The 139,871-nt window shown below is 43.4% G+C and overlaps 2 long non-coding RNA genes across 2 annotated transcripts; both read left to right on the top strand.

Annotated features, from left to right (window-relative positions):
- Nucleotides 1-66,499: 66,499 nt before the first annotated feature.
- Nucleotides 66,500-139,119, top strand: LOC107320023. Its single transcript, XR_001558104.2, has 3 exons — nt 66,500-66,717; nt 66,792-67,122; nt 138,652-139,119. It is a non-coding gene; the product is annotated as an uncharacterized LOC107320023 (long non-coding RNA).
- On the top strand, nt 114,604-117,395 carry LOC116654021. The gene is made up of 2 exons (XR_004308828.1): nt 114,604-114,635; nt 115,303-117,395. It is a non-coding gene; the product is annotated as an uncharacterized LOC116654021 (long non-coding RNA).
- Nucleotides 139,120-139,871: the final 752 nt, after the last annotated feature.

The raw sequence follows: 139,871 nt of genomic DNA, 5'->3' as shown, positions 1-139,871 counted from the left end.
AGATCCAGTTACTGTTAGCAGAATAGTCTGACCCCATCCTTTGTGCTCAGCTTTGCTTCTTAGGATATCATAGATTAAAATTTAGCCCCTCAAGATTTTACCCTTCAGGCTGTGGTTCCCTGCAGGCCTGTCATCACAGAATCACAGAATGATCAAGGTTGGAAAAGACCTAGAAGATCATCTAGTCCAACCATTACCGATACTTCCAGGCTAAATCATATTCCTCAGCACCACATCCAAGCGTTTCTTGAACACTCCCATGGTCGGTGACTCCACCACCTCCCTGGGCAGTGCATTCGAAACAGCCTAAAGAGTGAGAGTAAACTTCCCCGCCTTCCACATGAAAGGCCCTGGTCTGTCTTTTCTAGTATAAACAATTAGAATAAAAAGAACTGGTCTCACTTAGTCTTCTCATGGAATTGCTCATCTTAGTCTGGGGATTAGTAAATGCTAAGGCCTGTAAAATAGTCCTTAACGATGTAGCATAACGTGCCATAGTAAGATATTGATTCAAAATGCACATAGGAGAGATTTAAGAAGGGAAAGAAAGGGAAGAGACATAATTTCCACATCTCTTGCACAGGACTAGACAGCTCTTGGCATCCTAAGGCTTTGATCTCGTATTTAGAAGTGTAAATGTACACACCATAATTGAAAACATGGAGTAAGAGCCTCTGCCATAAAAAAGGCTCGAAAGGACAAATTGATGAAGGCAGCAGATGTTGAAGGCATTTCCAAATGAACTTGTTTGCAAGTAGTGATTTGGAGAAGGAAACAAATGGCTGGTAGAAAAGAACCAGGGAACTATTTGAAACATAACAATGTGATAGGTTTTAATCTTTTGTCTAAAATCAAGTTCGTGTGTCACCTGGGCTTGCTCCTGTTCTTCAGGGACACTGAAATAGCTAGTCTTTATGAGTCTTTATGAGTCTTTAGGAGTCTTTATGCTGCTGAAGGGAGTGAAGAATAGACAGAGAGCTCCCAGTCACAATTCTTTGTTCTCCAATTCAATCCTCATGTGTCAGAACAGAAAAGGAAAGATCATGGCCTATCTCCAGCTTCGTATTCCACTGGGAATCTGTCTATGGGATGATATTTACCGAGGTTGCTGCCCCTCTAACATACCCAGAATGCTTTAACAGAGCTAAGAATGAATAGAGACTGCACTTTAAAATAAAGAAGGTGACAAAAGCCACAAACCACGGCCTAATGTTTTTTTCACATTATGCGAGTGCCTTCCCTGACCTCCTGGGAATTCACCCTCTGCACCAGCAGAAGAATAAATATATTGTATTTTAGAACCACATTTCCTGATTTGCACAAGGAGCTCCAAATCTGCCCTGAGCTTCAAGCATTACTAAAGACGTCAGTCTTAAGCCAGGAGACAGCCAAAATCCTTGGCCATGAGCGTGGTTCCACCCTTTGTCAACATCAACAATGGAGACACTGAGCCGTGCTGGAGGCTGCTGAAAACCTGATTTGATAGCCAGTCACTTGGGTGACATGCAGATTGCCTGCAGCTCAGGATTTATGAATTAGTGTTGGTGGCAAATGATGTCAAAAGCCTTCTGGCGCATTCATGGATTTTGGCACCATTAAGCATTACCACCAGCCTGTTGGAGCGCTGGTGGTGCACAAAATACAGGCTGTGTAATAACCCTGTTCTTCAAGTCTGAGACGGGAGAGCCTTTGGATCAGAAAAGACTTCAGCCGGGGAGGGAGGGGGAGTAGTTATTCTTCCTTCACTGAAGAAAGAGGAACATAATCTCTTCAGCCAAGAATCAGCACTCTCCAGGATGGGCTGGGCATAGCAGTAACTTCTGTGAGCATCAGCAGTACTAAAATACAGAGGGCTGCACACAGCAGAGGGCAATCACATCTTCATTGTTGTAGGGATTCAACATCCCACCCTGGAGACAGTGGTAGGGCATCAAAATGAGGTCTGGATGTTAACTGCTATTGGCAAGTCAATGGGGGGAGCTCAAGGCACACCAGGAATTATTTTTCCTCAAGATCTTGAGCAGACAGTGAGAAGCCTTTGTGCTCCTTTTCAAGGGATGTCTGAAACAAGGCAGTTAAAATGAAATAATTGAGGTGGAAGTGTTGGGACCTGCAGTTATTAATGATGTACGCATATTTTTGTTCCATCCAGTGCTCATTCTTGTGAAGCTGTAATGGACACATTGGGTTCTGTAAGTCTGCTTTGCTCATTTTTCAAACAATTTGCTGCTTTGTGCCTGCAAATGAGAGGGGGCTGTGCTCCTGCTCTTCTGCAGATGTTATGTTGGTGGTCCTGTGTTTCAGAATTTGGCCCTGCTGAACGTATCACATCTAATCTTATCTATCACACTATCAGCTTAAAGTGTAAGAGGAGTGTTTGTTGAACAACAATTAATTGATCATTAATAATTATAATAATGAACATCATTATTATAATATACTAAGGTGAGCATGAGGCTTTCTGAGTGCATCATAATTAGATTGCCAGCAGTTTGGCTCATGGAATGTCTCCTCCCATAGATGTAGGGCACAAGGGCACAGTTTATGAAGAGTTACATATTTTATAATAAACACCTTTAGGGCAGATTCCAGGTCTTCTTCCTCAGGTAGCTGCAGCAAGAGGGAAACAATGAGGCTGTCATGTTCCAAGGATATATGCAGACCAGGCTCTTCCTTTGCCCAGATGAAGCTTTAATCAAGTCAGAAAGACTCAGTCTGAATCTAAACGGCTTCCACCATTCCATTGTGCTAAGTGCTGCAAGCTGGAAGCTTTTCTAGAGCTAACAGAAAGTGTCGGTGCTCAGCTGTTTTACAGAACATGCCCTTTATTTGCCTGCTTTAATGAACAGCATGGTGTCCATCTCCTGTGCACCGAAGTCACCTTTCCGTGCTAAATTTCTTACAAGGTCTTCTTAAAAGAAAAAGGTAAAGAAAAGAAATGAAGAGAGAAGGGATAGAAAAGTCTTTAATCTTTTAGAAATATGGAAACTTGGCTGTATTTCTAAGCAAAACCAGTTCCTGTAAGAAGTTGCATGCTACACATTTCCCAGGAGAGTATTTTAATGAAAGGTTTTTTTCTTTTTTAATTCTAGCCAGCTGTAGCAAGACAGCTCTTTTGCACTTGCAATGCAAGGATCTTGGCCTGGGATCCACTCCCCTCTGCATTCCTCCAGTGCAATTTCTGGGATCTAGAGCTGCCCACTGATACTGTGCTATCCTGCATTTGAGTGAGGGATGGTCGGAAGCGTCAGAGGTTAATATTTCAGAACAGGGAATATTCAGATGTTTCCTGCAGCCTCTTTAGCTAGACCAATTTATTTTATCCTGCAGCTGCACAGGAATGCTCAGCGGGGAGGTCAGATAATAAATTCAAAAGCACAGATTTCTACATTGCCTTTTGTCATGGATTTATTATCAAGTGTGTCTCTTAAAGTCTATTTACATGGTTTTTCCTTTAGGTAATTAAATACTGTGCAGAAGAGAGTAAGGATTCTTCCAGTTTTTCACCTCTGTGGCAGCTGTATCAGAGAAAGGTCTCTTTCTGCATCCAGATTCCCACCCAGTTTTTAGTTGCTCTCTGGTTGTTTTTTTTCTTCCAGTGTGTGAACAAGCTGGCTGGACACCTTGGAATCCTTAATGTAAAGAGCTCTGCCCTTTGTGGCCTTTGGTTCACAGATATGGTACTGTCTGCTGATCAGAAGGGTGTTGCTGGTTTATTATTGTTGAAAGCCATCCTTTTAGGACTTCCACTGCTTCAGTGCAACCATGGAATTGTTTGAGTTGGAAGGGATCCTTAAAAGCCATTTGGTCCAACCCCCCTGCAATGAACAGGGACAACCACAGCTCCATCAGGTGCTCAGAGCCCATCCAACCTGACCTTGAATGTCTCCATCACCGCCCTGGGCAGCATCTGCCAATGCCTCACTGCCTTTACTGTAAAACAAAGTTTCTGTATACATAATCGATGAGATGGTTCTAATGCTGACAAGGACAATCTGCTGGTTGAGTTTTGATCCATTCAAGGTTTCACTTTTGCTAAGGGCTGTTCCTTCAACAAATACAGGCCCGCCCAGGAGGCTCCTAATGTTTTCTGCTCCTGGCTGGTGATCTCAAACAGCAATCTTTCTTGTGGTTATTTGATGCTTCCAGGCTTCTGTGGGGCCCAGGAAGGTGCAGGCAGCACAAGACACAGTATTGTTGAAAGCAAAAGAGGTGGAAGAACTTGCATTTGCCAAAGATTTAGAGACTGATGAAGCTTGAATTTCAGAGAAGGATGAAATAAATCTAATTGCAGAAGTAGTTTGCATGGCTCTGCTAGATAACAGCAAAACCTAGACACAAACCCAGACAATTGTCTGCATTTTAAGACACTTCTCTCAAATTCTGTTTTGCTTAAAACAGTGATGGGAAGGGAAAGTCAACCTTCCTTTTAGCTTTTGTTGCAAACAATGGCTTGGAAATATGGGTTTGTTAATCTTAAAGATCAGGCTGACTATGGAAAGAATTCTTAATGGCACAGTTTTAGAGCCAATCTGATGATTTTTATATGCTTTGGTGGCAAGGCTCAACACTCAGCTCATTAGAGTTTGTGATCTGATTGACTCTTGATTCTGTTTGTAGGTTGTCCCTGTTTTTCTAGCAGCTTAACCCAGAAACCAGAATAAAACATTCTCAAACTCTGATGTGTGCCAGAACTGAATCTTATCTTTTGAAGTATCTAAAATCGTTTTGTGCTTCAGCCACCAGCGGGGTGCTACTTTAAAATCCTAATGCCAGTGTACTCATTGGACTCTCTGTATTCAGAGGAGCCTTACTTTGCTGAGACAATATTCACAGTTTGTCTAGCTAATTTTAAATTATTGACTTTATGGTTGGTGAATCTGTGGAGGAAAGCCTTAATGCTGTTCAGTGAAGGTCTAAAATCCAAATCAGAGCAAATGCGTTTATTGATTTTAATTAACTGAACCCAAAGTGATAGTAGCTCAAAGTAAGAATTGCTGAAGTGCTGCTGTTGGCCTTGGAGTTTCCCTAGGCTGCCTTGTGTTTGTCCTTCTCTTCTACAGTAATCCACAAATCCCTGTCCTCTTGCATGTTACCACCTAGCACTGCAGTCAGTGTGAAGAGTAGAACAACAAATTATTTCATCCAAGCCCGCTGCTCTCCCTGTGCAGCGCTTGCTTGCCAGCTCCAGGAACTGCATGTAAGGCAGCATCAGGATGCTGTGGGTACCAATGCCTTTGGTCTTGCTCATCTAAACATAATCATAGAATGGCTTGGGTTGGAAGGCACCTCAAAGATCACCCAGTTCCAACTCCCTGCCACAGGCAGGGTTGTCAGCCACTCAGTCAGGCACTGGATCAGGCTGCCCAGGGCCCCATCCATCCTGGCCTTGAATAGCTCCAGGGATGGGCACCCACAGCTTCTCTGGGCAGCCTTTGCCAGCGCCTCACTACCCTCTCAGTGAAAAAATCTTGGATATCGTTGGCTCTGTTTATGTAGTTCTTAAAAGTGTTTAGTCACAGGAGGCTGTGGTGGATTGGCTAAGGGCAATGGGAAGGATGAAGCAAGGAGGCGCAATAGTAACCAGTTATTTAACTTATATAATTGCTTTTGAAGCTCTGCTTGGAGCGAAGGGACATCCTGGTAAGGGTGTGGAGCTGTGATTGCTTCTGCACTCCTTGGTTTTTCAATAGCTTTTCCTCTCCATCGTACGGAATCCATTTTGTTATTTTGACTTCTCTCTGGCTAGAGTGTTTTATGTAGTACCTTGGATGTTACTGAGTCATTGATAAGTGCTAACAAACCATCTGCTTATCTCAATTTGAGCCAGAGGATAGGCTGAAAAGCACAGCAGGGCTTTCCCCCCTCCCTCTACCCTTTTAATATGTCAGAGAAAAATGCAGCAGAGGGCAGTGTGTTGTTAGGTTTCAGGGGAACATTTCCTGAACTAATCCGGGTGATTGGGTGTAGCCTCCATCCGAACGCCTGCACAGCTAAATAACAGAGTATTAAAAGCACTTCCTCTGAACATGAAGGCCTTAGGGCTGAGAAAGCAGTCTTTTTTAATGCTGTAAGGACTCGAGTGTTTTAATGTTTAGAATACCTGGGAAGTGCAAGCATCGGGATCTTCTGTTATGTACAGGATCAGAAAGACAGCCTCATTAAAGAGGCTGATGACATCAAGTATGCAGGCTACCTGTAATAATGTCGTGTTTTGTCATTTATAATAGATAGTTCTTCCAAACCTTTGGGATTCCCACGGCACTCAGCAAATTAAATATCTGAGCTTTGTTCAAGGGAAGCTTGTTCAAGGAGACCGGGCAGCTGTGAACTGGGACACGGATGCATTCATGGGAAGAGGTGGAGCGCTAAAATTTCATCCGAGGAAAGTCCCCACTTATGCAAAACATGCTGTGGGACATTTCTTAAGACTGTCTTCAATAAATACAACCTAGTTTAGGACATGAGGAGGCTGGATGCAGTAAATAACACACATTGCTTTCACAGCGCTGTGCTCTGCAACGTGGCTCAGCACACAGCAAGCTGTGTGCAAACCCCATGCCTTCAGCTGGTGGCAAGAAAATGAATCTAATGCCACTGGAGACAGCATCCGTGGCTTTAGGAGGCCTTGTTTGTTCATACTGTGGGCTGACAGTGCAAAGCTGGGTTACTGGGGGAGAAAAAGATAGCCTATGAGGTGGACAGATTGCTTTGGATTGTTGATGAACTGCTAACGTGACAGGTAAGGAGCCCTGGCGAATGCAGCTTGATCCCTGGGGAGCAAGGAATTGGTCTGACCTGTTTGGGGTCACAGGCAGGACATCCCAATTCAGTGCAGCTTCATGCCCTTTCTCGTACATTATCAAGAGACTTGAGAAGTGAAGAAGCAGCCATAAAAATGAAAGCCATTAAAATCTCCAGAAATTAGAGGAAGAATAAAAGGAACAAGTGGAAAATATCTCCCCCTCACATAAATGATGTTCTTATCCTCATAACGGTGACAGGAGGTGGTCAGATGGCATTATTTAACTGAATGGCCCGTGTCTCCATGTGTGTTCAGATAAAGTTCAAAATGACCTTTAAAAAAATCCATTTTTAAAGATTCTTTTTTGCTTCAGAAAGGTCCGACTTTAGTAGCTTAAATTTAATTTTGTTCTTGAGGGAACTGGCTGTGGAGGAGTGAAGGGAGCACTGGAGATGCTCACAGTAAACTAATAGCAGGTAAAATGTCATTTTAAAGAAGTGAGTAGAAAGCATGTGTCATTGCAAAGAGAAAATTAATGAATTCTCTCACCCTAATTCCTTTTCTTGGGTTTCTTTCCTCATGTCTCTTCTTCTGACTGCCACTGCCTCGCTTATGTTTGCTCAAACTTATTAGCTGGCTCGTTGGTTAGGCTGAACCCAAGGTCGCCAGAACAGGCAGATCGTAGTGGTCAGCTGCACTCACTTACAGGCACAGTCATGGTAACACAAACTCCTGAGCTCTGGGAGCACTCCCACTGCTCCTCAATAAGCACAGACTGCTGTTTTCCTGTAAATCTCCAGCAAGAGAAGGATAAAATGACTGCAAGCACATGCAGTTGTACCCCATAAGGAACAACAGTGATATCTAAACACCAACAGGCATATTGTACAAGGCCAAGGACTTCATCACTTCTTTAAAAGCAGTAGTTGCTCTCCTTGGTTCACACGCAAAGGAAATTGGCCTTCAGGTTTGCAGTGACACAAGGCTTAGGAGAGGCTGCAGGGAACGTGTGTCAGGAGTGGCCAAGAGAAGAAAAAGGCCACCTAAGCCACTGACTGGTATGAGCGACTGCTCTGGTTGGCAAATAAGCCCTGTAGTTATCATTACTGTCCATGGAAAAATGCTTTATTTTTGTCTCATGCTTCCTCTTGCTGTCTAGAGGATTCTGTCTGGTTGCTGGGGGCAACATGACACCTTCATTGTCTGAATTTGGGATTTATCATAAGATGGATCCATAGGATACTGTCACTTTGAACCTCCTTTTACCACAGCCAGACTGGTTGCAGAGACCCATGGGACACTTTCATTTTCTTGCACTTGAAGCGCCCAGTTGCCCAGTGAACTGAAGTGAAATTAGCTGTGCTGGTAGTTTTGCTTTGACTTCTCCTTTGGTTAAGCTGCCGACAAGGTAATTCACATATACTTCATTTTCCCTGGTGAACTCAGCCCTTTCCAGAGCTTGCTGAGAAGAATACCAGATAGGGATGGAGATGGACAGCCATCTAAGACTACCCATGTGTAAAGACAGAAAGAACAGGCCAATATGGCAGAATATTGGGTTGGTTTGGTCTGCTGGTGCCTGGAGATGGAGGCACAAACATCATGCTTTGCAGAGGTGATCCCATGGATGAGTTTTTGCACATAGCCCCTCTCTTCCACAACCTCATTGCAGGATGATGCGTGATGGCAATGTAGTGCTGGCCAGGGAGCAGCCTGGCCCTCTTCTCTCAGCCCTTCTGAGTCCCAGAGATAACAACCAAAAGGAGATCCAATTAGCAGCTTGATTGACTCACCAGAAACAGCAACTGGAGGCTGAATTTGATGTGTCTGCTATGGATGGATGCAAATCCATCCAAAGGCTGCTATTGGAAATTAGTGTATCTTGCTTTTTTATTGCTTAGGAATAATCTCTCTGCTGCTAGGCCTCTGATGGATGGTGTCAACACCCTGTGCCCTTTTGGCAATGCAATGACTCATCCACAGGGGTCCTGTAATTCTTAGCTTTCTTTCTCTTCCTGCCACCAAACACAGTAGATCTTCCTCTAACAGTGGTTTTTGAGGGAGCCAATTCTCTGCCGAGCCATTATTATGGCAAACAAGGCATCAAATATAATCCCATCAGCTTCTCTCTGCAGGAGGAACTTGGCCCTCCACATTGCTGCCTTTCTGGGAACATCTGCGAGCTCAACTTTTTTAGCACTCTTTAGTTGAGAGTCTGGGCTGCTGGAATGACCACAGGCAGATAGTCAAGGATAACATGTTTCACAACTGCATAATCCTGCAGTAGCCAAAGGGTTCTGAGGTTGTTTTTTTGTACTGTTTTTGATGTAGAGCTTATTTTGGGTTTTATAAAGAGATGTTACTTGCTTAACTAACACTGCAGAAGCTTACGAGCTGTTCTGCAGAGGACCTGTTTGCTTTGGGGTCTATGTCTATGAACTCATTCTACTCTGAAGGCTGGGTTAGGACATGCACGTGGGTGGAATGGGCTGGTCTGTGGCAAGACATGCACCCCAGAACATACAAGCAGTTACTAAAACTGTCCTATGAAGGCAGATCCGTACCTTGAAATGGGAAATCCATGTAGATGTGCAAACACATTATGGTATGTTCAGAGACAACTGCCTGTCCTCAGGTACATGAGAAGATCCATCTGCCTATAAGAAAATGTGCAGGTACAAAGGTGTGAATATACTTGAATAAAGTATCATTTTTTGTTTACAGTATCTCTTCTTAATGCCTGTGCAAATATTATTCCTTCTATCCTGACTTTTTTTTGGAGCTCTCTCAGTGGGTATATTCAAATTAGTCCAGAATTCCTCAGTTAATGATGAAATCCAAGGAAAAAACATGAGGTTCTCATATAAGAGAATATGGTAGGAGTCCATTTTGAACCATTATCCTCCTCGTTCTCCCCCAAACCCTTCTAGTTGAGTGATAAAAGATGCTTCTCCTGTTTTCTTCTTCCACCATCTTTCTTAATAACCTTTAATAAGTAATCAGGTGTGATCAATGCCGGCTTACTACTCTCCTGCTCCTCTGCTTCCCATTCTCGTGCAGAGCGATTCTGTAAAAATGACCTCCTGGGGCTCCTGCATTGATTCCTTCTCAAACGATCTGAGACTTCAGCCATTTTCCTTCTCACATTGTTCCTGGCACAGCCTGGGAGCAGAATGGGCTCTGCTGGTGTGCAGTTCGGGTTTAAAGTCTGAGACAGCCCCTGTGGGGCCATGGAGCTGGGCAGACCTGACCTGGAAACAGAGAGGGAGAATCAAAGGGGTACTTCGTCATTCTCTCTTCTTTTTATCTCTTTCCTTTAATTTCCATGAGTAAAATTCACAGCATGTGTTCTTGCTGTCAGAGGAAGGGAAGGGATATGCAGCAAAGTCTTAGGAGGGTAATGATCTCTTCACCTGTCATCAGTGAACACAGGAGTTGCACCAGGGCAAAGTGTGAGACAGCACATGGATGTCCATATGAGGTCCAACAAGATATCCATCTAGCCAGGTGAATGGTTGCCTTTTCTGCTACTTCTGGCAGCTGACAAGCTGCAGTTCAAGGCACAGCCTTGGGGCAGGCATATTTGCTAATACTGGGCATTACTGCAAGCATGTTGGATTTGCTTCTCTGCTGTGTAGCTGGAAAAAAACAAGGATATCTTAGGGCAGTGCTATAGAGACCAGCCTTAGAGTGGCACTGTGAAGACCAGGTCAGAAGTTGATACTGTGATCCTCGCTGTTCTACACTGTTCTACAAACCCAGCATGCAAAGAGTACACAAATCTTTCCAGCAGGAAACTCTGGAAGAATCAGCCTCAGTGTACCATCCCCACTCTTGTCCCCATTTAGAGAAATAAGAGTTAGGACTATAGAGCTACACTCATGGTGCTGATGTTGGCTCTCATACTTTCCACCTGACAAAGGAAGGTTTGGGTGTGACGAATAAACACCAAACTCTGACACAAGCTACAACTCTCCCCTGGCAAGTCACAAGGAATGGGTGAAAGTCCTAACATCAGGGCTCTACAGGATACACAGAATAACAAGATAAATAAGGATAACAGGAGGTTAGAGTCCCAGTGCCTCTGCTTTCAGCACATCTGTGTTTTCATTTCAGATTAACTGCTATGGCACCCTGTGATGCAGGAGTCACCCTGCAGACTGTCTGTAGCTGTAACCAGCAGAGGTTGCTCCTCATTTCTCCCTCTCCTTTGCCCATCACTGGAGTGGGATGAGGACAGGGAAACCCTCCGACCCCAGCGTGCTGCCTTCCCTGCAGCTGGGAGGATAATATCTGCTTCCTCCCTCAAGCAATTATGAGTGCTAGCTATTTTGCTATTCAAGGACCGTGATTTCAACACTCGAGGGGTTAATGCACCGGGGAGGCAGCTGATGCTTTCATGCCTCTGTGCTGTATCAAACAGCTCAGTTTCCAGGAAGATGAATATCCGTAACCAAGTAGCACAGCAGAGCCCAAAGCCTGTTCAAAAGAATTCTTTTTGATGATCTGGTTTTATTACTTTCAATGAACTGGAGTCTCCAAGGTACCAGTGAATAAGGGATGCTGTAAAGCGGCATCTTGTATACACGTTTCAAGCTGCGTCTGCTGGTGCTAAAAAGGATGAAAGAGAAACTGCTTAGCAATGACCCAAGGGCCTAAACCTAGCTCAAGCGTTCCACGGGGCATTTGCTGAGACAAAAAGAAGATCTTAACCATTTGCACTGGGACATGACAACCAGGACGCAGCCTACATCATTCGCTTTCCCCTCTGGGAAAAGTAATCCATTTCCAGGACAGAGCATGAGACACGTGCTATGTGTTTCATAAAAGCTCTTTGTCACTTGGGAAAAAAAAAAGTAAAGTCAAATCAGGAGCAGGTAGTTGTGAGTGATGGGGTTTTGTGCAAACAGGAGAATCCAAGTGATTTAATAATATGTTTTATGAGACATTATGCTGGCAAGAAACCCTATACAGAAATACAGAGTGCATGTAAATCATAGAATCACAGAGTGGCTTACATTGGAAGGGACCTTAAAGATCATCTAGTTCCAACACCTTGCCATCAGCAAGATTGCCAGCTGCTATATCAGGCACTTGCTCAGGCTGCCATGTCCCATCCAATCTGGCCTTGAAAGGGATCCTGGGCAGCCTGATCTGGTGGCTGGCAACCCAGCTTATGGCAAGAAGGTTGGAACTAGATGATCTTTAAGGTCCCCTCCAACATAAGCCATCCACCTTTCTTGTTTTATCTCTATGTAGTATGTGGATTTGTGTGTAACAGATGGGTCCATAAGAACATGCACCCACCTTGGAACGTGGTCCAGCATCACCCCCACCAAACAAGTGAAGGAGGCAAAACAGAATGAAACCAGAGGAGCAGACAGATACGTGACCTTTTGTAGGCACCAGAGTATTCTGCCACTTCTGTAACAACATTAGAGAGAGATTTTATAGCTGTAGACTGGAAGCATCAAAACATTAAGGTTAAAAAGACCTCTAAGATCCTTTAGTCTACCCATCCACCTACCATGAACTCAGCTTCTAAACAGACAGAGGCAGAAACACAACCTGTTTGGAAGTCCTCTTATCACTGAAGGATGCCAGCCAGTGCCCTTTCCTCTCAGCTCTGTGCACACCATTATAACAATATTAGCCTGTGCACTGCTTCTCAGTGCTTTTGCTTTGGAATTCAAATCATGTGTATGTTTTATAAAAGGCTCTCCAGTGTGAGCCTCAGAAATACATATGCACTCTCCAACTGTGTGGGTTTTCTCTTTCTTGCCTGGTGCACAAATTACTCATTGTAACATGATAAATGAATGGGACTGTGTAACCCTCTTTATAGTTTACAGTTTTTATAGTGCTTTGCCACCATATGTTATAAATTCATGAAGCAGTTGTAGCGTGTAACAGGTTTTTCTGTTTATTTAGTTATTTGCTAATTCTTACAACTGTATATACATATATGGGTATGTGTGTAAATACATATAGATATTTGCCTGGTGGACTGAAGCCTAGAGGAAAAAATCAGCTGCATCTGGAGAGCACTTGGGCAGAAAACAAGAAGGGTAAAAATATTCCTTTAATGTCTGGCGAGAAGAGAGGAGATTGAATAGAAAGTAACTTCACAGGGTGAATTCACATTTCATGGTCTGCAACGTTTTGGGGCAATTTCTGCTAAAACCAACCATGTTGTACAGTGAAGGCAATTCAGAATTTAAAGTTGTATTACGAAAAGCCTGGGGAAATCTTCCTGTGATCCTGCAGCTTGCAGACTTGGGCAAGAGAAGCCGTAAGCCGAGGATGGAGGAAAAACACAGCTTTAGTAAACTTCTGAGATTTCTGATAAGCACCGTCACGGCTCCTCCTGAGGAATGGATATGGTGGGGAAGCAGCTAAAAGGAGTGGCTGGTGGGGCAATGGCCTGATTCGCGGCTGGAGATGGAAAGACAGCTCCTGCTTCAGCCTCAGTGCAGTGGGATATACCTACAGCACCCACAGAGCTCACCAAAGTTATCTGCGGTGCAATTGCAGGAGGAGCAAACCCAGCTGGCCCTTTGGGGGGATATGTTGGGAAGGGGTTATCTGTGAACTGGGGTTTCTTCTTCTCTATTATTCAGTTCATCTTCTCTCTTGTGACTTCTCCACAAGTACTGTTTGGTTAGGCCTATCTGTTTGATTCATCAATTGTGAATAGGGAATTATATTCACCGAGTACCCAGACAGGTTGATTTAATTTCCCTATGTTTCCTGGTGGGAAATCAAGCTGGTGTTTTAGTGGAAATCCCTAGGCATTAAGCCTACTTGCAATCAACGCCTGACAAAAGGAATACATATAAATCTCTCTATATCTATATCTGTGTAAGCATGCTTTTTTTCTCTTATATACAAGTACAGCTGCATGCGTAGCAGTATCTGTATGTGATCGTGTGTATTTATGCCTGTGCATGGCCGGTTTCATTATCTTAGCAATTCCATCAGCATTCCCATGTGTCTCACTGTTTAGCAGAATTGGACAGGATGTGTTTACACTTTATTTAAGAAACACTGTAAAAACAAGAGGAACTTAATCATCACTAACCAGGGTAGCTGCAAATTAAATATCCGAGCTCTCGAAAGCTCATTCATCATAAATATGCTATGTTTCTCTCTAAGAGGGGGACCTAAAGAATCTTTGCTTGTTCTACCAGAGGAGAAATGCTAGGAGGACATATGTAATGCTAGTCAACTGTAATAACCTCTACAGTGATGGTGCTGGTAATTCTAATATGCATAATTCCTCAGTTTTGTGTATCTTGTTTTACTAATAGCACAGTCTTTCCTCTTCAGAAAACAGCTTTAAGATGGGAAACACTAAGTGAAACAGAAGATGAAGAAAGAAGGGAATCAGGGAGAATCTAAAGGAAGGGGTCAAACAGGATGGAGGATAGAGGCTGTTGTGAAATCACAACAATAATTTGCAGTATCCTTTCTCTAGCCTCACCAGATCAACCACAAGACCCTTTTGTCTGGTAGCAATTACAGTACAGCTGATGATTCAGAGAGAGAAGACTAGCTTAATTAGTAGTTTCATTAGGCCAATTCTTTAATAGCTCAAGCTGAAGGAAAATTCTTTGCTCTCCTAGAAGAGTAAATTATGATAAGTGTTTTCCCAGCAGACTGTTTCTTTATTTACCTACTGATGTTATGTTTGTGTGTAGATTCTGGAAGAAAGCTAAATCTAAACTGTGGATCTGATACGAGTGAATGTTGGCACATGGAAGCATTACGCCAAAGCTTGGAGTGCAAATTTGACTTCACCATTGCCATGACAGGCTGAATAATCCTCTTCATAGGTCTTATAAGAATCATACTCTATCTAATGAGTGTGATTTCCAGCTTTTGATTTACATCAGACATGCCAGGTACTCAGCCCTCCTGGAAGTCAGACCACTTCATTAGGCTCCTAAGCGAGGCTTTAGAGAGCTTCCTTCAGCCTTCTGCTTCTGAAATGAAGAAATGCAGATTATCTTATTTGCATGCATTTGGATTTCATTGTAAAAATGTTCACAGTAAGCTAAAGACATGCAAGCTGTGCATATTAGCTTCACCAAGACCATGCAGGCTGTTAACACCTTGCTTCTGCAGATGAGCAGAGGGAAGAGAGGAAGAGGCTGACTTTTAGAGACACTTAGAGATAAAGGAGAGAAAAAAATGAATCAGCTGTCTCATTCTTTTCTCCGTGAATCGATTGAGGAACATTAAACAATTTATTGAATCATTACCAATCCAACCAAGCATTTACCATCACAGCTCGAACAGATCCCTGGAACAAGAACAGAGATTCCTCAGCTCTGATAGGACTTAGAAGGGGTTGGTGCTTCAAGGCAAGATCTGAATCTTGCTATCTTGTAAGGAGTGGGCATGGCTGTGTTAACTGTTAGACTAGATGACCTTAGTGTTTTTTTTCCAACCTCAGTGATTCTGTGATGGGCCCACCTTTCTTCCTTACAAGGAAAAATGAATGCTTGCAGTGCTGTGAGATTTCTCAACTGCCTCCTGCTTGGAGCATAATCTGATGGTGAGACCCAGGAGGAACTCAGTTGTTGTGCGATCAGTGAGATAAGTGTTTCATTACAATGATGTCAGTGTGTTAGTGTTGCAGAGGCTGGTCTGGAACCAGACCCACTGGTGGTTGTGTTGGGTCTCTGAGCTGTGCTAAGGAATTTCCCTGGGCAGATGTTTTACACAGGTATCTCCAGTGTTATTTACACCCTGGCTTAATGAGACTATCCCATCACTGCTTGCTTCTGTCCCCACTTATTGCCTGAACAAAAGCAGAACTTCTTTTTCACTCACCTAACTCAAAGACATTCACATCCTCTGTCTTTCGACAGCCCTCCTAACAATCACTTCATGATGATCTTCCTTCTTTGTTCCTTGTTTTACTTCGGCCAGATCAGGAAGTTAAGGTGAAGTTGTGGAAGCAAGGACAAAATGGAAATGGACATGATATGTGATATTTATGGATGTTAGATCTAGATGTGCCAATTGTAATGAACCTAGCCTACAGTCCTGCTTGAGCCAGAGTATTTCACTCAGTAATTCCTGAAGAATTCCTTTGATTGCTTTGATGTTATTTGACTTTCCCTTTGGCAAGCAACAGTCTCCTATACAATTCAATCTCACAATTACCTGAGCTCCCACTGTTAAGTAAGGAACAGTCCTAGCTCACTTGGAATCTGTTGAAATCAGCTCTGGGCAAGATGAAGCCATGACTCTATGCTCCTTCCTCCCCTCCTCCCCTGCACATCCAGTTTTGTTGCTTGTTACAAGTGAAGTCCTGCCCTGAAGAGTCACTAGGCACTAAAATCATGCTGTTGTCTGCCCCACTCCCAAACCACCCAGGTGAGCTTGTGTTCAGGTAGCACATCCTCTATTGTAAAATGTCTTTTGCCAAGGATTCCGAATGCCATTGTCAGACAAAACAAAACTGACGTAGGTAGTACATGCAAATTCAGCCAGAGACCCACATCCCAGTTTGCTGTGTAAAATCCACACTCTGGCATCTGCAGGCACATGCCCTTGGCTCAGGATCTTAAGTACATCACAGAAAGTGGCTGCCAGGCATTGACTTCTGGATCAGATTTACAAGGAAAACTTGTACCGCAGTGTCATAACCTTTTCATTGCCTTTGCTCTGAGCAAAAAAAAAAAGTGGATTGTTTTAGACAACTCAGGGCATGTTCCCAGGACTGCAAATGATAAACTGAGACAGAACCGACCATCAGCAGAACCACAGTGCTCTTAAATCCTTCCCAATGGCAAAAGAAAGTGGTGTTGTTTCAGCTCATATGTTTGTGTAGTGAGCAGAAAGAACCATGTTGAGCTAGAAGAGTGATAAGCGACTTGGGAAATCCTGGTTTCCCACTCAGGTTGCTCAAATGATTCAGTGTATAGCTATGGACACTTGTATCTCAGTGATCAAACTACCACAGTACCCATGTGCTTTGGGTCTGGCAGGGCATGGCCATCAGGCCCATTTATTATGCTCTCCCATTTGGGGCAGAGGAACATTGTTAGGGTCTGGCCACATGCATCCCTGTGTCCATATGAAGGATTCTCTGGAAATAGTTGAGACCCACCCGGACACTTTCCCATGTAACCTACACTAGGGAACCTGCTGTAGCAGGGGATTTGGTCTAGGGGATCTCGTGAGGTCCCTTCCAACCCCTACAATTCTCATACTCAAGGTTCCTGCCTCCCTGTCTTTGTCAGGGTGGAGTAAATTCTGACTTTATAAAGATTAGGAAGGCAAACAGCCTCGTGCTGTACCAGCCAGCATTGGTGGTTGGGGGGCTCAGACCTTTCTTCTTCCTCTGGGGAAATCCATGCTATTTCTCTCATCCGGAATCTCTATCTGCAGTATCTGCAGCTTCTTGTTTCAAATGATTAGTGATCTGATGACTGGCATTAACAGTGATTAACAGGAACTCTGCAGAGAAAGGAGCACTGACTGCATATACATGATCTGAACTGGGCCAGTCAGTTAGTAGACACAGGAGAGATTTATTTTGTATTACTCCCAGCCCTAGAAGAATGATGCTAAACTCTATCTCTGCTTTATGAAGCCTCTTATGGCACCCCACTGCTAGATTCAACAAACCATTTTGCATATATTTACTGTCTTCCTAGCCCATAAAAGCTGGCTTTCCTTTATTAACTACAGTTTACTGCCACTCTCAGCAGAGGCAAGTAATAATGGAAATGAAACTCTACATTTTGAAGACCTCAGTATGCTTCCGGATGTTGGTCACACTGGCATTGCCATGTCAAACTGTAATTGCATGTGTTGTGATTACAAAATGGCTAACAAATAAGTGTCATCCAGATGTTATCACTTCCTGCGCCACTGCAATGCACAATCCTTTGGAGGCTCCTGTGCCTGATTCTCATAAAACCTCAGTGACAAGAAGTGCTGAGCACTCAGTGCTGGTCCTCTCCTCCCTGCAGGAGCTTCGAATGCATGAAGGAGGAGGTGGGAACAGGTCCTAAGAATCTGGCTATAGTGGAGGAGAAGTGAGCAACAAAGCAGGCTTGTCATGCCAATGCCTATGCCTATTCCTATGCCAACGCCAGTACCACGGCCACCAGACTTTGTTCTGCCCAGAGACCATCCTGGTGTGGTGTTGCAGGACTTCCCCTGATGCTCTAACACTCATTTGAAAGAACGTTGGTACCTCAGAGGACAAAATCAAAGCGGATCTTTGCACTGCATCTACTCTGTGTGGTCACTTTGGTGATGAGTTCTGACAGCATTATCTTATTAAAGTTCATTCCTGACAAACAATATAGATATGGTATGGGGGGAAAATCACATACTGTTAGCAGTGACAAGGTAACCTTTATCAGGGCACAGTCCTATTAATTGCTGTAAAATCCCTGCTTCAGAGAGGTTCATTGGGTGCACAGTTGTGACTCTTCCTCTTGATTTTGTTGCAGGATAACTCTGACATTGTAATTAATTTGCTCTCCTTTCCCTCTCTGGAGGCCATTTTCTCTGTCAGCCCACAAAACATCTAGCAGCAATGTTTAGGAGCAGCTTGTAGGCTACCCAAACCTATCTGGCTCCAGATACCAAAATTTGGGCCTGTTTCCACTCCTTCTGTGCTCTTGGCCTCAAGAAGCAGAATGGCCTTTCTGATTTAGTATCTGATTTCAGTGCTGAGTATAGAATGATTCAATCACTACCATTTGTTTCTACTGTAGCTTCATTTGTAGAAATGCATCCTGGATGATTCATAGGCAATTGCGCTTGGTAGGTACCAGGATGTTTGCACTGAATGGTTTTTTAGTAATGTATTCACTAGAAATTAAGCTGAAAGTTAGCAGCTCATTTTCCAGATGCCATCCATGCAACTGTCAGACAGGAACAACTTCCAGTGCCTGCTTCCCTGAGCCAGAATTGAACTGGAGATTTGCAAGTAAAAAAGCTTTGGCTTACATTTTCAACCACCGCCACTGATTTTTTGGCCTTTAGCATCACTGAAAGTGCTGAGAATCTACTCTCTCTAAATTGGGTCACTTTAACTTGACTCAGGTGAGATACCCATATGTAAAGGCACTGAATCACACCAGTGGGTTGAGAAAGTTAATGTTTGCTCCCAGCTACCAAACCCTGAACTTGCATGCCTCCTACTTTTATTTATACAGTGTTATTTATTGGCCCTAATGGAAAGCCTGTCATCCCAAGCCCCATACAGGCATATGATGAGGAAAACCATCTATGTCCTGAGTGAACTCAGAGGCGAAAAGCAAAGCCTTCCAAAACAACAACATACACTTAGGAGCCCTGCTTCTGTTGCCCAGGCTGTGGAATAAGTCCCAATGGCAGCCAGCAGCATTCAAGACATCTTGAAAGTTTGATGATTTTCCCAGGTCACCCATGGCCCATGGAGCAGAGGAAGGAGCTGTATCCAGTGCCCACAGGTCCTTGGCCAACACCTTAACCACATGGTCATCCTGCTCCACAGCCCTTCCAATCTGTACTAACTCACAGCGTGCAGCTTCAGCAGTGTGTCTTCTTTTATTGCTATTATTTTCCTGCTGAGGAGAAGATAATATTAATTACTCTGTATTCTGGAAAGCAATAAATAAATAAATAGATGGAGATCCAGAGGAAAAAAAAAACACCAAAAAGAAAGATCCATAAATTAAGAACTGATGATTTACAAGACGCCACCTGAGGAAAATTTTCCCTCTGTTTTATGCTGGGCTATTTCAGTCCCAGCTTCTCAAGCTGACAGAATGAATCCTAATATGCAGATGAGACTGTGATAATGATTTTGTGCTGCCTGCATTATGGAAGTGTATTTTTGATGCAGACGTATTTAAAACGTCTTAGCGAGGGCTCTGATTTCCCTGCATAATTTGATGAACAATAAGTAAGACACAGGTATGCCACGCAAGCAGCAAAATGTTAAAAGGTTATAGAACTGTATTACATCCAGTCATGTGAGAGAACAAATTAGCAGTGCTGTTCTGAAGACACACAAGCTGCGGAGGGAAGATCAAGTTGATCTCACTAGGAGAATTAAAAAATATAAGGGATTTGCTTCCTTTATGGACTTGTCAGCTCTTGCCAGTGGGCTGCAGGGACTCGGCTGTTCTTTTCACTGATTTTGAGTCTACTTTTTATTTATTTAAATACATGGGTAAAATATATCTATGCATGCAGTGGCATTTCCTGTGCTTGAGACGTCAGTGAAAGTCTCGGCACCAAAATCAGCCACTTTGGAATATTTTCCCATTAGTTCTCCCTGCCAGTAAAGTGGGGAGCATGACTCCTCGGCATACAATTCCTTCTGACATCCAATCAAAACATCTGACCTAACGTTTTATTACTGACACTCAAATTGCAGGGCATCTCCTGAATAGCTAACCATTCCTTTTTCCTTGTTCCCCCCTTCTCTCCTCTACCTCTTTTCCCTTCTCCTCCATGTCCCCTTTTTTCCCTTAATGCAATGTGTGATTGTTCCTTGTCAGGCTGGAGCACGTTTCCGTCCCGCTAAGTGTCAGCGTGCTGCTATCAGCTTGCAGCAAATTGTGCTTTCCCCGAGCAGTGGCTGATGGAATGAATGGCAGCCCACAGATAAGCCCTGTCCTTCACAATGCAGAGAAGCTGAGAGTTCCCACAACTGCTTCTCCCCATGAGCGCATCATGGTAGCAGGTCAAGGGAGCTGGAGAGCCAGAGGGAAGGGAGAATTTAAAGTAATAGTCTGGAAATGTTGGCAGTGTTCTGATGGAAGCAAGCAGAAAGGGTGTTAAAAAGCCCTTGCTCAGAGAAAAAGCCAAATTTATCTTTCTGAAGTATTTGTGTCAGCTGAACCTAATGCAATTTTGCAAGGCTGATGTTCAAGACTTTCAAGTGTGGTTGAAGATACAGCTCCACCTCCTCCTACTATCACGAGCAGAAAGGTGATGTTCAGTGTCTATCGCATCTTTATGAACTTGTGATCGAGTTTCTGACTGTTCCTTTCCTACAGTGTTTTGTGCAGAGAGCTTCTCCTCAGATGTTAGCTGGAGCTCCAGGTGTTTCAGGAGCTCAAAGACAGTGAGCTTTGGCATAGAATCGTACAATTGTGGAATTGTTTGAGTAGGAAGAGGCCTCTAGAGCAAATCTGGTCCATTTCTCCTGCAGAGAGCAGGGACACCCACAGCTCCATCAGGTGCTCACAGCCCATCCAGCCCAACCTCGGCTGCCTCCATGATGGGGCACCATCACCTCTCTGGGCAGCCCGTGCCAGAGCCTTACTGCCGTTATTGTAAAAAACTTCTTCCTTACATCCAGTCTAAATCTTTCCTTTAAGTGGGAAACAATTTCCCCTTGTCCTATCACAACAGACTCTTCTTAAGATCCTGTCACCTTCTTTCTTACAGCCCTCCTCTAGATATTGAAAGGCCACCCTCAGGTCTCCCCAGAGCCTTCTCTCCTCCAGGCTGAACAACCCCAGCTCTCTCAGCCTGTTCTTGTAGAGAGGTGTTCCATCCCATGAAGCATTTTTGTGACTCATCACCATTAGAAACCTGGGGGTAAACATAGCTAAGTATCTTTGTTTTCCAGCTGTTTTAATATCGCATTTCCAAGATAATGTGTCCTAAACTGTCCTTCATCCTCATTTGCCACTGAGATCCGTGCCATGGCAGCTCTGGCCACCTGCATTTTGCAGTTTTCACTGTGCTGCTCAGGCCTAGGGCTTTGCCCAGCTCTTCTCCATCCAAAATCATCAGCTTCCATCACATTTACCTCATGAAAGTCTGTGGAGATTTGGACTGACACCCAACCAAGAAGCCCTGCTACTCTGCAGCAGGGTTTTGTGTCCACCCTCTTCATTACACCACTGACAACTGCAGGTAAAAAGAGTCCAAAACTAAGTAAAAGCAGGACTCAGACCTGGATTTATTACAACCCACATCTCTCATGTTAAAACATTTTTAAAACGTGGGCACTAAATTGCATTACACACTGCATTACACAGAGCTGCTGGTGAAATTGGAAGGTAGAGCCCAGTTTTCCTACCAGACATTCCTCTTGGCTGATGAGCTGAGAGGGAGGGCAGAAACACTTGGGATGGGGCTCCTATCACCTGCCTCAGTGGAGTGCAAAATGCCCCAGACGAACTGCTGGAGCAATGACTGCTTCATCCGTACTGCTCGCAGGTCAGGATATGGCGGAACTGCGTGTTGCTGTGCTGCTATGTACAATTAAGGTGTCAGGGTTTGTCTGTGCCCAGAGGCTGCTGCCTGAACCGTAGCCTGGCCCTGGTCCCTGCACTTTGGCCCTGGCATTGTGCAAGGGTGGCAGGGGCACAGAGAGCATCACCCAAGCGCATTGCTGGGAGGCTGCCCTGGGGAGCCTGCCTGCTATTACACTCTGCCAAAGACGCCATGAGGCTTTCCTGAAGAGCTCTGAAGCAATAAGCACTTTCTTGCCCTCCTGCCACCCCGAACAGTAACAGCAGCTGTTACCAAGCCAACAGGAAAGCAAATGAAGCCCTGGCATTAGGGCTGGGCGATGCTGCTGATGAGATGTGGAGCAGCTCTGCATCCTGAACACGGGAATGTTGGATATTATGCAGTCCCCTGGCTCTTCACTGCCTCTCTGCTCTTTTGAACTGGAGGCTTTATGAGAAGAACTCAGAGATGATCATAAAATAAGAAACAGGAGCTACTTTCTAGGGGCTCCATCTCGCTGCATCCCTGTTGCCACGTGTGGGAGTTGCACTGGGCTCTGAGCAAACAGACAGCTTCTCTGTACTGCCTGGGTTGGCGGCATATGGCTTTCTGAGCATGTTCAGTTTGAGGTTTGAATTTGTATCCAGCTCCTCACTTCCAACAGGTCCCTTTAATGTGCTTCATCTGCCTGCCAGCATGATGGGTCAAATGCAGTTCTTGTCTCCTTTGCCTTCATGTTCCTCTGGTAGGAGTCCTACAGCCAGGCCAGGCCCAGAACTGTCCATGTCTTCATGGATCGCTTCTGTGCTGGCTGGGAAATCTGGTGGAATTTCGGCCTTGCTGGGGTCCAGATTTGCTTCTATGAACCAGTCCTTGTTCTATTCCTGCTGGGAGCCAGGTGCTGCCAAGGCATGGGCCGTGAATGGCCAGAAAAGGAGGTTCTCCATGCAAATAAATGGCAACAAAACAGAACTAAGGAGATGCTTGCTTAGTGTCATGTCCCTAGACTTACTCTTCCCTCACTTAACTGGTTTTATCTTCCTATGCTGTTAGACCTTTGGAGCACAGAAGAAATCTCTGTACCAGAGCTAATGCATTGGGATTCCTATGTTATTTTTTTTCAATTTCATTCATATCCCTAGCAGTGATCTTCCACCCCCAAGCATGAAAGTAGCCTTTGTAATGTTACATAGTGAGTGCCACTGCAGAAAATCCTCTATCTGGTAAAGGGTTCTTCCACAGAATCACAGAATCATTAAGGTTGGAAAAGATCTCTGGGATCACCAAATCCAACCCCAACCCATCCTCACCATGCCCAGTGACCACATCACTCAGTGCCATATCCACATGGTTGTTGAACATCTCCAGGTGTGGTGACACCATCAACTCCCTGAGCAGCCTGTGCTGACTTTCAGAGAAGAAATGTTCCTTAATATCCAACCTGAACCTGTCCTGGCCCAACTTAAGGTCAGCACCTCTTGTCCTATTGCTCTTAACCAAGAGCAGAGGCTGACCCCTACCACACCACAATCTCCTTTCAGTCAGGTGAACAATGAGGTCTCCCTGAGCATCCTCTTCTCCAGACTGAACCATTCCAGTTCCCTCAGCTGCTCCCCATAAGACTTGTGCTCCAGACCCCTCACAGCTCCATTGCCCTTCTCTGGGTGCATTCCAGATGTAGGACAGCATAGTGGGATCCAAAGGCCAGGGGCTGAGGCCAGATAAATTCAAGTGAGGTACAAGGAAAAAAGGTTCACATTTTAAACTCTGAAGTTGATTAAGCACTGCTTCAAAGAATGGCAGATTCCCCACATCCTCCTGGCCTTAAAGAAGCTGGGAGGTCCACAGGTTGCAAGGCTTCGCATGGACTTGCAGTTGAAAATACATGCTCTAAAGCAAGCTACTTAAGTACATGCCTAGCTCCAAGTGTGGAAGTGTGCCAGTATGCTTCAGTGAGACTTGGCTTGGTCAGAACTTGTGTCCTGCAGGTTTGATCTCACATATTCCAAGTCAGCAGGGAGCTTCTCCCAGACCCCTGCAGTCTGCAGGTCACACTATCAGACCAGAACAGGTTGGTTCAGTTCCACAAATGCATTTCATGCTGAGAGCAGTTTGCTCTTGCATGAGCAATGTCTGCTGAAGGATCTCAAAGCATTTTGCAAACATTACTTCCCTACCTAATTAAACTTAAAACACAATGATCACGAGCAGATGAGCTTTGTGTCTTTCTTCAAGCACCATTTATCAAAGGAACAGGTTGCACTTGTCATGCTGATAACAACACCTAACTTTCCTGCTTGCATTGTGTTTCTAAATCCAGTTTAAGTTGTTTTCCTTCAATATGAATAATTTTTAGAACCGTTTTTGAAAGAAAAATGCAATTCAAGCACACTTACTTATTTCATTGGTGGTGCTGAAATTAGAGTACAATGCTTTATCTGCATTACAAATACTATTACAAAGTGCTGGGATGCTTTAATCTATCTCCTAGCATTTATTATTATTTTTTTTAATTATTATTCATGCTTGGAGTGTTTCATCTTAATGCTCACAGTAGTTTCCATAGGCACACACAGCGGCACCAACCCCACCAGAGGGTTTTCTGTGTTTTGTTTTCTTTTTCCTGACGCTCTTATTACTTGGATGACATTAAAGCATAAACAAGCCAGCAGATGTGCCCACAACCTGGTAGCTCTCTTGGTGGAAGGAAACACTTAATTGAAAGAAGAGGGGTTTTGTGTGGGTTTTTATTGGGATGGTGTCCTAAGTGCTACTAGATGGCGGTATTTCAGACAGTAGATTGGAAAGTGCTGCCTCACATCATGTGGGAGAGAGCACATAGCTGTAGGGTAAGACGTGGCAGTGCTGGATTTATGCTTGGGATGGCTTGGCTCATCTTCCAGCCCCTGTTCCAAAGTACAGATCTACCTGCCTCCCTCTGGCTGTTTGTGGCTGAAGGATCTGAAGCTGAGCACAGAGGAATTATGGAGACCTCTGCTTCCTCTCTTCCTGCAATTCAGGGCTGAAATCTCAGCTACTGTAAAGCAGCGGTTTCACTCAAGTTATTGCAACTATGGCACTTTACAACAGGTGAAAGACATCCCCACAGCAACAAGTTTTATTTCTTGATTGCTCAGAAAGCGCTCAATCATTTTCTAGATCATTTGGAAGCTGAGTGAATAGAGGCTCACAAATATTCCTCTCAAAAGTCCCCAAGCCAACTTCTTTTATCTTATTTCCCTCTCCTCCCCCCTTTTTAAAGCAAAATCTCATCAATTGAGCTATTATGAGGAAACTTTACTATTTTAAGTGCATTTGCTATGTATGGACAGAGTCAGCACACACAGCCAGAGCATGAAAATTTGATAATTCTACATTACGGAAAGAGATATCAAAAAGCATAATTTAATATGTCCTCATTGAAAAAATCATGAACCACACATTCCCCAGCACTGTATATTCAACAGTCTTAATTACTGAAGCTATTTACATTCAGAAGGCAATTTTAACATCTTAAAGAGTTAGGAAGGTGCTGTGTTGGTTTATTTTCTGTTGGGAAGGACTGGCCTTCTGACTCCATAGAAAGTGAGAACCTGATCCACCATGCTCCAAGATCAGTGCAGAACTTAGGTTTGGACCCTAGAAGTGCTGGTTGTCTTCACCGTCTGTCTCAAGCTGGAGAATGACTGAATTGAGATATTGTACTGGAATTTGGCAGAGCCACATTTTTGGGGTGGTTGGGTTTACATGTGATTACTAGAGCTTCCAACTGGTAGTTTCATGTTCATATTTTCACATTTACATAATGAGAAGTGGAGTTGTGGTAGTTCAGGAAATCCCCATTGAGCTCTGATGGATCTGCAGGCACCAATATGGTCAGAAAAGGATGAGTGCTCATCTGAGACTACCTACAGCAGACCTCTGCTTTTGCTATGTTAAGATATGCTATGTTGTTGCCCCATCCCTGAAGGCATTCAAAGCCAGGCTGGATGTGACTCTGGGCAGCTTGGTCTGGTAGTTGGTGACCCTGCACATAGCAGGGGGATTGAAACTGGGTGATTATTGCGATCCTTTCAATCCAGACCATTCTATGATTCCATTATTCTATGATAGATAAGAGCAGAGGAATATGACATTAATTCAGAAGCTGTGTTCCAAGCCAACCTGCTCCACTACTGAGATGCTGGGCTGTGGATATGGACTGGTTCATTCATCGGTGAATACAGGAAGATGGTAGCATTCTGGCTTTGTTGGACTACCACTTCCTAACAGGAGGGCATGTAGGTCTAAGGGAATGTACGGAGATATATGTAAATATATGCAAATTCATGCAAATTTGCAATCTACATTTCCCCCCACCTTCTTTTGCTCAGGATATTAGCAGACATGCAAAGATCTAAAATTATCAATTGATAGCAAAGCAGTGAGAGCAGCAGGAGATGCAGGGACCCCAGTGTCTGAAGATTCAGTTGAATGGACTTACACTGCAGTCTCTCCTCCCATCCATCCCTAACAGAAAGATTCATCACTTTCATTCTCCTGCTGCAGGAAAACCTAAAATCCTAGGCGCCTAATTGGGCTGGGGGCAGTGAAACTTGTGATCTGCTGCTGAAATGGAAGGAGCTTGCAAACCTAATGGCAGAGCTCCTCTCACTTGCTTTTTTTTCCCCTTGTAATTTGGAAATTCAGTGACAGAAGGATGATTTTCAAGCAAACTCCTCTCTGGATTGCTGTAACACAGACACCCAGAATGTGACATTTTGAACAAAACAATACTTGATCCAGACAAGTAGAACAGCAACAGTGTGATCACAGTGTGGGGTTTCTCTTCCTCCCTTATGAGATATTCCTTCTCTAAACAGCAAACCAAGATGCTCCGCGCACTTGGAATTAAAGCAGTGGTGTCCTCTGTGTAGGGAATAAGATATCATCGCATCATGACATTGTGATAAAAAAGATTGTAATAAAGCCATAAATCCAGGTATGCACTCATAGTGAGAAACACAGTCGGAGTTTAGGTTTGAGATGAAGGAGACCTCCATCCAAACTTCCGCATGCAAGTCTGGCTGCTGGTGAGCCTTTGAGTGCTTTGGATTAATGATCAGGGATCTCAATCACACCGGTTTCACTGCATGTAATGAGCTACAGTAAGACAGCTCCAAAAGTCTGGGTTTGGAATAGAAGCCAACTGGTTCTTCTGCACTTTGTGGTGGCTCAGCAAAGTTCAAGGTGACTCCCTGAAGTTCACCAAAGCCATTCAGCCCTCCACAGCTGTCTGAGCACAGCTGGCAGCCTCACCAACAAAGATATCCATATTGGCTTTGCTGCGTTAGCCAGCCCGGATCTACTGAAAGCACAGCCGGTCAGCTCCGGTCCTAACAGAGCTACGTGAAACACCGACGGGTGGGCAAAAAGGGCTATTGGCACCGGGCAGAGGCTGCGGTCCCACCTTTAAAGCCTCGGGGGTGGCTGCAGCCTCCGGTCCGGGCACAGCGGCCACACGGTGTCACCCGCGTCCCACCGCCGGGCTCCGACGGGGCAAAGCGACGGTGTTCTCCGGTGTGAGCTCCGGAACAAGAAAGTGCTGCCGGCCACGAATCGCAACCCCCTTTTTCACGGCGTTTTTGATAGCTAGGATGCTGCCAAGTTTTTCCACCTGTTCTTTCCTTCCCCATCCATGAGAAAGTCTCCCAGGAGATGAATTACCACGGTCCAGTGCAGCCATGAGCAGGTCTGGAGGTGTGTGTGTGTGTGGGAGTAGAACTGAGAGGAGGATCAGACAAACGGGCATTTGCAATGATCTACATTACTAACATTTGCATTTCTGATATCTTCCAGACGTTTTCAAACGTCTTTTAATGGGGTGGAGTTAGTACTAACAAGAGGAGATGGCTGTTTTGCTTCTTTCCTTCATAGACCCACTCAATTTCTCTATTTTGGACTGGGTTCTTGGAATATGTGGTTTCAAGAGCAGTTCTTACTAGGGTTTATCAGTCTCTCTTCTTCTTCGTTACATCCAATCTAAGTCTCCCCTCTTTTAGTCTGAAACCATTTCCTCTTGACCTATTGCAACAGATCCTGCTGAAGAATCTGTTCCCTTCTTCCTTATAGCTCCCCTTCAGTCACTGAAAAGCCAATCCCCAGAAACAGGCATTTTCTGCTTATACAAGAACTCTGTTAAGCATCTAAGATTTTCTAGCTTGAAAACCTTACACTTGGAGCTGGCAGCTCCTGGCACGTGAGCCAGGTGGCCTCAGGAAAACTGATTCAGCATGCAGCTCCTACCATTGTCCGCAGGACTTGGCAGGATTCAAGGCTTGTGCCCTGCTGAGGCAAATATGACATCAAATGGGTTTTGACTCCTGACCTGGGAAAGAAGAACTGGGCAAAGAACAGAGGCACTGAGCCTTCCCCTTCTCTCTGCTTTTTCTGCCTGAGTTGCATCTTGCCTGCCTCAGGCATAATCCCTCCTGCTGGGGCTGTAATTTGCCCATTTGTGTCAATTTACAGGTTAAAAAGAAGGATCCCAGTCCTGCTGCTGATGGGTCTCCAGACAGCTTGGGTGTAACTTTCCACTTGGATGTGCACAGTGTTTGGGATACAGGTAAAGGATATGCTTCTTTCTTGGCTTGCAGTCCATCCAGATTCACTGTAAGAGTGCTTAGTCTATTTATCTCTTGTTCTCCCTTTGCTTCTGGAATCTCTTTAAGTGTGAAGAGATGATAACTTGTCTTCTTTTCATCTAGAAAGCCTCAGCATGATCCGCTGAAAAGAAAAGGAAGGAGGAGAGGAGCCCCCCTCCTTCTAATATCTTAGCTGACTCATCAGCAAATCTGAATTATTCCTTTTTCTTTATTTCCTGGTGGTTTGTAAACCTCCACTGGGGAAAAGGAAAATGTATTTGGAAAAAAAAAAAAAAAAAAAAAAAGGGGAAATATATTATCTAATAGTATTAGCTTCTCAGCAAAATGCATTGGTGTAATTGTTGAACTGATCTTCTAGGTTCCTTTTCACAACCTTCTATGAAAAGCTACAGGAACTTTAGTCCCTGCAAAACCCCAAGGAAATGGCACAGATGAGTCCTTATTACACTGCCTTTCCCGTGGCTGTGACACTGAGATGTGTTGGCTGCTTTGGCATCAAGAGAACCAAAGGAGGAAAGCCATCAAATGCACATGCCTTTTGCTTAAGTCTATGTTTCCTTAAGCTACTCGACAAGCTGTGTGCTATCCCTAGGGCCAGAGAGGCTGTGTTTGCGTGGAGGGAGGGCCCACAATGGGTTACATGACAAAGGAGTAAAGTGCTGTTAATATGAAGCTCTTCATCCTTGTGAGCAAAGGGCTGTGGGTGGATCCCTTTGTACCCCTTTCCTCTGCTTCTTTAGGTCCTCCTGACCCATCGGAGTGGGAGATCAGGTCTGTTAAGAGCATACGGAGTCATTCCACATCGCTAAGTTAGCCTGGAAATGGGAGCTGGCAGCAGCTGTTATGTATTACCACTCAACAGAGGGTTGGCTGCCTGTCAGATTTGTCTGTAGAGTCTCCCTGCACAGGCATGCATGTCCCCATCGCAAAAAAAAAATCAGCATCCCAAATGGCATCCACTGTGCCTTCTCTGCAGACACCCTAGAGACTCTCCCTCATCCATCAGAAGCCAGAGCCAAGCCATGCTAGGAAGCAGCACAAAGGAGTTGGGCTTTGAATCCCTCTTCTTCTATGGAAAGGTCAAGATCTCCAGTCACTGGGGTCATCAAAGCAATTAGAGAGCATACTTAATAAAAGCCTGTGAACATTCATTATCAGACAGATCACTGCTATGTGTGCAGTGGTACAACAACAGAAGCAACCAGATGGCACTGACCTGTACAAACATCCTCACTGTGGGCATGGTTTCTGGGGTTTCCCCTCCAGTTTTCCAGCCATTTCCAATACCACCACTCAGCTGCCTTCAATCCTTCCCAAGAAGCCAGGATCTTCTTTTACCACAGGTGTCATTTAGGATATCCCACTCTTCTCTTTCATCTGATGATGATTCCAACTAAAGTTGGCAGAGACCATCAGTCCTGAAGTTCTAGAAGCATCTGAGAAGCTCAGCAGACTTCCAGCCCAAGCATCCCAACTTGCTTTGGAGAGCTGTGTGATACAACATCTTCCTAAGAGGGCACCTGCTCTCCAAAAATTGCATCTCCCCTTGGTATTTCTGAACACGATGCTGTCCCTTGCTGAGCAAACAGCAAGAAAGCAAAATGGAAACAAGGGAAAATATGACACCCTCTGCTAATAAATGCAAAACGATGGAAAACAATTTTGCCAACTAGGCAACTCAAATTAGACTTATCTCTCCGAGGAATATGGTCGATTTGTAGCTCTTATTACAGTGTAATGCTATTTCCCTAAAAGTTTGTGTGTGCATTTTAATGAATTCATAAAACCCGGACTGTAAAAGCCCCATGGGGGAAACCTGGCAGCTCTTTAATTCAGCATTAAAGCTCAACTGATGTCAATTGAATTGATTTCTGTGCATAGAAATTGCATTCGTTGAATGAAAACTTTAGCCCTTGCCATTCCCCCTTTTAAAGCTCACTGTATTACAGTTGGCTCCTTGAGTCAGGTTCAATTACATGTTGAAAGTTTATAATCTGGCGTGCTGAATAGAGGCTGTGAAATCAAGAGAGAAAACCTACCTAACCTGATTAAACCTTATACCACAGCCATCCTGGGGCCAGTGAATCCTCATTGTAGCACCAGGGAACGAGTGTGCAGCACGTCCTGATTGCAGCCCAAGATTTTATTCTGGTAACAGCCACAGTGACCTCAGTGTCTCTAATGGGAGCTCAGAACTCTGACCTAATTTTAAGATTTTCCTCTTTTAGCCTCAGGAGAGCTCTGAACCAAATAGGAATTAGGAAGGGAAAGGTTCAGGGGGTTTGGGTTTGGATTCTCTCATGTTAGGAACATCTGTGTTAGGGTACAATCCCACAAGGGGCAATTTGCAGTCACGTTCCATGTGGGTTTACAATCCTTGACTTCTGCTGTTAGCCCAGGGAGACTCCGGTAATCCCCCAAATTGTGGCCTGAATGGAGTCAAAGCCAGGAAGGTTTTGGTCATTGGAAAGTTTTAGTTGTTTCCACAGACCCCACCTCCATGTGCTGGAATTGCTGCTAACTTCTGCAGTTATTTCAGCAGATGCAATCCACAACAAATCCCACATTTTGGATTTTGTTTGCAGAATTGCTCCCAGTTCTCCCATGAACATAGCAGAAATCTGATGAAAGTGGCCTTTGCTCGCATCGTTCTGTCAAGGGTCAGATTAACACGTGCTGCTCTTTGCTTTCCCAGTGTTTCTGGTACTTCTAATGCTCTTTCACTGCTCCCAGAACTGAAAGCACATGAAGAAAATCATTGTATGGTCCCTCCCACTATTAAAAAACAATCACATAATTTTTTCCCTCTGTTTCAGCCTTTGGTGGAGGACTGACTTTGCAAACTGTTTCCTTATCCCAAGGCAACGCTGCTGTCGCTTGCACAGCATGGAGCCACCCTCCAAAACCTCCTTCAGTTTGTTTCAGTTGTAGGCAAAGAATTACTCCCTGGTAACAACTGTGAGTGTCAGCCTGGTGTATTTCAGCCTGGTGTATTACAGCTAGGTTTCTTACAGCCACAGCTCTTCACACACCCATCTGAGATGTGCGTTGTCATCCTTCTTCATAGACAGAGCGAGCAATAGAGATGCTCAGCAGCTTGGGAGGAGCTGCTCTGTTTTCAGTCTGCCAGCCCTGCGCTGTGGCCTCAGCTCAGTGCCTCCCCAGCGTGGGTCAGATACGTCTGAGCCCCGAGTCCAAAGTTTTGGATGAAACATCTACCCTCAATTTGATGCCTCCACCTGCAGTTTAAACCTCTGTCCCCACTGGCAGCCCCTCAACCAGTTCGGGGCTGCCTGTGGTCACTGTAATAATGCCAACCAGAGAAGCCTTAATCCTTTAGTGAAAGATAACTGCAGGTCTCTGTTTTTATTCTATCTGCTGATCTAAGGGAAAAACCTCGTCCCCTTCATGGTTGTTGAATGTAGGTCAAGGACAAGATATTTTGCTGTGTCTGGGTTAGAAAGAGCTTCTGTAGTGATGTGTGCTCTGTGGGGCACAAAGCAAAGCCCCTGAGCTCCATGCCAAGCGATCAGGCAGACACAGGACAGGTTGAACACTCACCACTGGGACCCTCCATCAGGTCTGGGATCTGTTTCTATCATCCACAAGATTGTTTGCTAGACCCAGTCCAATAAATCTTTTCAAATCCTACGTCACCCCAAGCTTGTCTCCAGTGGTGCCATAAGAGCAGAGTTAATTGCAGAGACGCACACCTTTCTTTGAGCACTTTGCCTTTCACACTGGGACAAAGGCTGCCAAACACATAGAAGGCGTTTAAGAAATTGTCACAGATGACAATTAACATAAGTGATACAAAAGCAGAGAAAACAGGCTCTAGGGGCTTTGAAAAGCAACCGATGATTTTGTGCACAGCATCACAGAAGGACCTGAACAATCTCTCTGAAAACACAACAGACAAATACAGCGGAAAACTTTCCTTGAGTTTCAATTTCTATTTTCCTGTGCTCTTTTTAAACTTCTTGAATCTAGTGCCACATCCTGTAGACTCACCACGCAGCCCTTCACAGGATTGCACTTCCCCATTACTGGGCATCCTTTCTTACTGCCATGGGCTACAGGGCTCGTAGGTCTTTGCAGGCCTGAGTAAGGGGAGTAGAGAAGATGATCATAGAATCGTTTCACTTGGAAGGAATCTTTAAAGGCCATCTGGCCCAACTCCCCTGCAATGACCAGGGACATCCACAGCTCTTTCAGGTGCTCAGAGCCCATCCAGCCTGACCTTGGCTGCCTCCAGTGATGGGGCACCCACCATTTCTCTGGGCAGCCTATGCCAGTGCCTCACTGCCCTTAGTGTAAAAACTTTTTTTCTTATGACTATTAAGCATGCAGAAGTGTATTTACTCCATAGCTACATACTTAAGTGGGTGCATAGACTGATAACCGATGTCCCCAAGGCCTTCCAAATGCTTCCCAAAAGACATAGCTGGCCTGATACTCTTTGGGTAGAGAGAAGCAGCAAAGGAAGAAAGAGGTTCCTGTTCCACTTCAAAGTGAATCCTCATTTCCTTACCCAAACAGCAGGGAGAAAATGTCCTCAGTGTAGATCATGTGCTTATCACTTTACAGCCACAACATACTTCGCTTTGTTGGGTTTGCCAAGCAACATGGCTGAGATGTAAATTGTCAAGAAGCAAGGCGCAGCAGAAGGACATTTCCTCCCCTCTCCTTTCATTCACATTTTATTTTTGCTGTATCATCAACTTTAGGCGCCCAGCAAAAATAGCCGTGAAATATGGAAATGTTTCGTTCATAGTGCAGTGATTTTTAAAGGCTTCTGCTGTGCAAATGCAGCTTCTATGGTCTCCTCATCTCCACTGTAACAGCACTTCCTCGCTATTTCACTGAATAAGCAGATACAACAGCAAACCATTCACCAGACTAAAACAACATCAAAAGCCCATTAAAGTTCTGATTTAAACTCTCCGAAAAGGATGGAAATTCACAGCAAAATGATGGACACCTGGGATCTGTTCACAGCTAGCCATCACTCTTAGCATTATCTCACTGCACTGGCAAGCTGGATGCCTGGTGCTCAGCTGCGAGCTTCTAGATGTTACTGGGTTTAAAACAAACTCTTTAAGGTCTTTTCAGTGCTGCTCCTTCTTAAACTAAACCTTTCCTCTGCTTCCCCTTTTCTTCTCCCATCTGCTTTGAAATGCACAGGCAGAGCAGGATGCTAAGAGGGTTCCAGCACAAGAACAAAAGTTTGCTCAGTTTGCAGGGCTAGGAGGGGCTCTCTGCAGGCAGCATCAGTAATGCCCTCTGCCTTGCTCTTCTCTGCAGAGATCAGAGGCAAGACCCTACTCTACAACCTATCTAACATTTTCTCTGCTGAAATAGTGCTGGTTCTGGGGGTTGCTGCAGCCGAGTACTCAACAATCTCACCCTGTCATAGAATCATTATGTTTGGAAACACCAATAGTTATCTAGTCCAACCATCAACCCATGCCTGTAACTGCTTTAGACCATGTCACTCAGTGCCACATCTACTCATCTCTTGAACACCTCAAGGGATGGTAACTCCACCACTCCCTGGGCGGTCTGTTCCAACATCTCACCACTCTTTCTGGAAATAAATTGTTCCTAATATCCAACCTGATCCTTCCCCATACAGCTTAAGGCCATTTCCTCTCATCCCATTACCCCAGCCCTACCTTTCTGAGACTCTCCTGTACTAGTCCAAAGCATCCTCTACTTGAGTAACACGCTCATCCACAGGCAAATTAATAGCAGAGAAATAAGGTGTGGCAATAAACTGATTGAATCTCATTAAGCGCTGAGTTGGTGTGGTCAGTCACTGCTCAAGTGGTAGTCTCCTGTGATGGTAAACTAGCTGATGATGCTCTTAATATTTAATGAGAAGATCCCTGTGAATAGCTTGTGCAGGGTCATCATACCACTTCATATTCAGATAAAGGGGGAATGGTTTTAAACTAAAAGAGGAGAGATTTAAATTAGATGTCAGGAGGAAATTTTTCACTGAGAGAGTGGTGAAGCAGTGGTACAGCTGCATAGAAAGGTTTTGGATGCCCCATCCCTGGAGATATTCAAGGCAAGGCTGGATGCTGACCTGGGCAGCCTGATCAGGTAACTGGCAGCCCTGACCACAGCACGTATTTGGAAATAGGCACCATGCACCCTCTTGTCCCCTGGTGGTTGGTTACATGGGAAGCAGGGCAGCGATTGGATTTGGCTTCTTGAAGAGCTGCTCCAGGGGACCTAACTGAGCTTGATGGGCCTATGGATGCTTTGCAGGTTTTATCAATTCATTTAACCAACTCAAAAATCAAAGAGCTATGTTACCAAAGCTAACCTGTTATTGATCATTGTAAACTACCAAATGCAGCTGTCAAATCAAAGTCAAATCAGCAAGCAAATTTCAGTATGAGGCTGGAGCTGCATTGCTATATTAAGCAAATCATCAACTGCACAGCAGAAATAACCTGTCCTTACAAAATCCCAGAAGATTCAGAGGAAGTGGTTATATATGCAGCATGGAAATGGGAAACTTCACTTAATGCAGAGTTGTGTCTGCTGCTATTCCCTTGCCCTTTGCTAGAACTGGAAACAGGCAGGCTTTGAATCCAAGCAACTTTAAATCTGAAAGAAGGGCAGATAATGAAGAACAAATAAACTTTATTTCCTTCTGCTTTCCAAAAGTAGAAAAGCTCTGTTTTTGATTTCAGCAGAAGCACAGGGAAAGACTTGCATGACTTCAAAATCTCCTGATTGGAATAAGAAACTAAAAGTCTCAGAGGTAGTTAGCTGGGTCTCTATTCCTCTTGTGCATCCTCTGTACTGCAGTTTGACATCTCTAAATATCCTTGCTGTCTGCAGAGACAGCAGGCTATTTTGTGCTTCATTCACTGTATGCTGTCAAAAGAAGGAGAAATCCTTGCCCTGCAGGCTCAGTCCTGGAGGAATTCATTTTGCCGCTCTCACTATAAAGCAAAGCCCGTATCTGTCTCCTCTTTGCTGATCTCCTGCAAGGTCCAGCGCCTTCTCCTCTTTTGCCTGTCACTGCTCACCCCTCTGTCAGGGGCTCCACGCTGCCTGCGTCCTCATCCCTCTGAGCATGGCCACAGGGGGAGAAGAGCCTCATGCACACTGCATCCATCATCACTCATCCCAGCAGAAAATTTTCAGGAGGGACTTCAGTGTCACTGCAGCCTTTGTCCTGCTGACCTGCCTCTGTGCAGCGTAGGAAAGCTGGAATGGGAAAGAGAATGGAAAGCTGTGCTCTGAGGACAGCGTGCCTCTTTCTCAGTGGGTTTCCTGCATGAAATCCAGTGCTGCGTGCGGAGTGCATTAATATTGTAAATCCTTATAAACATCTGATAAAAGAATCAGCCTGTCAAAAAAATGAAATTCTCTGTAAGCTAGATACAGAAATGCAATCTGAAATCCTTTTAAAGAGAACCTGATAAATACTGAGAATCTAGGGTGGCAGCAGTGATAGAGCTTAGATCTCACTGCTCCCTTAATTTGATCTTCAGAACAGTCCTACTAAGAAAGGTCATGGAGCTGACAGGATGCCAAGGTGACCTATCTATGAGGTGAGAGAGCTGTATAACTGCTGGCTTGTTGGCCTGCTGTCTCTGTGTTGGAGTTAGACTGGATATAAGGAAAAAGATTCTTATTATAGTGGTAGTAAGGCACTGGCACAGGCTGCCCAGAGAGGTGGTGATGCCCCATCCCTGCAGACAGCCAAGGTCAGGCTGGATGGGCTCTGAGCACCTGATGGAGCTGTGGGTGTCCCTGTTCATTGCAGGGGAGATGGACTTGAAGGCCTCTAGGAGTCTCTTCCAACTCAGTGATTCTATGACTGTGTGATCAGAAAACTCCTTATCTACAATGTTTTGCATCTCTTACAGTAGAGGATAAAATGGGCTGCTTGCTATTGAGATATTTGGCAGATGGCATCACAGAAGATGAGGCATGATTTGCGGCTTTGTCCTTGTCCAGCTCCTCTAAACTCTGCTGGATCTGCCGCTCGCTGTGCTGAGCATCCCCGTGTTCTTCCCAGGGGGCTCACATCTGAGGGATGCAGCCACAGCCCCAGTTTGATCCATCCTGGTGAGCAGCTGGGTGAGTTGTGCTGCTGGAATGGGAGAGAAACCAAAGGGATGCAGAAGAGGGCTTCAAATTAAAACTACACTTGGGATGTGAATGAGGGAATGAAGCAAGAACAGGGATGCTGTGGCCTGGGTGAGTTGCAAAGGACATGAGAAAAATCTTTCATGATGAGAAACATGTTTTGTAGTAGTTGATTGCTTATTAAAACTACTTTTTGTCCAGCACACAAAGGTCATATGGACTAATCGTTCAGATGAGTTTAATTCTGATGTAAGGATTTTGTATTTGGAACCCTCTGTAGTTTTCTCTTGCTTCCACTCTTAGTAGATGAACTTTTTGATATCAGCCATCTCTCCTCTTCCCTCTCATTCATAGAATCATAGTCTTCAAGGTTGGAAAAGACCTCTAAGATCACCTTGTCCAACTAACAGCCCATACCTGTGACTGCTCCAGACCATTTTACTCAGTGCCACATTTACCTTTGAACACCTCCAGGGACAGTGACTCCTCCACTTCCCTGGGCAGTCTGTACCAGTGCACCACTACTCTTTAGAAAGGAAATTTTTCCCAGTATCCAACTGGAATCTCTCATGAAGCAATTAAGGCCATCACCTCCTGTCCTATCCTAATTCGCTTTTGCTCATGTGCCCCTTTAAGCTCAGTTCTCTCTTTTCCTGCCTTTCTCCTCGCCATTGTCCATGCCTTCTCAGGGAAGCTCCTTGTATCAGCACCGTGGCCCACAGACCACAGCACTGACCTGAAGGGCTGAAGCAGATCCAAGGTGTTCATCATCCCTGAGCCTACATGATGAAGGGTCATAGGTTTCGTTGTGTCTCTCCTCCAAATGCCTCACATCATTTCACAGATTCACAAGACAGAAGCTCTGTAGCCTACTCTGATGCTTGAATATCTGCAGTTTCACATAAATCATTGACTAGTGGACATAAACATGTCTAACTGAGCACCTTCAGACCATGCCTTTCACCTTCTTCCTAAGCCCTTGCGTCTCTGTGAAGTTTTCTCTTTAGCAAAAGAGTTCCTCACAATAGGCAGCACAACGTGACATTTGGGGCTGTGTTGCTGAACCTTTGTGCCCTCAGAGGCTCTGAGGAGGATAAAAGTACCATTTCCCAATGGATGTTGAAATGAAGCCAGGTGTTCCAGCAAAGCAAATCCTGGAGATGTCTGAATTCTCTGCAGAGGAAATTAAATAAAAAAAACACGGAATGTCCTTTCAGGTAATTCAAAACAGTTCACTTTTAACAAACAGAGATGTCATGCCTCAATTTGGCTTGATTTTGTGTCGTATTTATAGCACATAATATAATGAAAAAAATAAATGGAAAGTCATTTCAAATTGAAAACTAAAAATGTTTCTCTTCTAAAATGTTGAAACGGGGCTTTTCAACCATTTCAAAATGATGCTTTCAATCTCTCTCTCTTTTTTTTCTTCCCAATCCAAGAAATGCATTGAAAACATCACAGAACTTTTCAGTTTCCGCAAATTGACATTTTTCATTGAAGTTCACATATCTGCAAAGGTGTTTTTTTTCTTTTTTTTTCTTTTTTTCTTTCTTTTTTTAAATCCAAGGATCTTAAACATTAATTTGTTGTTAGGCCTCAGAGCGTTTCTGAATGGTAGTTAAGTGTTATGATCCTCATTTTGCAGGAAAGGAATCTGACTCATAAAGAAACATAAAGTGCAATTGAGTTCCCACTTACTTCAGTGGAAGAATTGATGTGCCCAAGGTCAGAGAGAAAGTCGATAGCGGAGCTGGGGAAAAGAAGCAGGAGTTTTGAAGGCAGTGTCTTTCATGCAGGCACCAGACAGCCCTCCCTTTGCTGAGAGATCCAACCCCAAGGTAGGTGATGGCCACTCTAAACGTCATCCCAAAATGGAAATGGCTCCAGACCTGGGAGTAGACCAAGGTCTTCCCCCTCAAAGGCTATGATTCAGCCTCATTCTTCCCCTTGAAGCCATCCAGCTGCTTTGTGTTGGATCCCATTTGTTTCTTGTATAGCACAAAACTCCTATTGACTTCCATGACTGAACTCTTGGTCCACCTCTCGTGGAAGTCAATAGCGCTCTTGTGGTTTAATTCGTGGTTATTGGTTTCTGCAGAGCACCAGCACCAACCCTTCTATGCTCGTGCCTCAGGAATAAGGAGCAGAACAAAGCTGTCAGGAGGCAGTCACATTTTATTGCAATGCTGAATAACTCGTTTCTGGATTAACTTTGAAATTTATAGAGCTAAAATACAGAATGTACCCAGCATTGGAAAACAATATATTAGTGTGCACAGCTGCTGCTGCACACAAGGGTTTAAGATACTGTCTTGTCAGTCCCTGCATGCTGCTGTGCCTTGCAGGCATGGCTACTAAATCTCTTCCGGCCCTGGATCTGTGCACATTGTCTATGGTGACACAAATCCACCCATCCACCCTGTCCTCAAGGCTTTTTTTCTCTCCTGTCTCTATGTGGCTGTGTGTGTTTCTCTGTCTTTCCACCATCTCACCCCACCCAGTGCTGTGCAGTCAGAGCTCAGGTGGCAGCTCAACCCTTTTGCATGTACCTTTGCTCCAGCGCTTAAATTGGTCACGGGTTACTGCAGCACAGACACATTTTAAACTCTCCCTCCCCCCACCCACATCATTTGGATTCACATAATCAAGCGACTCGCAGCTGAAATTGCTCATAGAAAAATAATTTTAAATTGGTTCATTAATGCTCATTTACGCAGAATTCTTAAATATGATAAGAACATGAGAGCGAAAGAGAATGGATCTGAATGAGAGTAGGAGGATGTTGAAAGCAACTTTCCTGTAATTGTGAAATTTTGTGTCTAAATATGTTTAGACAATGTGAAAAGTCAATTTAAGAAGCTAGGATACATACATCCACAGCAAGGGAGGAGATATCTTAGAGAATGCAGACATCCTGCAGCTTGAGCTGTCTTGTTTCCTGGGGTGGTACAGGCGTCTGATTTGGTGCAAAACCGAAGTAATGCTGTGACAGTCACTAGCAGCAGTCTGCAAAAGGAGAAATGAGCTGAGAATGGAGCTTTCATAAATAGGCTCACGATTATAGAATAGAATCACAGAGTCATTTACATTGTGTAAGACCACTAAGATCACCACGGCCGATCACCAGCCCACCCCCACCATGTCCACTGACCATGTCCCTCAGTTCCACATCTCCACACTCCTGTGCAGCCTGTGCCAGTGCATTACCACTTTTTCTGTAAAGGAATACATCAGCACTGAAGTGTTGGCCTCAGAAACTGAGACAAGCTGCCATAACGAGAGCCCATCCAGTCCGATTGCTCTCTCATACATCAGAATTAGCCAATGATCCAGCAATGTTCCTGCTACTGGCCACGTACTCCTCGGGAGGAATTAAACTTCTGAAATGCATCTAATTGTACAGCATCTTAACAAAGAGGTCCTCTGGCAATTACTTCCTGAGTTAGTCACTGATCAACTTACACCGTGAAGCATGAGGATTGATGGCTCTTGTAATTTTATTTAATAAAGATCAATTTAAATAGTCTGCCTTAAAAACAAGAGGAAGGTTAATGAAGGTAGGGTCTTAAATTATATAGATCACAGCTCTGATTTTCATGCTAACAGAAAACAGATCAATGGCAACTGTGCAGTATAATTGGAAATGTAAGAAAACTGAAAGCAGCCATACTGTGGAAAAGGTAATAAATACTGCTGGCAGACTGGAATGGGGGCTATCAGGGGAGGGCAATACTGAATAGAGAAAGATGAACAAAAGTCTTGCCAGAGAAGAGGTAGAGAGGTCAGGCTGCAATTCAATCAATGGGAAGCACAGGTGCTTCTGTATTACTGTGCCAAGTCCTATCAGGAGTTGCAGTGCATTGGAGTCTCCATCAGACCTGATTTGCCATCCAGAGCAGTGAAAATAGGCACACATATATATACTCCAAGCAGCACTGTGTTCTCAGGACCAGGTGGGAGTGAGGGACTGCAGAAAGCTGTGTTAACACCCCAGCGTGAAAGGGGCACATTTACAACCAGAAGATGTCAGGAGGGCTCAGAGCTCAGCATACACTCAGCTGCCTGCCTCCCAGGTAAACGTTGCTGCATGCAGCTAATGAAGGGGCTCATCAGCAGTTAGCACAGCCATTGTTCAGCCTCATACACTTAAGCACTGGAAGATTTGCCCAATGCAAAGCTTGTCCCTCTTGGATTGGAACATCTTAAGCCACCTCACACTCAACAGCAGAGCAGCACTGCTACCTATAGATAAAAGGATCCTTCTTTCTATCTGAGAACCTTGACACTGTTAACTTTTTTGGCTTGTGTGAATTGCACTAACATTAGTTATGGCTGATATGTGGAGAGCTTGGAGAAGTCCTTTCAAGTCTTGTCAAAGCAATCTATGACATAGAGATGGTCATCCCACCTTTGTGTTAGCAGAGACATAAACAAATGCCTTTGGAAAATAAAAAATGATCATCTTTATCAAGAGGATCACTGGAATGCCATGTACAATGGCATTTCTTGCTTTCTTGAGACTGAGTGATAAATCAGCGTGGGTAAACTTCAAAAGGTTGTTGGCTTAGAAGAGCTTAGCATGTGGTATGGCTATCTCCCAGACCTCAAGGCACAAAATAGCATGGGATCAAACCCTCTTATTAGTATTTCAGCATACACAGCCAAAACCCAACTGCGTGAAAATAAAGCAGACTCTAATACTCAGTCACATATTTTCTGCTCACAGTCATCTTTCATAGTTCAAGTTTAAGCACAATATTTGAACTAGTTCTTATTTTATTTTGAGCAATCTAAAAAGAAATCTTCTTTTACATGCACGCAACAACAGCCCTGCTCCATAGCCTTTATTAGGGAACCCCAGGACTAAGGTCCCACTGCAAAAGGGTAACTGTGCTTTTTCTCAGCCCCTTTCTTTATGGCTTCTGAGCTTATACGGCATGAAAAACACGTGGTTCTCATCACTCTGCAGTCCCCAGGTATCTGTTGCATGTTAACCATCTGTAACGTTCCCTAGTACCCTGCATGGGAGATATCCAAAACTTGAAATGCAATTAAACGGACGTGAGTTACATCAATCTACCACAGCTGCAGAAATACTGCTTCATCTATTTACTGCTTAGGGATGTTGATAAAGAATGCAGATGTTTCCGAAGTACTGAGACAAGCTCAAAATGCAGCTGCCTTTGGATCCTGACTCTGCCATCTCTTGTTGTTCAACGGCTGCCCAGACTTTAGTTCTGAGATGTAAACTTCATCAGAACATCCTTCTCTTTTCAAAAAAGACAGAAATGCCTTTTGCTTGCTTCAGTTACTAGCAAAGGCTCTGCACTATATCATCTTTCCTTACCACTGCTGTGACCTGCTGGCTATTTTCACAACCACAGCCAGGTGAGCTTTTTAGGAAACAAAACTTGAGTGTGTAACCACTGGAGGACTTCACCTTGCTTCACTTGGTTCATTTGGGAGTCAGTCATCTGCACTATTCCTTTGCACAAATGCACTCTTTTAGCCAGTAGAGAGCACCTCAAAGTGCTGCTCCTCTCTAAGAGAGCACCGAAGAAGTATACGAGTATGCTTAATTGGAAAAAATAAATGTGCATCAAATGTGTGCATTGGTATTCTGATATATATGAGGGATTATTCCACTTTTCTTGGCAGAACGGTGTGGTCTGAAATATCTGTTTGTGCTCTGCAGGATAGACTCCTCCGTACCCGAATAAATCAGTGGGAATAAGTGCATTAAAGTGAAAGGAGTTATTCCAGTGCTAAGTATTGCAGAAGCAGTACAAGCCAGCTCTCTCTAATATGTCTCTTTCCGCTGTCCAAAAGCTATATATTCATATGTGGGCAAATCCTAATGGCTTTAATCCCTTCTGACTTGCAGAGTTGCACACTTCAGCAGTCCTGCCCAGGGATTCGGGATTTGTGCAGCCAGGCAGAAGTCCCACTCCTCAGCCTATATGTACCTCAACCTTTGCATGCCTCAGCCTGTATGTGCCTCTTCCTTCCCCTGTGCTGCTTCCACCTGTACCCTCTTGCAGCATCCCAAAAAGTTCCAATTATCTCTCCTTTGTATTTATTCTTTTCCAATTCTGGCAGATGGTCACAAGTTACTTTTTCTCCTTCTACATGTCTTTGCTTGTTGGCACATTTTCTCCATCATGTCTTGGAAACTTTCAGCTTTTAACTCTCAGTGTGTCACCTGGTTGTGTCCCTTCAGAGCCATAAAAGGAAATGATTGCTCAGAGGGCAGACCTATACGTCTTTTTCCAGTGTGCATCATGGTTTGGTGGGTAAAGTGAAAAAACTGCATGTGAAGGTGGGATGTCTTTCAGCACATCCATTTGCCAGGAGGAGAAATATAGTAGTGGGGCTGCTGAAAAAGGAGGAGGGAAAGAAGCTAATTAGTTGTGCAAGTCAGCTCTGAGAGAATAAATACAGAAATAAAGGAGTTAACGCTCAGATGTTCTTCAAATCCTGAGGCTGCTTCTATGCTCTTTCATGTCTGTATTTAATAATGCACAAGTCCAGAGCTCACAGGGCTTCTGATTTGTGCTGACAGAGAACTGACCAGCCCACCCTGCTGTCTGCAGGCTCTCAGAGGGCTTATTTTTTCCCCTCCTACTTTCCCCTCAACCTGTGCTCAGCCCAGAGGTTGTGCCTCACTTGCTGTTCTCCCACTACCCCAGGCCCAGTGGGATCAGCCTGGTGGAACAGCATCCCTCTGCCCACGTGCTGACCCGGGAAACCCCACAGAGCCAACCCTGGAGCATGTGAAAGCCCAGTGCCATAGAGAAATAAAAGCTTTCAGATTAGGACTTATGGGACCCTACAATCCACATCCTTCCATGTGATTGCCTAACAAATTTGCAGAGGTGGTCCCTCCTGAAATACGTTTCTGTATTGCATTCCCCTCTGTTAATAATCAGCTGGCCTGGGAGATCATTCAGTGTTTGCAATGCAGTGATAAGTGCTTATTCTGGACAAACAGAGCTTGTTAAGAAAGACTTTTAGGTCTTCTTGCCGGCCTCGTTGCTAGGAAACTGGAAAAGCTACAGTAAAGCTGTTTGAGTGTGCTAGAGTCTATTGCTGGCAATCAGTGTCACTTGCCCTATGTGATAGCCCGCAGCCTTTAAAAATACTGCAACATACCCTGATGCCATCACATGAGTCCTGCAGATGTCATCAGGGCATGCAGTTAATTAAGTGGCCTGTGTTTGTGTGTTTGGAGCCCAGGAGTCCAATGCAAATATTGCCATTTAAGAGGCATTAGAGAAATGTTTAGGATGGCACAGGTTATGTGGATGGCTGGCCTGGCTCATTAAAAGTCAGAGCTGATCAAGGCAAGAGTTTGCAGCAGGGTGGGAGGAAGCTCTTGTGAGGTTTTGCAATAAACAGCCCCCTTGTCTCACTCTGTGTTGAATGTGGCTCTTACCCAGAGCCTGGGAAGGAATTCTGAACAGGGTGGAAGCTCAGGGTGACCACTATCACCCTTTAGGGATGACCACAGTTGTTAGAGGTGAAAACCCTCACCCTTTAAGCATCTCCGGGTCCTTCTCAAAGGATACATATACACTTTAATCTTATTAGAGAAAATCTTCTTAGGCCAAATCTAGTATAATCCCAATTGTCAGGAGGCATGTGGTCTCCTGAGGCACCAGACGTGTGTGAGAACATGGACGTGAGAGCTTTGATGTGCCTTCAAGAGGACATTGGGAGAAACAGAGCGGAAAGGGGAACTTCTCCAATGGGATGAACAGCCCTGAGAAGCAGCCTGGAAGGTACATACATGATGGACCATGCACTCCTGAGCCTGGCACAGCCTTTAGGGAGGGAGATGCTATGGCAGTGGGGATGCAGCGTCTGACACCACCTAAAACATGGTGTATCAGCTGCTTTGTAACAGAGCTCTTCTCATCCTCTACGCAGATCTACTTTCCTGCAAAGAGAACAAAGGTGTTCTTTATTTTTCTTTGTAACTTTTCCATTTCCATGGAAACCTTCCCTAGGAAAGTGCTGTGCAAGGGTTTTGGGGGGAGGAAAGCTTTGTAGAAGCACTAACTTTTTGGCTAAAAGTTATTTTTTAATAGCTTACCAGATGTATGGCTAAAGGAGACCAAGAATATAGCCAAGTAGAACTGTTAACCACTTACATCCCATTAACCCATCTTCATGACAAAGACTTGTGTTAAGATGAGGATGCCTCTGTTCTTAATATGGAATCAGTGATGGCTTCAGAGCCCACCCCTTCCCTTGTCTGTAAAGCTGCATCATAGCAGAAATTTAACAGAAATTTAGGTTGTAGATATGTTTTACTTGCTGGCCTGTCTTCAATACCTCAGAATCCTTAGGACTCTCTTCAGAGGAGCTGTCAAACTGCACTGAAATGCTATTTATATTTGCTAAGCAAGGCAGAAATACAGAAGAAAATAGAAGTCCACAGTTTCCACATGGAAGATCAGCATTTGTTGCAACTACTTTTGGTGTCTGAAGTTATTAATGAATTACTCCTTTTTTTAGAAATTCAGACACTTTAGTGTAGGTGTTCATATGACACAACTGTTGTTGAGCCCATCATGTATGATTTGACAAGACAGTGATTTTCAGCTGTTTTTACTTTGGGGATCCTGGCTGCTTTCCAGCAGAGGGCTGTGAACCCCTCTGCCCCCATCCCAGGGAATGCAAAGAATGGCTCTGTTCCCCAGACCTGAAGGATCACTTCATAAAAGCCATCCAGAACTGATGACAACCTTTCTGGTGGTAGAGAATGCACCATAGTCAGCTATGAAGCACTGGCACAGGCTGCTCAGAGAGGTGGTGGTGCCCCATCTCTGGAGACAGCCAAGGTCAGGCTGGATGGGCTCTGAGCACGTGATGGAGCTGTGGGTGTCCCTGTTCTTTGCAGGGTTTTTGGACCAGATGGCCTTTTAGGATCCCTTCCAACTCAAATGATTCTATGAATCTAGCATATAAACCACGTTGGATCTTCCCCTACATGTGTGCTTCCACCTCCTGCCTGCATTCCCTCCATGGCTGCTCCCAGCAAACTCAGAGCTCAGCAGCACAAGCTCTCCTCCCTCTCTTTATGAAATAAATTAAGACTTTCGTGCTTGTTCTGAGGAAATGAAAACAAAACTCAGGTGCCACACAGTAAAAGGAGATATGAGGAGGGAAAGCGTGGAATTAAGGGTGTAATAAATGTGTTTACAGTCATGCTGTCTACTCCTAGGACTGAGTATTGACAAAGACATAGCACAAGGGGATGAGGAAGAGACTTCAGAATGATACTAAATACAGGAAAAGATACCAACCTCACCACTGAGAAGTACTTGACTATGTCTAACTGGAGCAAGGGATGTAAATTGAAATGCTTTGTGTAGTCAGATTCAAGCTCATGTAAGTGCACAGACATTTCTGTTATCTTCCAGACATCGTTTGTCCAGAGCAAGGTTTCTTCCATCAAGCTCAGGCACATCCTGAACTAAGTGCATGAAGACTTGCACTAGTTAGAGACTGTGGAGACACTAAAAAGGCAATGCTCACCATGACCTCTCCTGCTGGAAGCAGTAGCCTCAAAACCCACCCCCTCACCACCATCCATAGCCTCAAGCTAAGTAAGAGCAGTGCCTGTCCAGATGGCTGCACAGCAGGGCTCTCAGTGTCACTGCTCACTTTTCCCCTATGCGCCCTGTCCTGCTCAGCAGTTTTCCCATGAACTTATCTGAGCAGCACTCTTTGCTTTGTGCTATGAAGATCAAAGATGAGGTGTCCTGAATGAAAAGCTCACATTTACCACAAGGTCTGCCTCTCAATGCGCTGAGAATAGAAATGTGGCAATCAGACTTTGGGATGAAATCATATTGGACATGCTGGCTTAATCTCTAAAGTATGAAATTGTAAGGAAAGAATTACAGCTAAAAAACATTTCACATTTTAGAAAGCTTCTCTGACCCATGCTGGATCAGGAAAGAGAAGGAAAGAAAGGTTAAAAAAAGAAAACAAACCCAGAACTGTGGGATTCATATGATTGTAGCCATTTGGGTTGGAAAAAATCCATCATCAAATAAATGGACTCCTGCACTTGTACCGTGATGCATGATTGTGTTTGTAAAGGAAAATGCTGAGTTTGGCTAATTTCAAATCTCAGGGTCAGGATATTTGCTATTTGAAAATACTTGGGTGTTAGCTTCATGTATTTTATCCCAATTCATCTCATAATTGTGTTTAGGTCAGATATGGCACAGTACTGAGCTAGCTGTTCTTCCAGTACACCTTTATTTAGCTGGGCCATCAGAGAGAAGAAACAATAGTCCATAGATAGCCAGCTGCAGAAGATGAATCATAAGCAGAAAAGTAATCAAGAAACAAGCAATTTGTGGGTTCCTTGCTGGAAGACATTTGCAATTCAATGAGTATTATCTAATGGTACATCCCAAACCATAGACTCTCACTCTTCTATTCCATGGGTTGCAAAAAAAAAAAAAAAAAAACAACAACAAAAAAACCACCAAACAACCAACCAAAAAAATAAAACAACCAAAACAACCAAAAAAACACCACCAACAAAAAAACAAACAAACAACCAAACACCCACATTTAAAAACACTGTATTATTTGTGTGTCATCTTAAAGAGGAAGAGGAGGACTGGGACAACAATGGTGATGAATACTGCCACACTCAATGGCACACCTTGAGTTTCGCCATTAATGTGAAAGAAAAGCAGCTCAGTGTAGCAGTGTTTGAACTGCATCTCAACTAGATGGCAAATAACAAAATCAGAGATTAAAGGCACCCCTCGCCTGCTTCGCTTATCAGTAAAAGTTTGCTCCCTTCATTGTTCAGTGTTGTGTCAAGCAGTAAAACCTTTAATTGTTAGTGTTTCTCAGCTTTCAACCATTCAACATGCTCATTATTCCAGCAGGGTTGTGGGTGTGTATGGATGTCACATCCAGAAAGACTTTTTCCTGAGATAGATATATCTATATATAGAGAGAGAGATAGATAGATCTACAAACTATGTCTTGTTTGTAGAATCATAGGATCATTTGAGTTGGAAGGGACCCTTAAAGGCCATCTGGTCCAACCCTGCCACGAACAGGGACACCCACAGTTCTACCAGGAGCTCAGAGCCCATCCATCCTGACCTTGGATGGGGCACCACACCTTTCCAGGCAGCCTCACTGCCCTTAGTGTATGTTGCAGGCGATGGAATAAGCTCTCCAGCTTGGCCAGCTGGCTAAGGGGATGATGGGCTGACCCTTTAGGAAGTGAGCATCTGAAAGCATCTGCAAGGGGAATGGTTGGGGGTTTTATTTTTGGTTTCTCTTTCTCTTTTTTTCATGGATTCTGATTTCTGAAGATAGGATGATTTACCCATTGTATCCTAATGGGGAACTGTGCCTCTTGCTGAAGCCAACACACATGGGTCAATGGGACTCTCCCCAGCCATGTCCATCCCTGCCATTTCACTACCACAGACCCTTGCTCTGTCCTCTCAAACCCGCCTGCCTTGGGAGTACACAGGTCAATCCACCTTATTACCCATGAAATCTGCACCATCACTATGAGAATGCTGCATGAGAGACATTCAGCAAGGCTCAGTTTATTAGCAAGAAGTGGGAAGCATTGTGTGTAAGGCTGTCTATACACTCATAGTACCTGGAGGGCACATTATCAGGTTAATCATTCACCACGGTCTTCCTTCAGCAGGATCTTGCTTCCTTCTCTTTGCACAATAACCTATAAAAGCTAGCAGACAATTGGCAAAACATGCTAAAAGTGTTTCTAATTTGGATGGATTTTCAAGGTTTTTTGAGCAGCTTGATGAGAAGAGAGAAAAGAAAACAGAGGTAAACAGTGAGTGAAACACGAGCAGGTGAAAACCTCTCTATTAGGTCAAAGAAGGAACAAATCTCTGCAGGATTCCAGGGGGAGATTCTATTTTATTGTTGTTTTTATGTACAAAGGGAAAGGTTAATAGAAGGTCTGAACAGAAAGGTTCATAGAAAATTGTCATCTGTATGTGTTTTCTTTTTGAAGTAATAGTTGACAGGAGCCAAGGGAGGGGGTAAAGCAGGAAAGGCCAGAGGTAAATTGAAGGTGGAACAGTTTGGAAGAACTTTGACAACACCACTTAAAATCAGAGGACGTAGTTTTGTCAAAACAAAAATGTGTTACTAAATTATGCCAAGCTGTGCCTAAATTTTGTTTTAGAGGAACGGAAACAAGAGGGGCTGAATGCTAACATTGAAAACAGCATTTGGAATAGCAGAGTTTTATTTTTCTTCTCCAAATTAATTTTCATTTAGATCAATTTTTATAATTGAAATGACTTAATAGGTTGTCCATAAAATAACAATGAATATCAAAACAAACACCACTGATCTAGAAAGTTTAAATCAATCCTAAATGAATCCCTGGGGTATGTTTTCTCTTGCAAAGAATGATTTGGTTTTTCACACTTGGTTCTAAGCCAGACTGGAAGAAAAAAATTAAAGAAAAAGAAGAAGAAAACCAATTCTGGGCAAAGCATAACATCCAACATTTGTCTCATGAAGGTCTCTGTGTAGAGCAGGGTGGGAGGAGGCAGCTGCCAGGTCTGAGCTCTTCAGTTTGCAAGCCCCTCTTATATTAGAGGTCTTGGTTAGTTTTGATTTACCTTTTGTTTAATGTCTGTTGTACTGATGAGAACAGAGGTCTAACTAACCCACTGTGTCGTCCCAGCAGTGGCCAACAGAAGGAGATTTTGCCGTGGCATGAGGTCATAAACAGTTCCTGGCTAGAATGGTTCTTCCCACCACATAAACTCAATAGCAATGAACCCTTCTGGGACCCTTTCTTGTTTCAACGTTTTGCATTTTATTTAGAAATTGAGATCAAGTAGAAAGGCAGCAGCTAACAGACCTTAGTGCTGAGGAGGAGCAGTTTGGTCAGTCTGGGCATGGTGCTGGTATTTGCAGTGGGCTGGAGAATCCATCTCATTTTCTGCTTTGGGATATGATCAACATTTCAACTGCCTTGAATCTATAGTCAGACTCTTCTTGCTGTGAACATTTTCCTCCTAACACAGGTGTATTAAGCCCAGAATTGCAGTGATACAATCAGGTAAATATGTTCCTCATCCAGAAAAGCAATGCCCTGGGGTCTGCATGAACTTGTTTGCAGCTTGTGTTTGACAAAGGCATGCAAGTGTGACAAGATGGCAAGAACTGCCTTTAGTTAACCTTAGAAATCAGAAAGGAGCCTCAAACTGTTTGCAGAGATCTGCTGTTCATAGAATCACTCAAGTTGGAAAAGACCTATGAGCTCATCTAGTCCAATTGTCCACCTACCACCATTATTGCTCACTGACCACATCCCTCCATGCCTTATATACACACTTCTTGAACACTTCCAGAGACATTGACTCCGCCACTCCCTGTGCAGCCTGTGCCATTGCATCACCACTCTTTCTGAGAAGAAATTCTTCCCCATATCCAACATGAACCTCTCCTGGCACAATTTGAGGCCATTCCCTCTCATCCTATCAACAGTTGGTGTAATAAAGTATGCGACATGCCAGTTCCATATGACGGAGCTCCCTGTGAATGGGTGCTCCTGTTGGAAGCAGTGTGGTTTTTTTCCCTCAGACATTTTACACTCCAGAATTCAGTTTCCCAGATATTGTGTCAGATCAGCAGAAATTCAACACTGTGCAGCTCTTAAGCACCAGAATTTGACATTTCCGCTCAGCTTTAAAAAAAAAAAAAAAGCAGCATTGGTTCTTCTGATCCTGATACTTGCCAATAATTCAGGAAAAGCAGCCTTAACCAAAGTGTGGATACAGCAGTTTGCTGCTGGCTCAGTTGCTAGCTGAGCTCTTCAATGAGTATTCATGTAGAAACAGGGTTCTTTTCAATTAGGCTGCAAGCCGCAGCAAGAACGGTAAAACACGGAGCTCAGATATTTATCTGATCATTATCAGGAGTGCAGGTAGCTGGAAAAACCTGTGAGAAATAAGAAGTTTGCAATTGGGTTTGAACAGAGAAAGTATTTGAGCATGAGAATATAACCGCTTTTGTCTTGGAAACATGCAGAGAATTACCCTGGAGAGATTAGACAGCTGTGGTAGTAGATAGGTGGGTAGGTAGGTAGGTAGGTAGGTAGGTAGACAGAGAGAAAGGAAAAGAAATCTGAACAGAAGCAAGAGAGAAATTAGAATAGTTAAACATAAGGTGGGTGTAAATGGCATTGTGGGGCTTTCCTCTGATAAAACTCAAAGCACTTAAAAATAATAAAAAGAAGTAGAAGGAAAAGCTTTCTCTAGGAGGAGAACTGCTATGGTAGGAGGAGAAAAATGGGCACCCAAAGGGCCAGTTCTCACATCAGCAGCAGGATGGAGAGGTCCAGATGTGCTGCTCGGCCCCATCATGTTCCACATGATGGCATTGGAGCACATTGAGAAGACAAGAAGGCTCCACAGCAAAGGAGGCAAAATATTCCTTTGTGAAAGTGCTCTCAGGAAGCCCAGTGCAGTAACTCATCTGGAGGGAGAGCTGTGGGAAGAAGACAAGGTGCTGTGCTGGAAGACGGATCTTCCCCCAGCCGTCCATTGCACTTTCCACCTGAACTGCTTCTGTCTGTGGAGAATGTCAGCTCCTTGGGGCCTCATCTCCCTGCACCTCCCACATGGTGCTGAGAGCCCAGCAAACACCTTCCCAATAAATTATGGCTATCACAGCAAAGGGAACAGGCAGGGGAAGGGGGTTGTGATGATGTTAGTGACATTCTGTCTACAGAAAATACATGTTGGGGTAGAATTTCAAACTGTTTCCAGGAGCTGAGGAGGCAGATGCAAGTTAGAAACCTTTGAAGAAGATGAATAGCAGGAAGCATCTCTAAAAGACCCACAGAGGCATTACTGCAGAAAAACCAGCTGCAAAATGAAGTAATGACTCTTCAGTACTCCAAGAAGTTGGCACAAGTCCTCAGTGTTTCCTCTCCCTATCTATCAGCACTGTGTTGAAAGAACTTGAAGTGTTTGCAGGCGGATGTGGTGGAGATGCTGACCCCTCCCTCTGCAGGTGGTACAACATGCAAAGGTCAACATCTCTGTGCTCTCAACAGCACAAGAACCAACTCCACTGTGATTTTCTTCATCTTAGAATCATAGAATCATAGAATTGTTAAAGTTGGAAGGGACCCTTAAAAGCCATCTGGTTCAGCTCCCTGCAATGAACAGGATACCCACAGCTCCATCAGGTGCTCACAGCTTATCCAGCCTGACCTCGGCTGACTGCAGGGATGGGGCACCACTATCTCTCTGGGCAGTCTGTGCCAGTGCCTCACTGCCCTATTGTAAAATATTTTTCCTTATATCCATTCTAAATCTTCTGTAGTTTCAAACTATTTCCCCTGGTCTTATCACAGCAGTTCTATGTCTCTCCTCTAATGAGTCACCTCCTGTTCATTTGCTGAATACCCATATATTTATTCCTCCTGGGGTAATAACTTAAGATAAAAAATAAGACAAGAGAAAAGCTGGGGTGGGGATGGTGGAGGGGAACATCCTGTTTCTGTGTGTTCCCCAAGACCTGACCAGCACATAGGAAATCAGTGCACAAATGGCATCCTGGTTTGTGATGGACCTGGGCTGGCTCTGTCAATGCAGCACTCACCTCCAGCACTGCCACATCCCACTCCTTCCCTGCCCCACTGCGGGAGGATTCATGCATGCTGGGGCCCTCCTGGAAAGGAAACTTCATTGAAAAAAGAATTCAGACTCAAGCAAGCTCCTTTTTTAAGGGAAAGAGCTTTCAGCATGCAGGCAGCAGGAGAATAGATGGAGACCTGTCAGAAAGTGATACATAGGCAGCTAAGTGAAGCTCAAGCATTCATAAAGAAACAATGTTATCAAAGATGAATAGCTTGAAAACTGCTTTTAGGAACATTTACACAGGGTTTCACCTCCTGGCAACACAGAAACGTCAGCGCTGCTCCGCCGAGCTGACTCATAGCGGAGCAGGAGAGCTTTGCTGAGGGCTCACACTATTTCTTTCTCCCGCACCAAGGTCTGCGCAGAGGTGTGTGTGCAGAGGGGTGGGGGTGCAGCACCGAGGAATCACCCTGAATTGGTTCGGAGAGGAGTTGTTTTCAGACTCCTTGCCACGCTTTATTAGCGTGGAAATTCAATAATCTCATTAATTACAGAAAATAATGTAAGGTGGATCTGCTGGTCTCTCGAACAATTTGAGCTCTTCTTCTGTGGGTAATTGCCAATGACATGTCTGAGAGAAATATCACAAAGATACATAACAAAGGGCAGCGCAGCTTTACAGCATAGATCTTGTTGCTATGGGAACTTGTCTTTGCTCCTATCCCGGAGCTAGATGATTTATGTCTGTGTAAGAGTTCCTTTATTTTAGGGCTTTTGCAAAAGAGAAAAAAAAAACTATCAGATCTCTATCCACATCTATCCATCCAGCTATCTAACCAGTTATCTAATAATTCTTTCTTTATTATAATTACCTGTCTATTACAATCTCTATCCACTGCCCCATTCTTCTAAATAATCCACTCGCTATCTACTTTTGGGGGCTGAGATATAAGACAAGCAAAGGGAAACGTGGACATCATTGACTCTTTGTGTGTGTGAACATGGCTGCAGAGACGTGGCTGCTGTTTGAGAGCTGAGCCATGTGTCACAAACCCTGCTGCCCTTGTGGGGATGTGCTCATGTCTACACACAGCAAAGTGACTTAAAGCATCTCCCTATGCAGAAGCATAGAAGGAATGGCAGAGCAGGAAAGGCACTTAGTTCTCACTCCTTGTCAGTGGTCATAGCACCTTCCTCACTCATGTAGGGCATCTGATGATGGAGTACTAGCAAGTAATGCTGAGCGTCCAAGAACTACTCTCCAAAATAATGGAGTTAGTATATAATTCCCAGTAAGACCTATCCTTGATCTGAACATCTTGCACAGCAAATGTTTGGGTAGTCATCTCAAGTGGTCCTGTTGTATCTGAATAAAAGATGGAAATATAAAGACTAATACAGAAACAGGAAAGTTTGGCTGCAGCTGTTTGCTGTCTTTGCATTTCATGATTCATCAGGCATTTCCACTTGGGCCAAGATTTATCTGAATTTAGTAGGATGCCTGTTTTGGTGGTAGGTTATGGTCATTAGATACCTACCTGGGAACTTATAATCTAACTGTGTGTCAGTAGGAGGTTGTAGTGAGGTGGGGTTTGGCTTCTTCTCCCATATAACAGGGATAGGATGAGAGGGAATGACCTCAGGTTGTGTCAGTGGATATTCAGGTTGGGTATTAGGAAAAAAATCTCTAAAAGAATGGTCAATCACTGGCAGAGGCTGCACAAGGAGTGGTGGATTCCCAGTCTCAGTCCCTGGAGGTGTTCAAAGGAGCATGGAGATGTGGTACTAAGGGATGTGGTCAGTGGGCAATATTGGTGGTAAGAGGATGGCTGGACTATATAATCTGAGAGGACTTTTTTTTAACTTTCATGATTTTATGATCCTAATACAAAGCTAGTGAAAGCTCCACACTGAAAAATTAGTGTATAGCAATCACTGGAGACACACTAAAGTTGATCTGTGGCATGTGCAAGGATTTGAACTGTCTTGGAGACATAAAGCTGATCCTGGGAGGGAAAGCTCTATACGTGTTTCATTCCCCATCCCCTACCATTATGTGGAACTCCTTGAAATGTGTACCTGTGTTTGTGTAGAGCCAGGAGTGCAATAATTTGCAAATTCAACATTTGATACAGAAAACATTTCCAGTGACCATATTCCGGTCAAGATTCATCTCTAAGTCAATCACATAAGACCTTGAGAAGCCATCTGGCACTTCTGTTAAATCACAGCAGTACCTAAAATGCAAGTTCACTCTTATTTAGCCAGACAATACAGGATTACTCAAAGCTATTATTTTACTGGAAGAGTGAGCATGATGCCAATGACTTTGTTCACTCGATGGCTGGAAGTAATTGTCTTCTTTTAAAATGCATCAGAAAGTCAGCGCTTTAAATTTTCAAGGAAAAAAAAATCATATGAACTTCTTGATCTTGAAAAGAACAAAAGTGAAAAATTCTGTATTTATGAGAGTTCTCTCTTCGCCTGGAAATTCACTGATCAGTGAAACCTCACTTTGTGATTACACTCCCAATGTAATCAGTTCTTTGCAGCATGAAAAACTCCCCCACACAGACCTCCTGTTTGACTTCCCCTCCTCCAACCCATTGGGGACAACTCAGTACCCTGCCTGTTGGAAACACCAAGTCACAGAGTGGGAACCAGGAGGTGACACATGATAAGACAAACCTTGCGGCATCTGAAGCCCTCTTGCTCTGTAATTTCACGGGTCCTCATCATGTGGATAGCCTGCTTGCAGAAAGCACTTCCCTAATTCATATTGAAGATAAAAGTTAATCCCTTGGCACAGCTGATCGACTCTTCACAAGAGGGCTCCTGCTCCCACCACGGTTCTGTAGCCAGGAGCAACGGCTCACTCCTCCCTCACCCCGCGTTTCATTTCCTTGAAGCTAATCAATATCCTTATTAATGTTCCAAAATCAATTATCCTAATAAAGCCTGGAGGGAGCTGAAGGGTTGCTATTCAGCACTCACCTTTTATTATCCCGGCTGTTTATTTTCCCATTGATAGAACTGTCTAACTTTATGACAGATTACGGGTGAAACTGCAGTACTCAACACACTTGTCAGCCCTAGAGATATGTTGTGTTATTATTGCTATTTTGAGAGCCTTTTGCTTACATTCCCCAGTTGTATGGAAGCCTTAGAAAGAGTCCCTGACTTTGGTGTGCTGTAATGTGATACAGGATGCTGCATCTCAGTACTGCACATCAAACAGATAATAATCTGTTATATCTATTCAATTATAATATTGCCCTAGGCCATGGCACTTTGTTTATGCAGTAGGCAGTGCTCTGTGATCTGCAGCAAGTTCTCAAGACACATGCAGGATAAATCGCCTGGTGGTAATTCACAGCAGGTCAGGTGGGCGTGTGTTCAGAATTGTGGTCCCTAAAGCATCAGGGGAGAACTGCATCTGTCTTCCAATTACATCCCTCTCTTCCAGAAGGAAGTTGTGCCAAGGGGATGGGGTAAAAAGGATCCTCCTTCCAGAGCTTCTTGATTGACCATTTAAGAACAGAGAGTGGGAAAAGAGAATCCAGGTCAGGTTGTCTTCTAAGATCAATCTGGCAAGGCAATGAAGTAAGAAAGAAATGTAAGACCCCAAAAGATGGCAAGCTAATGGTGAGACTGGTCTTTGAAGGAAAGACTACCATACACAGATGCCTTCCTACTTACCAGGGCCAGAAAACAACACGTACCACTTACTCCTCTTCAGTTAACCAGTATGAGATAAGATCATTCATGCCAATCTTCAAACTGATAATGAAACAATCCCCATTTCAGGGAGATTATTACTTTATTATGGAGCAAGCATTCTGCAGATGTCTTAATTTTGCAGAATTCATTTCACATTATCAAGATTTCTGTCTATCTTATTTGATTTAACATTTGTTAGGAGTGATTTGTCTCTCTTTAATGCTTAAGACCAGTGCAGTCCAATCAAGCAAATTGTCTGTAATTTAAAAGAGTTCCTAGGGGATTCATAATAGCAATAGGACCTTTTGGGTTTTCTTCTGAAAAAGGAAAAAACCCCAGAAAATACATCCCGTGCTAATGATTTCTCTCATCCTACTGCTCTTTTATCCCAGCCTTTCCTGCCAATATGCCCATATAGCACAATTCCAGATAAATCAGAAATGCAATGAAAAGTGGCGTGAAAGCAGCGTCACAGACAGAAAAAAAAAACTTGATTGAAGTTGTGAGCTAGCAAGAGAAATGTGAGCCCATCCGAATCTGAATTAATTAAAGATTTTATTAGCATCTGATAGCACCCCTGGGAAAAGTACATTTATTTTAATCCTCTCTGTGTTTGAAAGGGAACATAGCAGGCAAAAGCATTTAAGGGTCATGCAAAAAAAACTTGTTCTGGGAGTGACACAACTATCCTCTATCTGTACCAAATTACTGGTGATGATTTTAAACATGGCCAAGCCAGATGTGTATTTTCTGTAGTTGGGATCTGGTAATCCTGTGCTGACTGGGAGCTCAGTCAGACAAGAAATGAGTATGTTCTAAAATGTTACCATTCTTTTTTCAGTTCTTGCAGTGGAATGGAGCTCTGACAGCTCCCCAGCTAAGTAGCCCCATACCTGGGTCATGTTAGCAGCTCAGGTCTCCTATCCCTTCATGTTTCATCACATTCAGACCACCAAAGCAGCCAAAAGGATGAGCTCTCTGTCCTGCTCACCTCCTGACAAACTGCCCCAGTTCACAGGATTGGGGTTCTGTAGAACCAACATCAATTCTGGAAGAGAGAGCCTGGGGGAGTGCTTGAGAATTTAAAAAGCTCCAGCCCCAGACTGCAGCGTGTGTTGTGAGCTCCACCTGAGTACAGCAGAAGCAGAGATGCTGCCAGATTTACACAGTGTTTGCCATTGAGCTGTGAAATCCTAGCCCTGCTCCCTGGATGTGCTCTGCTGAGCTAAGCTGGGAGGATGGGAGCAGATAATTCCCCTTCCATCCACCTCTCTGTTTCCTCCCTGGTTTGCTCAGAGTTTGGTCTTTGTAATGAGGCATTTTTTCCCAGGCAAAGAAGAGATTGCTCCAGACTCCAAAGACTATGTGCAAGGCACAGACTCTCACACATTAGCAAGTGCTGGCGTTTGCTAGAGCAGTGATGCGTTAAGGATCATGGCTAAAGCAGTGTTAAGAGCACCAAGCTATTCATAATTTGTTTGTTCAAGTAAAGCCATTGGTTCTGTGTTTCTGCACTCAGCTGAGTCATTATATACCACATTCAAAGGTGGCTGGCAGATGTGTCACACAGCAATCAGGAGAAGCAAGAGACTTGAAGAATTAGGAGGCACTGCATAAGGTATGAGCTGCTACAAGTCGTAGAGGTGGGCTCAGTCATTTCCTCGACAAGCTATGGATGCCCCATCCCTGGAGGTGCTCAAGGGCAGTCTGGATGGAGCCCTGGGCAGCCTGTTCTAGTGAGGGGCAACCCTGCCCATGGCAGGAGGTTGGAACTGTATGGTCTTTAAGGTCCTTTCCAGCTTAAGTTATTCTATGTTTCTTGGGAGGCCAACTGAGTTGGCAGAGCTTTGGGGAGAGATCTGGCAGTTGAGAGAACCAAAAATTGAGTGGATCCCATGTGGGTTGTGAAATAGCTGGTGAAGATGCACTCTGGGGCAATGGACTTCTTGGAAAAGGTGGGCATGGAACAGTAAGCAAGGAAGCTGCTCAATGCTGACCACATTTATGGAACTGGGATTTCAGATGTTCTGTGAAGAAGTAAAATCACTTGTCAAAGAAATACCTGGCTTCAATGTCAAAACCTTCAAAGGAAAGAGATTTCAAGAGACAGATTATTGGCTAATTTCTCAGGCCAAACATAGTAATAATCCCACCCAGCCATGCCAACAGCAGAGAATCAGAGGACTATGTCACTTCAGAAAGCCCTTTTTCAAAGCATTTCCCTCAAGATCCCAATGTGTCTTGGAGCTTTGATTCCTTGGCCTGGTGGGACCCATCCTAATATGACCCATCCTGGTGTGACCCATCCTGGCTTGGAGCAAGAACCCCAGCATTGCGTGAGTGGGATGCTGAAAACAGCTGTGGCAAAGACTGCTGTACCCAGGAAGATGTGAAACACATTTCCTGTTCTGGCTCTGGTGTACAGGGCTTGGGGCAGACTCAAAGAGGAGGACAAGAAAGTACAATCTGTTTGAAATGAGTAATTCTTGTGAAAAATCCTTTCACTTCCTCTGGTCAGGAGAAAAGCTACTCTGAATCCATCCCATCCACAGGTATCAGAGAGCAAGAAGTAGAGGACTGGGAAACACACTGGTGTGTTCCATTAGCTGATGGTCATACTTCAAAATAGAGATTTTTCCACCATCTTTGATAAAGAGAATGAAAAGAAAAGAGAATCTCTGCAGAGGTTAGTCCTCAGCTAAGAGTCCTCAGCCAACCCACAGCCCAGGCCTTAAAACTGATGTACTACTCTACATGATAAAATCTGCTTTTGTTCCAAAGGATCCTGTGAGATTCTGTAGGTGGGAGCGAGGAGTGGAAGAATAAAGAAGGGTCACAAAGTTAATTATTTTTATTACCATCTGCAAACTACAATTTTGGTTTAAAAACTGTTATCTGTTCAGCACCAGTACTGTTGAAATATCATTTTCATTCTTGTTTTTATTATTACTGTTTTTTCTGCTTTCCATCTTACATGACTCCTGATTGTTCCCCACTTTGCTAGCCTGGCTTGTTATTTTATTATCCTCCTCAAGAGACTTTTATGTAGGCTCTGTAGGAGGAGATGGAGACTTCATGGGGGAACACCCCCCCACTCCAAACCTTTTCCCATTACTTCTTTTCTGCATTTCATGTGGTTATTTATTTTGATAATAAACACACACAATATTGGGGAAAGAAAAAGAGAAGGAAAATAAAAAAAGAACAAAAAAGCTAGGTTTGGTTCAGGAAGTTTAGAACAAACACCAAGACAGGAGTCTTATTGTTTTAACACACAAGCAGTCAGGACGCAAACTGAACTATTTAGGTTTTGCTGGACATGGTCATTGCTTTACATTCCACAAGTCTATGAATCACATATAGAAGCAGCTTGGTAAATGATAGAGCCATAGGGGGTATATCTGAAAAGACACTGGGATAAGTGTTCTCCACCATGGGTATTTCTTTTCATTCTGAAATGGCTGGGTACCTCTAGCAGTATTTTTCCTCAAGGTCCCAGATGGCCACAGTCACCAGCTCCCAAATGATGTCTGGGGACATTTTACAGCTTAAAAGCTGAGACACAAACAGTTTATTTGTCTAATTTGAGGTAAAGCAAGAAACCTGAGGCAAGATGGGGGAGCACCCTCAGATCCCAGCCCCAAACAGATGGCCAAGCCAGCAGCACCACTGTTCTTTCACTCTGAGCTTTCAACAACAGAAAAGCATAAAATGAATTTACTTCTGCATATGAGCAGATGCTGGAGGGGAGATTTGTTTTCCTCTTCTTTTTGCAGTATCTGCCTAGCTCTGCTGGAGGCTGAGTAAATGAGATAAAATGCTGAACCAAAGCTGCAACACCCACTGATGCAAATTTTTCTTGGCCAGTGCTCATGGCCACCTTCATTTTCTGCAGAGAAGGAAGTACCTGGTGCTCAGATACTAGAAAACCGTGTGTTTGCTTCATAGCCTGATAATTTCCTACAGCTCAGCCTACACATAGCAAGGGAACAGCCAACCAACTACTGATTTTCTATGTTTTCAACAGACATGGTCTCTCAGGAGATGATAGGACACGGTCCCATTTCCATTCCAACCTCAGTGTGTGCTGTCTTACAGCTGTTCTGAAAAGCAAGTCTTCGTTGCAGAAGATGCAAAAAGGTCGTCCCTATGGAATTATGCAAGTCACTCACTTTTGACATCCTCAGCTTTGTATTAAATTGCAGGACAGACCTCATTGACAGACAAATTAGCCCAGTCAACTTTTGAAGGATTCTTGCTGCTAACGATCTCTGGCCCATGAAGGCAACCCTAAGGATGCCAGGCCATACAAATCAATTACACGCGAGGAACCCAGATGTTGATACATCTGGCATCAATAAAGCATTTGTAACATTGAGTCCAAAAGAGATCCATGCATAAAGCTCACTGCTGTTGAGAAATCATGTAAGTCGAGGGCTGTGCTGTTTATGTAAGCTCGATAGTGAAATCTCCATAAGCTCTCCCTCCTGTACAAACAGCCCAGCCCATCAGGACTGAAAAGGCTGCAAATGCACACTTGATAATACACAAATTTCCTTCTAGCAAGGATAATGCCATGGGATTACAGCCACATGGCCAGTAACAGCCATGCAAAGGAAGATGATGGTAAAATCAGCATTGCAAAATAAAGGTAGACCTTTCCTAGGCAGGAAGGCAGAAGTAGGTCCAGGGTGCTAACATAATTGTATGTGAGTCTTCAGTACACACAAAAGGAAAAAGGGTGTGAGTTTTCTCAGAAAATGAGACTTTTCAAGGACATGGTCTATAGCAGTCACGGGCATGGGCTGATGGTTGGACTAGATGATCTCTGTGGTCTTTCCAACCTTAATGATTCTACAAGTCTATGATTCAATCCAAAGGGCAAGCTGACGGCACAGCCTAAGGGCAGAGAATTAAGAGAGATGAGGGAGCACAGGAATTCAATGTGAAAGGTGATGGCTGTAGTAAAGTTAAGAGAGGAAAGGATCGGGTCTTGAGCACACTGGAGGAGACAGAGATTCGATTCTGGATTACAGGGAAATTACAGTGCTAGAGGCAAAACAGTCTTAGGCACATGAGTCTAAAGCAACATTGTGGCCAGCAAACATTTTAGGCAGTGAGGTGGATGTCTCTGAGTTGGTGCAGTTGTGTGTTTGCTTGCTCCTATTTGTCCCACTCCCACCTGGGACTGGTGAGGCTGTGCTGCACCATGAGGCTGAATCTGGCCCTGCAACATTTACTTGCTCAGTACAGGGAAGGGATTTTGAGAATTGATTAGCTAATATTTGCACAGAGCTTTAAACACGTTGAGGGCTTGGTTTAACTAGGTTTTTCTGTGCTGTATGATGATCTGCAGGTAAAAGAAGGAGTGGAGAAGAGAGGAAAGGGAAAAGGAAAGGGAAAAGGAAAAGGAAGGAAACAAAGATTGGCAAACATGATGTTAGCTTGCTGTGCTACAGAGCTGGACCTGTTCTTTTACTATCTCTGTAGGGAAATTCTATGATCTTGAAATGCCTCTTCAGGATTTCACTCTTTGGGTCACAACAGCCAAAGCTTTCTCCAGGTCACAGGGCACACAGCAGCTGCTGCTGCTATATTTAGGAAGACTTGTAGGAAGAGCCCTAAGAAAGCCTCAGAAACTCAATTTGCCTGCTAGTACTTAAGTAAGTGGGTCAGGTTTGATGATCAACAGTGATATCTCTGAAAATCATCACAATAAAAGAGGCAATGCATGGTCTTCTAGGTGCACTCTCTTGCCCTCGGGGTGATCTGTAGTTCCATCAGGCTTCAGCCTGGCTTTTAAAGCTTCATACCCAGTCTTACTCTGTAGCTAAGGCAGATATCTGACCCAGGGGCCCTGCTGTCTGCCTCCATGCTGACAAACCTTCCTGGAAGAACCTGAACTTCAAAGTTTAGTGGGAGCCAAATTAATTCCCCAGTGCTTCCAAAAGGGACTGGAGTAGTTAAGAGGAGCCGTCAGTGCTGTCATCGGTGGGCACGGAGCGTATCTCACAGGGGACCCCTTAGCAAGGAAAGGGAGAGGGAAATGCATGCCTTTGTGTCTCCAGGCAGATGAGCTGAGTACCCACTTCACCTGCTTGTCATCAGAGGGAAGAAGGGTAAGGGAGAGAGAAACAAAGCTGGTAATTAGCTTCCTCGGGTATCCCAAGATGATTGCAGTTCAAAGTGTTTGGTCAAGACCTTGCTACATGCTTTCTCGCTGCACTAGACAGCGTGAGAGAGGACGAATGACTGAGAAAGAAAGCAAACCAGAGAGTTCGTCTCATTGTTAATTAAGTGTCTGGTGCTTAGAGGAGCAATTTCTCCAGCTGCCTCTGGAAGGAAGAGCCACTTGTGAGCATTAGGAAACAATCCTGTAGGTAGCATCTTAATAAAGCCCACACGCTGCACCAAGAAGGAAAAAGAAAAGAGATAGAAAAGGCAGAAAAGAAGAAATTAAGCATAATATCTCACTTGTAAGGCTAGAGACTGGCCAAGAAACACCAGTAAAATCAGTTGGGCTGGGGCTCAATTTCTACAGGAGATAGCTGACAGGGCAGATGTCTGGCTGGATGATGAAGCCAGGTTCTAGAAACCAGAGAAAAGCTGTTCCTCCCCACCCCCCCCAAAAAAAAGATATCTGTCTGTTCTCCTGGCTTTGCTCTGAGGGCAGCTACTCACCCAGCAGCGTGAGGGGTTAATCCTCTGTTGCTCTGTCTTGGCAACACCATCCTGTATGCACTGCTGTCAGGAGAGTGTGGCAGGAGGGGACCTCCCAACATCTCTGCTCTTGCTGGGAACCAGTGTCATTCCTAAAGCAAAGTCGTGTCATCATGGGCTGTTTTAGTGCTCAGTGATGAATGGTGTCAGTTCTTTGAGACCACATTGGTGAGAGGTTGAGGAATGGTCCTAGCTAGTTCAGCTTCCCCACTGACATTGGAAACAATCACTTAGCTTTTGGAAGCAGGCCCTCCATAGCACTGACCTACTGGACTCCCATGCAGGTGCTGAGCACCAGTGCAAATCAGCAGTAATTAAAGGACCTTGTTACCTTTACAAATTAGTGCTACCAGCACATGTTGCCACCCATAGTGGAAAGGGGTGCAGTTCCCTAAACCTCTCCAGCCTGAGTGGTTATGTGCTACAGCAGGTCTGGGTAGGATTAACAATAGCAATATACACCTGGAGATATTGTTATGCTGTTCCTCCCAGACCTGACCCAAGCAGGGACATCTGAGCACTGAGCTGGTTGTGAATTTTCCCCCACACAATCCACCAGAGAGCAGGAGCTGATGTCAAGTAAGCAGAGCGAGGATGTCTGTAAATTAAAGCAACGCTGAGAAATGTTTTAATACAGAATAACAGAAATTGCCTTCTCCTTCATAAAGCATCCTAAGATGTGTAACTCATGATGTGCGATAGAGACAGGTACAAATGCCTCTGTGCACTCTAGTTTATAAGTGGCTTTGTAACAGGTGTTATCATTTTGTCTGCTCAGTATTTTAACATCATTCATTTGTGCCATTGCAACGTGGCACAACAACACATCTTAGAATAATTTACTGGGAGAAGCAATTGTTATGAATCACATCATATTGTCATTATGAATAAAGTACATCTACACACTGTGCCTTCAAGGGAAGTGTGGAAGAGACGTGCTCTCCATTCAGCTACTTTCTGACTTGCATCTGCTTTTCTCCTCTCATTTCTGTTGTTCTCTGCCCCGTACAAATAACCACAGCCCAAGGCTTGAAGGGTTTTTTTTGCCTACCTTTTATTCTTTCATTTCTTTGTTTACCAGTTGTGAAAGCTGGTTGGCTGTGACTTGTAGGTTTTCTGGAACAGAGAATACAGATAGCTAGTGCTCATAGATGGATGTTTTTGAATTTCAGCCTTCAACAGAATCACTGAAATGTTGAGGGCAGGTGGGATATCTGGAGGGTGCCCAGTCCCACCCTGAGTCTCAAGACAACCCCCAGACTGCCACATCCTCATCTCTCAAGCCATTGTCGTCCCCTTTGCACACACCCTGGTTTCTCAGCACTTGGATTTGAGTTGGAAAACAAACAATTTGTCCTAGTTCCATCTCTGAAACACACATCCCTCATACTTTGACTTCTCTCTGTCACAACTGGGGGAAAATAAAACAAAACAAAACAAAAATAAAGAAGAAGAAGAAGAAAAAAAAAAGAATAAGAAAACCAACCAACAATAAGCAGAAAGCAAAAGACAATTTTCAAAACCTCAGAAGCAGACAGAAAGAGAAATTGCTATTTTCTCCTCCACTTTCACTTTCTTAAGTCATTGTTCTGAGAGACCCTCTTGATATTTTTTATTCCTCTCCCCCTTTCCTATTTCATTTTCAGCCCAGCCTCTCTCTGACAATTCTGCCTGGCTGATATCCAGCCGGCCTGTCCAGTCTCTCCTTGTATAAGCATATAACACAAAAGAATACAAAGAGGACTGGAAATGCAATTACAGAACTGTCTCTTCCGCCCAGACGCAGTTTTTTAGACAGCAACCACCCTTTCAGCACAGCTGGAAGGAAAAAAAAAATGCAACTAGAGCCCTTCTGAGCAATGTCATTACTTATTCTGGATGAACTGTCCTGTAGGAAACTTTAATTAGACCACATGTATGATAAACCAACAGAAGAAGCTGGAGGAAAAAATTAAACATATGAGAAGGGTAATGGTGCAATTACTTATAATCCTTAAAGCTGTAATGGTTGGAGGTGAGCCCAATTTATTCAGAGTTCAGAAGAAACTGGGACATGTACACTGACAGCAAATACAATGCATACACTCATACATGCACACACAAAAATTGTCACCGGATCTGCTTTTACATGGACATTTGGGCTTCTCAACTAAAAGAAATTACTGGGAAATAAATCCTCACAAACCAAATCTCATTTTGAAAGGGAAGTTTTAGTGTGTTCAGGTAGTACAAGGAAAGCTTTACATACATGTGGAAGCAAATCTTCCAGAACTCCTGTAAGATCTACAGGGTTTGTGCATGTCTATATTCATCCTGAAACATATAAAGGCCTGTGTTTATCTGTACAATTGAGTGTTTTATTAAAAAAAAACCTGTCAGCTTAATTGCTTAATTGCAGAAAAGGAGGTAAAAAAATTTGTCATAAGATCAGCAGTGTCTGAAAGTTCAGTATCAGCAATTAAAAGAAATAGGCAACCCACCAACTGCTGTGCTGCAATATATAACCCATCATGCAACATTCTGCTGATGTCTTGTGCATCCTTCTCCAATACTGATAACATAAAAAATATCATTTCAGACATCAGGTGAATATCGTTTAGTTGTTCTCATTTTGAACAGTAACATTTACAAGCAGAAATATAGAAAATAGAGACCAAAAAAAACCAAACAAACAAAAAAAAAAGAAGCCAAATGGGAAGGAGGGGGCTATGGGATGGGCTGGGACACATTGGTCTAATTTATTTATAGAGAGAGGTCTACAGAACATGATTTCTATTATCTACAGCATTTCCTGTGTTCCCTTGGAGAAAAACAGGTCTATTCATTTTGCACTTGTACTACAGACATGGTGGAGAGTGGAAGATACTCCCTGACTTCAGTGGGAGCAGGACCTGGTGAATGCTGCAAATGTAAGTGTTTAAATTGACAGCAACTCTTACAAGGATCATTGCTTTTGCCCTGCCATAGGCCAAGAGCTCAGCCTCATGGTGCACTGCAGTTGTGGCGAGATTGTCCACGAAGGCAATTGGCAAATACAGAATCATAGAATCATAGAATCATAGAATCATTTGAATTGGACGGAACTCTTAATGACCATCTGGTCCAACCCCTTTGCAATAGAACAGAGACACCCACAGCACCATCAGGTGCTCAGAGCCCATCCAGCCTGACCTTGGCTGTCTTCAGGGATGGAGCACCCACCACCTCTCTGGGCAACTTGTGCCAGTGCCTCACTGAGATCCTCATAGATCAGCTCCTTCTCAAATAGAAAGAGGAGAGGTTTATTTCCTCTCTTATGGATAGTGACGGATGTTTTTCCATTGCTTTGTCAACATGAATTCCTCATTACAGTGGTAACATGACTGGCTTTATGCTTGCTATCAACTTGTACTGCAGATGCTGGTGCACCACAGGCACAGCTCCAACTCAGACAATTGCCATATATTATCAGCCATCTTTCTGGTTAGCTATCTTTTAGTATGGAAAGAGGCAGGAGTACTGTCACTGGATTTTAAGCCACTGGTTGGAAACGGTGACTTTTTCAGACTAATGCCAAAGGTTTTTGTTAAGGCATTCAGATTTCTAGAGACAGAAGAGCCAGTTATTCCTAGAGACAAGTGCCAAACTCCCTTACTGTCCATGGTTGAGGTGACACATTTACGTTAGCCACAAATCCCCTCTGTTTTTTATTGCAGGGAATGACTGGTAAAAAGTTCAGCCATTGATTCTTTCCTATGTGGCTCCTGAACGTAAAATTGCCCATGGATGGTGTCAAAAGCATATCCTGAGTTTCAAACTTCAAGTGCTCCTGAAGAAATGAGATGGCTGTGCCTTGGATACCAACGTTTGACCATCTGCCATATGTAATGTGCTAATAGAAAGATGACAACCCTTTAATCCTGCATACTTAGTCCTTCCTGTGAGTATCTTTGAACCATATCCTTTTGGGGTCTCATTTTCACTTATACAACCAGGTTTATTCTCTCTCTGTAGATTGGAGATGAAGTCCTCATCATTTCCTGATGCTTCAGAAGAGCTTTGGGCACCTACAGGATTTCTCTGAAGACATCAGGGCATTTACTAAACCATACTGAGTGACATATGTGTATGTCACATATGGGATTATGGGAATTGCTAAGTAAGGGCTTGAATCAATGAGCACCTGGTGAAGGAACATAGCTGCCCTTGGAGCACAGGTGAATTCCAGAGGGGATGGAACCAGGCTCCCTAAGTCTCGTTTAAGGACTGGCTGCCATAAGAGAAGGTTCCTTATCTGGAGATCCTGCTTTCTGGAGGATGTGGCAAGCTCTGATCCTTGAGAAAGGTAAGCAAATCTTTTTAACTGGTTTATGACTATCACCCATTTGTTGGTAATTTAGAACTGGTTATTGCCATTGCCTTTTTCTACTTGTGGTTTAATGTGCATGATGGTGATAGGCTAATGGTTGGACTTGATTATCATAGTGGTCTTTTCCAGCCTTAATGATTCTATGATCTTAACAGCCTGACACATCTCTGTGCGCAGTACAGGCCAATGCTGTCTTTAATTAACCAGGAGACAGACATGGAGTCGGAGGCCTCTGGGGGAGGAGGGCTTTGGGATGCTTCAAACATTCTGCACTCCTTACTCAGCACAGCATCTGAGTCTGTGCTTAAGGATAAACATGTGCTCCAAGCTTAATTGCCTTACCCAAGATTTAATCCTATCAGTTTAAGCATATGCTTATGTACTCAGATGAATTCAGTCTTTGAACTCACAGGCCCATTCCCATGGTGGAAAGGCGAAAATCGCCAATGCTTTAGTAGGAGAAAGATAGAGCTTCTGGCCTTCATGCAAATAACCTGATTCACATAGAAAAAGGGAATTCAAAGAGAAGTTCAGAAAGGATCTGCTCTGTCAGCAATGTTGGCTCAAGCTGCCATATTTCTTTCTCAAAGTTCCTCATGAATATGGTGTATTAACATACAGTTAACATACCGACGAGTTTGTTGGATATATATGCAGTGTCCCTTCCTACTATACATTGATTTATGTCTAATAAACATAATGCATGCTGATAAAAGGTGGCAGAACCTGAAAGGAGCCTGGCTTATCAACCGCAAACGTCTGGAGGAATCAGAAGCTGAATCAAAGAATTAAAATATTTACATTTTTAAATGGGCCTGTCACATGCATTAAATCACAGACTGTGTCAATCCCATTGCTGTTGCTCATCACATGTCCCATTCTCAGACACCTCCAGCTGGGGGAAGGAGGAGGAAAGTAGGAAGGTTGGTGCAATGAATTGCTGTGTGCGCTCAGGGGGTGGCGATAGCAGCAGCTCAGAGTATTTTGCTCCCTTTGCAGAAGTACAGCATTAATGAATGTGGTGATTCTCTCTGCAGGATGAACCACCCAAATCCCAGCTATCCTCACCTTTACGGCACTGCTGCATCGGTACAAGCAGTCTGTGCCAGTATCCCTTAACACACAGTGGTCACGGTCACACCAGAATGGTACAGCAGTGTGGTGATACAGTGCTTCCCGTTAATCCACCTAGCAAGCACCTGAAAAGACTTAACTACGTGTACCACATAGGCACCCTGCTGAGACAGTGGGAATAGGCACAGACCTGTAATTACCAAGTAAAGACAATGAAATCACACGTACTCCCACCACCTGCAGTTCTAAATGAGGGAAAGTGTTAGTTACACTGTTGTATTTCTATGGAGTCTCAGGAGAAAAAACAGAGGGCGTAATGAGCTACTAGACTTGTGATAAGCTTATAAGAGGCAGAATTAAAGCACATTCACGATTTAACCCAATCCACTGCTCTGCAAGGAGGGGCTCAGAGGGAAGCACAATTAAATTTTTGCACCTTCCCTTTAATTTAGGGAAATGAAGAGCATGCCTGAAAGAACAATTCTGCGTTGTTTCACAGACCCCAGCCCTTTGCCACCTCCTAATGGGAAGGTAATGCATGATGAGAGCAAAGCCACATGCTGCTTGGATTGGGAACTTTTGCCATGGTGTTGGAGGGGACCTGAGTCTGAGTGGCTTGGGCTGAGTTCTGGCTGCTGTTTCACTTCTGTGTAAAGACAGAGCTCACAGGATGAATGGGACAGCTGCTGTTTGAAGGAGATCTATAGAGAATGTAACTTTATTCTTACACGGACCTGGGAACTCTAAAGAATATGAAAATAGGATGTTAAAATGTGTTCCCAGAAGTAAGTTCCTCAGTGAAAAGTTTTCCTTGTTGGACAGCTGTTTTTTTTTTCCCCCATGTTTTTTAATACTCTTTTTTTGCTACTTTTACAGGAGTATTCATTCTGGATGCTTTCAACAGTGTTTATCTGTTTGATTGCTATTACTTTGGTGTTATGTGGTTGGGAGGTTGAATGGTTTGGACAGATCTTTTAGGAAAAGGTTTTTTCTTATAAGGAGGTGGTGATGATATTTCCTTTGGGTGTCCAGAGTTTGTATTCTGCACATGTGGTAGCAGCTTGGAGACTTTATAGTAGGAACCTGAGTGAGGCACAGTAATTTAAAAGCTATCAAATATCAGCTCAGTCTTTGCCCCTTGCTTAGAATAAAGACATTGAAGCCCTGAAATGTGTCCTGAGAAGGCCAATGAAGCTGTTGAGGGGTCTGGAGCAGCTGAGGGAACTGGGATGGTTCAGTCTGGAGAGGAGGAGGCTCAAGGGAGACCTCATTGCTCTCTACAACTGCCTGAAAGAAGGTTGTAGTGAGGTGGGGGTTCAGCCTCTGCTGCCGGCTGATGGAGACAGGGTGAGAGATGATGGCCTCGGGTTGTGCTGGGGGAGGTTAAGTTGGGTACTAGGAAACATTTCTTCTCAGAAAGGGTGGTAATGCACTGGCAGAGGCTGCCCAGGGAGTGGTGGAGTCACCATTCGTGGAGGTGTTCGAGAGCTGTGGAGGTGTGGCAGTGAGAGACATAGTCAGTGGATGTGTTGGTGATGGGTCTGTGGCTGGACTAAATGGTTTTAGAGGTCTGTTCCAGCCTTAATGATTCTATAAAATATGAATGTTTTATGGAGCGAAATCAGAGTTTATCGTATTCATTTCATCAAGTAAGGCTTTTTCTCTAAAGCATCTTCCTGGGTCAATGGGCAAATATTTTAACTTCAGGTGGAACAGGTTGAGGAAGACTCTTTAGAAGTGTTTTCTTAGATTTCTAAACCAGAACTTCCATGGATTCAGTATTGAGCCTCTGACACTAAAAACTGTGCTTTCACCTTAGAGTGAGGTGAGATAGTTAATCTGTTCAGGACAGACAGGCCTATTGGAAAACATTCACTTAAAAGAAGGAGGAAAAAGATACCCTGAAAGACATTTTCTTTATTCACAGAAAACAGAATGTCATGGAGAAAATGATGAGGGAGTGTGTGTGTAATCATGTATTTATTTATCTGAATCCCACACTGCAAATTTTGTAGGTACAGAAGATGATGAGAAAGATAAGGCACTGAAGTGATTGTTTAAACTGAAATTGAGTCTCACCCACTGCAGAGTTTGAATTAAACAAAAATAACCCAAAGAAGCAATGTAATAACCTTAAGTGAGCCACTTTTTCTAAGCAGCTTATACATAATGGAATTTTCTCAGCTTTTTACAAACGTTCCACATACGTTCAGATAATCATCGGACTGACGGGCTTTCCTCGCAGACGGCTGAAAATAACTACTGATCTCAAAATGCGAGGATGTCTTCTTTCTTTTCACCATACATTCAACTCCTATATGTTGTTCTTCATCAAAGGATCTAAGTGCTTTCACTAGACTGAAGCATCCTGGTTTTATAGATATATAAATATTTTTTTATAGCCACTGTAGGAATTTCTATGCTACAATAGACTAATGGTTCACCCAAGCAAGTGCTTTGGCTGTAATAGTGATCAGTGCTGGATGTTTCAGTGTGAAGAAGGGCTCAGGTGTCTCTCTGAACAAGGTAACCTATAAATCATTTAGCATTACCGCTGCTGACTCATTATTTTCTTCTGGTGAGTGCCACTGCAGAGACAGCATGCCAATAAAATAATTATTCTTAATTGTTAGCTACCATTTTCAGTTTGAAAGACATATGATAAAAACAAATAGCAGCAGAGAAGGGGGAAAAAAAGAAAAAGATGAGGAAAAAGGCGTTAATAAGGAAAGGCAGAAGGTACAAATCCTGTTACAGATGAGTCTGAAACAGGGCTCCAGGCAAATATGGTCAGTGTAGATACTAATGGCCTTTAGATTTGAATTTAGTAACTGGAACCTTAGCAGTTACCATGTTAGCTTATGTATGCAATTATAGCAGTACTATCTTGATATAGCCCAGCCTTGGCAAAGCAGCTTTCTTTTTAGGCAGTCTGTTTATCTGAAAGGCAAAGTTGATGCTGAGAAGAGACTTAGACCATTTGGTTTTGCAGAGTCTGAGAATCACGCCTGTCTCAGCTTCATTGCTGTGTGCTTTCGAAGCCCTGCCAAGTTCTGCTCCTTCAGGTGAGCTTGCCCCATCCCCAGCTTTGAATCCTACACATTGTTCAATTTGAACAGTGAGATATAACATGGTACAAAATGGCAGAGGGCCGATGTGACACTGCTCATGCCATCCCTTTGATACAAGTGTGGAGACTTGAAAGATATTGGTTCCAATAATGAATGTCAGTTCTAAGTGTATGGTGTGTATTTAGTGACTTTGGGGTGTAGGTTGTGGTTTTGCTGTTATGAGCTTTGATGCAGGAGGAGCATCCTTACTCCACCCATAGCTGATTAGGTCTGTACCTGCTCAGAGCAATTTCATATTGTTTTCAGTGGAAAACTCCCCAAAATACTGTGCAGTGGTTGGAAAATTTTTCTTTATTTAGTTTCTTTTTTTCTTTTTGAGGAAAAGGAGAATGTCTGTGTTTTCACACAGAACTGTCTCTCTTACAAAGAGATGAAAATGAGAGAGAAGGCACCTGACAAGTATCCACTCAAAAATAACTTTAAACCAACAGAGTACATCTGCAAGGTAGCTAGATTCAGTGGAGATCAATAGAAGATGATGTTACTGTGATGTCTGTGTTTGCTTTTGCCCATTTTACTTGTCCAAGACAGGAAAACACATTCCTGTTAGACACATTCAAGGAGGCAGAGGCATTCAGCAGACCTCACTGGGTCTCTTAATAAAATGCTGAAGAGGTTAGAAAGATGGATGGGAAAAGAAGGAAGAAATGTTAGAGGAGGACTAGGTTACATCCTTGGGAGAAATAAGGTAGTCCTGCTGATTCCAGTTCAGAAAAACACTGTGGCAGGCTGCAGTGCTGTGCCAAACCATGATGGGCCACAGAGTGTCTTCTCATCTTCTGATGTCTGTGTAATTCTGGCAGAAATCTACCAGAGCCACACAGCCTGTGTACAGCTGGGGGTGCAGGATGTGTCCCAGGCTGCACTGTGACTTGCAGCTCTCATAAGGGTTAATGAGAGGAGGATTAGGGTTCTGGGTTCAGCACTGCAGCTGGGGCTGAGCTGGTTGTACATGTATCTCAGCATGCTGCCTGGTTCAGAAACTGACAGTCAATCTCTTGCTTCACTCTAAATACAGTAGATATGGTGTAAGCCCAATCTTTTAGAAAAATGGGGTGAGAGGGAAAAGGAAGAGATTAACTCAGAGCTATCTGTGCATTTGCCATGGCTCACGCATGCTCGCTTAGTTAAATAGATTTTCCTGGTGTGGAAATGCAGTGGGTGATTTATTTCCTTTTCATAATGAAAGATTTGGGATGGAAGAAGAGCTATTTTCTTCTATACAAGCTATTACATCCTAATGGTGGAAGCGAAGATCTCCACTCAGTGTCCTGGGGACAGCTTTGACTTTCTTTGCAGGGAGCTGCTGTCAGTACCAGTGCTTGCGCAGCCCCTTGCTTCAGGATTTGGGTCCTGCTGTACCATTGGTGCTTTTTAGCCTCAAAGTTCTCAGAAAATGGAGGGTAGGTGGATTGGGCACAATCCCAGCCTGCCAGCTCCTGGAGTGTCTCAGGTTGTCCCCCCTTAGGTGGCCTTCCTCAGTTTTCTTCTGTTAGTAATCTGAGCAGGAAGATTAAAGGATGACTGCAACCAGAGAGCTCTGTTAGCTCTGGATATGGTATCTCCTCAGAGCACTCAGGTAATGAAGTTTGATAAGAGAAGTCTGAGCTGCTGTCTGATCAGGCTACAGTTTCTAGGTTGGGCAGTTAGACTCCTATATGTAGAAAATGTTTTTGTCTGCAAGGTGATACTCTACGTTATTTAGTGTGCAGAGTGTAGTTACACTTTCAGTTGGTTGTTACTCCAGTGCATTCTTCAGTAATTCCTTATTTATACCATTTGAGATATGAAACTTTTCCAGTAATGATTCCGATAATTATAGCCATCTCCTTTGGTATTAACAGTACAGTGATTGTATCTTAATTCAGGATCAATGAGAAGTTAAAAGAATATATTTATTAAACTCAATATGGATAAGTTACTAGTTAATGATGTGAAAATTATGTCACCAATAACTGTGTAATTACATTCTTATTAATGCATTCAAACATCTTGCCATTTAATTGGCATTTAACAAGCTCATTATAGCAAGATAATTAGATAGCCATTAATTGGTAAAACACTGATTGACATGTAGTATGTTAATAGATATCTAGTGTGGTATGGCTGTCTTGCTATATGGCAATTTAATGCTTTCATGCTCCTATCAATTAGATTATTTAAAATATACAAATGTAATGTATTAAAGAGAGATTGTATATTTATTGGCAAAGTCATCATGACTGGATCGGAGTCAATGCATTATTTGCATATGTGTTTTTCTCACATTTCAATACAACCTCTGCTGGCATTTGGAGGAACTACAGTAAAGTTATTAAACTCATGGGTCCTCCTTGAGTCACTGCATAGTGATACATAGGGGTGACCAAGGTGTGGTTCATGGCTGAAGTGTGGTTTGTGTCCAACATATGGCCCTCGAACCACATGAGTGTGGTCCCCTGAACAAAAGTCCCTGCAGGGTAATTCTGAACACTGGTAGAAATAACTAGGAAGAAGGCTTGAAGGATCATCTGGGGCAATAATCCTATCAATGGCTGCTAAACAGTGTACAAGCATTGACTAACCCATTACCTTAGTCATCCTTCCATATGTTAGTACTGTGACAGCTCAGTTTTTTGTGACATATAGAGGATGATCTGGAATTATGCGCAGCTCACTTTGTTAGAGCTTGTTCATATATGCGTAATATGCACCTTTTTTCCCCCCCCCTTAAGATGACTATCAGATGCACTAAGACAGGACAGATAGTTTAAGGATGTAATATAATTACGTGCATTACAGTAACAGCTAAAGGTCCAGCAAAAAAAAAAATCAGTTTCTCTTTGAGTTTGAAACTATATAAGCAGAGAGAGAGATGTTCTTTGGAAGACCTTGCAATCAAAATGGACTGGACAGCCAAAGGCTAGTGGTGAAAAGTCAATGTCAAGAGGGAAAGCAGAAAGTAATAATGCAATCTATGCTAACACAAAGACTGAAAACTTAAAATAGTGCCCTTCTGCAGCTCTGAGGTATGGAGATATTCAGGTCTGCAGTGAGGAACTTCCTGGGGCTGACTTCTCTATTCTTGGGTTAAGAGATGAGTTTATTGTGAACAGGAGATCTCAATTAACCACAGAGTTGTACCAGGAATAATGAATTAACTTATAGTACGTTTCCCCTGCCACCATGGGATTGGTCCCAGAGGTGTATTAAGTGGAAATGATAATGTGAGTCTGATTGCGATGATGACGTCAATATTGTTAACACTGATATCCCCAAATTAGCTCAGAGGGGGAAGTTTCAGTTCAGGTTTTGCAAATGGTAAGTGACTACTACAACCTTTAGGAGAATTCTTTTAATTCTTTTTCCATTATTTTTAATTTTGTAGACTAGGAAAATAACAGGAATGACTGGTTGACTAAAAATAGCCCTTTGTGACCATGGAAATATGAGTTTTCCTTGAGAAGACAGTCAGCACTGCAGGGTATATGATGCTGTGCTATATTTTGCTCAGCTGTGGCATCATTCATGTGAATGTAGGTAGTTCAAAAAGTCTTGGAAGACTTGAGGGTTTTTTTATTAGGGGAAACTTTTAGCAGAGCACTGGGGAGAATGTTTAGTTTCTTCCAGTCATTATAGTAAGAAAAGAGATTTAAAGCATTGAGAACCAGGGAGGACAGATTGCTCTGAAATACATAGACAAGGCTGGGCTGTAACTCAGCAGAGGCAAGTGGCAGGAAGCAGTGGGGTTAGAAGAGCAGCTGCAGAACTTAGGAATGGGATGTTTCTGTGTAGTTGAAGATCTATGTTTTTTGGGAGATCTTTGGGGTTATGAGTGGGATGAATGGTGACTGTGGGTCAGAACAGAGATAGCGTTGACTGTGAATGGAAGCGCAGAGGCAATGGGCTGATCTGCGGATGAATGTCCTGTGGGACAATGGCAGCTTTAAATCGATGTCATCACCAATTTCACATCAGAGAGAGCCTTTATCAAAAGATAAACATGTCCTGTAGCAAAAAAAAATAAAGGTACCTCTGTAAGTACCGGTCAAGTAGGCTCACAGGACAGACTTCCTATGGCCTGTGTAACTTGGGGAAGTGCCCTTGAATGCAGTGGGAACACACAGTGATGAACAGAACAGATTGCTTACCTCCAGGCACAGTAATTCCTGTGTTTTCTCCATCACTCCTTTTTATTTTGAATTAGCAACCAAGAGCAGGTAGGCAGCTCTTGAATTCATTTGTTTACAAGCCCTGATGCCCATCTGGGATCAGGACAGAAATCAGATTAAGCTTGTTTGTGTGTTAAATGTTTGAGAAAAAATTACTTGTTCTAATAAGGGGCAAGGACTGCAATGGGCTCCCCAAAGCAGACAGCCCTCATGCATGTCTATAGTGGGACTTGAAAGTGTTGTGATGCCACCAGACCCTTCCCCTCACCACGCTGCCTTTCCTCCCTTCTGACTCACCCTTTGCCTCCCACCAGAAGAAAAAGATGGGATAAAAGGGGGAGAGAAAAGTACTCCTAGCAAAATGCCAGGGTTTTAAATTAAATTTAAAACAGTTTAATTGCCTAATTGCTCAGCTATTTTGTGCAGTTTATTAACAGAAGCAATTCTTCGGCAGTCATGCCAACATAGCAGAAAATTGGCATTTGAGCCAGCGGGAATTAAAGAGGCAGAGTGCGGAACTAAAACAAAAAGAATGCCTCGAACCTAGTGGAACAGACATTTGAGGCTTTCATCTCATTTTTATCTCACTCCCTAATCTGCTGTAGAAAGATCAAGGCTTGGGTTTGCTTTTTAATGTGGGAATGACAGTTGCTCATCACCAATGTCTTTGCATTCAGAAAAGTACTGGGTTTCCAGAGAAAAGAATGTCTAAGGAAGCAGCACGTATACAAAGGAAAAAATGAAATCCAATTTTTGCCAATAATATTGGCATCTTTTAAAAGAGTTAATTTGATGGAATTTTTCATAATAAACCTCGCTGTTAAATGTGTCTGTGTATTCAAACAAAACTAGCAAATCATGCGTATAAATGAATGCATGCACTGACTGAATAGAGGAGATTAATATTCAGTTATAATATACAGCAACTCATCATATGTTCTTTCTTTACCATACAGAGAGAGGGGGAAAGAGGGGGAAGGAAAGGAAAAGGCACTCATAATGCAAATATAAAATCCAATATTTATTGCCTGTAAAATATAAATAAATAAAAAATTCTCATCAACTACAAATGATGCCATTACTCGACTCCATAGAGCTGCATCCAGGTATGATCTGTGAGTGAGGCTGTCGGTGTGTACTAACTCCTCTCTTTTTGGGTAGGCAGCCACTCGGGATGGTCTTTTCAGGTGTTATATAGTGGAGATGGTAATAAGGGAACTCTAGTCGAACTACTGGGGCTTTGGTGCACATTCATTTCTTTTGCTTGAAAGGCAGAATTGTAGGATTGTTTGAGTTGGAAGGGGACATAAAAGGTCATCTAGACAAGTCCAACTTGCTTTGTGGAGGATTTCCATGCTCTGATGAACAGACTGCGTCATCCTTTACCCTGCATTAAACTGAGAATCTCATGCACAGTAATGTATAGACAGTTTTGGTACTGGTGAGGATCAGGTCATGAACTATGTATGTGCAGCAGTCCTGTGGACCACAGTGTGGCTACACTGCATCTGCAATGGCAGGAGTGATGTGCGCAGGCTGAAGTTCCAGTTGGTGTGTGGCACACTGAAACCACTTAAGAGGTGATCCACTGTGGCTGAAAATGAGCCCTTGATTTCTGAATGTGAAGTGCATTTTCAAGATGCCCTTCACATTATCAGGAAGGCCTACCTGAAATAGCAGCTCCACAGTGCGTCACAGTCAGGATGAATGCAGTCTGTAGGTTCTCTTGTGTAATTTGGCAGCTTTCCTGGAGAAACTCAGCATTCCTCTCATTGATGCCCATCTCTGAGCTTCCCTAAGAGGCGGCCAAGACTCCTCAGAATCAGAATGATAATGACTTTATCCAGGATCCAAAAATCCTTGTTTCTACCTTGATTTCACTTAGCTCACTTTTTTATCTGTAAGGAGGGAAGGATGCAGTTGCAAACATGCTGTGCATGAAGTTGTTTCAGGAGTGCTGAGTATTATCCTTTAATGAAGTCAGAGACATCTAACTTCTCCCTGCTCAAATTTTTGTGAACAACCCCACCTCAGTTTCAGTTCAGCCAAAATAACTTTGATGTATTTTGACATATGACATTTTTATGTGTTTTTCTATCTGGAAAACTGACATTTCTCATGAGAAGCATATATTTCTTCTGAATAGAATGATTTAGGTGTTAAATATTTGTTGCAGAAAGACAGTTTTAATGGAAGATGCTCACATTGGTTCTATTCTTCCATCATGTGGGAAAGGGGAAATTATCCTCCTCTTCTGGGTAACATTCATTATTCCATCTTTCATTCACTGTCTGCTTGTTTCAGCCCTTGGCTGCACGTGTACAGGGGAAAAACGTAGCTAATGATCAAATTTCTATAATCTTATGCAAGAAATTTGGGAACCATCAAGAGTAGTGGCCCTGGTAACATTCAAAGCAAGTGGTCTCTATCCTCCTGGAAGCAAATGTGTGGAAGAAGTTCCTCTGTGCCTTGTTCCCCAGAGAAATGACCTGAAAAAAGGACCACTCCTCAGACCTATTTATGCCCTGTGTCAAAGCTCAGGATATGGATCACTAATGTAAAGTTCAATGGTAAAATATGATTTCTTGACTCAACAGCAATTGTAAAGAAACTTTATTCATTCATCCATTTATTTATTCTACAACTTTGCTACCATTTGCAAACTGTTTCACTTGACCTGACTGGTCTCCTTATCTGAAAACCACTGTGCTATCATGAAAGACATCACTGTGCTTCCTTAGCTGGGTGCCAGTGTGACTGTGTCCAACAGGCATGTGTCTGGGAGGAACCGCAGCAAGATACATGGTGCTTGGTAAGACCTGGTGAGTGCTCTCACTGTGACTGCTGAGGGACCTTTCACTGCTGGTGGAGAGGAGCAGCAGAACGGGGGGAGTAGTTTGGTGCAGAATTAGGAACTCACTTTGCTTCTTGTATTGGAGAGAAATTTGTACATGTTGCATTGTTTTGGTACATGCCATTGAGCAGTGTCAGCAGAGCCATTTAGAGCCTGGAAAATGCTGAATGGAGAATGGGGCTGGAAGTCTTTTTACTTCAGGGTGTTGTCTCAGTCTGCCCAGAGAGCACTGTCTGACATGGCTGGGAAAGAACAGGATTCTAGGATGGCCCTCCCCACCCATGAAGAAGGAACTGGTGGGAGATGTTGGATTTAGATGCTCATGCAAGTAGAAGTACAAAGAAGTGAGGTGTAATCTCTACTGTAAATCTGTCTGAACTTCTTTTAAGGATAAAAGAGAAGAATAAATGAAGAGGCAAAGGTGAAAGTGGTGGTATTTAGATGCAGATTGGAACTGTGAAAAAATATTTGTCCCTGAGGCAAATCCAGAACTAAGCTCTCATTTAGGGTTTGATGGTAACAAATTCCCACCAGCAGGTCTACATAGGCACCCATAAGCTTTGGAAGATGCATGATCTGGTTCAGAACAGCCAAGTCTTTCACATGCAGGATTAACACTTTTGAGGTTACAAAACAAGGTTACAATCCCACCACCAGTAGCTGTGTTAACGTAGCTTGCAGGTCAGAGGGAGGCTGTGGTCAGACCACATCTTTTTTCCCAATGTATCCTTTGGGTGCAGAACTGGAAAACTAACTTAGTGTCTGTGAACTTCTCTGATCATCGAAATTAACTGGAGAAATCAGACATAAATGCGTGATGGAACCCCCGTCATCCAAAACCACTGAAACTTTAAGTCCTCCTTGTATCCTGTGCAAAGGTCTCAGTTTTGAGACAATTTGCTAGATTTTAGCATTTATTTCCCTTGTGTTTTTCTTTTTAAATAAAAATCAAAGATAGTTAATATGACAGCCTAGTGATTAAGCATACTTAGTTCCTATTGAAAAGGAAATGGGTTATGGCTCTGCATGGAGGCAGTGTATCATTCCTTCTTTAAAAAAAAAAAAAAAAAAAAAAAAAGAAAGAAAGAAAGAAAACAAAAACAGCAAATCTAACTGCAACAAATGATAATTTCTTTGAACAGAAATATTTTCTTTGGCTAATCCACTTCTTCAGCCTGCACTGCCCAAATTGTTTTTCTGAGAGGACTCGCGTATGATACACATCAGATAGGATGCTTTATTTTGCACCAAGTAATTGAATTAATTGGTACAGCCAATGATCAATGTTAATTAAAAAAAAAAACTACAAAGGCTTTGCATTCCAAAGCTTTCCAAGAAAATATTTGAGTTGTGAAGCCATTTTAATGATTTAGTTAACCCTTCCATCTGCAGTTCTGTTAGGAGAAAAAGAAATCTTTTCCTACACTTGCATGAACTAAATAGCCCTATTAATTTTAACTGGTCCTATCATGGGACTAAGGAAAGAAAAGAAGTGAAGTTCACTAGCATTTCTCCTCAGCTGAGATGAGAGAGAATGGATCATGACAGTAACACTCATTATAACCTAATGGACACTTTCATGTGATGCTACAAAGATGTGTTGAATTGGGAAGCCTTCTAGGAGGATACAAGGGCTGAGTCCTTACTCTTGTCAGGCCTTCTGGCCAACCTTCCCTTGTGCCTGCAGTTATTGCATTATTAGAGCTTTCTGTGATGTTCTGTGACACATAAGCAACATATGGGACAAGAATCCCAAACTAAAAACAAAAATTCTATTGGATGTATCTCTGGACAGAATAGATTTCCTCCATAACTCTGAAGTTATCAGTTTGGCAAACTAGCAATTAACTGTGCTACTGTTTTGATAGCCTCAAGGATGTGGTGCTTGTCCTGAGGAACTTGGAAACATCATGGTTTGAGCAGCTGTTTAACAAGGGCACTTTTGAATTGCTCATTTCCTCCTGCTACAGTAACATTTCTTGCTGCATAATCTATTGTCTATAACATTGTTGGAAGTGAGCACGTTCAGTGGGAAGCTAGGGATGCATCCATCTTCTGTCAGTAGGAGCTGCTGTAGTATTGTGCATGTCCCTGCAGACAGTCGGATTAATGGTTTGACCTGGTTCCAAACACAAGAAAGTGTTTGTGGCAGAGGCTTCGTTACAAAAGACTGCCAAACTATTCTGCCAGACAGCAATAAACTCAATTTACATTATAACTTAACACTTCCTTACCCCTGGTCCTCCTGCCAAGTATGACAACATAACATGCAGGAGCCTGCGGCACCATGTAGGAAAAACGCTATAACGTTTTCAAGCAGAAAAATCCTGTGAAAGACCAACTCATTCACCCAGAGCTGCTGGAAACTTCTAGAAAGCACTGCCTATAATGTCCTTTCCTGAGAACCCACCTTGTGCCTGGCTCAGGGTATGTACAGAAGGAGCTGGGCAAAATTACTGTGCTGTGTTCTTTCGATGTTTCCCTTGTATCAAGATTTAAGATTATATGAACCTCAGTCTGTTTAAGGAGTGCAAAGGAATTTCAGTCAATCAGTAGGTTTTCCTCTTCACTGCTATAGGTATGCACTAATTGTTGAGGGCTCCAAATCGTTACGAACGATTTTGCTGCTTGTTTTGTTATCTGTGTTTAGATCTGACTTCACCACATCAGAGTAGTTCTGAACTCTTGAGAATATTTTGCACAGTTCCTGAAGAGTAAAGCCAACAGTCCCCATTAAGGAAGCACAACAGATGTCCAGAGGACACAATGAAGAGCAGTTTGTGGAATCAGTTCAATTGCTGCTGGAATTCTACTGTCTCCACCAGTTGCTCTGCTGCAATGACCTCCAGACTCTGCTAAGGGCATTAAAAGCACCAGAGCCAACTCTACTCAAAAGATATTTAACATGAAGGGAAACAGGTTCAAATGGAATGAAAAGCAGAGCATCAGCAAATTGCAGCAAAGCACAAAATCTGCCTGTGTTTCCAGAATAATGAATATATTCTGACTACATCAGCTGTGTGTATCCCCGCAGTAGCCAGCCATATCCAATATATTTAATGTATACAGCCATATTTTGTCTCCAGCAACAGATTCATGCTGCAATCTCTGTCTTAAAACCCTAGTATGTGCTAACAAAACAGATTAATCTCTAAATAGTTGTGATGGAGAGCCTCTTCTTTTTTGTTTTTCTGGTACTGGTAATTTTGCCTATGTGTATTCTTATGTCCTCTCTCTCCTTCTGTCCCTGTTTTGGCACCTAATGGCAAAGACCCATTGATTTTCCTGCCCTTACTGAAGTGGAAAGAAAGGCTCGGTGGCTGTAATACTCATCTCCAAAGGAACAATTCCTTGTTAATAGGACTTTCTGGAAAGTAGCCTGCTTGTTTATGGCCAGCTTAAAGGACAAGCAAAAAGGACACGAAACTGTCTGGTTGTGGATGTAGACATACCATAGCATTTTGCAGGTGGTGGTGCAGTTGCTACTCTAACTTAGTAAGCAGTTTAGAATGAGAAGCACACTGTGCAATCAGGCTCTTATTTTATGATGAACAGGTACAGAAAGCAGTGTGATTTCCCAGTGAGAAAATGGTGGGCGCAAGTTTTCTGAGCTGGAAGTGAGAACAAAAAGCATTCCCATGTGCATAATCTGGAACAACACCCATCACTTTAACTACAACAGGGAAATATGATGGCCTCTTGGGGGTCTGGAACTGTCATTTAATAACCCACTCCCTCCTTAGTTGTGGTGATTTGCTTTCCTTTGTGACATAAAGATGCAGTTTTTTCAAGCATTGAGGCTTGGTAGCAGAGTGGAGGTATTCATTTTGCAGTTTCTGTCTCCAAACCAGTATGGTCATCACCATAAGCCAACTCCATCAAAACCATCTTAGTGAGGAGAGAGGTCAGTAGTTCGGATGAGCTCCTGCTGTTAGCACGCCCATTAAAAGTCCAAGGACTCGTGCAGAGGACAGCTTTTCTTTCCTACCCTTAGAGGATCATGGTCTGGAGGAGTCACACTGGGCCTATTGTCCACGCTGGACCTATGTGGATTTGTGGGATTTGTTTTTAGCTGCTTGTCAGGCAGGCTGCTGTCATTAAGCACAAGAGCTGCTTTCTGAAGGAATCTACAAGGCAAATATCTTTTGTCTCCCTTGTTCTGGTAACAAAAGCAACACAAATTACTGGGAAGCCTGAAATGAAAATCAAGAATGAAAATAATTAAACCCCTCTTCCACCAGCCGTGCTGGGCCTGGCTTTCTGCTCTAACATTATACAGTTAGAGCCAGCAGGAATGGAGCTATCTGCAAGGAGAACTCTCAGGGTTATCCTAAATAGTTCTAATGTAGATAATGTTTCTCGTTCTTTCTTCCATGTGCCAGCAAATGGCTCTGTGTATCTGTCCTGTCAGCTCAGTGCAGTAAGCTGCACTCTGAAGCCCCATGCATCTTGTCAAGCCAAAATTAGTAATCGAAACAAACCTTGCAAAGCACAGGGTATAAGCTGATCACAGAAAGAGAAACATATGCTTGTGGTGAGCTCAGGTGTGCTTTTCTCAGTGCTGGGGAGCTGTTTGGACGTGCAGATCCAAAACTTAATGGTGCTGGGATGAATATAGCAGGGAAAAATTCCTGTATGTACTTTCTTTGCATCTTCTTTTTAATGAGTGGTTGTAGCAGCCCTGAAAGAGCCAAATATTAGCACAGATTGGAGATGGGAATCCTGAGGGCAGATGCCTAGCAGGATTCCCCACGCAGTTCTGCCAAGGCTCTTCGTTCCTGACCTGAAATGGCCCTTTCCTGGCACTGAGGCTTAACTCTGTCTGTACTTCATGCTTGCTTTCAGCAGCCTTTGGCATCCTTTACATCAGCTTAGGAGTGCCCAGTCAAAAGTCCTTGCTTCTACTTGGCAGGATGCTGTACCCACCAAGCCATCGAGCTCTGATGAAGTCTCAGTTCCTCATCTTTTGACAGATACAGGATAAGAACTCCTTGTGTAACCTCCTTTGCTATCACACATCTGCATGAGCATGGACAGTTTCTCCTCACCCAGGACTGCTGAAGACAGTACGTGTAGGAAAAATGAAAGTGGGTTAAATCACTCAGGACTGACTGAAGCCTGCTATGAATTCTGGTCTCCCAGGATGAAAGTTTCTCACATGACCACCCTGGAGAACACTTTAGTGGGAGGATTTTGCAAACACTTGGCACTGACTCCACTCTGCTCCTCTTAAGTCTGTGGGATCACAGCCCTTGTAGGAGCGGAGCCTTACTTTTATGAAGTGTTTCAATATTTTTGACTGATGAATTTGCACATTATATATGTGAAGCCATATGTGACTCTGTCGGAACCGCTCCAGTTCCCTATCCCTTGCAATGTGTTGTGCTGCTTTTAGCACACAGAAACATACGCCTCCTATCACTCATATTGACATGCTGTCGGTTTGATTGGACCCTTTCTCGACCGCTGGAGTCTGGATCATCACTGCTCAAGACAACAGGCTACTCTGATTTTTATCTGAGTTGATTTTTTCTTAAAATGATTAATACATCCAAACGGCACCACATTGGTGCAAAAACAGGGTTGTATTTCTCGTCAGAATATCAGAGATCCCTTTTTCAGTACGGCGATCTTTCAGACCTGCCTGCTGTCAGTGTTCAGCTTGGGCATTGCAACAGTTTCTTTCTATAGAGAGAAAACCCAGGGTCTGGTCTCTAAGATACATACGAGGGGCTTTTAACACATCAACATGAGGCTGAGGCAAGGAGTCCTGCATGAAGCCCTGTATAGATAAAGAGCAGAACAAAAATCCACACCCACAGCTATGTGCTCAGCACCTTACTTACTGCAGTAAGCTTTGCTTTGCAACCGGCTGACAAAACAGGTCAGCAGTTCAGATACCGCAGTAAGGTGCAGTAAAAGCAAACAGATGACAGAGCAGAAAACTACTTGAAAAGCTACTTCCATCCGTTCATAGTCTTTTTTCCTCTCCTCCTCACCCCCTATCATGAATAATGATACAAGGAATGATAATGTGCTCTGTGATTGCCAGCAGCAAACATTACCAAGTTTGCTCTGTTGTGCAATGTCCAAAAGAAAAATGCAAAGCAATCAAAAGCAGGAGGGAGCCTAAGTTCAACTTGTTGAGCAGAGTTTGATACCTTTGATTGTCTTTAATATTTACCTAGGTTGGAAAGCAGAAACTCCATGCAACACGTACAAAATACGTACATTCAAAATGCCACTCAATATATAGAATCACACATTTTCTCCCATCCAATTTAGTGGCACTTGGTGCTTTACAGTTCTTAACAAATCACTGTGCCTCAGTCAGAGTCACACCTCATTTCTCCTTCCCCGTAAATATATTATGATCTCATAATGTTTTAATAACTTCACAGGAAAATTGAAAATAAGGCAAAGATGGCAACTTATGGAGATAAATTTCAACAGCCTTTTTTTCTATTTTTAATGCAGTCATTAAGTGCTTTGAATTGAGCAAGAAGTAGGCACACAGTTTTGTTTAGCAGCGGATTGGAAATACAATGGAGCCTATAGCTATGGGAAAATAAAACTGACTTTGTCGACTAATTTTCCTTCCATTAAGCTCTACAATTCAACAGGCAATGATACGTTTTTAAGAGGATCAGTAGATATCTTGATGAATTCCCAGCCTGACCATTGAGGGTGATTTCATCACATCTCTTTCATTCACAACTACTTCAAGCAAATATGCTCTTTACTATGCTTGATAGGGAAGGAATGCGCGTATGTGAGGATGCTAGGAGGAAATAGAGCTACTTCTTTAGATTAGCTTCCTAATGTGATTCTGCTTTTGTCTTAAAATAAGGGTCCACATTTTTAAGTGGGCTCATTATGAACCTTCTGAAGATAATTTGCTGGAACTTAACACTCTTTTTTAAACTACTGTTCAGCCCACAGACAGCAGCTCTGGCCTTTTGGAAATAACGTGAATCTGGTATCAGGTGTGAAAACCAAGGGTTAACTTCACAGAGAAGTGCAAAGAAAATGCACTTCAGTTGGCACCCCTAACTTCTCTAACTCTGCATGTTGGTTCATCTCCCACAACAACCACTCATCCTATCGGGTGGGCTCCAAAGTGATTTTGGAGCAGTTCACAAGGAAGCAGGTGGCAGCTTTGGAATGAGAAGCATTCCTAGAGCAGTGTGAAAGTCCATAGCATAAGAGAAGCAGAAGCTGTTAGTGTGGTGGAGATGCTCAGTGTGTGGTAGTACAGAAGGTGCTCTGCTGGTGGCTAGAAATTGTGTGCTGACTCTTTTCATGGGAAGAAATACTAGTAATCTTAATAAAATAAACAAACTCTAAGAGCCAGAGCTGCATCTCAAAGCACTAATACTTTCTAAGACTGATTTATCATCTGCTGAGTTAATAGATTAACAAAACAAAGCACAAAACACAACAGCGGATGCGATATGCTGGAAAGTCACCAACCTGATGAAGATTTACATGCAGTGATGAGAGAGGAAAAAGCCATCACTTTCCAATTCAACTCATTTGAATTTGTGCCAGGCACAACAAGAGAATTGTGAAGATCTGGTGAATTCTTAATCCACATGAGTACACGGGTACAACAGTTACTGTGAGAAACACAACACACTCAGGGGTGCTGCACTGTACAGTTCAATGTACAAATAGAGAGAAAAATAACAATTGTGGAAGCTGAGTAGTAGAAAGTCATGGATAATGAGAAAGCCTTTGTGTATTTGTGCATGTCTGCATGTGTGCTGGACAAACACTTGCAGGGGGTGTTATGAAAACAAGCTTCATCTGACAATCTTTTTATTACTCACATTGGAGTATGAAATAAAGCTTTGGACCTGAGCAAAGAGATCAACTTTCCTTCAACAGCTCTAGGAGGCAACATCAGAAACACGTGGGAGTGGAGAACTGGTTTGGGGTAGTGCAAGCAAAATATCTGAGTCCCATATCTACCTCTTTGTTTTCACAGTGAATGTTCAAAACCCCTCCTCTATTCCTTTTGTTTTCCTCTTTCTTACTCTTTAGGGTAGAAACTTCACAGAAGTGGTGATAGCCACTCTGGAGCTTTTTGAGGTGCTAATGATCCAAGAATCAGCAGCTATGTGGAAGTCTCATTTTAATTTAGTAGGAACAATTTCTCTCTCACCCATTTCTGATCAACTTTGGGGAAACTTCTGTTATGTTTAGAAGGAAAAATGGGTCAGGAGACACTCAAAGAATCTCTACAGCTGGAAGAAGGCAGGCTGGATAGGAATGCATTGAGAAAATGCTTCCACTTGCCTGGCACCCTCAAAAACTGCATCTTCTCCTTAGCCTGATTCTGAAGCATCACATCACGTACCAGCACAATCTCTATCCCAGCTGGGAGAACCAACATCTGTATAAACTGACCACTGTGATCACTGAATTCCTAGACCTTCCATCAGTGTTCATCTTTTCCTGTAGCACTTTTGAGGAGCTTTGTGTAGCACCCTGTCCAGCAGCTGGACTTTCTAACACAGCTAGCAAGAGGGAGATGATCACCATATGATATAGCTGAGCCACATATGAAATATCTGCCTTGTTCAGGTATTTAAATAAACTCTTCGTCAGGCTAACATGGAGGGACTAGTATTTGTTGATAAGTCAATGGTGCTGTCTCTGTTTCCTATTCACTCTTAACTGACTTTAAGCACACACTGGCATTTCTCAGTGAGATAGATAGTGTATCTCTAAGGTCAGAAGTGTTGTGTAGGTTGTGAAGCCACATAAGCCATCCTAAAAGCAAAGACAATGTAATGTTTTATACTTAGCTGAAATCAATAGGTATTCAGCATGGAAAGGGAGATGAGCATCTGGCACGTGTACACTTATAACAGGCCAACATCATCTTCCTAAGCCTGTAGCACTGGAATTATGGCTCGCTAGTTATTCATCTGAAGATTCAGAAAAGAATCCCTTCTTAATCAATAGCTGATCCATTTAAGCAAATCATGTCCGAATTTAGGAGCTGTGCTAACACTGGGAGGCCCAGCAGGGCTTACAGCAGCAGTTTTTCAGCACTGAGAGCCACCAACATGAGCTTGATTTACCGAGCCTTTAAGAGGAGAAGGGTGAAATCGGACTGTGGTACAAATCATGTTACTGTTGTAAGTTTAGTTTGCCAGACACAAAGATCCTTCCAGCCAGGTAGCCTATTGCTATAAGCCAACATGTCAGACTGCCATAGACCCCCAATTTAAAGTTTCCATTTGGCTCAGTGGGAATTAATTGTTAGGTTCTGGCTTCTTCTGTTTTCTTGTTAATGTCAAACACCCATCCGGTGAGAGCTACAAATAATACCCTCCTAAGGGTAAATTGTGAGCTCATTGCTCGTTTAAGTCACATTGAGTGAGAATACTCCCTAGCTGTGCTCTGTGAATCAAAGACAGAGCATATGCAATCATCTGAAGCAGCAGCAGCAGCAGCTGCATTTCCCAGAAAGCTTTGGGAAACCTGACACAATTACCGATCAATACCCTCTCCAGTTAATTGATGGGCCATGGAGCCAAAAGGGAGGAAAAAAGAAAGGAAAAAGAAGAGGCTATCAATAAATAATCTTAGTTAGGAAACTGAAGTCTGAGGAGAGGTACCTGAAATTTAAGGGAAGATGCCCACGCCCAGGAAGACAAATGATGATTGAGGAGAAGAGCAGCATTCTCATATAGATGTGTCTTTTGCAGATAATGGGAATGGCAGAAAGAGAGTAAGATGCAACAATGAACCTCGGAGAGTCTGAAACCACTGGGTCCTAAAGGGAAACATCTGCAGACTGTTGCTGAATTGCTACCCAAAACTCTCATCCTGATCCTCTCCTTATTCCTAGTCTGGGAAGACATCCTTAGTCCCTACCCATGCTGAGCCAGATCTCCTTTCACTTATTCCTGGTTAAAAATCTTTTCTTAGTACAAAGGGATGGCTCTGAACTGAACACAGTTTGGGAACCTAATTAGCTCAATCTGCAAGCAGATTTTACCTCAAACACAGGTGCTAGGGCAGAACTAAGGAAGCTTTTCCTGCTGTCACTCAGTAGTGAGAGACCCCATTTGCTGCTGCTTTTCAGCCTTACTACGTCTAGACATCTGCAGGCACATCAGCCATCAGTCATGAAACAGTTTGGTACCCTAGCAGGAAAAAAGGCCACCATCAACTGCTGTGCTGGTAGGCCTTGTTCTATGGCTCTCCTGATTTTACCTCTCCCTGAAATTCAACTTATCTTTATTTAGGTCTTTCAGGGTTGCAGCAAAACTGGGACAAGGGATATATGAACATTTGATTCACTCTAGGCATTACACATTTGCCCAGGAAAGTGCTAAAAGTCTCTATGCACAGGGAGAAGTCTTCAAAATCAGAGCACAGGGAATGGCATGAAGGGTTAGGGAGGGTAGGGCTGGGTATCAGGAAAAGCTCATCCCAATCTCAGATGAACTTAAAGCTCCCAAGTTAGGCAAGAGCCTCCCTGTCCCTCCCTGCAGCCTGAAACTCAGGTTACCTCTCCCAGTAACTGCCAGAGTTGTGTGGTGAGTCCATCATGTCACTTCAGTTTTGAGCCGCTTTGCTGCATACGCTGCTAAGTCACCCCTCACAAACAAACAAACAGGGCAACATTTGTCCTCACTGATGTCTTATCGGTGTCAGGAGGCTTCATAACTGACAGCCAGGATAAAGGTGTTGAAAGGGGCTCTGAGCCTCTTGCTGCTATTGAACACATGGGAAAGGCTGATTTATCAGCTGCCACACGTATTAAAGACAACAACCTCTTGTCCTTCGGCCAAGAAGCTCCATGCTGTGGCAGGGAATCCTGGTCTTTTACGGGGCCGTTTCAGAGCCCCTGCGTGGCTGCCTCATTATTCTCCAGGCTGATGGCAGAAATTGGTGTGGCACTTTCTGTGGTTAACCTCGGAGCGCAGTGAGGGATCTTGCATGTCTTCCCAGCAGCACAGCTTCTAACGAGCTCTAGCGGCCTCAACAGAAGCCCATTAATTTCTGAGGAAGGCATATGTGTGTGTGCATGCGCATGCATGCGTGTGTGCACAGAGAAATAAGGAAGGGGGTGAATAAGGGCACCCCTTTGAAACTCTTTCTCGTTCTTCCCTTTGATGTGATGGCAGGGTTGGTACAAATGCGTGCACGCACACACAGTCATTGCTTTGATAAATCTGTGCCTCACAGGCAAGATTTCAAAGGGAATTTCCAAGCACCTTCCCTCTTCTCTCCTGACAAGCCTGAGTTGGAAGGGGGGAGCCAGGTGGAAGTGGAAATGTTGTGGCATCAGCTGCAGGAGATGCAAATGCAGGAGCAATTGGCAGTAATAGAATCACTCTCTGCACAGGAATTTTCTGCAGGACAAGCTCTTACCTTGTTTCTGTCTGCCAGCATTGTGGATGGGATCCATGCATCCTCATACAGCAGGAGAAGGAGGGATCAGTCCATCCCCAGAAAAAAGACCAAAATCTGCCTTGGCACGTCTAGAGAAGAATCAAGAACAAATGACCATTGCAGTCTACCTTTAATGTGCGTGTGGGTAATGATCTGCATGTGGGCACAGTAAAATAATCAATGCGATATCTCATAAAGAAAGATTTGCTCTTGCTTTGGGAGCTTCTGGCCCTTTTCAAGAGCAGGAGCAGTGGTGATGCAGCTGTTGTGCACAAAATTTAGTGCACTGTTCCTACATGATGGAGATTAGCTTAATATACGTTTGTTCCCAAACCTGATGCTTTATTATGTGAAGCTCAGGATGGATGGAGAAACGAGGGGGTAGATGATGGGGATTCAGAGAAAATCTGGGAAAATTCTCATACATTTTCTCTTACTTCCCCCAAAACATTCATTTCTTTCAGTTCTCCTGTTTGCATTTCCCCTGAAATTATGCATTTTGATGACAGTACATAAAAAAAAGGCTTTTTTTTCCCCAAGAAAATCTTAACAATTTGGTTTTGTTAGTAGGGTTTTGTTTCCTTTCTGTATATATTTGCAGTGTTGGTGGAAATGTTGGCTGAATTAACTATTTTAATCTTGTTTATAGTGAAAGCAGTAAAAGTCTCCTATTTCACCTTTTATGTGAGATTACAAATAATCTTAGTTTCATAAGGAACTCACTGGGTTTTACTATAATGTACTGATAAATCAGTATGGAAGTCTTTAGCATGAATTGGAAAATGGAAGCAGTCATTATATGCCACATATTGCCAGCAGGCAATATGACATCAACGTGTTCTTGTACCAGCAACATATGGTTTCCAAAAAAATCCATCCTTAAAAATACATTGATTTTACTGAGAAGGGAAAGTTGGAATGAAACAATCTGGAGGAGATAGATAGGCTGGTGGACCTCAAATCAAATATTATGATTTTCTGAATTGAATCTAAATTTTAGATTAATCTCACAAGCAGCACATTTCTGCCTGAACTTTTGTGGTGATTTGAATAAAGTAATGTTCCAGAGCTTTGCATATTGCCACAGGGATATGTGGCCAAATTACCTCTGTCAGGATGTGCTAGTATTTTTTCCTCTAACTACAGAGCCAAAATATATCCCAAGAGACACTGAATAGTAGAGTATCTCGGGAAATCGAGTTCAAAAGCCAGAAAGTACTTGAAATAAACCAAAATGAACCATGCTGATATTTCATGTTAGAAATGATTAAAGGTTTTATTTTGCCAGAATTTTCTGTTTTGAACCAACCTGCTTGTAAACAAATGTTCTAATGTCAGAATTTCACACAGTGCAACTTGCACTTCCCATTAGCTCCATCAACAAGCTATTTACGGGAGGCTTGTCATTGTTCTGCTCAAGTCTCTCCTCCTAAACTTTAATTAATCTATCCTTTCAACACCCCTGCAGCCCTGTAAAGTAAGGATACAGCTGGTACTCCTTTTTGCATGATGAAATGCTTTGCCCAGGGTCACCCCAGGAGTATGAGGCAGAGCCAGAAACACAACCTAGCTATTCTTAATCTCAAAAGGCTATCTTGCTTCAAATCTCAGCCTCTGACAAATCTTGGCAGAGGTTCAGTCAAGTCTCATCCTAAATTCCTTCAACAGTCAGTTCGCATTCACTAAGAGCTGAGCTCCAGGGGCATACGATATTCAGCCAGGCTGGCTGCTGCATGCTTTCTTGGCCAATACAGCTGAGGGGTGCCATATCTGAATCGAGCCAAGGCTTTGAAATTCTTGAAATTCATCCACTGCTCATCCTTACTTCTCACACCCCCAGACAAAGGGAAGCAATTGCTCTTCTGGTACAGCTAGAAGGAAAAGGAGCTCCTCTGTATTTATTCAGTCTTCTTTAGTTCCCTTTCTCTTCTTCGATGATATACTGTGTGTAAGTAAGCCATGAAAAGCAATGAGATACATATTTTTTTCAAGTATCGTGTTAGTAGTGCTCCACAGGTTCCTGTTGCTTCGATGAGTTTGTCTAAGATAACTTTTTATGCCCAGGTTTCATGCTGACATGCTGGTGTTGGCTTATGAGGCAGGTGCCAACTGGAGGACATCTAATGAATCAGCCTTGCAAATCAAGGTCAACTACCCATATAAAGACCTGACCAACATTTTGCCAAATAGAGATTTCAGTTGTTCTTCCTTGGAGGAAGTACAGCCATGGTCACTTCTCTGTTCCCTCCCTGGCACTCTTTGGTGCAACACATCTGTTGCTTCAGCTGCTATCAGAGCCTTTGGCAAATCCCTGTTCCTATCTGGTCTTTGCCAGCCTGCTTTGCATGGTAATTTGCATACCACATCCTTTCTGTTTGAAACCATAGCTAATGAAACAGGTGGCTATCATTATTAACAGCTCTTGCTAACTAACTCTGCTTCAGCACCACTACTTCCTTCAAAACGCCATTGCTGTTCTTTCTAACACATCCCTTCTCCCACAGTCCTGCCATTCCTTCAAAAAGCTGCCACCAGCCCACCCAGATCGCCTTCATGCAAGCTGAATACTCTTTCAGTTCAGCGATTCTTATTCCAAAATCTTTGCTGTCCATAGGGAAGGGGAGGAGCAGGTGGACAGATGGAAAGGGCTGGAAGGGCCGACAATGGCAGTGCCTCATCCACAGGAGAGCTGTAACAGCAGGAGCTCTGCTATGGCACAGCTACTGGAGCTTAGCTAGAGGTGATGGAAGGAAGAGCAGACCTGCAGTGTTGATGACCTGGCCAAGCTGGCCCTCTCTTCAGCTTTTTCATCACAGATTTCATTTCTCGCCCCTGGTTGCCAGCAAGTGGGATTGGCCTTGGGAATTTCAGACTGAGCAGAGCAGTATCAAACCATATAAAGAACTCTGGAGAGAGAAATCATTCAAGAATGTCCTCATTTCTGCAGATCATGGTGCAGAGTGAGCTTCCCTGGGAGCAATTCACTCTGTAAGATTGCAAGGACTGTATGGTACTGTGGGTCATTGCCACCAGGCAACTCTGAAAGATATCCTTGTTCTCCAGCATCAGACACTCTCCAATGAACCACTAGCCTCATTGAAAGTCTTCTTGCCAGCAGTTTCTTAAAAAGAATGTCTCACTTCCACGTGTGCTTTAGTAAGTTGTATTCTAGTCAAATCCCTGGGAGTACATTACAGCATGTTTATTATTATTATTATTTGGTCTATTGAGGATATAAGCAACTGTTTGAGCTGAGGCTGATTTTGAAAAAGCAAGAAGGAGTTAATGGTGTCTATTTTAGCATAGCACATAGCATATATATGGCTCTTTTATCCTGCCCTACAGTAGAATTTCCACTGTCCTCAGTGAAAACATTTCTGCATAGTGCAATATATTAAGCACTGCTGTAATAAACAACCATCATTATGATTCTTGGGGCTCCCCCAGACATGGCTCACTGTACATCATTAGTAGAACAGTAAAATAAAATTACAGCTTTATAGTAAAAGAACACATTCTATATGATAATCTACCCCTTCTGGAGACATCCTCTAAAATTCATTAGATTACAGTACCAATTTTCTACAGTTCTTTGAGGAACATAATGCTGAACATGATGTGCTGCTCTTGAGTTCTCTAGGGAAGAGCCATCATTCTCTCTCCCATCACTGGGGCTTACACAGACATAGATATGAATTTGAAAAGAATTAATTTCCAATAGTGTTTTTCCCAAAAGATCTCTCCTGGGTCAAAGAACTTGTGCAGAAATACCTCAAGCCTCTCCTCCCTCTGCACCTGGACATTTTGCTATGAAAGTCAAGTAACTTTTTTAGATTCCGCTGCCAAAAAAATGCCATTGACTACATAAGCATCCTGTGCTGTCTTTTCTTCAACCATGTCGTAAATTTGGGCTTTGAGAGGCCTCAGGTAGAAGTTTGCTTGAATCCACTTTGCCACGGTCTAAGTTCACATTTGACTTCTTTAACAGGTGGTATTGAAGCATTACAGTCATGAAAGTTTTCATTTAATGGAAAGCTACAAGAAAGGGTCTTCACAGGAGGTATGACTGAAAAATGTGAGTGGTGTCTCTAAGAGCATGATTTTCTTTGCTCAGAGTCTTATGCAGCCTGAGATCCCTGCAAATTCACTCTTTTTTCCTTTGTAAGGAAAATTTTACAGGAGAAATATAATCCATTATAAAATACATAAAACAACCCTAAAGGAATTTCAGAAGTCCAAGTATTTTGCTTTTCTGTTTTATTTACATTCCATTTACTTGCTTGGGTCTTTTTAAAAGTTCATTTTTATGTTGAAATAATATTATCTGAGAGACCATATAGTCATGCCTTTCCACAAACATCATGCAGTTAATGAATAAGTATTAATTTAAAAACATTCTTAAGATAATCTTGCATGGCAAATCACTTCATGTATAAAGATTAGGAAACACATAGTACATATACAAGCTGAGTGCACTTTGTGTCATGGCAATATTGATAATACTTCATTTATCAACTTGCCAGAAGACTTTTGTAGTGGTCAATACCTCCAACAAAGTAAGGTTCTTTGTATAAACTTGGATAAACCCTGTCCCATCCAGGCATAATCCCCATCCCTATGGATGAGATAAATAAGGTCATGAGGAGTTGAAGGATCTACCTGGCCATAAGGAATGATCATTTCCAACACCTTCGCACTAGGCTGTGGGGTTTACAGGGTTCACACAAGAAAACCTAGTAGTTCTGGACCATTGACTGTGTTTCCATATCCCACACAAGATGATGATAGCTCTGGACTAAGAACAATGGTTCTCTCAGCTTAAGCTGCAAAAAACATGAGTGGGTAAACTGAAGGAAAAGAACAGTAAGAGAAAGAAGCAGTCAGTGAAGCCAAACAAGTTACCTGACAATCATCATACTAATAATGTTTGCCAGAGTTACCATATTCCCACTTTGCAATTGCAGAGATGCATTGTGGATCTGTGTTTAATTTTTTCTTACTCCACATAAAAAATGCATCCCATCCCCTATGCATGCTCCATCCATGTAACAGGTTAAAAACTTCTGAGCAAGGAGCAGCACACCGCTGTCAATCTCTGTAGACGTGACTGTTGCCATTTGCAAGGGGCATGGGAAAGTCAGGAAGCTCTTAGCCATTGACAAACAATTTCACCCAATAAATGGTGTTGGTATTAAGCTTTTAAAGGCCGGTAAATCTTTCGCTCTATTAAATCCAAACCCTCAGAACCCATTAATTGGTGTCTTCCTTACAGTGAAGTGCTAGTTCTAATTTGACATATATTTTATGGATCACTCTACCCCTTGGTTCATAAAAACGATCCAACTTCTCCTCACCTCGCCGGTTAAGGCCACTTTCCAAAAGCCTGTCCATAATCTTAGATGAAAAATGATAGCCCTGGAAAGGTGATGTGTCAGAGGAGCGTGAGGTGCACTGATACACATGCAGATGCAAGGCAGCAATCCGCTGAATTAAAATTACAGAGAGAGGAAATGAAGAACCATCTCATTAACTGAGCTTGTCACTCCAGTGGCCTCACTCCATGTAAATAAATAGTGGATGGCAGAAAAAAAAAAAGAAAAAAAGCATTATCAAAGCACAGATAGAACAAGAAAATACCTGGGTCATTATTTGCTCTAAGCGACATCACTAATGACATGGCCGTAATGTTGTGAGGGCTTGTTCATCTTGTTCTGACCATGGCATTCCTAGTGTGTGATCAGATCCTGCAGGAGTTGGAGCACTCCTAGGGAAGGTCTCAGAGCATCCAGCTCCTCTGACCACACTGATCACTAAAGGAATTAGTGCTCAGTACTTGACAGAAAAGACCCCACACTCATCTCTGAGTGTTTCCTTTATTTTAAAGCTAGAAAACAAATACAGTCCAGCTGTCATGGGCCCTTTCCTGTGATTTACTGAGTTAAGGTCACGGAGGTAAGGGTTTGTTCAGACTCTCCCTGTTGGCACAGGAGTTTGTCGCATACTCTTTCAAGTTAGGAGTAAGGCCTTCAACTACAGTTAATGCAAAAGCTTAAGGAAAGAATTTGGATCTGAATATTTCAGAATGCCATATTTCACAAAAGATTGATACTAATTTGGGAAAATGGCAGTAAAATACTGGTAACAACAAGAATGAATCTTTTCCCTTTCAATCATCCCTTGTCTCTTGAAAACACGATAATAAAGGGAGGCATTTTGAGAGCTGAGTGGCCTCTCTTGAATTTCTCCATCAGCTTCTATTTATGCAGACTTTCTCCTATTCTATTGTGTATCAGCTGCACCAGGAGGGTTGGAGCACTGTGTGAAAGGCTGGATTCATGGGTTACCCAAGCTGAATGAGTGCTAAAGCCACTCCAGCAATGTTGCTCTCAAGAGCCTTCTTCATTTTATGGACTTAAGAGGTCTCAGTTATTTCAATTACTGATACCATGATCCACTTATCCATCTGCCTATATGGTTTCTCAGAAATTAGAGGCCTTCTGTCCTTTGTTTCTCCATTCTTTTATATGTCTTACACTTCCATCAGTACCACAATCAGATCTTTCACTACGGTGCTGGGGTACAAAACCTAGAGCATATTGTCTGCCATCAGAAGGGTTTCAAAAGGAACCTGGGGATTTGTTAGGTTTTGATTCTTGTTTGTGTTCCTGCTTTTCTATCAGATGATTATGGAGCGCTGGTGGTAATGGGAGGGACTTGCTGGTGAAAGAAAAAGCTTCTCACAAAAAATCTGAGCAGAGGAAAGAAATGACTTTTCCCTGGCACGTGTATGGGCATTCAGCTTTCTCAGGTTTAAATGCTCTTGCTGCTAATAAGGTTTTTGTAAAAATTCACTTCCAGCCATCAGTTACAAGGCTCTAAATGTACCCAAATTGGTATGGCTAAAGCTGTGCCACGCATATTACAACTAACCATACCCCAAACCTATGGAAAGCAATCATTTAGAGCACACATCTTCAATGGAGTGTGGCTGGTCCCATAAAACTTACTTTTCTGTAATGTCAATTTCTGAAAGCCTTCTGCAGACCTGCTCCTCCAGCCCACAGCTGCTTGGTGTTCCATGTCACTCATGGGTTTTCTCCTACCTGCAGCCAGATAGAAGCAGGCTATAGGAACCAGACAGCATAAAGGGAAAAACAGTTTTCTGTCTATACCTCTGAAGAGGAATTATCCTCTAAAAACTATGTTTTGTCCAGGTCTTCTGGTTGCCCCCTTCTCCATTTTCTGCACCCATTCCCCAGTGGTTACAGTTCCTCTGCTCTGCAGATACCAGCTTTGCTCTGAATGCTATTGAAGAGCCCCACTAGTCCCGTGAGCAATTGGCCAGCATTTGGGGCACCTGTGCACTGGTGGATTTGCTTTTATGATCTCATCATCTTCATGTCCCTGATTGAGCACTGCGTATGAGCAGAGGTGTGTGTGAAGGGTAGGAAAGAGAATGAGTGAGAGAGGCATTTCCCATCTGTATTTCTTTCTGTGTCATCGTAACACACCTCCATCCCCTGCAGCATTTAATGAGATCGCTTTCAGTTTCCTCTCAGCACACAGGGGGAGGGGGAAAGTCCCTGGCTAAACCCAGAATGCCATTTTGTGGCAATTTATGAACAAACAAGCTTCCCATCAAACCAATCCTTAGAAATGTCACTCCAGGCTGGCACTGAGCAGAGATTAAACGATGCATTGTCAACCTTCCTTTTTTATTTGATGTTTTGAATTTCGCCGTTCCTCTCTTTCATTAAAAATGAACTAGAGGGAGAAAAAAAAAAAAAAAAAAAAAAAAAAAAAAAAAGCAGAATAAAATAGAAGCCTTTTACATCTAAAAGTCAGGATAATTATCTCTTATACCCAACCCACTCCTCCAAGACTCTGAATGAAGCCATCATTAAAATCTGTGTCCATCTGGTGACTTTTCCACAGCTAATTAGGTGAAGAAGTCGGTTAGCAGATATGTTCTACTGAAATCACTCTTTCTTTTCTGAAAAAACTTCCAGGCATGGCCCATATACAACCTCGATGCTGCTTGTTCTGTCCCTCCGGTGCTGAAAGAACACAAGAAGAGGAACAATGGGAAATGGCTGCTTTGGTGAGCTGCTTGCCAAGGCCCTTTCATGGCATCGGGGTTGGGATAAAAGGAGAAAGCGGATGCATAAGACAGCAGGTTTGACTTCCACTGCGCAGGAAGCCCTTTCGGGAACTGGTCGGATGTTGTGCTGGCAAAATTTCAGTGTGTTTCTGCGTGGGGCTTCTTTTAATTCTGTGATTTTCTCCCTGTGGTTTGTCAGGCACTCAGCCAGCCTACTAAAGACTCTCCACGAGATACCCATCTGCTGCATTTGTTAGAGCTTGTCACCCTAACGCCTAGGGGCTGAAAGGTATTGATTCTGCCTGTGTCCAGATGGATGGTTCGTGGGACATCCCCTGCTCCTCCCAGCACTACACCAATTCTACTGTTGACACTTAGAGGTCTGCCAATTTCAGGATAACCTCAAACTTACAAGGAGGTTGTGGGTCCTACAGGGACCCTCCCAAGCTGAATATTGTCCATGCTGGGTATTGTGAATGTGAGTGGGGGAACATGCAGGGTTCACGAATTGGACTCTGGGTATAGTGCTCCAGGCTGCATTAATCTCTGAGTGTTGAACCTTTCTTTAGACTCAGAGGGGGGAAATTCAGCCACCCTACAACTTAAAGAGGTTGGATCTCATGCCAAGGACAGTGGATAAATACCTGTGTGTGGTAATAGAGATCACAGTTGCCTTAATGATTCTGGCATCAGAGACCCAGGAATTTTGGACAGTTATACATATGGGGCATTGCCCAGGGTCAAGGACAACTGACTGATGAACACCAGCCTTTCACAGCTCTCTGTCCAGCCTGTAGCTTACTCATCCAACACTGTTTTCCCTTTGCAAATATAGCTGGCAGAAGTCTGACATTCTCTTTCACGAAGATCCCAGAGCTCATAGCCCCATAACTCACAGTAGGATACACTGCACTTTGTTTTTGTGACTGGTCATGCAAGTAATTCCTGGTGATGACATCTCCTGTGTGTGTAACCTGCTTTCATAACTTCATGCACATCTATCAGAGGAATGGAAAAAGCTCTCGTGATTTTTGAGGGTTCTTCTACTATGCTGCTTGGTCCCTCTTGGCATAACCATCATGCCCCACTGCATCGCTACTTGGCTTCCTCTACTGAGCTATGTTGTTTGAGAATATAAGCCCCTGAAAGTAAGAACACTGCCTTCCTCACTCTCTCTCTCTCTCTGGAAAATGTCTGCCTCAGTTTGGTACAATTACATTAATATAGTTATAATTCTAGAAGGATTGTAGCAAGTAAGTAATACAATAACTTTCCAATCTTCTCAAAGAGCTTTAGCAGAGTCAGAAAGACTCTGACAAAAGGAAAGCAGGACACATTGACCTAAAAGGTCTTGGCTGTCTTTAATTTTTCTGATTGAATTCACGAGAAGAGAAAATTACTGGAAGGATTTTCATTTTCATTTACTTCCAAAGTCTGGGTCCAAATGTTAAAAGAGCCCAGAAGGGTTAATGTTCACTGGAGTTCATCTTCTGCCAAAGACTCCCCGCTGCTCATAGATTTACATCATGCAATTGTCATTATAGCAAGAGATGAGAAAACTTGACAAAATGAGGCCTGTATGGACAATGGATTGAAATAGAGCTTGGGGAACAATTGTAGCCAGGGAGGGCTTATAGGACATAAATACATTACAAAAAAAGGACTTTTTAGATTCAATCATAGCTTGCTACAATGTCATCATTTCTAAACTGCTATATCCTGTTTTGCACCCTACCATTCATGAACAGTATAGGAAAAGCTGTACAATTCAAACACAAAGAGAATGAACAACGACTATTTCCTTTAATGGTGCTGCAGTTTTCGGGAACGCTGGGTTTCTTCAAGGCGACTCAAGGAAGGTGTTGAGCCAATTAAGATATTTCTCATATCTTGTGATAAGTTCACTGTATTGGAGTTAACTCTGCCTTGTACATCTTCATCAACAATGCAATATCCCTTATACCAATTTAATTTTACATTGCCAGCAAGATAAAGGCAATTTATAAGTTTCAATGAGCGCAGCCTGGCTCAGCTCCAATCCAATCCAAGGGAGTGTAACGTTTGCTGGGGAATTGCTTGAAACCTTAATGTCTGGCATATGGTGAGCTGCTTTCATTTCTGACCTGTGCAATTAAGGTCAGCGGCGAAAATTACATTAAAACAGTTCTTTATTAATCATGTTCTATCCAGGGCAGATGATGATGACCTCTAAGCATAGAGATCTGGCAGCCACAAAACAAAATACTGTGAATCTCAAAAGCCTCTCACCAACAAAGGTTTGCATAGATTTTCTTTGGTTCTTTGCCCACGGCTTTGAAACAATAAAGGTTGGTATTCATGTCTTGGGGAGAATAACAGCAAGCAGTGCTAGAGTGAAATCTTCATTTAAAGTGCAGTGGATTTTAGAGGGACTTGAAAACAGGAAATCCATGGGGATTTTTTATGCTTCTCTCCTCTATTGCAGAGACAGGTATTGCTTCTCAAAGCAGGCACTCATTTTGGAAATGGCTCTGGGTATTTCTTCAGATACATGACAGCCCCAAAAGCAAAAAGGCTCTACACTACCATGGTGTGAAAATGGGGCTGGCTGGAAGCCTGGGACTACCAAACTTTTTGTCTTCTCAAAGCTCTGCTTCCTCTTTCATCAAAGAGATGCAAATAAACTAAATTCACAATGTGCAATGAATTTCTATCTTGTAGTAGAGCGAGAGAGTCCACCCCTTTTTGCTCTAAAGATATACCCAGTCTTCTGCACATAAGCCAAAGCCTACTGAGAGTCTCAGACATTGGTTTAATCTGATTTTGCTTAGATTCTGTCCTACCCTGTCCTGATTCATCCCCTGCTCCTTGCAGTGCAAACGTGCAGCAGAAATCTGTTGAGCTAGTGACCATTTGAACTCAACTGATGAACAAGTCCTTTTGAGAGGCTTTTAAATTCAACACATGCTTCATCCCCTCATTGATGAGGATAATTGTAGCAGCTTTTGGCTATACAACAAATATAGTGATGTTGTGACCCTCCCGGTGTCTTGAGCTCATTCCCCATGTCCAGAAGAGAGTGAGACAGACTGAGGGAGAAACAGTCTAAAATACCATATCATTAAGCAGTGATGACTCTGACCTGTAAAAGGGCCAGCGCATCAGAGTCAGTAGAAACAAAGTGATGCTGGGTCTGAAATATGATATAGGACACACACATACACACACACACACAAAACAAAAACAAAAAGCAAAAAATAAACAAACAAACCCCAACACATTGGAAAGGAAATGTGAAATAGAAGAAGCCAAGCAAAGGCAAAGATGAGTTTCTAATTTCTACAGAGAGAGATGTGTAAATTGAGGAAAAGCTATCTAAGCCCATATATCTTTATTTCACCATTCACAAACATCTACATTAGGAACTAAGAATAGCAACGCTATCTCATCTCTCTCCTCCTTATTGTACATTAATGCTAAAAGGAAGAGGAAAAAGGATGAAAACAAGGTGTTCCTGTTTCAATTGTTCACTAAAACATCACAAAAGATTGAATTTAAACAGAAAACAATAGCCAAAAATTTCTTGTTTACAGGCAAATAAGTTCACAGTCTCAATTAATAAAATGAAGAGCAAAGCAGCATTTCATCAAAGCTGGCCAGCCATCAGGATGCCATTCTGAAAACATTATACCTGAAAATATCTTCCTGTTGTTTTGTTGTCATTTGTTTTTCTTATGCTATCTTTGCAATTGAACAGGAGATGCCAACATAGTGAATTTCTCTGTCAGTTTTGATGCCTGCCCACAAATCCTTCACACTGCTACCCCATCTCCGTCCCAGACTGGAAAGCAACAGATGCTCTGTAGATTACACATCAATGCTCAACATTAAGTAGTCATCCAGGCTTACACAAATTATTGCCCCTATCATGCAGACAAGCAACTGGATTCTGAAGAAAAACCTTTTAAAACAAGAAGCTGTATTACTACCCTCCTCCTTGTGGTACTGTGCCTTCAACTTGTTAGTTAAACTTCAAGGTTAGAGGAGAATCTCTGTCATGGTTTCCATCACAAACCCATCCAACTGTAACCCACTAGAAACCTCCACTGCTGGCGTCTAACATCTCTGAAACGCTCCAAAGAGGGGGTATCTCTCTCTTCTCCCCAAAACATCTGGCTTTACTCCATCCTAAAAACTGACAGAACAGCCCCTGTGTTACATCTGTCTTTTGCCAAGGAAATAATTCACTGGCACCCAGGTTATTTTTGGCCAGGTCTGAGCAGGTATGAATACACTGAGTCAGAGGACATTTCCTCTGCAGGAATCTCTGCTAAGTTACGTGGTTTATTCATGTACTCAGATCTCTGCTGCTTCTCCCAGTGACCAGAGTGATCTCTAAACTCCATCTCACCGGGCAACGTGAGGAAGGATGCCATGATGCAACATGAGGAGTGCCAGCCAAGGGCTGAAGCTGCCTACTCTTGGGACCATCCAGCCTCAGCCAGGACACAAAAGCTTTTCCACATTTGGTACAGCTGGTCCTATTTAACATGCACTACACACTCCTGCTTCACCCCATCCCACCACCTGCAGCTGTCCTATCCAACCAACTCTAACTCCATAGATTCTACTTTCTGCAAACATCTTTGCTTCTCCTCTCTCCCCTTCACTTCCTCTCTGAGGATTATTTTCACTGTGCTTATATATATATATATATATTTGTAACTAATTCCTGTTTAAACGCTTGCTGCATGCTACCCCGCTCTTTCCCCTCACTGGTGTGACCTCTCTTTTTTCCATCTACCTGGCACATGTAGCTCAGGACTTCTGTTATCCCTGTGATGGATTTATTTATCACACTCTAATGATTCTTCTATCCTTGCTCTATGTCTCAAAGGCTGGCTTTCAGGGAAGAGGGCGAGAGGTTGCTGTGTAGCAATCTTTGTTTATTTTAAACCGCAGAAAACCACTTGAGCTGGAGAGGTAGGAAAAAGAAATTGGCATTTTTTTCCACCCCCCCACCAATAATAGTAAAAAACCCAACGTTTGCAGCACATTAACCTCCCTAGCCAGAAACATCTTCCCAGTTGAGACACAAAGAAATATGCAGCTACGAGATGTATTTTACCCCCGCTTTATGTCTTGAGTGAACAACAGTATGTGACACATAGATCAAGATAAGTAGCTGTGCAGGCTTGCTTTGCGGCGGGCGAGCTGATGTGATGTATTGCAGGCATAGATGACTTCACAAGACAGTGCTTTATACCCTTGGTCCTAAGACCATTCACACCAGGTGTGTGCAGGACCAGTTTCCTCTCAGGGACTGATCTGCACTGAATTTGGCCTGGAAACAGGGCTGCCTTTCTCTGCAACCAGCTGGAGAATGCAATGTGAAGTTTCTTCAAGCATTTGGGTAAGATTTAACACCAAGTCCTGCAAAAAAAGTCTGTTGATGCAAAGTTAGCCCAGCAGTGTTTTCTGAGCAATTTTGTGCTATCAGAGCAAGCATCCATTGCATCAGTGCTATGCATCAATCAGCCACAGCATACCTGGTCCAGAGCTGGAAGCTTTATATCTGGATTTATTGTATCATCAAAAGGAGGTGTAGGAGTCTATCGGTGGTGGGAAGTGGTTACACATGTGCAGTGCCTTAACAAAGTGACCCGCATCTGACTGGAGTGTGTTACAGAGATACCATCAGTGAGAAGGCGTAGGATACTGTCTGGCTTTTTAGTCTGTGTTGGGGACGAGCAGCAAACATCTGTCACAAACCTTATCAGAGGACAGCTCCTGTTGGATGGCGCACAAATAAAATCACAACACAAGTAAAGATTGTAGAGATGAAAGGCAATTGCTGAAGCATCTGTTAAATTCAAGGTTCCGGGAACTTTCTAAGCATACAAGTTCAACAGCCCTTCATTTCTCCTTCTAATAACTTACAAGCCCATTAAAAATATATATCTATATATTTCCTCACCCCTAACCCTCCCCAAAACCAAATCTTTAATCAGCTACACCTTTTAATGCAGAATCAGCAGCAGCAGCAATGAGGAATGACCCTTTAACAGCAGCCCTGGTGAGGCAGGGATTTTTTTTCTTTCTTCCTTTTTCTCTCTGCAGCTTCAATTGTGCCTTTGAAACATCTTTAAGTGGCAGAGCTTTGTCCTTTTCACTTCCTCCTCCTGTTCTTGTATTTTCCAGATAGAGTCACTGAAAAAAAGTGTTTTCATTGTTATTAGCAAGTCGTTTCTGCTCTTTCCTAAGGTTCATGTTATCCTCCTGGGCTGCACAGTCATACTCTGCTTTGTGTCTGGACAGTACTTGGCACAAGCACTCCCTGTCCGAAAATGAAATCTCAAGGCACCACTGCAAAGCAAAAATAAGGTAGAAGCAATCATCCTTTATAAGAGCTTTTCTCATTCCAAAATATCCCCCATACATAATATCTCCAACTCAGCTCTTAAATTCAGGGTGACCTGTAGGTTTTTAACAGAAGGGCTGAAGGCAGAATGTTAGTCTGCTGATAATAATTTTTATTCCCCTTCACTAGAAAACCATGCCCATTAGGCAACTGATTTTTATGGGTCTTTTGAGTCAGTGTTTTGCTAGTTGCTTCTCCTAGAAATGTCAGCTCTGCACTGTGGCACAAAGAAGGATGTGGACAGGGGCTTGGGCAGGTTTTCCATGCAGCACTGTCAGCACACCTCAAACATGACAGACAGCATCTCCTACTCATCCAGCTGCCCCCAAACTGTCAAAGAACCCTTGTCCCCAGGAGGCTGTGAAGGGCTGGAGATAAAAAGACAATCTTCTTTCACCTGTAAAGTCAAACTGAGCCTTGACAGCGGGCTTCCAGAGGAGAAAGCTGTTGTATTAATGTCTTGCTATTCTGGAGCAGATCTCAGTGAAAACCAACAAGCCTTACAGTACAAGTTTCAGTATTTTCAGTATAATCCTGCTCGGTATTAGTTATAAATCTTATCAGGTGATAGACTGTTTGTTCTCACAGAAATAAAATAACAAATGGAGTAGAGATTGCAGAGAGCTGACAATCACCAGAGGCAATGCAGCACTCAGGCTCCTTGGAATCAGAAGAACTTTTCAGCTCAAGAAGCTTAACAGCCCTTCATTTCTCTTCTCTAGGAACTTATGAGCCCATTAAAAATATATATCTCTGTATTCCCCTCAACCCAGAAGCCTTCCTCCTTCAGCCAGCTGCGCCATTTAATGCAGACTCAGCAGCAATGAAGAATGGTCCTGCAGAAGAACCCCAGGGAAACAGCTTTTTCTTTCTTCCCTTCCTTTCTTCCTTTTTGCAGATCCAGTTGTGCCTCTAAAATCTCTCAGAGCAGCTGGCACCTTGTCATTTCTTTTTTAATTTCTTTTGTGTGTGCGTGTGTTTCTAGGTAAGAGGAGAGACTTTCATCTTCATTAGGGCCATACGTTTCAGCAGGTTCATTAGGCTCTTTTTTTTGTTGTTGTTGCCATTGGTGTGCAGTTGCCTGCAACAAGAAAAATAGCCTCAAACATCATTAGTCTGCTGAAGAAATTTTCAGTGTTCCTTTGTGGGGCTCTGGGAATTTGTGCTGTGTTGAAACTTCAGCAAAATCAAAAATCTGACATCAGGCATCTTCCTTTATTCTTTCTCATGCACCTTACGACTGACACCGTTCCTCAGGGCCCAATCTTTCCTTTACATAAACTGTGCTGTAGTCTTAAATAGAAGCCAGGGCAAACCAAGGCCCTGATCTTTTTCTAAGGCAGCAACACACCTGCAGCAATCCCTCCCTGAGGTGTGAGCTGACCCATTCATCATGAGGGGTGTTGACTTTACACATAAAAATGACAGCCTAAATTGTATTTAATGACATTACCTATTTCCCAGCTGATCATTTTAGCAGATTCGTTCAGCCGTGCACAAGTTGGCAAAGCTTGGGGCAAAAGGCTGCACCTGGATGTGCAGAAACAGCCCCTCTGATACCTGAGTGCAGGTGAAACTGGGGCCCAGTTTTGAGGAGCTTTTCATTGCATGTTATCCATCAGGATGACTCCAGGACCCCACTCTGCTGACACCAAGGCTAATGCACAGATACAGCACAAATACAGCACATGCGAGTTCCTTTAATGGTTTTTGGCTTGCCGTCCTCTCCTCAGCATCTGTCTGTCTTACATTTGAGGCCAGTACAGTTTCCTAATTTATAAGCTAAATAAATGAATCCCTGACTCCTCAACAGCTGCCCCGCCATGCCCTGCTGAATGCTAGGATTATTTCTGCATGAATTAAACAGCCTGGAAACCCAAAAAGAGTGTGCAGATGCTAAAGCATCTCCAGGAATATTGGCCACTGCCTGAGGCAAAAGACACAACTCCACGTCAGGGTGCCAAGGACTTTCCTCCTCTCTTAATCAAACTCCTAATCAACCAGTCCCCAAAGTCAGATTTATGTAAATGCTGTATTTATCTAAATTCTCAGCCCACTTTGACCATCTTTATAGAGGACTCTAACTCCCACTGGATTCCTCAAGCTCTACTAGCTCTTTCCATTCTTACTGTCTGTATGCACATATATACTGACAACGGTTTTCATCTCATCTGCCTGCTTCCAGCAGGACCTATGAATCCCAAGGTTATCCTGCTTCTAATACGCCTCTCCACATAGAGCCCCATAAAATTTCCTGCAATAAACAAGAGATAATCCTCTGCTCTCCCAGCCACGATTCATATATCTTCTGCGAATGACCAGGCATATGACAAGTTGCTGCCCTCATAAACTTCTTAAAGTGCCTTCCAGAGACATGGAGGGCTCTGCAATGTGTTTAGTTTGGCATTGATCTCCAAGAACATGGTAGAAAGAAATAATCTTATCCATGCAATGAGAAATTGGAGGGGGGGGAGGATGTATTGTAAGCATATTTCATCAAAAAAGTCCTCAGAAGTAATTGCTCAAACTAGACAGGGAAGCTAATTGAACATAATAGCAGTGAAAAGGTTCTCTGTACTTCATGACAGAGGCAGCACTGCTGGCTGGGTTTAATCTGGCATTATGGCATAAGGGTTACATAGAGAATTATTTGCAGCCCTAGGAAAGAGCCTGCAGCCTGAGAGTGTTTAACATAAACTATGTGGCCACCCATTTGACTTCCTTGGAAGTAACAAGTGACTTTAGAGACAGAGATTATATGAGGTTGCTGCAGCCAGATATTTTTCTACTTAAGCAACTACACCTTTACTTTCCCCACTAAGGTTTTTCACTCTGCTGATTGGTGTTGTGAATACAAAATTTATAGCATCTTGAGTGAGTCTGGGAGATTCAGGGAAAGAGTAAAAGAAAATGTAATTTCACATCAAAATAACTCACAGAGGAGCTGCTTCACTGACTGTGAGATTAATTGTCATTTTTAATGCATTATAAACCTCTCCTTGTTAATTTATATCAAGTCACCCCAAGATTTCCGCGCTGTTGCACCAGGCAGTCTCTGATGCCAAGGTAGCTTGCTGCTGCAGTATTTAAGTCCAGCAAAGCTATAATGCTTTAGGGTCTTACTGCTCAATTACCAGAGGATCATTAAAAAATTATTCAATACAGTTGCACTGATAAGAAATCAATTCTTCGAGACCAAGGTTTATTATACAATAACTGATTGTGCTTTAGGAGATTAGTTTCAGAACCCCTTGATGTTTTGCTTTGGATCACTAAGAGTGGTGTACCTGGACTTGGACTTCTGAAACCCACCCCTGGCACAGTAAAGATATGGCGACATCACATTTCCCTAGATCTAGAGCTGTCCTTGTGCTTCAAACCATTGGCCAAACCATGGAGAGGATTATTCCTATCTGCCTACCTGCTCCTTGGGGCTGTTTCCTGAACATTATTCCTGAACATATGTTTTTGAACGTATGTTAAAGACAGAAAGCAGGGTAAACTGGTTGCTGGATTGGCATTGGGTTTGTCATCCTTCCAGTCAGAACTACCTGCCTCCAACAGGGTCAAGGAGTGGGTTTGGTGATGCTGATGTCAATTGACACTGGTGGTTAAGGCTCTGGCAAGGACTGCCCAGAGAGCTGTGGGTGCCCCATTTCTGGAGGTGTTTAAGGCCAGGCTGAATGGGTCCCTGGGCAGCCTTAGCCTGGTGGTTGGCAACTGGCCCACCACACAGGGGTTGGAATGAGATGATCCTTAAAGCTCCTTCCTACCCAAGCCATTCTGTGATCCTCTGGTTCTATGACAGGAATACAATGAAGGCTGTGTAAAGCCAACATCCGTGACACAGGAGTGAGGCCCAGAAGTCTGTTCTCACAAAGGGAATGATAGAACTCCTTTAAGTTCATCAGAATTTACATGCTGCGCTGTATTGCTGCTACCGCCCAGTGAGCACGTTTTCCTTCAGACAAGGGCAGATCATGACAAGCAAAGGAAACCTCTGTTTCAAGCAAATTTAAAGACTATCCATGCATGCTTTAGAGGCACAAATTAACCCCCCCACACACAAACCAATCAAATAGCAGTGTCATAAATGCAGAGACATCAGAGCACAATATCCCCCTCTGACTCTCCTCGCATACCATATACACACACACAGTGTTCATCTCCGGGTCAGTGGGAAAGTTAATTAGAAGAATGGAGTTTCTCGTGATGGAAGATACCACCCTGATATGATTCTGAGTCCTCTCTGTGCTTGTGATGAATTGCAAATGACAGCAAGGGAAGTGAAGGACACCAGCAGTGACAGTTTGTCAGCCATGCTGGCCCTGCATACATTTTTGGGTGGGTAACTTTTTCTCCTCTGTTCATTGTACAACACTCTCTACAACTCCTCCCTTCTGCCTCCTCTCTCTGCTTTCATTTCCCAGCAGGGGACTGGAAGGCAGGAGGGAGGGCAGCCCCTTGAGCAGACCTTCAGAGCCAGAAGGGAAAGGGTCAGGCAAAAAAGAGAAATACTTCTCATCAAGTGACGTCTCTTCTTTCTTCCAGTCTATGCCTCTCTCCATCAGTGATTGGGAAGACTGGGACAGGGCTTGCTCACTTATGGTTCTTCAGTTATTCTTGCATTTTTGGTAGTTATTTACCTACTGCTACAAAGTTCTCACTTTTCTCAGATGTGTTGTTACAAGATGTGTCAGCTGTCAGCCTGGTTTTTTGTTTTTGTTCTTTTACTCTGATTGCAAGATACGATGATTTGGGAAGAGGAAACCTGGCAGCTGTACTCATTTTTATTGGGACAGCAAACACTGTGAGTGGTTGCAGCAGACAGCACTTCTCCTGTGCAGAAGCAGATGAAACACGTGGCAGTCCTGACCCTTGATTTTAGGACCAAGATAAGGATTTGAGCATTTATTTCAAATGATGGTGAATTAAATGAATAATGATAGAGTATATGTTCATGAAACAGAGTATGACTATGCTTGAGTGAAGACGACTGGTTGTTAACTCCACTCCTATTAAAGTTCATCTTCTGAGAGGCTACATAGCTGCTAAATAAAAGCTGAAATATATTTCTTTGCCAACTTCAAGGTCATGTTTCTGCAGCATTATGGAATACATTAAAATGCTCAATTTATGCCCCGTAACTCAACAAAAATATAAATGTGTCGTATATTAAATAAACCTCTACCAAGATCTCTCCCTTTCTAACTTTATCACCTCTCTCTTTGTATTTAGTAGAGGTAGTTTATTTTTTCCAATTGGAGAAGCTTTTCTTTGCTGTATTTGTTCTTTACTCAGTGGAAGTCCTTGTTGCCCCAAAGCAGGGGGGTGGGGGGGAGGGAGGAAAAAAAAGAAGAAAAAACAAAAGAGTATATAGAGAGATGTTATCTTTCCCAGTGAATGACAAATCAAAGGTCTTGAGTCTCCTCTCACCCACAAAACCCATTGACCTTGGTCCAGCTATTTCTTGTCGCCAGCCTAAGAGAAGAATTGCAGCAACCTGAATTTTGTTTGGCTTGTACCTATGACTAAGTTATTTTCCTGTGTGTAGAAACATGTCACATATATGTCACCACTAAGGGTGGTGAAATGCTGGCACAGGCTGCCCAGAGAGCTGAGGGTGCCCCAACCTTGGCAGTGTTCAAGGCCAAGTCAGATGGGGCACTGGGCAGCTTGGTCTAGTGGAAGTTGTTCCTGCCTGTGGCAGAAGATTGGAACTGGATGATTTTTAAGGTTCCTTCCAACACAAACCAAGCTGTGATTCCATCAGTTTACTGCCACTGAATTTACTTTCTGCCCCACCTGCTGTGCTAGTGATTTTCTTGGCTCTTGAAGGCCTGACAATGCAACTGAGAGGCTTTTGTTCACCTTCTTCCTGCATCCCCTGGGATGACTGGTGGCACCATTCCCTATGATTTTTGCCTGAGCTGTTCTGCCAAATGTTTTCACATTATGAAGTAGGAGAGGAAGGTGTTTCCTGCAAACAGATTATGAATTGAAATATTTCCCTGAGCTCTCATTCACAGGATTTCTAATGCACTGGGCATCAGCTTAGCCCTCTGATGAATCGAAGTCATTTTGTAAAAATGGCACCTTACTGTTGCATATATATTGCCCCTCTGCAGCTTCCCTGGCATATTTATTCAGTTTACTAGTCAAAACTAGTTTCATGCTACACTAAGCCCAGCAGGGTCAGCACCTAACCTATGAAAATCAAGCTGTCTTTTTTCTCTTTGCTTCATACATCATCATCAACCAAAGCTGGATAACAGAAAGCAAGTTTTGATCCCAGAATGATTATTACTGCTGCTGCCTGGGATTTGACAGGAGGAAAGACAAAGAGGAGGAACATGTGAGTTTGCAGTGGCTTGATCCATCAGACGTCAGACAAAAGTACAATATGCTTTGTCCTGTAAAGGAGGGCACCATGTGGACAAGGCCTGTAGGGTATCTGTGGGAAGGCTGCAGATGCTGGTGTGACTTGATGTAGATACAGAAAAACACACAGAGAGGTTGGAAGAACTGCAACCCAAGGCTCGTGGCAGTAGGATTGTTGATGTTATGGTGAAATGTAGATTAAAAATCATCAAATCAGTGGGTTTCTTGGTTGCAGTCAGGAAGGAAATGAATATCAGGAGCCCTGGAGAGAGGACTGTTGTTTAGTATCAGTGTTAAACTTCTGCAATGAACTCAAGAACCCACCACCAACTAAGAACAGAGAGTGACTTTTTAATGGACTATCTGGGAGCTGACATAATGGAAGACCTTGGTCTTTCAACCATGCCCTCCACTACCTCTCAGCTAGAAGCTTCACACAAGCTGTGAAACATCTGGGAAGGCTTAGAGAATAGCTGAAATTCTCTAAGTTCATGTGAACTGTGGGGAAGGATCTGTCTGCACATAGAGCAGATAGGAGAAGAAAGAATTGAAAGAGTAAAGTCTGCTCATACCCAGAGCTAACAAACACCAAACTTGCTGCATGGAGAAAATCAGGAGTTTTTCCATATATCCAAATAAAATTCTGTAAGCCATTAGTATCTGATTCAGACAAGTTACATACTTGAAACTGATCGGTGTTTTCTGCACTTTTTTCCGGACTCCCCCTGACTTTCTCCATCAACAGCTCTAGGATGGGGTTGCAACTCTATTAGTAGTAGGTATGGTAACAGCCATCAGAACCGTGCTTTGAAAATGGCCAGCAGTCCACAGCTTTTCATCAGGATCCCAAGGGCCCAGGTGTGGGAATACAAGGACTGTACAGAGCAGCAGCTGTGGAGCAAGATAAACAGCAGGAGAACCAAGGACACCTCTAGAAGAAGAAAGAACAGCTTGTGGCTCTGATTGGATAAGTGCCCACATAGGGGCAGGAGGGAACTTGTAACAGACGCACTTGTTAAAATCATGCCTTTCCATTGCATGGCATGCACTGAGCTGCAGGTTTGGAGCTGTGTGCATTCCTGCATGCAACACCTGCCCTGCAAGGTGCATCGCTGTGAAGCTGCAGCTCCAGTTGTTGGTTTCACATATCACTGTGTTTAGCATGCAACCAGAGCTCCTCACCTGGCTTTCACTGGAACTCAGCGTGGCCCCCCTGCTATTGATTAATTTGCGCTAATTAAAACCAGCAGTGTTTCTGCAGAAAAGAAAGATGTGTAAGTGTCAATAAATTATGGGAAATTTTGCAGATTAAAGATTGCCAACTTCTGCTTGAAAATAACTAAACAAATGTTAATGGTGCTTTCTAAAGAGCCCGAATTTGCTAGCAGGGCTGCATGAATGGGCTATGCTGCTCTTCTTCCATTTCAGTGTAGCTAATACTTACAGCATTTCTGTGTCTAGGCTATGAGCTGAAAGACTTCGTTTTATTCAACATAGGTATTTCTGTTTTCAAAGATAATTTATTCATTGCTCTTTACTCATCATTGCCAGCTACTCAAGCCAAGCCAATGGGTTGAATCAAGTCTTTTAAGTGCCAGCAGGGTGTCAACTCTACAAAAGAAAACTCCACAAAGCAACGAGGGAATAAACAGGAGCTGCAACAAGACACCAATGCAGCTTGTTAGCAGCTGCTGGTAATAAACCTTCCTAAAAGCAGGTGTGATGAAGGAAACTTTTTAAAACTGTAAAAACAGCTGTAGGCAAGCCTGGCTTTTAAGGGATGAAACTGTATTCAGGGACTGAGAATGCTTGCTGTTTATCTCCTTTGCAGGGCACTGCAGAATATGGAGACTTGGAGAAGTTTAAAGGGACAAGATATGTCTTAGTCAAGGCACTGCCTTTCCCTCCTCCCATTAACCCTCTATGAAGATGGCAACCAACCACTCCTCTAGGTGGATGGAGACAAAGGAAGCCCTTTGTATCTGTAGAAGTGGAAAAATGGCCAAAAGGATCACAGGCAGGGGGAAAAGGTCATCGCTGATAATGAGTCACAGCCCAAAGCCTGGGGCAGTGAAGTTGGTGTAGAGAAGCCCTCAGGCAGGTTCAGATTTGCACGAAGCACTGTGAAAAATGGGGAGATCAGGATCAGGGCTGGACTAATGGTTTGGATCCCCTGGGTAAGGATCTAAAAAGTGCTTTGGATGGGCCTCCTGCATTTCGTGGCCTTCTCAGTATACAAGAACAAATGACAGGAAAAGTCAGAAAAGCTATAGCCATCACTAATTCTATTGGCACAGTACTTCATTAGTAGCTGCCACTCAGGGATCCAGTTCCTTTCTGAGCAGAAGGAGCCATCACCTGGTGCACAAATGCCACCCAGTAGCTCTAGGGTATGCAGAATAATGCTATCTAGCCTGCTTAGAACTGAAAGCATCACAAACCCAGCATCACTAATAAGGAGATTCATACCCCTCTGTAGATTCTGGGGATGAAGGACAACCAGACTGGGTAACCAGGCAGCAGCCTGCATGCAGCTTTCCTTTCCCTGCTCTGGTCCCTGTCCTAACCACGCTGCTCCCAGTTTCTAACACAACACCTTTTGCTGCTGACAGGAAAGCCAAACTATAGCCAGTACAGCTTCAGGCAATGCTGGTTACCAAAAGGAGCCTCCCATTCTCTACATGATAATCCTCAGGGCACAGCAGCTAAAATCCAAATGCGCCTCAGTTTTGCAATTGAAGGTGCAGACAGCATCAGCAACGTGCATCTTCAGCATGGACGGTGCACTGACTGATTTTCAAGTGGGAGGAGAGAATTCCCTGGGAAGGAGAAGGGCTACAAGGCCTGATGTGACACCACTGAGGCTGATGAAATAGAGGCTTGGCAGCAAGAGATATGTATGTCATTCATTACAGGTTTAGGCTTAATGACAGCCTCTTGCCCTTGATCTTTGGAGCCATGTGAGGAAGCACAGGGGAGGAAGAGCTTAAATGTCAGTTCTGCACCAAGATAGAAGAACTCAGTGCATTAGCAGTGGCTGGCCAGGATGAGGTCCCGTCACGGTGGGAGCATCTCATCAGACATGCTGAGAGCAGCCGTGACAAATCAGGAAGCTCCTGCCGTTGGCTTGGTGGGATTAATTAATTTCCACATTGTCGCTGCCTCCAATTAACTCTGAGGCTGCAGGCTGGGACCTGCTGAGTTTTGGTGGGGAAGGATCGGTAGGGTAATGAAAGCTGGTGTGTGGGAGCTGCTTGGCAGCACAGGGGCAGGGTCTCATCTGCATGTTTGGGAAGAGAAATGTGCCTGGAAGGAAGTAGAAATGCAATACCAGTATAACAGTGCAAAGTCACACAGTTGGATGCTACACAAGTAAGAATTTATTTTGCAGTGCTGGGGGAAAGAGGGACAGCTTTGGAAATTTTTCACTTGGTGGACACAGTCAAAGAAGAAAACTCCTCAGCATGAGTGTTTGCTGTAGTAACAGGGAAATGTGGTGCCCAGGGAGGTGGTGGAGTCACTGTCCCTGGAGGTGTTAAAGAAATACAGAGATGTGGAACTGAGGAACGTGGTCAGTTGGCAGAGTGGGGATGGGTTGGGGTTGGACTGAATGATCTTTGAGGTCTTTTCTAGCCTTAATGATTCTATGGCTCTATGATACTGATAGCACTGTACAAGGTAGTAGCAAGACTGCACATGAGATATTTTGTATAGATTATAGTTACGATCAGGTCAAAATAATTTACAGTGAGAAAGGCAGCAAACTGCAAATGCTAAGTTATGGCTTGAAACAGTGATTGAACAACTGGTGGGAAGGCAGGGCCAACCCAGGGGAGCACAGGTGCATGCAATGCTATGCAGCTGAGTGACTGGAGGGGGTGAAGCCAGGATCCACCCTTTCTCAGACTTCATTTAAGGGTTGGCAGTGGAGGCAAGGGTATTTTGATGGAGATTCCTGTGTGTCTGAGGCTTTCTGAAGGTAAGCAGTTTCTTTTTATTTGTTTATTTCTGTGTCCATGGTTGTAGCAAACTCTCTCACTTGTTGCTGCCTAGGACCTTGCTACCCTGCTGCCATTGCTATGCTTTCCATCGTGTTACAGGCACTGAAAGGAGGTGTCTGCTGAGAGAAGGCTGTATGCTAGATGTGGTGGGTTTCAGTTGATAGATTCCTGGTGCTGGAAGGTCTCTGGGACATAAAATGTCCTCCAAAGGTTTTTGGTGTTTTCTAGAACCAATCCAATATCAGATTATAGGAGGGTAGGCAATGCTGCACTGATATGTTCAGGAATCTGATGAAGGATTTATTTCATCTTCCTATTTGAAAAAGTACACCTGATCCATCCATCATAGATTTCTTTTACAGGGTAAGAAAGGATGATAGACATTCAGAAGTACAGTTCATCTCATCTTAATATGGACATTAGCATGACTGCCTGTGCCTCTTCTTGGCTGTAATTGGAGCCTGGGGTGCCATACTCAAATGGAAATGTCTGTCTTGCAGAAATAAGATCTAGTTAACTTCTTGCATACTATAGTCAAGGGTCGTATTTTTGCTTTCTTTCTCAAGAAAAACAATCTTTTGATGCTGATCCTACTCTGAATTGTTCAGCATTGTTCCATATGGGTGTCTGTGTGTTTCTCTTCAGGACTCTCTTTCCAAACCCATGAGTGTTGTGTCTGCCTGCGTGCTGTAGGCCTCCAGGTATCCTAGTGACTGTTGTGGGTGCTGTTACTTTTGGCACTCTCCGAGGCCCTAAGGAAGAGTTGTAATTGTCCATGGGTTGAAGTGGGATGGTTCAAGTAGACAGTGTGAGCAGCAAATTTTAACCTCCCTTCAGCAGATCCCCATGTCCAGATCTGCCTCTCCATCCCTAAGCATAAGAAACCTTATTTGCAATGAAAGATGACAAGGTACAGAGGCTGTAAAAAGGTTATGCAAGAGCCTTGGCAGGTCTGTACACTTGTATGTATTGAAAGGAGCTCTGAGTCATGACAAGAAGGGCAGAAGATGTCATAGGTTGTGCTACATGTGAGCAAGTGTATATAGGTTTAGTTGGATGAAAGGGTGCTGAGGTGTGTCATTCAAATGGGGCACCAAGAACTAGAGCTGTAGAAGCCAGTACTGATCAGATGGGAGGCACACAAAGTAGTGGTGTGAACCTCGCGTGGAACCTGTCCTATGCAGTTTGTCCCCTGGGACTCCTATATGCAATCACAAAAATATAATAAAACAAAACAAACAAACAAAAAAAAATAATCAAGAAACAGCTGTGTCAGCACAAGAAAAAAAAACAACTTCATTCTGCACAGGATGTTGGTTTCCCTTTATTGCCAGCTCCTCTGGATTCATATCAGGAAGTCTGGAAGCTGCACATCCCTAATGAAAAGCAGAATATATTCATTATTAAATTCAAAATGTTAAATGCAATTTGTTGCTAACAGATTTCAAGGTCTGTTTGAGTGATCCCCATGCAGCAAAACCACTGCAATACAAAAAGTGATGAAGTGATTCTGACTGGGGCTGGTGCTACATGTGATTGTACCAGAACTTGCTCTTGGTTTGCATTTTGCTCTCTCCAAGGCTGCTGATTCACCCTGAGTATGAAAAGGCAATTTCTGCCCTCAGAAGGGTGGCTTCTTTATCTGCTCTTTCCTGCTGAGTTTAGCTGGAAGCTCATAGAAAATACTGTTTATATGCCTAGCGGCTGTTGGCGTCTTTGTCATCAGTTGGGCACTGAAGTGATAATAGATGAGTATTAATTTCTTCTATTAAGGAAAAAAAAAATGTTTAATCTCCTACATGTCTGTTTAGGGCTCAGTGTTTGAGAACAGAGGTACTACGAGCCTTGTCATCGTGTCCCCTTTCTGTGCGTAGCACTGTGTCAGGATCAGGCCCCGTTTCTCTTTCCAGTGTTTCGCAAGTGGAGACTTGAGTGCCTCTTCTCCAGGAATGCTTAAGGATCATCAGACCCTCTTTCCCCAGACTTGCCTGCACACCAGGAAAAGCCTTTCATTTCATTAAGCAATTACTTGGAAACAAATCTTGGACTTTCAAACCACGCCAGGAAACTTATCTTTCCCTCCAGGCTGTGGGTGCTCTTCAGGAATTCAAAGGAAAGTTGGGTGCTTACAAGACATTCCAGTACCCTCCTTTTAAGAACTGCTGTAAAACACGTCCGAGAATCAAACCACTCAAGTTGAGAATGCAATGCACTCTAACTCAGCGAAGATAAAATAAAAGTGAGTATTTATGAAGTCTGACTCGACAACACAGTGGCAGGTGAAGAAAGGCAAGAAAAGGTCTCTTAATCCTGTAATCCGGAGACCAGACCTACAAAGTCTCTTTCCTCCCCTGCATTTAAGTTCCTCTCAGGCAGCACTACTGGCAAGATCTGTAGTGAGGGCCTGGTGCTACAGCTTGTCTGAAAGTGGGACTTCTGGGGAAAACATAATGGCAATGCAATCCAGACAGGCAAGTCTAGAGAGCACCAGCAGACAGCTTCAATATCCCCCTTTCTCTGCTCTCTGGGAAGCTTTATTCATGAAATGCCTCTTATTTTAAACTAAAGCAGTGCCTATTATCTGGTCTCCAGACATCTCAGAACAATGTTTTTCAACAAAGCTGTAATCAAGAGCTCTGTACTTCTGCAGGCCTCATGGCTCTCTCTATTGCTGAAAAATTGGGGGTTGCTTTTTAAGTTGCTGACTGGAAACAGGGGATGTATTTCCACTTATCCCAGCAGGAACACTTTAGGCCCAAGCAACATTAGGAGAAATACTCTGAGGCATCTTAAATTTTGAAGCCGTGTTCCATTTATTCATCATGGAAATTATTCTCTTGTTAAACTGGAGAAGTCAATTTGTCTGGTAAATATGTGGATGGAACCATCGCAGCCTTCATCGAGGTAAAGATTAGTGAGGATTGGAGGAGTGATGGCTGCTGTGGGCCTGTGCTCTGCCAGACACAATCCACTGAGGCAGCCAGAATTTGCATGACCACATCAGGATAGCACCAAACCAGAGTCAAATTCACTATGCTGCTGACAAGCTGGGTTTATTTAGCTGCTTGAGCTCTATGCCACCATACTGCAGTATGGTGGATGCTGGTCAAATTCAGTGGATCTATGCAAATCACCCGTCTTGTTTTTCATGCCTCGCAGAGCAGTTTGACTTCGTGGACACAAAAAAAATACTAGGAAAGAAATACCTCCCCCCTTCTACAACTTCTCAGCATCCAAGAGAACACTCAGTAGATCAGTGTCCCATGGCCTCAGAGTACTATGTGGTGCTTAACGGCTGGGCTTCCCTCACTGCTCTTGAAACAAAGGAAACACACCCAGGTCACTAATGCCTCAATCTCAGTGCTCGCTTTGTAATGGGTTCATGAGCTGGGCTGTTAGGGTAGAGTTAACCAGGGATCAAGAGACAAAAGCCGTTTGATTTGCGACTCCCGTTCATCAACAAAAATACAAAAGCAGTGGTTTGTTTTCCTCCACCTCCCCCAAAATTCTGTATTTTCGAAGGGAATTCAAACCTTGCAATACGATGGCCACAAGCAGAGATATTTTAATATTAATTATGCCTCTGTGTTGTCTCGTGCAATTTGAACTTCAACCACTTCATCGTCTCGCTGTTTCTGTAAGTAAGACCTCCTGCTCACCTCCTTCTCTGAGTGTTTCCTCCTCAGGATAACGGGCTGCAGTGCTGCCAGGAGTGCCCCTACCATAAAGGAGGCAAGAATTTGAGGCACTCAGGGCCGCAATAGGGAAACAGGATGAGAAATTCTCTGTCAAAATCCCCTGTGTGGCAGCATTTCCAAATTAAAGTATTTTAATAGAGACAAACACACACACACGGGGGGGGAATCGGCTCCTTTTATTTTTGGCTGCAATATTTAGGGTTGCAGTCAAAATGTTTTCATTTTTTTTAATATTTGTTTTTCTGGGGAATAATTGAAGTTTTTGCTGCAAAGCAGATACTTCGCACAATAAACATGTCTTTAAAACAACAACAACAGCAAAACAGTTTAGAGGGAGGATTTTTTTTCAACCATCTGTCTGGCTGAAGGACTATTGAAGAGGGAATACCAGGAGTTTATGGAGATTCTTTTTTGCAACTCTTTAAGATACTTTACAAAGCAGAGGCTTTGGCTCATGTGAGTGAAGGTGTTTCCCTTTCACAGGAAGGGGAAACAAAGCAGCAGGGTCATGTGAAATGCTGGAGTCAAATGAAAGCAGTTCTAAAATACCCATGAAAAACATCTCAGTCTATCATTCTGGTGTGCTTTCCCGTGGTGTGTTGCTGACTTTACTTGAGAAGGGACTGTGCTACCCCACTGCTGTGAAAGAACACTGTTATCCGTCATCACCTTCACTGACATAAGCAGGACTATTTGTGCAGTGGGCTGTAAGCATCAGCATCCACATCTGGTCTGAACAGCTCCATAGAAATTCCCCTACACCATGGATTGGTTCAGGTGCGCGTGTGAAAGAGAACAAATAGCAGCAACTGGTGGTTTCTGCCCGTGGCTGGCAGCCAAAGTGTTGATTATCATCACGCAAGCAAAGGATCAGCTCACCAGGGACTTGTTTCTCTGCACTGCTAAGGAGCTTAGTGCAATAGAGGTTAGCTTGATTCCAGGCACAACAGCCAAACTGGCAATGCAGACTCCTCCTCTCCTTTTCTCCTGGGCCACCCCCTCTTTTAGCATAAGTTCTTAGCTCTGGGCCCAGGGGCAGGGGGTGAAATACATCAGACTCTCCTCCACCCTCTCTGTCAGGCTGCTTTCTGTTGTTTAGCCCTTCCAAAAAATAAAAGGAGGAGGGGAGAATCTCTAAACATTTTCTATTTCAGAACAGATTTCATCTTCCATAGAAAGTAATACTGCCTCCAGCCATGTGTAACTTATTTTTTATCCAACGGAGTATATGGGCTTATAACTAGATCCTGATAGGAACCCGGGTTTAAAACATTATTCACAGCAGGTTATTTGATCTTTATTTGCTGAATGCACTCAGCTGAATCCCTATCTCCAAACAATATGAGAAATAAAATGCCGGGCATGCTTCATTGGCCAGCCAGCTCATCTTGATTTGCAGAGACGACTACATCCCTCTCAGCAGTTTCAGAAACATACCGTATCCTAGGTACTAAGATGGAGTTCTTCCTTCCTCTTTTCCCACCTGAACGCTTATCCCCTCTTGCCTTTTCTTCCCCTTCCCCAATTAGGAGCTTTAAAAACACTTCAGCCTAGCCCTTTTCTTTCCCCTTACTGGGGCCTTTGGGAAATTGTACTTCCTTCTGCATACGTTGAGATGCTCTTTATAAGCTACTTACCATCTGTGCTTGTGCAGAAGGTCAGATGATGATAACCTGCTCAGTAAGACAGAGAACTTTGTGGTCACCCCAGGAAGAGGGGGTTAGAGGAGACTCTGAGATCCTGGCAAAACGACTGCTACTTCATTTAATTAATATCATCATAGAGTCATTTGAGTTGTAAGTGGCTCTTATAGGTTATCTGGTCAAACTCCCCTGCAATGAACAAGGACACCCACAGCTCCATCAGGTGCGCAGAGCCCGTCCAGCCTGACCTTGGCTGTCTCCAGGGATGGGGCACCACCACATCCATAATATAGTTGATGTGACATACGTTAAGGCTGACCCTGTTTCTACCACATCATTATTGCAGCAGCTTCTTGACAAACCAAGTAAAAGGTGGACTTGGACATCACTTTCTTTCAAGAAAGCCCCTGATGACTATGAACCAAATTCATTACCAGGCAGGACAGGGAGGGCTTTGGCTGTCCTAAAAGAGAAACCAGAGATTGTCAGGAAGAGAGGCTGTGAGCTGCGCACAAGGAGGTCAGGTTCTTCATTCCCTTTGACTTTTGATGAGATATGCCTTTGAAAATCCTTCCTCTGATATCCTGAGATAAAAGTCTCCAGCTTCCAGACCAGAGCCCAAGCACAAAATATACTTCAGAAATTTCAGTGTGGAGGGTCCTGCTGTGGCAGGGCTTTGGGGACGGTATGCAAGTCCTTGGCAGACATCGCTGCAGCAGGATGGTGTCATGAAACTGGCCAGCTTTTTGCACCATTTATCGCAGATACAGCAGGCCAGGGCTGCTTTTCACATGAATGCCAATAGCTCTTCTGTTCCCTCCCCCTGGATGCATTTCAAAGCCCATCAGACCATCAGAACTAGCTCCTCCTGCTTCCCTTTCAAGGCATGTCATGAGGCCATCTTGCTTGCGGGCAATGAGTAGGTTACGTTCATTTTCCCTGGATGAGTGCAGAGCAGGGTCATTGACCCAGCTGAATGTTCCTGCACATAAACACATATTAAAACCACCCCCCGTTGTCATTAACTGACTCGCTGTACTGTGCAATGTGGCAGATTTGGCTCTGTTCTCCTTACGTATCGCTCTGGACTGTCAACAAACCTGGACTGAGGCAGCAGCGACCATGAAGGCTCTATAGTCAGAGGACAATCACTTAGGGTGTATGTGGTTCAGCAGGGAGGGAGGGAGATACAGGGAGGTTTGGGTTGTATGTCTCACTTTTCTTTCCCAGTAATTAACCCTAGAGAAGAGGGAGGGAAAAAATAAAACAAAAACCACAAACCAAACAGCCTGGGATGCAGCTTTGCATGGATGGATTAGAGTCACAGTTGGCCTATCCCCTTGGGAACACTGCTCTGCTATTAATAAATAGATAAACAAGCCCTTTTATTTATTTATTTTCCCCCCTCTCTCGTCTTCCTTTGATTTCTCTTCTGCTTCAGGGAGTGCTGCTTCCATCCTCCAGCTCTGCAGAGGCAGTGTTTGCAAAGGGATCGTGTGCAGGGGGCTGCTCTAGGAAAGGCAAAAATCAAGGGTAGAAAGAGTGTGGGGGAAAAAAACTGAGCAAAAAATGATTTTAACAATTTCTAGCAATCTTATCGCCTAGCAGGACTGGCAGAATCAATGTCCTTCATTTATTCCTCTTGCACAGCTGCTGGTTTGGTTCCCATGGGCTTCCTCTGACTCTCTGAGGCCCGCTCATCCTTGTCTATCCCTCACCACTCCTGGGGCAGCTGTCTGGAGCCCCCTCACTGAGCTGGAGACAGCTTCTGGCTTTATGGGGTTCGCTTGGGATTAGGGGCTGTCAGGCAGAGCAGGTGGAGAAGAGTCATGCACTGAGGAAAAGCTAATTGTCCACGTTCATGCAAGGTGATGTTTGTATCTAAAGCATCAGCAGAGTGCAACGGATCTCTGTGATTCAAGAAAACAGAGTGGTGTCAGTCAATGTCAGATTACTTGTTTTGGAGGAGATTTTGCCAGTTTTTTGGGCAGGAGGGGAAACGGATTGAGCTGCAGCTGCAGTAGTTCTAAATACCTGAAAAATATTTCACAAAGCTCCTAAATTAATGGCAAAAAGTATTTGTCAGGCTGCTTTGCTTGATCCTTTGAGCAGGGGAAAAAATGCAGACTAAATGGGAGAGCAGACATAGAACTGCAATCAGGCTATGCGCACTCCTTGTGTACATGTTCTGGTGATCATCTCATCAGTGCCTCTGGCCTTCACCTGAGGGATTTGGCTTCTGAAGGGACAGGAATGATTTGGAGAAGGTCGGAGCTTGGTTTGATATTGTTTATTGCTCCAGAGGTGTACAGTCTTTGGGCAGTGTGCAATGGCTGTCAGCACAGATGTATTCCTGGTATGGGTTGTTCCCCTGCTCTTTGTGTCTCTTTTGAGAGCCATGGTCACAGCACACCCACTCCACTGGATGGTAGAGAGGATCCCTACACAGATACGAGGCCTAGGGCTGCTTCATTGGGGACCTTTTGTCTCCTGAACCATCCCTCCAGTCTTTCCATCTGCATTGCACTGTACTTTGTTAAAAAAAAAAAAGGTTGTAAATAAAAGCAGTTTTTGTCCTCAGCAGAAGGGAGAGCAGCAGTGGACAGTGCTGCTGAGGTGTTAATGGTGGCATTATCTAGAAAGTGGCAGCCAAAACAGGATGTCTAAAACCCCACCCAGGCTGCCCTTTAATTTGCTGTTACATGGAGTGGAAGATTTGAAAGCATATTTCTGGGTAATTAATTCAAAGAGTGATTCTAATGGCTAACGTTGTCAGTTTTGACTGCAAGGGAGGTCTGGGGCTGGAGCAGGCAGTGAAGGGGAAGGAAAATGCTTGGAGGTCACCGGCAGATGTTAAAATATTTTGACAGCCCACATCCAAGAGGCTAACTTAGTGAAATGCTTTGGCCAGCACCTTCCAAGAGGTCTGAAACTGAATCAATTTGTTTTTCTCCTGTATAACGTACATGGCTTGGACGCTGGCTTGTCCATAAATCACCATTCTCCATCCGGTCAGCAGCACTATCAATCACTCCCTGCACCCACCACCCTGCTCTCTGTGCCACTGTAGGACCACTGATAAGAGGGATTTGGAGTCTCTTGAATTTAACTCCCAGATTTTCCATGACACACAGGGTAAGCTCTGCCTTCATCTCCACTGATTATTAAAGTCAGTGCGACAAAGGTCCTGCACCTGTGTATGGAAATATACCTGATCTGTGGTGCTGGGTAAATGAAATTAGGAAGCTCTATTCATGGTGTTATTATCTCTGGCTGCCTGGAAGGATTTAATCAAACTGCTGCAGCTTGCTGATGAGGATGTCCACAGCTTGTGAGTTTGGTTCCCCTGCACTTCATCTCTCTGTGGCATTTACTAAACCCCTCCATCCTACCCCAGCGGGCTTGGAGTCAAACACAGCATTTGCAAAGGATTTGCTGGGGACCATTCTGATGAGGTTTTTCAAAAGAGTTGGTCAGGAAGCTGGAGAGGCGCAGCTCCTGGCAGTTGTGCTCGCTGGCTTTCACTGCCTTTTTTGTGCTTCAGAGAGCACTTGGAATAAACAGATAGGGAAAGAAAACTTGTGAATGCAGAAAATAACTGGGAGGATATTTGATTCAAGTTTGATTTCTGAAACAAGGTTTGGGTCAAGACTTGCTCTTTGTGATCTCCTTTGCTTGTGTCCAGAGATGGATTCAGTCCTGCTATGTACCTTTTCAACCCTTCTGCAGTTCCTACACTTATTGTAACAGGGTGTGTTGGTAAATTGGAAAGCACATCCCTCATTTGCTGTCCTACTCTTCTGTGTCATGCATGGAGAAATCTATTATTTTTTCCACCCAGGCCTGCAGTGGCTGCACTTCAAGGTGGGTGAAGGCACACCATGTGCCTGTACCACTTGCAGATGCACACATGAGGTTGATTGGACCAAAGCTGGCAGATTTCCACTCCAATTAACCACATCCATTTTGTTCAGCTCTTCTAAAAAGCAGAAAAAGAAAGACGTCTGTATGCAGGCATGGACATACATAGCGTTACTGGTGCCAGTATGCCTAGTGCAGACCAACACAAAACCTGGAGCAGAGTTTCACCAGCCTGGGTCTCCCACAGTTTACCTTGTTACCAGGCTTGTGTCTGTCTGTTGGAAGCCGGTGTACCACTAGAGGTGTAGTACATCACTAGAGATGTGCAAATCCATCCACAAAACAGATACACCTTTCCTTTGTATGCAAACTCTGTAACTCCATACGTTAATTAGATAAGTGCTTGCCCTGTTGGCTGATCAGCTGTATTTGGGCATGCACTTGGACTTACTGCAGGGTTAAAGCAAGCATAAGTCTCCAGAGTCCAAAACTTCATTCATAACAGTCAATATATATGTTTTTTTCAATTCTCTAAAGCTCCCAATCCAATGAGAAAGAAGGCCGTGTGCTGGCAGTCTGTCTATATGCACGCATCTTTCATTACCAGTGCTGCTGAATGGGAAGTGAACAGCAGCATCTACATACATATGCAATTAAACCATTCCTTACACAATAGCCACTTGCAGGTACCCCTGTAAAATCAATAGGCAGCACTCTCAGTTCAGCAGCAGTCATCAGTCCCTCTTTGCAATCAGTAAACAGACTCTCCCTCTGGCCCCAAATGAAGGATACAGGCAACAGAAGGCAGACGCAGCCCTTGCGCTCCCCTCTGAGCAGCTGCCAAAAAATCCTCTCTCCCCTCGTGTGATCATAATGGAAGGGACGGCTCTGCTGGGGTGTGCCGGCGTGTTCTGCCTCACTGCCCAGCACGGGATGCTCTCCCTTCACGCTCCGCTGCCTTGGAGCTGCACACAGGAGTTGCCTCCAGCAGCCCTTGCCAGCCCCTGGATATTTTGGACACTGAGTGCTGCATGAACAATAGGACCACAGCTCTCAGCCAGGAGTTGAGGCCAAGCAAAGAGCTCCCGGACTGTGACCAGTAAAAAGGAGGAGAGATTTCCTTTAAGCGCTGTATCGTGAAAGGGAGTTGGGTAGCTGGCAAGGGCTTCTCTCTCTCTCCTTTTTTGTTCTTGTCCAGGAGAAATCTTTGCCTGCTGAAAGAGTGTGAAAGCACCAAGTGCCCATTAAGGCTATAAGATACACCCAGGACTTTGGTGCTAACTCACATTAAAGCTCTCCATGGCAATAGTGTGAATGCATGTAACATCAAGCAGAAGCAGAGAGCTTATGGGATTAGAGAGGATTGCAGTGGTCAGGGGAAGCAGAACAAGGAGGGCAACTTTCATTCATTCCAGCCCCAAATATCTCTGCAGTTCTACCTTGCTCTGCAAAAGTCTCCCAGGTTCACTTGTTCCTCGGAGATTTCTTTCATCCTGCTTAGCAAACTCACAGCTGCAGCTGCTGAAAGGTCTGAGCTGTGTTAAAGCTTGCAGCTGGAGAGCAGATCTCCTACAGCTGGGAGTATGAGGGTAAGGCCAGGCTGAAGGAACCAGACCTGGCTGGGGGTGATCCCACAAGGGGTTGCACTCCCAGCTGCTGCCATGCTGAGAACCCAGAAGGGGATCCCAGCTTCTTGTTGTGGGCAGCTAAGTAAAAGCACAAAACTGCCGTACTGCTATTATCTTCAGTGCCTTTAGAAACAACCCTTTATCCCAGCATCTGGGAGAGCAGCCCTCCTCACTTGTTAATGTGCTTGCTTAAAACTGATGTCCTTAAACTTCTGCCAGTGCTGAAGTTAATGTATTGCCCTTTGCCATTTCAAGCGAAGCTGTGCTGAGCTGATTCATGTCAGGACTATATAATCAGAGAGAGGGGAAAACTTGGAAAGTGGCTCTTAGGAAGTACCTCCTGGGTTGAGAGCAACTTCTTTTTATGTTTGAAAAACAGTGTTTTTCTGTGAAGAAAGAAAAAGTTTTGTCTGCAAAACTTCTACAACTTAAAAATGACTTGAGGCTCTCTGTGAAATCCCTGTACTCTCACTCACAAAGGACAAAATACCCTATGTCTGTCCAGATCGAACAAGGGGAAGAGGGAGGAAAAGCCTTCTCTACCAGGACAGCATACAGATGCTTTAGGAAGAATTTTCCTTCAGATGGAGGGTGGATAAAATGTTAGCGCCAAGCCTGGATCCCAAGAGCAGCACCAAACCTATGATTAGGATGAGTAATTTCGCTTTCTCATACATACTGCCACCCTTTGTCCTGCTAAGGATATCAGCCAGTGCTTGTCAGACCAGCTCCGAGCCTGATGGGTACAGATGTGGTGCTCGTAGCCTTGTCCAGGTCTTGAGGTGATGTTGACAGACACTGGAAATGAGGTGGACAAGATCTGCTTATGCTAACATAGTGTCAAGAGTAGTACAGGATAATGAGCAACTTGTTTTAGTGGAGATGGTTTGATGGTTGGACATGATGACCTTTGTGGTCTTTTCCAACTTTAATGATTCTATGGAAAATCACATTTGCATGGGAGAGTCATACTGTAGACAATGCATGAGGACCGCTCTTATGGGAATGGATAAATGGACAGTGAGGATCCTGGAACGGCCTCACCAGAGACTGAAAAATGGCAAAACAGGAGAGCACGGGCTGGCGTTGTGCCTCACTGGCAAAGCTCGCTGGCATCCTGGGGAATGGAGAAGCAGAGAATGATTTTGGCCAGGATTCAGCACGCGCTAGAAGTGGTGTGCATGTGTGAGGGTTGGATAACCAAGGTTTGGCAGGTGTAGGAATAAAAAGCAGTTTTTGTTCTGTTCAGTTGCAAAACCCAAAATTTCTTGGGGAGAAAAAGAAGCATGAGGTAAATTATTGGAGGAAGAAGGATTCCGGTCCCTGGGGAGGGGGGAAAAGATCATTTGGGGTATAAGTTAGAATGTTTCCCTTCAGGTGAAACAAATAATGCAGAACGTTTGACCCTGATTTCTTGGGAAAAAAACAACATTTTGAAGATTCATTTTCTAAATGGAAAATGCTGTTTTGAAACAAACAAACAATCCTTTCGAAAACACTTCATAGCAAAACACTGTTAACGTTTCCCAATATTTATTTCCCTTTGAAGGTGTTGCGATGCAGTGTGCCACGCTTCCCTACAGCTTCGCCCTGCTTCTTTTTATTCAGACTAAATCATTTTCTCAGTGTAACCTTAGCAGTTTTAGTTCCCTTGAAGTTCTTCTTTTTGGGATGAATCTACAATTTTCGGAAAGTATCTTTTCAGTTTTACTTCAGACTGAAGTAAATTAGCAGAGCTGTTTTGGGGAAGGAAATACTCCGTTTAGTTCCTGCTGTTAGAACCGCTGATGGCCTCCATTAACAAAACATCACTTTCATAAGACGGGGGGGCTCATCTGAAAGCACAGAGAAGACCTGAAAACAGAGCTGAGGAATGATAAAAGGAGAAAAAAAGAGCATAAAAAGGCTACTTACATTTATGGGATTTTTTTAAAATAGCATTTAGATGGAAAACTGATTCCCCATTTTTGTCTCTGCTGGTATTTTTCCTCAGACTATCTGAAATTTTGGGAGTTAAGGGGAGAAAAAAAAAGCCCTTGTATTGCGCCATATATGCCAGAAGAAATGCAATACAATCTGATTTCACTTCTTTCTCGCACGCCTGAATGTGCTCATTTTTGCTTACAAAAGGAAAGACACAAAAGAATTGTAAGAAAAGGAATCAGATGGTGCCGCCCGATACTGTTTCACAGCGAAAACGTGAAAACAAGCCCAGCTTCTTCTGCCGGCACTCAGGTCTCAAAAAAAGGGTTATTATTCTTTTTAAAGGGAATTCTCTTAAAGGGAAATTGCTCCAGATTCAATGCAAAGCACCATTTATTACAACTGAACAGAGCAGTTGCCTCCTGTGGCTGATGCAAAGAATGTGTTTATTCTTTTAGTAGCACGAGTACCCAAATTTGCTCTCCAGGTCTCCTAACAGTGCTACATCCCTTGCATGCAGACCCTAAAGGGGGATCTGCTCCCTGGGACCTCACCTGTCAGTTACCCCTCCTATGACCATGGACAGCATTGAGACATCTCAAGGTCCCATACCTGCTGGGACCATCACTCCTCTTGCCTGTCCTGGGCTCCCCCCAGCTCCATGCTGGAGTTTGAGACCCGGATCGAGGTCAACAGAGCAAGATAACCCACAGTACACTGCAGAGGCTTTGCTGGTAACTATGTGGCTCTCAGAAGTCTCAGCAATGAGGAAATCAAAGGGTGTTTTGTGCCTTGCAATCGTTGCATAAATGTAAACAATTTTACCTCCTCCTGTGTCTGAGTTTCTGGATATTTGACACAGTGCATAAGCACAAATAGATTCACCCCTCCCTCTCCAGGGCTATAACTCCTCTCAATAGATGAGTTTCAAAGGAGCAAATCCCTTTGTGGAAGGAAACTTTCCTCTTCCTCCCTTGCTGTTTCCACCTTTGACTCCAGAATTCAGTGGCTTTTTACTTCATTTGTGTCAGGGTTACGAGAATCCATGGTCCTGCTGTCTCCTACTGTGAATGCTTTATGCCTTTCCTATATGCATGCAATGTAACACACTGTCACCAAGGACTGGGAAATGATTGTGGTTTTTAAGTTCTTCCGAGGCAAATGGCCATTTGCTGCTGTCTGACATGCTGGAAAAACCTGAAGCAGTGCCCCATAACCAACTAATGGCAGCCACACAACCTACTTCAGCTTGAAATCTCAATTTGCTGCATCACCATCCATTTGCTTTATAAACCCAGGCAAGCTATAGAGCTCATCTGAGAAACAAGAAGCATTTGAATGATTGTTCTTAGACACTCCGAAAGCTCCAAATGAAAACTTGTTCAGGAGAACATGTCGGTGTGTGAGGCTTTATCAGCTTGTGGTTTTCTGAATAATCTGAATCATCACTGCTGAAACACACTGCCCACTGCACCACAGTGCTCACATGCACTAATTGGTGTCCATGAACATTCAGCAGGCACTGATGAATGTCAATGGGAGCCATTTTTTGTCTGCACAGAGGAATTCAATAGCCCTTCTTTGCTTCATCTATTGTATGGCAACAAAATGTAATGGAGTATTGCTGGGAAGGTTCCATCTCTACCGCCATACCACCAATATCTGCTTTCTGACATTGTGGGCCCACGTAACGAAGTGGAAGGTGTTACTTTTGGAGCACCTCTCATAAGAAGATTAAGAAGCTTAAACTAGTAAGAGATATATCCTAAAACATTCAGCTATGAATCTTAACTTAATAGGAACATTTATGAAGGACTGAAGACTGGAAAAATAAGTTTTGCAGTATTGGCCCTAGTGTCTCCAAGCAGAAAGGGATTGCTCCTAGACGAAGAGGCAGCAGAACTACCTCTGCCAATCATACCAGCAACATGACCTCTTGCCTTTCCCCTTTCACCACTTGTAGCAGGGCCTTATAGCTCACTGAGCACAGGTGAGGGCATCCCATCAGCTCTTAACTCTTCTGGTCTTTAGTTCGCACAAAGCAGAAGGAAAACAGGATAAAGACAAAGACATACAAGTGGAGCTGCTTGAACCTGGTCGGTAAAAAATACCTTCAGGAGTAGTAAATAGCTGTAGTGAAGTAGGAACTGTTGCAAACACAGATCAGGGGAAGGTTCTGCCCCGAAGTTCAGGAGGGTGAGAGTTACACCAGCAATTTGTAGAATATTTTGTTGCCCAGATGGTGCCTTGAACATAAACTGTCAAAGTCATTACTCTGACTTTATTATCAGGGTTATGTTTTCTTTATTCCTTTTAATATTCCATATGCTGGTCATATAATACATTTCTTTGTATTCTTCTCCTCTTTTATTCTCTTTGTTTGTTCCATTCATAACTTATCACCTTCTGGTGGCAATTTAATTATTGGATCTATATTATTAGTATCTTTTTTTTAGAATATAATAAAAAAAATCAGTACAAAACACTGCAAGTAATTCAATTTCCATCAGCAAGGAAGGAAGTTAGATGCATTCAATGAAAGAAAGGAGAGAACCTGACTATAGCATTTTTAATAATAATATAATAGCACGTCGTGCTTTTTAGCATCTTCCATTTGGAGAATCTTGTAGCTTCATAATCATTAATACTGCTTAACTTTTCCACTGCAGTTTTCATCTGGCATTTTCACGGCACTTACTGAAGTTAAATCGGTATCAGCCTCTTTGTTTTGCACCAAGGGTAAAAATGTGGAAGTGAATATGGCCAGCCAAGATTACTTCGTGGGTGAGATTCCAGGTTCCTGCAATTCCAGACTGAAGTCCTTTCCATTAGATCCTGCTGTTGCCTAATACAAACTGCTACTGATAGCAGGTTGCAGGTTTGAGACAAAGGCAGTGAAATGGTTCATCTGTTTGCTTGGGTTCCTGGAACCGATGGGCAGGGACGTGGATGCTCTGGATGCTGGAAATAGATGCAAAAGATTGCCTGAATAAACCCACAGAAGCAAAATCCATGAAGAGTCACTAAGTACAGAGTTGCCACGTTGGATTCAGAAGCTCCCTGACCTACAAATAATTCGGTGCAGTGTTTGGAGGAAGGTGATTATGATGGCTCTATCCTCTTCTCAACACACGAGCACCAGAGATGACATACTGGTCTGGAGGTGATTTGCAGCCTCACTGGCAAGTTAACCTGTAAAGAGGAGGTCATCTTCTGACCCAGAGGGACTATGCTGTGCATGACTTAGAGCCTATATCTCACTGTCTGATGGGAGAAGCACTCTATATGGGGCAAGGCCTTTCTTTTGCATGCAGATTCCTTTGTCTGTGTGGAGACTCACTGACTTATCCACTGGTACAAGGATCCTGTACATTGGGTCTATGGACTTAGATCCTAAGCAGGAAGCAATAGATTTTGCTATGCATTCATTTCAATTTCTTTACTCAATGATAAGATGGAAAAATTACAGAAGAATTAGTTTTCACAAAGTAGTGTATATGGTACTTCAAACTGGCATTTTTAGTCAACTCTAATTTCTTTATCAAATAGGTAGGTTTTTGCTTTTTCTATCCATAAAGACAGTTTTGCTTCTGAGACTCCAAACTCAGCACTCAGAATGACAGAAGATGTTATTTTCTGATCACTGGAGTGTTTAGAAAAAGAGCTTTCCTTATTTTCCTTCTCTTTTTAAATACCAGCCAGTTTTCTTTTCTGCAGATCAAAGCTTTTGTGACTTTTTTGTATGTTTGTTTATTTGCTTGTGCAGTTGTTTCTCAGGGTCAGAAATGATTTAGGATGCAACAGAGAAAAAGAAAATCACTTTTTTTTTGGTTTTCTTCCCTTTAGCTTTTTTAATGAAATTACTATATACATTTTTCAAGGCCAAAATTAACACGCAAACTCAAAACACCCACAGAAAAACTGGGAGGAAGGAGGGAGGAAGAAAGAATAAAACCAACTAGAAACACATTCACGGAACTAGCATGTGTGTAGCAGATCTTCTTTATTTTTTTTATTACCAGGGAATTATTGTATCTGCGAGCCAAAACAACAGCACTCCCTGATGCCAACTCCAGCTGTTCCTCCCTTGTAAAATTTATGAGCTGTTTTCAAGAGCCTGAATAGATCTTGTGATGGAACTTCAGTATAGTCACAAAGATATTTTTAATTGCTGCGATGTTGTCAGGTTTCCCTGTGACACAAAACGTGCTGTTAGTTGGCTGATTAGAATGTGTGCTCCTGGAGATGCCAGCCTGCCGGGTCACTGAGCTAAAGGAAGAAGTCCAGCCAGACTTCAGATTCACTCCAAATTCTTGCTGGGAATACCAACAAATGGACTGATAAAGGCAGGCTGAAATAGCTTTAAACAAATGTGTGCACTAGTGGGAGAGTTTGTATCTTTCCACTGGGATCTTCATAGAGCTCCAAGTGGCAGCTCACACTGTAGGCAACTGCGTGTCAGTACTCATGCTCTATGAGGGATTCTGGCTGAGCTTGTGGAAGACATAGAAGCCTGGCATCAGCCCAGAACATCTCACTTTTCTTTCTTTAGGTTCTGATGTAAAAATGAACGTAATTTTTCAATAGAAGTCATCTAGCAGGTGTCATGGAAATGAGAATTTTATCTCACCTAATCAACATTCAGATTTCATAATTATAAGTTTATTTTATGTCTCTGCTTCCCCTAAGGAATATAAAACCCTAGAAAAGACCATGGCTTCTGTGTGAACAGACCATGCAGCAATGACACTTCAGGACTGATAGTCCAGCAAACCTGAAATCAAGGTTAATATCACCGTGTTTAGCTAGATGGAGGCTTTTAGCTCAAGTGCTCCACCCTCTATACATGTCTCCTGACACCCAAAAATGGATAAAGAAGCACAAATAGGTGACATGGGCTTTGTGGCCATTAACCAACAAGGCCTTTGCCGTTTCTGAGCTTGTGACTTTATAACATTTTTGTGCCACAGAGATGTCAAACCTCTAAAGATCTCAAGACCTATAATACAATAGCCTCAAAATATCTGCCAGGGACATAAAATTAGGGACATAAAAAGTTAAAGAGGAAATGGGAAAAGCAGTGGGATTATTAATTGCTACTACTTAAGCCAAGCTGTCTGTAGTATTAGGACCCTTTGTGGCTTGACATTTGTAGTCTCACTAAGTTAGAGTAATAAAAGTAATAGACCTCTCTGGACACAGGTAAAATCAGGTGTAATACCTTGGGTTACTAGTTAGTTTATGGTCCCTCAGCATAAGGCTTGTGCTGCCATCCCCAGTTTGGCTGGGAAGAGACAGGGACACATCCCCACAGAGGGCAAACTGGCCTAGTCAGCCTATGGAGAAAGTGGTGCTGATAGCAACAAAGTCAAAGGACTGATGTGGAAAATCGTGGCTTCATCCTCACTTCCCCTTTGAGATGATTTGCATCCGTAGGAGGGCAAGGAGCAATCAACCCTACTCTCTTGCCTATTGAACCATAGAGTGTCTAATCCAAATCTCTGTTAGTATTTCATTTGATTTCAGTAGACTTTGGAGCCAGCCCTAGGCTCAGACTTAGCATGTCTTTTTGGAAAGCTCAGTATCTGATTATTATTAAGATGTGAGAGCCTCATGTGAAGCAGAAGCCTAAGCATTCCTATTGAACTGAGACCTGAAGCACTGAATGTGTGGAAAAAGTAGATCTGTTGAGCTGAATCTTCCCGCACGCTCATGAAACAGAGTACTGCTCCAGGAACACAGGGAAGATATGGAAACGGTGCATTCAGGTGACTAGAGATATTTTAGCATGATATCACGTAGCCTGCAGTTCCCATTGAGACAACTTTCAGGAACTTGATGCTCTCTGGGACCTTGGCTAAGAGAAAGCTCAGGTGCTGTGTGTACTCACAAGGGACTTGGTCCTTGCTCTGAACTGCAGTGGTGGTAGGCTGTTTCCCCTGCTCTGTCTCGGTAAAGAAAATAGAAGTCTTAATGGTAGTAGATACTCAGTGGTTGAAGCTGGTTTTGAGTCCCTTACAGTGTATATCTTGGCTTGGCCTTAGAGTTTTCGAAAGAGGAAGTAAATAAGAAGACTAAATAATAAGCCACCTTCTTTTTATTTTTAAATAGGCTTTATTGATATGACTTGATGTAATTGATTAAGGAGATTGTAACTTTGGCCATCACACTAGTGCAATCTATCCATAGCCTCTTGGTCTTACTACAGTTTTGAGTTAGCTTAAAGGTATTGTGAGCTGTTTTGGAGCCTGTAATGAGTGAAGGCATGTGGACTGAATGTAACATTTCCTTCCTGAACTAGGAAATTATTGTATAGCAGTCACCAGAAACAATGACACTTTCCCTAATGTAAACTGGTAGAATCAGCATCCTTCAAAAAGACTGGGAGAGACGCGAGAAGAGCTTGCCTCAGGCTAATGAAGCCACATTAGCAGGATGCCAAAAAGGAACCTTCATGTCGTGACCATTTTAACCACAGGAGGACCACAAATCCTGTACGTGCTCAGGCAAACAGGCAGAGGTCTGTCATTAGCAGCCTCAGAGTTACACAGGTAGATGGTAAAGCAAGGAGTAGAGAGCCATAGCTGCCTGTCCTATAAAAGAAGGATTAACAAAGAGTCTGTCAGTAGGAGCCTGCTAGTGAGAGATCCCCATAATGGCAGAGCAAGTGAATAGCGTCTGTTTAAAGAGCCCATAATCCTATATTTACACAACAGTCCTTAATGGCTCATTCAGAGCCGTTGCAAAGAACCAAGTAAATAGTGTGGTTAGAAAGTCTGTTACTTTATATTTACTCACTAGACGGTCTGCTGAGGGAGCTGTGAATGTCGTGGAGAGCTAAAAGGAGCATTCTTTTGATTTTGATTTTTTTTATTTTATTTTATTTTTTGGCTATGAAAAGCCGCTAATAATGATACTGAAAACCACTTTCAATAGGAACTATACCTTCACTTTGCACCAGTGAAGGAGAACAACCATTAGCACACTTTGTCAAGGAAAGGGATGCATTTATCATCACCTGGAGTCTTTTCATAGAGACTAGATGTGCTCTAAAAGATACACTCTTATTCAGCAAGACGTTATTTAACTCAATAGCACTCACCTGTGTGGAGGGGAAAACTCATTCTCTTCGCTGCAAGAACTAAGAGGGTATAAAATGGTCTTTATTATGTATATACTATTCAAATTATATATAAAAAAAGGACTACATCTGAGAAAGGACATTAAATTTATTCTATCAAATGTTTATTCATGTAAACACAAATGCCTTTATTAAAGCCAAAGCTATACACACAAATTACAGTGAAGCAGACAGCTGATGAGCATGTGAAAATGAAGGTGACATTAAATATTTGTAGATTTGCATTGCAAATAATAATATATCCAGACTTAGTGGTCAGTTATGAAATGAACCATGGAACTTGCAAAGTCCACTCAGATGTAATAAAAAGTCACAGAAGAAGCCATAGCCTTCAGCTTAAACCTACTAGTTTAGATTTCTGTCTGTTCAAGATCCTGTTTGAACCTTAATTGATCCTCCAAATTCCCACAAGTTATCAACAAGCACTGGAATGGAACAAGTTATTAATAAGAAATCATTTATGCAGTGTTTTTTTTTCTTCTTTTTGTTTGTGATTGTCTACACAGATCATTAAATTATTTATTTCACTCAGTGACTCACACAATGTTTGTCAATAATTCTTCGTTTGCAAATTGGTCAAAAATTACGATTAGAAGGAAGAAAAGAGGAATCCTGCGCTTTTATTGCTGATTAATTACAGAAGCCGTGTGGTCAACATGGGACAATGTATTAACAAAGCAGCATATGTTTAATAACTGAAAGTATTTAAACATTCATTTTTAGAGAACTGTTTAGGTCAGTCTAGCTGAGGACAAAGGTGCTTTTTCCTTATGTTAGAGGAAATGACAAAGAGTATTTAAGGCTGGGCCTCATAGCTGTGTAAGGTCACACACAACTTAGTGTGCTCAGAGAGGGTGACATAGAGAGTGGCTTCATCCATATGAGAAAAGAGGATGAGGCTGATGGCGAATGTCTTCCTGAGCCTTCCCATGTCTGGGGACCTAAAACTTGAAGCTGCTACAGCTACACTGATGTTATCTTATTCTAAGAGATCTGATGAACCTTCACACTGATGTAATCTTCTTGTTTCCTTCCACAAGCATTCATGCTACCAGAATTTGAGATAAAAAATACGCCACGAGAACAAAAGGAAATAGATCAAGAATATGTCAAATTGGCATTTCCTATCAAAATGGAATGGCTCTTTGTGACAGAAAGATATATTGTGGAACTTGCAGTTTATATAATAATCTTATTGATGCTTGAAAAGATGGTCACAGACCAGAGATGAGGAGCCAGAAATAGCAGTCAGGACTTTCCTGCTGAAGGATCCAAAGTCTGTAAAACTTTACCTGGTGCCAAGAGAACAAAATTATGCCAGGGCTTTGAGCAGTGTTGCCATGAAAGTAAATCTTCTGTTGTATGTATTTGTATAAGGGTAGCAGCTCTCACCCTTAATTTCTGCCTTGCCACTCCTAAAAGGTTTGGCTCTATGGCAGCAGAGGGAATGAGGCTGGAGCAGCTGTTCTGAAGCATTTCTTTCCAGTACGACCTTTTCCTCCTGCTGCTTTGTTTTTTCCCCCTGAGCTGACATGAAAGGACTCATCTGAAAGTGCAGCCCAAACATCTCTATCAGCATAGACAGAGCCTGGGGGCACGCAGGCTCCCTGTGTACAGGGCTGTTCAGGAGGTTTGTACGTGCCTGAACTCCTCTGCCCTTGTGCAAACGGGCACCCACGTGTGAGCGGTGAGGACTTGCAGTTCTGACTGTGAATAAATCCTGGAGTGAAATGGGAAGATAGGCCAAGTCCTGTCCCTGCTGCCCTGAGTACATGGCTGTCCCCAGCTTTCACAAATGGACTGTTCTAACGGGCTTAGTGAAATCAGACAGCTGGCCCAGAGCTCCCTGTCCTCAGAAAGGCCTTTTATATAATGAAGCAGTTATTGTTTCCTTACATTTTGCTGGTTTTGGTTTTTCATCCCCCTGACTCACAGAGGAGCTGTGGGGCTAGACCTACAACCCCCAGCATTAGATGTCATGGTCTCCAGCACCCACAGCCACCTCACAGCTTGGGGCACAGTGAGGGCTGCCCCAGGGCCAGATGGAAGTCCCAGATTTGTCCGCTTCTGGAGGCTGCTGCCAGGGCCATGGTCTGACAGACTGGAGGATGCAATCCATACAATTAATGAGTGCCTTCAAAGATTTCCCCTTCCCCTCTGCTTTGTGCCCCAGCTCACAAGGGGAAGAAAAAGAATAGCCCACTTGCAGCCTTTGCAAGGCTGTTCTGCAATTAGCTGTGCCTTGTTTGATTGCCTTTTCCAGACACTGGACTGGATCCTCTCCCACCAGGCCCACCGGCCAACCAGACCTGCTGGAGCCAATCCTTATGGGCTGCTGGCTTTCACTTTTCAAGTGGACTTCCAGGTTCCCCAGTGTCCTCAAGATACTGGATCAGTGGCATCTGGGGTTCTTCACTCAGGCTCTTTAACTAATTAAATGTTTTAAGATGCCATGATAGAGACACAAGCAATTTTCATGAACTGGTAGCATTAATTTAAACTCCATTCCAGCAGAGCAAGCTGCAATGTTTCGGGCTATTAGCCAATCACTAATACAGACTACGGAATAGTTAATATGAGTTCATTCAAATCCAAGACATATTTTGATGTGCTGAATAGCTTTAATTCTCCCAAAGCTGATCAAATAATAATAATAACAACAGTAACAATAACAATAAAGACAATTCCAGTGTGATTGGCTAATCTGATGGTTTTGCTCCCCGTTTATTTTTAATTTCTGGCAGCAGTGATATTGGAAATTAAAAAGCTCTCTTGACACTCGAGTGACTCGAATCTCAGACCAGATGAAATGAGGTGACTGAAGGAGCTCTGGGCCTTTTATTCTCTCCCATCATTATCAGAGTTAATAAGAAGAAACAGGGAGGCTGCCCGGCAGTGAAGGCTGAGGACACCCCCCCTTTTCCATTTTGTGCCATTCAAGATAAAGTACTAATTATCAGAACAGCTCAAGCTCATTTATAGGAGGAAGGGAATTGAATGCTGCTTCAGTGAAAGCAGCAACTTAGCTCCTTTGTGCCCTTGGGCAGGGATTGAGGTACTTTGGTGGTTTAAGCATCCAAATTAAAACACCTTTAAGTGACAGGCAGATATCCCAGTGGGCTTGCTCCTAGGACCTCTGCTCTAGCTCTTCTTTCAAGACCCAGCGGAAAAACACAGTTTCACCCATAACACTTTGTTTGGACAGGTCTTTCAGATGAGACCCAAGACTTTGAGACCTTCTCTGTCTTGAAAAGCAAAATGGAAAGATCTGAATTGGAAGTTTACCCTAGGACACAGCAAGATGTGGATGGCATTAAACAGCTGGAGATCTACACTGAATTTGCCAGCAAACAGCCTTGCAAAAAGCAGTTGAAATGAAAGGCTGGGGATGGACAAGAACTTGACCTGTTTCTAACCGGAAAGGACATTCTTTTATTCACACAAGGTCTGATCACCCTGTCAACACTGCTGACACTGAAAGTACACAGCAGTGCAGGCTGAGCTCCTTAATACAAGGCAGAACATTTAAACATCACATAATGGTTGCAATAATATGAGTAGGTGGAGAGGCTGAGGTAAAAGTAGGACATTCCAACTAGAAGAGTCCATCTTACGTGTTTGTCTACCTTAGGGAAGGAATAACTCAGTCTAACTCACTCTTTATGGATGGTTGTCCCACCTCTGTTAAAAGACCTCCAGTATGGAGTCTCTGCAGATTTTCTAGTACTCCTCTCCATACCCAAAGCCACTAACACTGTGACGTGGAGAGGAGAGCCAGGAAGAGAACTGTGATTTTGCAATGCTCTCGACATAAATGGCAGATCAAACCTAGATCTCTGAAATGCCTGTGCTGGAGCTGGTGAGGGAGGCAATAGATGAGTGTTTGTGGCAGGGGCCCAAAACCTCCCCCTCCACAAAGTGAGGGGGATGCCAGTACCATGCTTGCTCCATGAGCCCAGGTCCTGAGTAAATCCCAGGTCCTGGCACCTACTGAGTAAATTAACCACAGGTTTCTCAAATCCAGCAACTAATTTATTTGAAATAAAGAAAAACAAAAACAAAGATCACAGCTTTTTTTTTTTTTTTTTTTTTTAATGCAGGTGCTGATGTGCTCTATCAGCAGGAATTTGTGTCTGCCATGTTCTGGATAAATGTGATGAGAGGAGCTGGCCTCTCATCAGGCCAAATGTTGTCCCATCATTTGTTTAGTTAATGGCTCTGTTGTTTGCCTGCCTTGAGAAGATGGTGATCTACATGCATTGTGGGGGTAGTTGAGTGTGACTTGTGGACTTGGGTGCTGAAGAGAATTGTTCTCCTTGCCTGCTGTCATACCAATGCCACAGGAGAGATGAAACACAGCCCTGCCACTTCCATCCATGAATGGAAAAAGCAGCATGTGGATTTGCTGAAGGATGCCTGATTGCAATAGCTGCTGCTGGGAAAGTCAGAATGGGACAAGTGGAGAGCGATACTTGTGCAGAGCACCCAATGCAATGGGATGCTTGGGATTCCTCAGGTCAGTGATACATCTTTGTTTCTATAGTCTTCTGTGTGTTTAATACTTCCCTTTTCATTAGATATCAATTAGGAAGCTTCACCCCTGCAATCCCACAAGTGTCTTGAAGTAGGACACCCTCATTGGCTTTCATGCTAATCAAAGCTTTTCTTTGCCAATACTGGAGACATAGAGGCCAAGCTGGTAAATGAATTTCAAGCTAATGGAGGTGGGTGTTAAATATTTGCTGTACTTGAGCAGGGGGGCCTTTGTCACTAATTACTGGGACATGTTAAAATAGATGGGATGTACTTTAAACCTCTTTGTTTGCCATTAAAACACAGATTCTTTTGCTTCTTTCCTGGGCTAAGCAGCTAATATGCTTTGAGCAATAGCAGAAGGGCTCTGTGGATTAATTGCTGCCCTTGAAAATGGAAAGTGATTAATTCTAATGCATGCAAATGGTAGGCAAGAGATAGAAACAAGTGACCACTGGCTCACGAGCCAGATCAGGGTTTTGTGTCTGGTCTCTGCATATGAGTGAGCTCCTCAGTTTCAAATCAAAGGAAAGCAGTGATGGGGAGTTCCAGCCATCCCTTGTTGATGCTTCTATCCCTTCTATCTGACCTTGGGGCACTAGCTCCAGTGCTGGAGAAAACACCGGTTTGTGTTAACTGCAGTGGTATCTCTGGCCATTATTCACTACCTCTATCCTTACAAAGCATGCAAATTATGCAACTCTTGGGGGGAGAGTAGGTGGGTAAATAGCCAGTACTAACTGTATTATTGACTATTGCTCAATAACTGGAAGAATCTCTTGGCTGT

The sequence above is a fragment of the Coturnix japonica genome, chromosome 12 (assembly GCF_001577835.2).
Source record: "Coturnix japonica isolate 7356 chromosome 12, Coturnix japonica 2.1, whole genome shotgun sequence".
NCBI classification, from domain to species: domain Eukaryota; kingdom Metazoa; phylum Chordata; class Aves; order Galliformes; family Phasianidae; genus Coturnix; species Coturnix japonica.
The sequence above is the reverse complement of the archived record's forward strand: the minus strand, read 5'-3'. Positions and strand labels throughout refer to the sequence as shown.